The sequence below is a fragment of the Sycon ciliatum genome, chromosome 8 (genome assembly GCF_964019385.1).
Source record: "Sycon ciliatum chromosome 8, ocSycCili1.1, whole genome shotgun sequence".
NCBI classification, from domain to species: Eukaryota; Metazoa; Porifera; class Calcarea; order Leucosolenida; family Sycettidae; genus Sycon; species Sycon ciliatum.
In genome coordinates this window covers 24,649,490-24,782,639 of record NC_088650.1, presented here as the reverse complement: position 1 = coordinate 24,782,639, position 133,150 = coordinate 24,649,490, and the positions used below count along the sequence as shown (strand labels likewise).

Genomic DNA, 133,150 nt, shown 5'->3' with positions numbered 1-133,150 from the left:
TAAGCCTATGACGTAACATAGCCGCTATGTGTGTACAAAATACATGTACCGCATGGGTTCCCTGTCATGAATATTACCCGCGCCCTCCCCTAGGCCCTCAGCTGAACTCTGGATCCGCCGCTGTCTGCCCCCTACCATAACCTCCATCATAAATATTGCTTAGTTTAAAAGAGAACTGCATAATAGTATCGCTAAATTTCAAAGGTATTCAGTTCACTGATATTCCTTGTTTTCCTCATTGATCTGCTCACTCCCAGTTGTCCTATTCGTCGTGTTATTTCTCCTTTTCTGCTCACTTTGTATTCTCATTATTCTCATCCTAACTGCACAGAATGGAGACCGGGCCCCTCGATAGACCTAAACGGCCTCTGCACTGGGGAATCCTTGAAATAAATTATACAATGTTTTCCCTAGCGCGGACTTGCGAATGAGATGGTTTGGAGGCAACAGCGAACATGAACGTTGTGAATGGCCACCGGTCCTCAGCGTTTTTTACGGTTTTAATTTCGTCCAGTCGGTTACTATCATTTCGTCTTGGAGGTTAGACGAGGGGAAGTAGCCATGTAGAGGCGTGAGCCCGCCTTTCGGCACCGGGAGTGCAGCTCGATCTACTCTACTCTACTGAGTGAAGAGAAGGGCCCACACCTTGAACTGGTGAGCACTGAGCAGCTGCGTCGTGGGCATATTTGCAGTCAGATGTGACTGTGTTTGTTCAGCCAGCTGCCTCCATATCCATAGCCGCACTGACTCACGCTGCAATCGGTGTTCACAAGCTTGAAGGTGTTTGTCGCGCTGGAAACAGAGCGTCTCTGAAAGTTTGTATCCCTGGTGATGGTTTGGTCTGGAGAGCACCAGTGGTGCTCTTCAGACACAATTATCTCAGTCCTCGTCAGCCTACTCAAGCTCAACTGATCATGAGCGGTGAATTCCCCAAGACATTGTGTATTGAGCAGGGAGTGGTGCTTTCTTGCAGGTTTGCCGGGTGATAGCCGGTTGGACTTGTCGTGTGGTCTGAATGGCAGTCATGAGTCAGTAATGTTATGTGAGAATTCTAGTAGGCAGAAAAAGCGCGAGCCCCCACGTAGGGAGCAACATAATTATTCTAATTCCTAAAAGCAAAGATTGGCTCAAACAATACAGCAACAAGAGCCCGCTAGCTGCACGGAGGTTGCCGAATGAGCACACCATTCACACGACGTAGACTACATCTACATGTACATGTACGATTTGTAGTTCAAGTCCTTGGACTGTATTGACGAGTACTCAAAAGGAGAAACATTTCAACAGCGATACCGTTTAGGTTGTCATGATTCTGCACCTCAGCTGGTTGGACAAAGCAAGATCCACAGAAATCAAGTCTTTTGTGAAGCAATCGTGCGAGAAAGTTGCGTATACTTTTAAATGGAGCAGAATGTGTGGTGGTATTGATGCTGCATGCTATGCTTCTGAAAAATACAGTTCAAACAGAACTTATGCTTCAAGTAATTGGGATTTTCTCTCACAGTGCAGCTGATAAGAGTATGCTGTAAAGAAAAGCAGATGTCACATGACTTCACAATTGACGAAAAGCTGGCATGATGGTTCTGCCGGGGGCTGTTTTTAAAAATGATTCGGGTGAAAGACGTGGCAATCTATTCCACTAACATCCCGCTGGCAGCAAACCTTCACATGCAGGTGCTGAGTGATTATACACCACTTGCAAGAACGTAGTTCCCGTGTAGTCCTCATGTTTGCTATGATAGCGATAACTTGGTTTCAGTCCTATATACTCGAGCCAATATGGCTTGGTTGTATGACTATGAGACGGAATGGTGAATACCACTTGGCAGTACGAGATGGGGTCCTGCTCTTGACGTTAGATCATGAAAAGACTGAAGTAGTTGACATCACCACTGCGTCCACCTTGCTTGTACAGCACTGGCTTGCATTCGACTGACTGACCATTCTCATCTCTGCTGGGTCGGGAGCACCCCAGGTTCACCTCCACCCTGCTAGCTTTCTCCAAATGCAGCAGGGCCTGCACGGTCACCGTCTTGCGGAACTCCAGCTCTTGGTCCTTCTGAATAACGGGGTTGGGCTTCCGGTCTGCCCTTACTGGCGAGAAGCGGATCCCAGCTCGGTCGAGCGTGTGCCGCACTTTACTCGTCCCCTGCTCCTTGCTCCAGACCAAATTGTTCGGCACCTGCGATTGGACCTTGTCATGGCCGTCGACAGCCAGCTTCAAGGCGTCGTACAGCAAGCTGGGATCATCAAAGGTGACCTGAGCAAATACGTAGTACATGCCTGACTGGCGAATAACAATCGTCCGATTCGTGCTATCCAGACCCACGTCGCGTATATAGGACTTTCTTGACGTTCTGCTCCAGGTGAGTTTTGACCCTAAATGCAGTGGGGAAAAAATGACGATAACATGACCAATAGAACCCACGGTGTTAGTTCAACTTGCTACTACAGTGCTGCTCAATGAAATCCAGTCGTGTCACTCAAGTTTGCGCCTTGCACCATTTCGCAGCCCAGTGTTTGCAGGTCTAGGGCTGCACAACGCCCGGACGCCCAGAGCGTTTTTGAGGGACGCGACTGGATTTCATTGAGCAGCACTGTATTTTACACTGTACATACACCCCGGCGGCGGCAAGATGGAACCTCCCTTTGTAGACACCTCTCAACAAAGGGCACGTCCATATTCAGATTGCAACTGTGCAGTCCCTACGGCTCCCAATTTAACTTAAAAGTGCCAAAGCACTGCTGTAAAATGGTGCGTGAACATACTTCCAAGTAACAATATGTTATGGGCATGCCACACTAACACGACTGTTCCGTCTTCAGGATGGGTATTTCCAGAGTGCTAATAACACTGCTACCTGTATGCATTCATACTGAATAGATCAGCCTACTCACCAGGTTCTCCCCGGCTGTTGTTAAAGTACTTGACTACGCCGACCAAATGTGCAGCTGGTTTGACCATGCTCATACTGCCAACCTGTGTTGAACAATGACAAAAATAGACAGCTTCTTATAATTTTTTTCATAGCTGCAACTGACACATTTAGTATTCAAGGAAGGGGGAGGTGGAGAGAGAGAGAGAGAGAGAGAGAGAGAGAGAGAGACACAGAGAGAGAGAGAGAGAGAGAGAGAGAGAGAGAGAGAGAGAGAGAGAGAGAGAGAGAGAGAGAGAGAGAGAGAGAGAGAGAGAGAGAGAGAGAGAGACAGAGACAGAGACAGAGAGACAGAGAGAGAGACAGAGAAAGAGAGAGAGAGAGAGAGAGAGAGAGAGAGAGAGAGAGAGAGAGAGAGAGAGAGAGAGAGAGAGAGACAGAGACAGAGACAGAGACAGAGAGAGAGACAGAGAGAGACAGACAGACAGACAGACAGACAGACAGAAGGGGAGATCCAGAGCAAGGTATAAGGTTAGAGCAAGAGAGGAGCAGGCTTGCGAAAGAAAGAAAGAATGAATGGAAGAGAGAGAGAAAAGAAACAGCTTGTGAAAGAGTACATGCCATCGGAGGTAAAGCCAGCACAACAAATGCGGCCATCGAAGCAACAGGAAGGCTATGCATTGTGCATGTAGACTAAATCCCTGATTAGCAATAGTATTCTAGCGAGTCATTTCTTCCCTTTAAATACAGTAATTGTGTTCCATTATGGTTTGTCATGCATTTGTATCTATGCAGATAAATTCGGAGATATTACTTGAAGACATGATGTCATCAGTCACTTCACAACAGTGCATTCTACAACGGGATACTGGTACTCCTTGGGGGATAATACCGGCAGAAAATTGCTAGAATTTTGTACCATTTCATGTTTCATGCATGTTTGGTATATGGGTAAAGAAATGGACTGGCAGAATTCAAGGAAGTGCCTGCCATACGGTTTGTATGGTTCTGCCAATTTCACTGCTTTTCGAGCAATATCCGCCAAGTAAAGGGCTAGCTGCCGGCTGATCTACTTCACTAGCACACCCTCTATGATGTCATGAACACCCTTCATGATGTCATGACTGACTCACCTTCTTGCCTCTGTACCAGTGGTGATGCTCCTCTCTAATCTCTGTCGCCGGTGCAACCGTGGCGCATGGCTGTACCTCTGCAGCAGATTATCAACACACATCCATGACACACCATTGCACTCTTGGCAGAGATGCAGAGCAGGACTGCTTCGTACTTCAATCGTAGCACAGTCAGTACTACTAGTACAGAAAAACCTGTGACTGACGACCCCCCCCCCCCCTTGGGGCCAGAGAAAGCGGTCTTTAGTGGCAGGTGGTCCTTATTTAAAGGTTTGCACCGCGAAAACCATATAATGAATGTGAGACCATCCATGCCTGGCGAAGAGGCCTGTAGTATCAGGCAGGTCGCTAGTCACGGTGGTCTTTAGACAGTTTAGTTACAGGTTCAACTTACTGTACCTACTGTTCATATGCTTCTGCTGGCCTTGCATGTGTAGTAATTATTTGCAGTGGTACTGAGACTACCCCCTCCCCCCCCCCCCCCCAAGTTCTAGTAATTTAATTCATGATCATGTCCCATACTGACCAACCACCACAATCTCAATCCCTTGACAAGACATGCAGAATCCCTGGATTTCTCTCAAAATCCCTGGATGGCACAAAACAAGTGAAAAAGAGCTTTTCCCGCCAAAAAACGTTCGACTCTGCAGCTGTGCGTACAGCACAGATCGACCCTGTACTAAAGGCTGTAGTGCAGTTTGATCAGTCGGCGCCCGCCTGTCACTTTGTCAGTGCAGATCTTGCATGGTCAGGTCTTCAAAGTGCTGTGCACAGTTCGAAGTGCGAATGAGCACCGTACATACCTTTGAAAAAAGTTCAAAAAACCGGGACATTCGGGGAGAAACCATGGAGTTTTCAGGAAAATCCTGTATCAGACAAAACTTTGGTTTTTCCGGGAGTTTGCTTGAAATCCCCTGGACCCCGGGAGGAGTGTTGATTTTCCGGGATTTTCCCGGGGAAAAACGGGAGGGTTGGCCAGTATGATGTCCCGAAAAAGAGAAGGAGTTTAGGCCCATTATTAGGGAAGAGAATCCACTGTGGCTATCTCAGTGCCAGTCAGTGGCCTGTGTGATAGTGATGACCAGTACAGTTTGACTCTTGTGATAAGATTGGATTGTCAGCTGATTGAGCAGGCATGACAAGCGTTCCCAACACCCAGATGATTGGCAGGGAGTGCCAGCCTATGCCCATAGCCTAGCTATGGGGTGCGCTCACGCTCAGGGGTCGCTCAGATGGCTGCCTACAGTCATGTTCTCCATGCAGAACAACAGAATCAGCTGAGCCAGAAAGAAAAGGGACGCTTGTTTTCCTTGACAATGACAAGACGAGGATGGACCGTCATGCCAGGCGCACCCATCAGCGAACCAGTCGTCCTACATATTATGTACAGTAGGAGTGTTCCTCATGCTACAAACATACACTGTGTACTTCGATTCCGGACACGAATTATCTACTAGTACATGACTCAAATGAGCTTCACAGTGATTGTGATGGGCAGTCAACACTGCACTACACTGTACTACACTGCACTACACTGCACTACACTGTGCTAGTAGTAGTAGTAGTAGTAGTAGTAGATCTAAGACTACGCACAACAGCCGTTACCTGTCCTTCAGGGCCTCCTCATGTCCCCTATCCCCCGGCTGGGCATTCTCTTTCACCCGTATAGTCTTTTCTCTCGAGCACGACCCTAGGCCTAGCCTAGCCCTGCGCACGACTCGGTGAAAACTAATAGCATTTTGTCGTATTCTTACGTCGCTTGCTTCTTGAACTGCGATCAGAGCCTTGCACGTCGTTGCTGATGGGTATTTCCGGAGGAGAAACGTCAGTCTGCTGCCTCATTCCGATCAAATTTAGCGCGGTGACGAGAGGTTCTAGCTGAGCCTATGCCAAGAGAGATACAATAGTAACAAACTAACAATACAGAAGAAAAGGATAGAAAGATACTGCAAGTATCACCACTATCCAGCAGTCACAGTGAATAAATCTAGAAGACGGCAGAGACTGGGTGAATGTGTTATGTCCGTCTCAAGCTGAAGCGTCGCTTCTTCTCCGCAGCAACCGCGACTCTGCGGAGATTGTTCTGGGCAGGATCCAGACTTACGTAGCTTGCTCTCTACTACAGTACTTACATCGTGCATGTCACAGACTGGTGGCCGGAAGAGCAAGTAAGTTTAATTTTGGTGTCGGCAAGTAAGTAAAGTAAAGGTTAGTTGCTAGATGGCAGTGGCCGATAGTAAGGTTAGACCCTCTACCAAGCAACAATGGCCTTGCCATGCATGCAGCAGGGTTCCGAAAACATCACCAGCAGGTGATGCCGAAAACACCACCAGGCGTACACACATCAGTCACATCTCGCTGAAACGTGTTCTGGGCACGAACAATCACATTCAGCGCATGACTCATAGTCATCATGGTCCTACAGCACACTCTCTACCCTCTACCGTCTGGAACAGGGGAGTTACCATGTGTTTACCCGCCATGTAGATCTACTTGGCTAGAAGGTCTACCAACCCTGTAGATCTGCAGTGAGTGGGTCAACATCAAAAGGAGAAGATCGACAGTCACTTGGACAGGACCAGATTAGCCCACCACGACTTCAGAACAGCCATAACTATAACCATGATCATAAACACTTTACAGAAGAATACCAGTCCAGCGTTGCAACCTACTACTACGGAATGTTCACAACACCGCACAGAGAGGGCGGGCATATATTCTCCTGACATGATGCCACACTCTACGGCGGAAAGCTGTCGGAACTTACTGAAGCGGAAGGTGATAATTCGGACTGCGACCAAAGCAGCTGGCTGTTTGTGTTCTGCCCCAACACCACGTAACTGGCCAGCAGTGCGAAAGCCAGCGTTATGCACATGGCGTACAGGAACAGGCACGCGTTGAGCGCTCTCCGCGTTGGCTCTGCGTTTCGTTCCAGGAGTTGCAGGAAGCGCCGAACTGCTTGAACATCGTTAGTTTCGTCGTGGCGCAGCGACAATGGGCTAGCCTCCTCTATTTTTGCAAGAGGGCAGGACATCATTGAAAATGTTATGTGCCCCACTTGTACCAGATATACAAAAAAATGAAGCCTCTTTGTGCAACGATGGAACTGTGTGAAAAGAAAAACACTGGGTTGTGACAGGACTGCTGAGGCAATGACAATGTTCACGGTTTTTATAACTCCGCATACGAACCTGCAACGTGTACTGTCATTGCCTACACTCTACAGCCTGTTCGCTTGGAATGGCATCTCCCGGATCACAATCGCATGCAGTAAAAGCGGAATAGCATGGCTGTGCTCCACTGGGAGCGGTGTAAGAAGACATCAGAACCAGGGAGTAGTACAATACCCCACTGATGTGTGATGTGCTGCCACTCAATCCAGTGCAGTAGTTCCTGGAGATTCCTCGGAACCGAACGGATCCTCGGATTCACACATGTACAGTAAAGCAGCTTCCATGGCCTAGGCCTAGGCCAAGGTCCTACGATTACCAAGTCCAACGACGTGATAGCCACTCTACTGACTGCAGCTCCAATGAGGCCGGGGCTAGCGGTGCGTGGACGTGGCTGAGGGGCGATGTGATGTGAACCACGTACCTACCTCAGCCTACCTCAGGCTCAGTGACACATACACTGTACACTGTGCACTGTACCTGGAGGATATGAATATCAGCAAACAATACTACAATAATGAAGGCAATATCGCCGACAAAAGCTTGGGATTGAAAAGTTGGCCCCTTGCCATCTGCGCGTAGCTGTCAGATTACTGCCCTGTCCGTGAATCACAGAAAAGGAGAGACAAGAGCTGGAATCAGGTTAATAATGGTTATGCTGAGTACTGCTGTCATATCACAGAGGACAGGAGTCACAGGACACAAGCACTAGCAGAGAGAGAGTACGCCGAGTAGAGGTGCCTGACAATGACAATGACATACTCTATGCTACTCTGACTAGTACTCTACTAGAGAGTAGAGAGTACTACACTACACTACAGTACTAGTAATCATTAATTTTTAGAAAGCTGTTTAGTAACGCCCTAGCGTGCTATAAATGTAAGTGTCCTGCATCCGGATGGCTGTGAATGTGAATGTGGGGGTAAATCTGGCACGGGGATTACTTGCGTGACCTCTCAGCTATCGCATACAATTACAAGTCATTGTATGTACATAATGATGTGCAGTGTACTTATAAGCAGGAAGTGATAAAACTACTGCTGTACTCCACTCTGTAGTCGGCGACAGCTTAGAACCAAGAGTACACGATGACTATGTTTATAACGTTACATCATGTTTATGTCAGAAGAGTACACACATTGCTGCTGTAGACCTGCTCTTGCTAGCACACTGTGCAGTACAAGCAGTACAAACAGTACAAACAGTACGGGTAGGTGCACATGTTTACATGCATGTTCTGCTTGCACTAGTATTACCATGATGTCCAGGATCGTCAGAGACGTGTATCGTGTGCCAATCTGACTCTCTACAGCATTCAACTAACTACTTATCCCTTTGCCGTCGAGACTTCTAAACTCTACAGGTAAACTGTGCGTGTTAATGTGTTATATGGCTGTGCCGCTGTCTTCTCACTAGATACACGGTATGTCTGTTTGTCCAACTAGACACGCATGCGGTAGGTCGAGGAAGGACGCGAGACACCAGACAAACCCCACAATGTCAATGGCGTCATGATACAAGCACAGACGTAGACATGTACATGATGATTGTATAATTTATAGGCATCGTTAGCATCCGTGAACATTCTGCAGACGACTTACATAGCACATGCGTAACACCTGCCTGTTACTACATGATTGTAGTAGTACAGTACAGTACTTGGTCCCGGAAGGTGTTGCGATGCCGTCTCCAAAACAAGAGAAGCCCAAAGGCAAAGGTCAATGATCCGTAATTCTTATGAATCACCTGGCGGACCCAAGTAATTAGTTAGTGGGGGGGGGGGGGGTAGCGGAATCACATGCAACGCAGTCTAGTCTACGAGCATGGTACCTGTAGCTGTGTGACAGAGCTGCTGGAGTTGTCCGTCGCTTGAAACCTTTTTGAACGGAATGCGCGTGAAGCCACGGGGAGTTGTCATCGGACTTGTCCAGGAAGGTTTGATCTCAGTTTACGACGATAGCGGCTTACTCACTTCGATCTCGTGGTGCGTTGTTCCATCCGATAGGCAGTGGTCTGTGCACATGCCTGGGCAGGTTGGGGGGAAATCCACTTGTTTTACTTTTAGCTACTACAATTCACCTGATCATCACCGTATTACATGCATTATCCACCTGCTCCCTGGTGCCACTGAGCCTTATGGAAAATTGCATATTGCCCAGTCATGGTGCTCTACGCGTATACGAGTTGATCAGTCTACGAGCAGATCTACGAGGAAAGAGTGTTCATGTTAGGCGGGGAGGGGGGAGGGGTGAAATGGTCCACAGTGTGCAAAGCGGAGGCTTAGCTGCGTTCGTCACGTGTTTAGCATATACCGCCGGTAATAGGGCATTAGGGGTTAGCGGTCTAGCGAGAAATCCACGACCTGCTTGTGATTTGTATAATTTCAAGGATTCCCCAGAGGCCGTTTAGACCTATCGAAGGGGGCTCCATTTCTATACAGTTAGGATGAGAATATGAGGATGCAGGGTGAGCAGAGAAGGAGAAGTAACACGAAGAATAGGACGACTGTGAAGGAAGTCGTGTACCCCTACGCTTCAAGGGCATTTGAATCGATGTGCACTGAAGTGAGCAGAGAGGAAAACAAGGTATATCAGTGAACGCCTTTGCAGTTGAATTGAAACTTAGCCGTTCTATTATGCAGTTCTCTTGTAAAAGAAGAACTTTCAAGTTAAAGAAGGGAACTGTGAATTTCAACCTACATGTACAATGTCATGTACATGTAGGTTCGCATTCTTGTCATGAGAGGAATACAATGCATGCGTGTGCACAAACACAGATTACGGCTATTCACCAGTCCATGCCGCTCCACCTCTTTTCTTTCTCTCTCTCTCTCTCTCTCTCTCTCTCTCTCTCTCTCTTTCACTCAGTAGTTTACTCAAAACTAGTATTTTCTATTCAATGTCAATGAGGGACAATCATGTACCATTGACAAGCGATCATGCAGGTGTCACATCCCAGGCGCGGAGTTCTTGTCCCGGATACGTTGACAGAACACAGAATGCACGAACATAAACAACAGCATTGCCGAATAAGTCTGGCACTGATTGATGCACGCCGAGACAGTCTGTCGGCCGAGCTGGGTCTGCCCCCACAGGCATTGCAACTTTGTGTGAGCTCCTGCCAATACATGTATTGCCTTCGCCCTTCTGTGTACATGTACTTACATAGGCAAGTCTGGGTTAAAGGTTAATTTTAAAGCCGCTTTCGTTGCATTTGTGATGTTTGTCGGAAAGATTTAAGTGCAAGATCTGGAGGGATAATTCCCAACTAACTTCGAGTAGGCGAGGTCAACGGGAAGCGTTGGAGACAACCATGGGCATCGTTTCTACAAGTGCAGTGCGCGATTCACACCTACAGTATAATACATTAGTATGGTGTGCGCTGTTAGTGTTAGTCGAGACGCAGTCCTTACCAGTTGTTACTTATCTCCATTACTGCATTAGGTAAAGGGATGTAGAGGGAACAGTCCCGTCTCCGCGCTATAAACACACCTCTCTCCCGATTTAGCGCCAGCCATTCAGGCTGTGTTGTTTGCCGCCTCCGGTTGCCAGACTCAATTGGACATCCACAATCTCATAAATGTCACTTTCGACAAGCAAGCAGCCCGTGTTCCGTAGTCCCCCATACTCCCTAGCTAAAAGATCATGTTTCGAATTGCGTGCTTGGCCCAAAATGACCCAACTCTCACAAGATCAAAGGAGCGCACAAATATTCAACATAGACAAAAACTTCTTCTTGTTCCAACCAAAAACCAGCACAAGAGCTTTCCTGTCCTACAAAAAGTCACAGCAAAAAATGTAAATCAGCTGTTACGCATGCGCTGCCTACAACGGCGGGAAACTGAAAAGAGCAGGCACGTGCATGATATTACAATCACCAATAAAACCGCACAGCAAAGGGGTAGCTACACTTGAGATGAGAACAGGCCAAACATCATGAATGAGAAGCGGGAGTCACTCGGCCACACAGACCAATGAAACACAACAGATAGTCTATACACAACATTCCTCCCCCTTGAGCAAACATGCAAATAGCAGGGGAGCGAAAACTACATACACCCAGAAGAGCAAAAAAAACAAAAACAACGAAAAACAAAAGGCAAAAACAAGCATATGCCACACCAGCATCTTGCCAGGAAAAACAAAAGAGCATAATGTGTACTTCCTCCGATAGAACTAGCTCATCAGCACCGAAACTATCGAAGACCTTTGCAACCCACTCGTGCTGTAACACGCATAACATGATTCCTATCACCCATAGCTCTAACAGTACCACACAGCATGAAATATGGCTAGCAGATATTTTATTTCATTATCACTGATCAGCCAACGTCTTCGGTATTAGAATCAGTTACTCAGTACTTGGCTCGGGGCGATGAGTTTCACTTCACAGGTCACGCATCTTCACGACCGACTCCAAGCTGTTAACTCGGTCACTCGACGGCTCCACTTCCAGAGGCACAAGGTAGCGAACATGCCGACGGTAGACTTTTCCCCGGATGTTGACATCCACCACACGTGTCGCTCCGTCCTTGCCTGGGTAGACGGCTTCCACTCTTCCCAATGGCCACTTTGCTCGTGGAAGATGGTCGTCGAGGCATAGCAGAACATCTCCAACCTGAGCTGACCTCTGAGCACGTTGCCACTTGGTAGTCAGGTTCAACCGTGAGACAACCTCTCTCTTCCAGCGCCTCCAAACTACCTTCAGTAAATGCTGGATGATGTCGAAACGCCGATGAGGATGAGCTCGCTCAGCCAACTCTGCCTGTTCCTCCAGTGGACTCGTGACCCGAGCGTGTCCCACCAGAAAATGGTGAGGCGTCAATGGCTGAGGGTCCGCGGCATCAGTAGAAACCGCAGTTAGTGGCCTAGAGTTGAGTAACCCTTCCGCCTGAACAAGAGCAGTATGCAGTTCCTCATCGGTAAGATCCGCTTTATACAAGACTGTCTGCAGTACTTGTTTCAATGAGCGAACGACCCGCTCAAACACACCACCAGTGTGAGGCGCCCTCGGGGGGTTAAAAACCCACTGTGTCCCTTGGGCTGCCAACGCTGCTGAGACATCACCAGTACCAAGACTCTGTACAGCTTCACGCAACTCCCGCTCTGTCCCGACGAAATTCGTCCCATTATCTGAGAGGATCATGGTTGGGGTTCCACGGCGCTTGGTGAAGCGTACCAGGGCCATTTTAAAACCGTCCGTGTCTAAGGAGTACACTACCTCGAAATGGCAAGCCCTGGTTTGCAGGCATGTGAAGATCGCTGCATACCGCTTTTCCTGGACACGTCCGCGGCCACGTTTTACGTAAAACGGCCCAGCAAAGTCGACTGCTGTACGTGAGAAGGCGAGTAGCTGACCTTCGGTTCTGAAATTGGGTAGCGGACCCATCGCTGGTGAGTACGGCTTGTTCCACAAACGTTTACAGCCGACACAGGCCTGACGATACCGCTTTACCGTCTGTCTCCCCTTTACGATCCAGAACTTGTCAGCTAGCTTCGATAGCAGGTGGTTGGTACCAATCGAGTGTGAGCATTGCCGATCTTCTTCCGCAATGATCAATTCCGTCACCCGATGCTTCTGAGGTAATATCAAGGGACACCGAAACTCACTGGCCAGATGATGAGCCGTCCTCAGTCTCCCGCCAACTCGTAACACCGGGACTTCAGCGCTGCTGTCCAGGAATGGCCGCAGCTTGACAAGAGGTGATGAGGATGGTAGTTCCTTGCCGCTCATCAGAGTGTGGTACACATCTGGGTACTGGTCTCTCTGTGATCGCGCCACCCAATACTGCTCAGCACTGTCAACCTCTGCTGCTGAAAGCTCCGGCACATTAAGAGAAGAACATTGGCTGCCCAAGTTCACTTCAACCACGGGGGCCTCCCCCGTGCTGGTATAAGCTTGTTCTCCAGCGCGGGCTGACTTGAGGCAGTGGATAAACCGGCGACACCAGGCTGTTACACGTAGGAGATGAGGCCACGCAGAGTAGTTCCCGGGGTCCAGTCGAGTCTCAGCAGGATGACACTCAACTGCATGTAGGCTGACCATGGCAGTAGCTACCTTGGATACTTGCATGCATGGAAGGACGGAGGGCACGGCAATCATTTTCTTTGGCCACTGGTCAGCACCGAAGGAGAGGAATCGAGGCCCAGACCACCATGTTCCCCGTTCCACGAGTTGCTGGGCAGAGAGTCCACGAGTAGGAAGATCAGCGGGATTCTCCTTTCCGGGAACATGCTGCCACTGCGCAGGACGCGAAAGACGCTGGATTTCTGAAATGCGGTTGCCGACGTCAACCTTAAACTTTCTACTGAGCGAGCGAACCCAGTAGAGGACGTTCATCGAGTCTGTCCAATAGTTGACGTCATCTGTTCCAACACCAACCGCTCCACTGACGTACTGACCCAGGCGTGCACCGAGTACTGCACCCTGCAGCTCAAGCTGAGGGATCGTTCGCCGCTTGATGGGAGCCGGCCGCGCCTTTGCCATGATCAACGTGACACGTGCTCCGCCATCACTCTCCGCCACTCGCACATAAGCTGCAGCGGCATATGCCAATGCGGAAGCGTCCGTGAACACATGGACGGTGATGTCGTTGACCCAATCATCTCCCTTGAAACAGCGACGGATCTTGAGGTGAGAAAGAGTGTCGAACTCACTAAACCACCGGCTCCATGAAGCAAGATGAGCATCTGGCAGCGTGTCGTCCCAGCCGATTCCAGAGAGACATAACTCTTGGAACATTATCTTGGCCCTTATGGTGAATGGCGACAGCTGACCCCTTGGGTCGAACAATGTTGCCATGCGGCTCAAGACTGACCGCTTCGTGAACACTGTCGGAGATGATCCCTTGTAGTGGAACGTGAAGTAGTCCCCCTTGACCATCCACTTCACACCTAAGGCTTTCTGGGACACCTCAGGATGCGAGGGGCTCTCTGCAATTGACCTGGACTCTGCCGCGGCCCGCTCCTCAGCAGGAATAGACGCCATGACCTCTGGGCTGTTGCTTAGCCACTTACGTAGCGTGAACCCGCCACGCTTCAAGAGGGCCTGAGTCTCCACTCGAGCAAGAATCGCCTGCTGTACGTCACGTAGCGACTTGAGAAGATCATCGACATAGAAGGAGTCCCGCACAATGTCGCTGGCAATAGGATCATACTGGTCTCCAAAGCGCTCGGCAGTAGCTTGCAAGGCTCGTCCAGCTAAATAGGGTGACGCCTTGATCCCGAAGACCAGCCGCATGAATTCGTACGTCTCAACTGTTTCGCCAGGCTGCCATAGGAACCGGTGGTATCTTCGGTCTTCTGGGGAAAGGGACACCTGGAGAAACATCTCCGAAACATCGCCCATCAGTGCGATAGGCTCAAGGCAGAAGCGAATCAGGAGCTTCACGAGGTCGGCCTGCAGTTTCGGTCCAGCCAACATCAAGTCGTTCACAGCAACATTATTTGCTCTGGCGGCAGCATCAAAAACAACGCGGACTTTAGTCGTTGCCTTATCCTCCCGTATAACAGCGAAATGCGGCAGATAACACTGTGATGAGCCGCATTGTTCAACTTCCTCAGTTGTCAGTTTCCGGATGTAGGACTTCTGCAGGTAGTCTTCCAGGACCTTCGCATACCTTGGCAGCATACCTGGCCGTCGCTGCAGCGATCGCATGAGTGCGCGGAGTCGGTTCTCAGCCAGCACCTTGTTGCTCGTGACATCAGGCTGCTTGGCGCCGTCCTTCCAGGGGATTCCGACTTCAAACCGACCGTCCTTGTAGTTCAGGGTTCGCTGAGTTGAAGTCACCGCTTGCTGCTCGTCCGGAGTCAAGTACTGGTCTGACTTTGGTAACATTCCAACCGCTTCAAGATCCCAGAAACGACTCACCAGGTGGTCCAAATTGGTACCAGCAGTGGTCACCGCATGGAACGTCGAATGCGTCGGTGTGGATGGACATAGTACTGGCCCAAAACAGACCCATCCGAGAGGAGTCTTCCGAGCAATAGGGTCACCATCGCCTCCATGACGTTCCTCATCCGCACGGTGAAGCACTGGTGAGTTCAAGCCAATCAGCAAGTCGAGGTGATTGTCTCCTGCTGTCTTGAACGATACGTCACGAAGATGTGCCCAGTTGTCCTGAATCTCCTTCCAGTTCACCAATCGCAGATCCGTCGTTACTCTGGGCAGGACATATGCCTCAAGCTCCGTAGCCTTGTCACCACCATCATGCTGGACCGCTAGCGTCACCACTTGGAGAGTGTCGTTAATTGCGCCACCACCGATAACGCCGACCGACACTTTCTTCCTGCTCCCCCCTAGACGGAGACGCCTAGCCAGACGCTCTGAGACATAGCTGCACGAGGATCCTGAGTCCAGGAGGACGTTGGCTGTAGCCTTCGCTGTACCACCTCTGACTTCTGCCTGCGTGACCATAAAGGATGTTAGCCCAGCATTGGAGTCGTCTGTAGCTGCTGTTGCATGCGCCGTGTTTTCACTCGCAGCCGGACTGGTGGACGCAGCTGCCTTACTGGAGGGCAGTGATGGCTTTGACTCGTGCAGAAGCGAGTGGTGCTTGCCACGGCAGTGAGGGCAACCGGAAGCAGCATTGCAGTCACGCGCCCAGTGACCTTCTCTTAGGCAACAGAGACACAAATTCAGTAGACGAACCAGCTCGTTACGTCTCGACGTTGAGAGTGCCTTGAACTCATTGCAGTTAGCGAGCTGATGCGGACCATTACACTTGCGGCACTTCTGTCGTGCTTGCTGCTGTGTCTTTGAGTGGCCAGACGTCTTGATCGGAGCTTCTTGAGGCCTTTTTGGCGCCGTAGCTTCAGTGCCTATGAAAGACCGTTGCTGCACGGGGCGCTGAACAGCTTCATGATGCCTTTTTCCATGGGAGGGTTGACGGTCTGGCTGCTCGGTACGGTCATTGGCATACTTTGCCGTCTTCACCTTTTCTAGTAGCCAGGTGGCAAACACCTTGATGTCGGTGTTACCGTCTCCGTGCCTCTCAAAATACCTGATGAGCGTTGTCCTCGGCACCTTTTCGGTAGCAATGATGCACAGCTCAGGGCCCGGTTCAGAGCCGCACAGCTTCATGTTGGCGATTAGGCTGCGTAGCTTGACCGCATACTGCTGCAGACCCTCCACGTCCCTTTCGTTAGTGACTCGGGGATGGTTGAGCAGATCTCGGATTTGTTGCTCCAAGTGTCGATCTGTGCCACCAAACCAAGACTCCAGCTCCGCCCACGCGGCGTCATATGCTCCGGGGCCGTCCAGAAGGTCTTCAATGAGGATAGCGGCTTCTCCGCCAGCAACGGCCTCGCGAAGGCGAGCCATTTGGTACTCCTCAGGCAAAGATGAGTCGGCTACTTGCAAGAACCTCTGCCGCCATTGGATGTAATCGCGCCCTTTTCCACTGAACTTCGGCACTTCTATTGGCTTCAACCAAGAATGCCCATATGGACTGATGTGTGGAGCAGCAGGCTGTGCATACTGAGTCTGATATTGACTGTGAGCACTAGGCGCGGCTGCCTGTGCAGAAGGCCGGTAAGCTCTTGGTGCAGCACTGCGTCTTGGAGATGGAAATGCAGTCTTAGCTGCGTGAGCTGAGGGTAGTGGTGGAAGAACTGAAGATGAAAATGCAGTAACAGGCTTGGCGTGAGGGCGTTGCTGTACAGAAGGCATTGCTCTCGCTCTGAATGCTCCACCACCCTGCCCTTGAGTTTGACTGGGTGCTCCACTCACAACTCTGTTCACTGCGACTCCAGGTGTACCAGTACCACTACCTGCACTAGCAACGTAGGCAGCACTAGACACTTGAGTAGCAGAGTGTTGATGATGTTGAGGCTGTCCCACAAGCACACTACTCTGAGTAACACTAGCAGTTGTGAATGTAGCTGCATGCACAGCGTGACCTGGAGGTTGCAACGAGGATCGAGTTCCAGAGCTAGTATCAGCGCTGCTGCCCCTGCCTTGCATTCCTGGACTGCCTCTAAGTGCTAGTGCACCTCTGGCCCTAAGCCTGCTATCAGGGTAATCACCCACTGTCCCATCATCTTGAGCAGCTCCATGAATGGCATGATCCCTTTGATCAGCAGCAGCGGCAGCAGGCGTTTGCCAGGGAACAGCAGTGCTGCATCCGTCAGTGACGCCACTGTGATACATACCAGTACTATACATAGTCACTACTGATGCATCATCATCACTACAAGCTCTCAGGCTGGAACTGACACCAGGGTCTCCAGAAAACTCCGTTCCTCCGTCATCAGCACTACGTGGCGCGCTGTGGGCAAAATCTTCGCCCTCTAGCTCTTCCTCTAGAGGCTGCGCTGACAAGTCACCATCGCCACTGGGCTGACTGGCTGACTCCAAAACTCCTGACTCAAGGAGCGAACTAACTTCTGCCAGCGGAGAACAATCCTCGTTCAACTTCTCAAACCACTTTTCCAACTTCTCCAATCCTTCAAAATCTGCATCGTCTCGCAATTGATTCCTGTGGTCCTCGACCACTTCTTCGATTTGTTTTACTATTCCTTCGGCGTCAGCCAGGTACTTTTTGAGGTACCTCGCACTCGGCGACGACTTCCCATACTCCGTGTTCAATACCTTCAGCAGGTTGGTCAGTCTTCTCCGCAGGGAGGCACGAAACTTTACATAGTCGTAAGTCACACTTTGGGCTGGAGGTGCCTGCGAGCTGGTCTCCGGAGCGTCAGCTTCGGTGTCCTGCCCATGCTCGCCAGACGGCTCTCCACTCCCCGCGACAGTAGTGGTTTCTTCGTCGTCCATGTCTTCAAAATGCACGCATCCCGTCGGAGGTGCCAGTAATGTTTCGAATTGCGTGCTTGGCCCAAAATGACCCAACTCTCACAAGATCAAAGGAGCGCACAAATATTCAACATAGACAAAAACTTCTTCTTGTTCCAACCAAAAACCAGCACAAGAGCTTTCCTGTCCTACAAAAAGTCACAGCAAAAAATGTAAATCAGCTGTTACGCATGCGCTGCCTACAACGGCGGGAAACTGAAAAGAGCAGGCACGTGCATGATATTACAATCACCAATAAAACCGCACAGCAAAGGGGTAGCTACACTTGAGATGAGAACAGGCCAAACATCATGAATGAGAAGCGGGAGTCACTCGGCCACACAGACCAATGAAACACAACAGATAGTCTATACACAACAGATCATGATCCTAATGATTCGCTTGGTTGGTTGGTTGGTTGGTTGGCTGGTTTATTTTAATTCGCACAATAAATGGGACTAGGCCCAATGATATAAAAGCGAATGGACAAGCCACATGCATTTAGAAATGAAATGAAAGGAACCTGTTGAGGCTGCAGATTATTACGAAAGGAAGAGGATCTGACTGCTTGCAGGAGCGGTCTGTTTGCTGCATTAAATCCGGGTATCAAAATGAACTCGGACTAGCGCAACTGATCAAACGATAACGATGAGAATCATGAGATCATCCGACGATTAGCTTCCTGCAGAAGAGCACCTTGTGGGGAGTTGTGGCGCCCCGACAACAAAGCCTGCATGCATCTTACAACACTGAGCTCATGTTTTAGCCAAGGCTCACATACTACACGTGCACATGTACATGCACATGCACATGTACGTGTACATGTACATGACTGTACACGTACATGTGTACATGACATTCGAAAGGACAAAGATCCTTGACTGAGGTGTGGTGTGATGATGGGGCACACTGAGCAGACTTTCTGAAACGAAACACGGGCGACTTTAACATTTCAAGTGGATGGATTTAAGGCTAGCTTCCTGAAGAAAGTGCCTGGTGTCAAGGGTCACACACTAAAACAACATTAAAGTCGAGACTTACGCTTCTACCTGTACAGAGACATGTATAAGCTGGGCCTGTCGGGAGTATGAGCCCCGGCCTTTGTGCGAATATGACTTATGAGAGGTATCAACTAAACCTATGACATAGCCTAGGTTTAGTTGATACCTCTCATATTGGCACAGCGGCCAGGCTATGGTACATCATACCGTACATGTACATTGTACATTGTACATATACACGGTATGGGTTATGGATATGAGCTCAGCACTCCCCTGAATCCCCTGAATCCCCACCCTCTCCCCAGATGTCCTACAGGCTACACAACCATGTAAATCGAGGATACGGCGTAACGGCGTTCTTCATACATGAACATGTTCAAAGTCATTCTAAATGTACTTGGCATGACTGTAAGGCTGGCACCAGGACTCAGTAGTCGTACTCCCTGGCTGGCACTATGACTCTATCACGCAGATCTACATTGTATACCATGATAGCAAGAGTACATAACCCTAACCCTTATGTACTCTTGATGATAGCGATGATAAGGAGGCGTTCCCCTCCCGGCCCAGGCGGCTCACCGGGATAAACTAACCGTGACCTTGACAGTGTAAGAGACGGATGTGGAGCAAGAAGCGGCTACTTTTGAAGGTCTTTCCAAAAAGATGAACAGCTCAGACAGCCAAACGTGCACATTATGATAAGCCACGCTTGATTTATCGTGTGTAAGACATGGCGGGAATAAGAACCACAAGTCGTTTGTCAAACACCTATGCTATAACAGATACATGTACGTGGTGTACATAGCAGCGGTGTGGGTTTACCCCATGCACCCTACCGTATGTCCAGTAAAGCTCGCAGGAGCTTACTTACTTACTGTATACAGTAGATCTACGTACTCTTGCTAATATAATACATGTACTACACTGTATCATGTCCATGTATCTCAGGTTATTACCGGGAAGGCAGAGCCGTGACACACTAGTCAGAACAACAGATGGCTTGATCAGTCACAACTTATAGTTTCATGCCATCTCAGGCACTCATCAGGTGAGACTGATCAAGCCATCTGTTGTTCTGACTAGTGTGTATCTCAGGTTAAATAATTAATTATTAGTAGTCACTCGAAGTCAGCAGAGATGATCATGGCCAATGAACATCTCTGCCGACTTCGATGTACTGCACGTAATGTTGTACTCCCTGGTTAACACTGTATGCAGTAACACGTCGGTTCTCGTGCAGGGAGCAGTCACCACTGAGGTCACAGAAGTCAAAAGTCACATTCTGTCCCTAGCGGCACCACCAAGAGTTATATACTCTTGGTACTCTCGGTACCACTGTTCTTGGAATGACAAGACAAACTGGTACGATCAGATGCAACCATGACAACCAACCAGACCAATAGTTGGAGATGACCGCGTGACCGTGGTGACTCGACTGTCAGTGTGACAGGATTCAGGGTGATGACAATTTTCTTTTTAATATTCCTGCAAGCAAAGATAATAACGATAACTTTTTTTTAAATTTCGACCAGTCGGCTACTATCATTTCGTCTTGGGGGTTATTAGACCAGGGGAAGTAGCCATGTAGGGGCGTGAGCCCGCCTTTCGGCACCGGGAGTTGCAGCTCACTCGACTTGACTCCACTGAGTGCAGAGAACCCACACCTTGATCTAGTGAGCCGGGTCGCGTCGTGGGGATTTTGCAGTCAGATGTGCGACTGCGGGGCTCGAACCCGCGACCTCTCGGGTCGCAGGCAAGTGCAGTACCCAATGTACTACCGGGGACGCACCAACGATAACTTTTCTCAATGCCCTCCCGTCCTACTCCCTCTTCCTCTTTCTTTCCCAGGACACGTAAATAGAACTGCCTTCAATTGCATATAAGGCCCTTGAGATAAGCGCCAGCATCCAGTCATTGAAGACCGACTAATCAAGCACGAACACAAGCAGCAGTAATGAGTCACGAAAGAAGAGAGAGAGAGAGAGAGAGAGAGAGAGAGAGAGAGAGAGAGAGAGAGAGAGAGAGAGAGAGAGAGAGAGAGAGAGAGAGAGAGAGAGAGAGAGAGAGAGAGAGAGAGAGAGAGAGAGAGAGAGAGAGAGAGAGAGAGAGAGCTAGTGATATGGAAACATGGGGACAAGCAAAGAAAATCAACATGTGACCGCAAGAATCTCTGGGATGAAAACCACCCATCAAAAAGAGAGAAGAAACAGACAAAAAACAGGGTCACAAAACCAGGGCTCGTCCACAGATGAACAACTAGAAGCTAAATGAAACGATAACAAACAGCGGGGGAGGAGGATTGCTCAAAGAAAACCTCTAGACGTGAAAACACTCAAGTGAATGGACGAGAAAAAAACTCGTATGCACAGCGATACAGTGAAGCGGGGAAGAACAATGTTCGGAATAAATTATTAATAGGAAATGAAGAAGGACAAAGAAGAAGAAGTCAAGACTGCAAATGAAGAAGGAAAAAGAAAAGGTCAAGATAACAAGACGGGGCAGCGATGAGGAGCAGCACGATGTGCTTACGCTATCACCGCTTCTTGCGCTTGTAGCTACACGACGGCGTACCGCACTCACAAGAAAAGTGCCGACCTTTCACTTTCCAAAAGTTGGCCCCATAGTCAAAACTACACAACAGCACAAGAAAGAAAGGGAGAGAGTAGGTGACAACTATCGGTGGATACGTAGAGCATTGGGCAGGCAAGAACGCTAGAAAGCTAACCGGTGGCAATAGATGATGGATGGCGAAGAGGGGGGAGAAGACGGAGGAGAGACACGTGTGTCCACACAGGACGGTGGCCATGGTATGGTAAGGCTACTCAGGGGAGGAGTGGTACGACCGGGGTCCAGGGTGGCCGGGGTGCACCCTGGGGAAAAATTGGATTTTCGGCCAACCGGGCACGTTTTAGCGCTCCACCGGCGCTCTGGGCGGACCATCCTGGACGAAAAGTGGTATGGCCATGATCGTACTGGCCGTACCGTGGGTGACGACGCCCTTGCTACCAAGGCCTCCAATTGACTGATCATGATCAGCCAGTAATCAGAGCAGCAGCAGCAGCAGCAGCAGCAGCAACAACACACTGGCAAGACAACGCACATGGGTTTGCTGATCGCGCTTATCAGGCACTTTCAGAAACTAGACCAGCATAGATGAGAGGATACGCATTCGGTAAACCTGTCACAGGCCCACAGTGCACACATGAACATAATTACTGAAATTCCAGACCCCAGACAGTCGCTTACCATATTTGAGCACCGGACTCAACGTCGTCAGTCGAAAACAAAGCCATGTGCGGAAATCTATGATCCTAACAAACGAAATGGAAAAAAGTGGAAATGCAACGTTGGTACTGGTATAGTGGTACAGTGAGGTTCCCTTAGGGCCTGGTCAGACTGCGGCAAAAACGAAATAATCCTGTGATTATAATCCGAATCTCCATAGAAACCTGACGCCAGAGCGGCGAAATCGAGAGTTGACGCTCCAAAAAAAAGCACGAACGGACCACGCTTTTCCGCTCCAAACAGGAGTTTGACGCTGATATGCAATTGGCGCTAATATTCACCGATTTTTTCATCTCGATATCGAGGAGCTAATTGGCCACTGCCAACAACAAAACTCATAAGGATGGTTGCAAGGATTGCACTGAAGGTGTTCGCGATTACTGAGGTGAAGGAATTTGACGTTGTTCGTGGCGATAACACTTACGCTCGAAATGAATTTCGAATTTTCATTCTCCCCACATGTGCAATGTGATTGCGATTCCAATCTTGAACGATTTTCTTTTTCGTCAGGCACCGAAAATTTGCAGCAGTCTGACCAGGCCCTAAGGCTTTAGCCAGCGGACAGGGCCCATCACAACACTGTGGAGCACCATTACACACAAAGAGGCACAGAGGAGAATACGACACACTCTGTAAAACTCCTTTGTGCCTTTTGTGGGCATAATGGTATATGTACAATGTAGCTGCGCGCACCCCCCCCCCCCCCACACACACATACTTGCACATACACACACACACACACACACACACACACACACACACACACACACACACACACACACACACACACACACACACACACACACACACACACACACACACACACACACACACACACACACACACACACACACACACACACACACACACACACACACACACACACACACACACACACACACACACACACACACACACACACACACACACACACACACACACACACACACACACACACACACACACACACACACACACACACACACACACACACACACACACACACACACACACACACACACATACACACACATACACACACACACACACACACACACACACACACACACACACACACACACACACACACATGTACGCGCACATACAGCTACTAGTAGTAGATGGAAGTTGGCCTAGCTTACCTGATGTTGTGCAAAGACACGGATCGGTTTGATGTTGGGCTCGCAGCTATGATTGATGAAACGTGCAATGTTACCATATCGGCATGCATCCACACACCACATGTCGTCGCTGCTCTGTCAGGATAAAATTTCACAACAAAAAACCCCGCAGAGATGCAGGAACAAACACACGCCATTAGGTTGAAACTTGGGATAGACAGAGAGGATGGATGAGACTGCCCACATGCAGGAAGAGCAATGCCCTAACGAGTAGCACGGCAGAGCAGAGAAGGAATTCAAGCACATCAGTGCCAGTATCTGAAGCTGTGTCATACCCGCATACAACTACAGCAATCGTCTTCAAAGAATGCTACGCTTCATCTTCGTTAGCGCTGGGTGCCATTACTATTACAGAGCTGCCACTTGTTTCGATTTTTCTGAAACGCTCTGATCTTTACGGGTCGTTCCGACGAACCGGCCGAATCCTGCTTCACTATCTTACTTTGCATCTGGAACTTACATCTATGCAGGGTGGTGGCGTTACTACGGATGCTGAAAACTCAGCCTAACTGAGTCTCAAGTGAACCGTGAAATTATTTATTTACCTTACTTTCATTGTTCATGAAAGTGCCGTAATCTGATGTTTCGGATCTTTGACATCCTAAGAAATCCTTTGGCTTCTAAATGGGGCGCCGTCTCCCATTATACCCCTTGGTCGGGGGTGGACCGGTTCAGATTTCTACTCATAGAAAAGCGGCAGCCCTGATACTAGATTTTATTAATCGATGAAAAAACACATTACCTCTTGAAACGGGGCACACGTATATTCAATTGCAAGCATGCATTTAGACACACATGCAGACACATGCGCATGCACACACACAAACACCCCCCCCCCCCCACACACACACACATACAGGCAGGCCTGCACAGGCCATACGACTAACCTCCAAGCCAATATCAAATATATACGAATCATTACCACGCTCCTCAGCATCATCATCTGAGATCAATTCACCAACGTATCTACACAGCACAAAGTATAAAGACGAGTACGCACAGAGCTTCATCACAAACCTAGAGGTACTATAAAAGCAGAAATTTTCGAGGTGTTTTATTTCGGTAACTTCGGTGCAGACAATTTTCACCTAAAATAAAATGCACCGAAAATATACGTACATGCATGCCGACTGCAGTACGGAAAACTGGTTTATCAAAATTGTCGTGCTACCGAACCGTTGATTTTGGGAAATACCGAAAATATTAAACCACCGAAAATTCCCGATTGTACAGTATACGATCCGAGTATCGGTTCCACCTCTTCAAAGATTCTCTTTCTAACCTGAACCTTTCCAATCTCACAGATTGATTTCAGTTCAAATATTCTTCCACTGTATCACCATTGAAATATCCTTGCAATACCTCACATAAAATCCAACTGCAATATCTAAGCATAAAATGACGCTTTTCTCGTCCTCCTTTCCCCTTTCCCCTGTCCCCACTTCTCTTATTCTTCCTCTCCTTCCCCATTTCTTCTCATTTTAGCCAGATGCTGTACGTCTCACCTCTCCTTCTTCTTTCCATCATATAAACTATTTTCATCATCCGGTGAGGACCGGCCGTCACAGCCGGTGAGAAGGCATAACATGCCTGTTCATTTTGGTGAAGTAAAATAAAAAATATTACGATCATTTTGGTGAAGTAAAAAAAAATGTTTTTACGATCACCACGGCACACAACACGACCACGCAGATTTGAATGGCCATAATCCCTCCCCAGAGTGCCCAGAATACGTACTCTAATCTTATATTGATGTTCTCATTCTGCACACGCATGTCAATGCAAAAACAACTTTATAAAACGGGCAACAGAACACTATGACTTACTCGCATACAAAACTGCCTCTGGGTATCCGTTTCGCCGTGCGCACACCCCAGCCTGAGAGACAGAGAAAAAGAGAGTACGAGAGTGAGGGAACGTGACTGTGCGTGCGTGTATATGTGTGTGCGTGTGTGCGTGCGCGCGTGCATGCACGGGAGAGAGCACAGGAAATGCGGGTATCGAGCACCGTCTGAGCAGTGAAAGCCCTACTGTGAAGATCCTGATGTATTACAGTATTAGTAAATGGCACATTGACATGAGGAATCTAGATAGATCATAGCTAAGGCACTTACCCATCTTTTCCGTTTTGTAAAGTTGAAGCTGATATCTGAAGCAACACCACCAGAACATACAAAAAGTATGATACAACAAGTGTCAGCGTGATGCTTCACGCCAAGCAAGCTGTTCAAAATCCACGATCTCTGTACGGCTGCGCCGGCTGCAAACAATCTCCCAATGCCCTTGATATCAGGGTCAAAGGATCTTGATAGCATATACATGATGATGAATCTATGGAGCAGGAAAGAGTACTAAGTACAGCCAGACCTCGCTTAACCGCACACATCCGTTTTCCACAAAAATAGCCGGATAGGCGAGGGAACCGGATAATCGAACACACATACTGTATGTATGCATGCCATATGCTGTAAATTGGTAACGAGTGATTTTCTTCCGGATGGCGAGGGATCCGGATAAAAGAGAACCGGATAAACGAGGTCTGACTGTACATCTAAAAACGAATGCATAATCCAGGGTAACGCTATGCTGTACTGAACTGTTGCAATGTACTCATATACCTTGTGGTTAAAGATCCATGAACAAACAATTTTGCAAGAAAAGAAAAAATAAGATGTCAGAAGTGGGATTCGAACCCACGCCTACAGAAGTAGACTGCGACCTGAACGCAGCGCCTTAGACCACTCGGCCATCCTGACTTTCACATTGTAAGAAGGCAATGAAGCAGTCTTGTGATGGCACATCCCAGTGTTTCTTCTACCCCATCCCAGGGGCGGATACTGGGGGGTCCATGGAACCCCTAAATTTTGAAAATGTACTGCTGGAAACCACATGCATGGACATGTACATGTATCACCTATTCGTAGAGATCTCTGGATCCGCCCCTGCATCCTCCACGATCGACACAGACTGAACACCAGCAAGCCATGAGATCCGAGATACCGGTATCCAACAGGCGTGCCTCAGAGCAAGGACGAGTCGATGGGACACTCTTGGGAAAATGTGAACACTGTGTTTCCTATTATTATGCGTCTATGATGCTGTTGAGTGACAGCGTCGTGTGATGTACTTCAACAAACATCAGTACTATAATTTATAACAAAAGCAGCAACAGCAACAGCAACAGCAACAGGACCATTATCTGTGCAGAACAGATGAGTGAGAGCTTACTTTGTGCCATGCTGAACAAGTCGATTGGGACAATCCATACGACAATTACATAACATATCATACAGGACTGGTTCCTTGATTTTGAAGATATCAAGGTCGATCAAGCCATCCTAAAACAACAATGCGCATACAGATGCACACACACACAAATACAACCATACATACGCACATGCAGACACACAAGTCATATCACACATGAACGCGCACACAGAGAAATCACTTTCAAAGAAGTTGGCGAAACAGATCAGCAAAATCGTGAATGTCCCCGTCCCTCACTCTCCGGTATTAAGCCTAGTTCACATTCGATGGGGCGCGACGGGACGCGACGCAAGGATCGACGGGAAGCGACGCAAGGATCGACGGGAAGCGACGGTCTGGTCTGGCGGCGTCCAATGTGAACACCAGGAACGGGAACGCAACCGTACTACCGTACGGATCGGGAAGCTACAGGAAGAGTTGGATCAGTTCAACGTTTCACACCGTAAACGGGTTTAGACGGGGATGCAAGCGTACAAAACGGCTGCATTTAGAGTGTGAACAGGAAACGGCGGCGTGTGCCGACTACTGTAATTTGACAAATTTTCGGGGTACTTTTACTTTCGGCGCATCTGTTTCATACCTAAAATTTCAACACACCGAAAAAACACTAACACACATAATCTAATAGGGAATTGCTTCTCTGTACCTAAAATTTCTGTTCACCAAACCTGGCCTTTTGCCCTCATACCGAAAATATTGAGCACCGAAAATTTCTGAAATTACAGTACGCACTTGGGGAATTTTTAGCATTTCGAACACTACGCTTCCCATGATAACTCACAGAGTGGCGGCTAACATGACTTGAGTTGAATTTTAGCAAGATAAGATCTCATGTCACTTACTGCATTTACTCCGGCTACTATTTAGGGATAGTCCAGGAATGTGAGAAACGAACTGTTTGTATCATTTCCTGAGGCTATTATTCGAATGGCACAACTTTCAGGGCTACTTTTTTGGTCTTCATGAGAACCTGGTATTGTGAACTTGATTCCACTTCATTCAAGGAGAAATAATTGAAAAGAAGACCCGAAAAACAAGAAATTAGGTCCGAAAGTCGCCCTGTCACGGACCGTGCCTTGTGACTCGCGCCGTTCGACGGTGAACATCGCAACGACTGCTGCATGTCGTGTCGTATGAATCATACAAGATTTTACAGCTCACCCCAGCCGTCCCGACAGGCCCTTATGCCCCGTACCGTCAGGGTTGCGTCGAATGTGAACCAGGCTTTAGACATATCAGTAAATATTAGCCGGTATGAGACTTGCCATCATGATCCATGGTCCATGTTCCACTTCTACAAGCTTCACACAATGCACAAGCTTCACCTCAAAAGACTAACACCAGCAGTCTCATTAACGTTTTTGAGATATAGAAACAAAATAGTTCAAAGAACAACCTGATTTTATTTGTGTAGACACATGTACACGATCATGTACATCCACCTCATCTCAGTCATACATATTAAGCTTCCCCCCCCCCCCCCTCTCTCTCTCTCTCTCTCTCTCTCTCTCTCTCTCTCTCTCTCTCTCTCTCTCTCTCTCTCTCGCTCTTTCTCTCTTACCTTGGTGTACCAGGACATTTGCCTTGGGTTGCGCTCTACACAACAGCAGCTGCGTGCTGACGTACAGCAGGCACTCAAAGCAGAATCACACCGGCAACACTAGATGCAAAACAACGACAACAGCAACAGCAACAGCATCAACAACGACGACGACGATAACAACAACAACAACAACAGCAACAGCAACAGCAACAACAACAATATGAATATAATGACAGCATATGAAAACACAAGCGGTATGGGGTTCACACATGACAGACAGACAGACGAACGGACAAATACTCAATCTGTGGGGCACAGATCATCAGCTAGATAGACAGGCAGGCAGGCAGGCAGGAAGAGAGAGAGAGAGAGAGAGAGAGAGAGAGAGAGAGAGAGAGAGAGAGAGAGAGAGAGAGAGAGAGAGAGAGAGAGAGAGAGAGAGAGAGAGAGAGAGAGAGAGAAAGAGAGAGAGAGACACACACACACACACACAGACAGAGAGAGACAGAGAAAGAGAGAGACAGACAGAGAGACAGGGAGACAGAGACAGAGAGGAAGAGACAGAGAGGCAGAGACAGAGAGGCAGAGACAAAGAGAGAGACAGAGATATAGGATAGAGGCTGCTTACATCCATAGTCATGATCGCTCTTTTGATCGACGTGTCAATTCTCGTCTCTACATTTTGTGCCACATACACGAAGTCAGCGGGTGGCAGTTCACCATCAACCTACAGCAGCGCAGGGCACAGAAGTCACAGTTCAACTTCAAGTTCGTGACACACATTTCAAAGAAACCAAGCTTTGTTAAAAAAAATGAGTGATGCGAGTGACACAGACAATAGTACTATCAACATACAGTGCACGCGTGCATTTCATAATAGCAGCAGCAGCAGCAGTACCGCACACAAGCTTACTCCAGAAACACGCAAACAGTCCACAAAATCATAATGCTGCATGCCGCTAAAGCAGCGTTAAACATATCCAGCGGCTTTATTTCCAGTCTACATTGTATTGGCGATGAAAAATTATCAAGACAAATTAGACAATGATGTTTCCACTGTGGAGCACCAAGGCAGAAGTTAAAGTAGGCGAATGCGAAGGTGACTTACATCATTATAACAAGACACTGCGTGTACTTCTCTCCCTTTGCTGATATCACTGCAGAATGGCAGCACAGCATACATACGGCAGCACAGCAGTGTCATATTCAGTAAATGTTCTCCATGGCGAGATAGGAATGAACGTCAAGAGACAGATGCCAGGTCCAGACAGTCATATTCCCTCCGCATCACATCAAAATGTGCGCTGATTAAGTCAGCAAGAAGTATAATGCGTGAGCGTGTGAAGCGTAACGGGTCTGCTCTGAAACCTTTTTTTCTTTCTTTTTCCTATGAATGAAGTTGCAAGAAGCCTCACCACTGCCACTACACATTAGTTATGAGAAAGGTGGTACAAAAAAGCACTGGGTACTTACGGAATGTACAGGGGCTTAAACCGTTGAGGAGGGGGACAGGGTTTGCTGGATGCTTCCAGCACTTTGAGAGCCAAGTACGCCTCGCCATTCGGCTCCACAAGCTACACCAGAAACCAATGAACGAGAGAGAGAGAGAAATGAAGAGAAGGTTGTCAAGTGTGATCTTGATGTACATGTACATGTACCTGGACTGTATGCAAAGACAATTCCTCTCCTCTTAGACACATGTAAATCTGGTCAGGTAAGCACATGGTCTACGAGTATACCTGACCATAAGGCCACTTTTCTTCGGCACCAGGTGTGTCGACTGTTGCAACTTGCTCACCCTGACTTCAGAGACTACCAGTGTAAGACGGCAATGGGTCCGTCCCATGGGTGGTCACTGAAACCAGGTTTTACCTGCAATACTGCGAATACTGCTCAACCATCATAAAGAACTGTGTCTGGTCACCACCATGCACAGCACAAAAGACAGTCAACATACACGTACTGTAAAACCGGGAATGTTCGGTGGTGTAATATTTTCGGTATTTCCCAAAATCAATGGTTCGGTACAGCAAAAATTTTCGGTAAACCACTTTTCCGTACTGCAGTCGGCATGCATGTAATGTTACGTATATTTTCGGTACGTTTTATTTTAGGTAAAAATTACCTGTACCAAAGTTACCGAAAAATAAAATTCCACCGAAATTTTCTGGTTTTACAGTAGTCGGCATCGTACAACTAACGACACTGTTCAACATTCCTTGCAGTTCAATGCAACTTCCGTCCAAGCCGGCCGGATGCTGAAGTAATACATCTGCAAAACCTCACAGGATACACATTCTGATTCTTACATCAACTGGAAGTTCGCCGGAGTTATTGGCAATGAACTGATCTGCCTTGCGAAGGAGTCGTCTGAGCAATACAAGACGAAGACAAGAAATGCACAGTACATTGTATAGGGTATTGGGGAAACAACTGAAGGCGAATGCCAACAGTATTACATTTGTAGTACATGACACTTGCCAGTTTTGTGCTAGATTGTGCACGTCTGACTGTTCAAAATCTGGTTTAGTTGGTGGACTTGATCGCATAACCTGTGCCCATAACTGTATAGATTCCACCATGTACATGTACACAAGTGTATGAGTGCCCAAGTACAAACCACACACACCTACCCACATACAGGTGTGTGTGTGTGTGTCACATGCATACACGGACACACACACACACACACACACACACACACACACACACACAAGTAGTAAGCAGTGTGAGGGTCCTGTCTCAGGTACATGCCTAAAAATGGGGTACTATTGAAAATGGGGTACTAATAGTACCCAATTTTTGCATTGAAAATTATTTTTGGCCCGGTTTTTTTGCGCATGAAAAAATGTTGGTTTGGGTCTTAGGACCCCATTTTATGGGTCCCGACCTTTTTTTTTAGTGAAAATTATTTTTGGCCCCTTTTTTTTGCGTATAAAAATAATGTTGCGACTGTTATTTTGTACTCCTTTTTTTTTTTTGGTCATCAGTCTAAATTATCTGACATCATGACGATGCGGGCAAAATTTACCAATTTTTTTGGATTATCTATTCAAGTATAAAAGGTGTGTGCTTGAATGATGATCCAGTCAGTTTCAAGTTGTTGTGGTGCAGTGAAAATGGATTCTGAATTTCAGATCCTGTATGCTTATGTACGTTCAAAGAAGCAATGTGCGCTGGAGGAAAAGAAGAAGAAGAAGAAGGAGGAGGAAAGTGACGGTGAAGAAGTGTGTTATCATCGTGAAGAACAAGTTGAGCATGCTGGTCATAGAGTTTGTTCTCAGTGTGGATTGGTAATGGCTGATATTTACATGCCCGAGGTAAAGTGGAGAGAGCGTTGTACTACCATAAAGACCTACACGGATTCCGATCGCATTGCAGGTGTGAATCGTCACCTTGTACATTTTCTCAACAAGATAGACTTCACGTTACCACATACACAGTTTCACCCTGTTCAAGAGGCATTGCAAGCGATGAAGAAGGCCAGTAGCTATAAAAGTATGAACTACGCAATAGTCTTATCCTGTATACTTCATGAGGATCATGATGCAGTGCGTACACTGCGTTCTTCTTTACCGCGCAGTAATGTGTCATGGTTGAGAAGCAGTCGCATTACACAACCTCTTCCATCATGTTTTCCACTGTTCTTTCTTCTGCATCTCATGGAAAACATCAAGGGTCCTCTGTCCACTAGACAGCTAAACACTCTGAAAGTTAATTTGTCCTTGATGTCACCTGAAGACCTTACCATGATGCATCTTCTAATAGATGCTTATTGTTGGCATGACTACAGTCTAGAATATTTAGTAAATCACGTGACCTGTCTACCACCTGATCTTGCTAACATACTCTATCAATTTAGCAAGACTGCAGTGCGTCATCAATGTTAGCAACACGTCACTGTGATGGAGATTTACCCTTTTGGGGAACCTGTCCAGACATGTCCAAGACATGTTCGGACATGTACGAGACATGTTCAGACAGGTCCGGTGCAAGTCGTGCTGTGATTGGTTAAATCTTATCATCTGCTCATGGCGAGCTCTGATTGGATGAATCTTGAACAATTTCAGCGTGTTCTCCAAGGTCGTCACCTCCCATAGTATGTTATTTCAACCTCACGCCGCTCAAAAGGGTATAAATGGGCAAGCACAGTCCTCCATTCGATCACAACCACCTTTGTTGTTTCACTGCTCACTGAGCCTTCTCCCTCTCTCTCTTCTCGAGTGCTCGACTGATATCACGATGGCCACTAATGCTGTTGTTGCTGGTGAAGATGTTGTGGACTGTTTGGGTATTGACCCGTTCGCTATCAAGACGATAAAGAAGTCCGGTCTCCACAAGCGTCGTGCTAGCCGTAATCCGAATCTGGAGCCTCTGCCTAAGATCAAGATGCCATCTCCTCGTCCTACCATACTACCAGGTGTCGCCACCATTATTACGGATGGGGCAGCAGAGTGTGTTCAAGCAATGTACAGCAAGACCGCTCACGACTATCATGTTGCTCCTGACACCGATTTCTACTATACGCGCGGTGATTTACCGGGCATGCTTGTCAATGGCACGGTATGTGAAGGACGCTTTGGTCAACTTAAGCTGTACGTCCAGGCTTCACAAGACGATGTCATTCAATTCTTCCTGAAGACCTCAACACCTTTGAGACGTGCCGTGAGATCTCCGCATATCAACAGGATACGGAGTAACATCTTCCCTGCAATGTACCAAGGGAAGAGTGCGACTGCAGTGTATCTCAAGCCAACCAAGGGTATGCCCAACTTCCCGATGAACGAAGAGTGTCAGGTCTATCTGCATCCTTCAACTATATCATTCAACAGGGAGAAGTGTGAATTCAAGGCGTGGCTTTCAGCCATCCCCATGATGCTTGTGGACTCGCGTTTTTGTGAAAGGGAACACGACACCGTGCAAGACCTCCCCGAGACTGAATTGGCTCGACTGGTGATCGCATTCCTCAAGAAGTGGAGGACTGCCGACAACGTGACTACAGACATTGCGTTTGACACTGCGGTGGTGGCGGCAGCATCAGCGCCTCTCCCGGACACCCTACCGGACAATTCACTGGATTTGAACCTGTTCAGTGTTCAGAATATCATCTTTGACTTCGAAGAGTTATCGAGCGCGGACAGCGGTATGTTGATACACATCAAGAACGGCAAGACAGAGATGTTCACGTACTTCAACGCTCTACTACGAAATGAGCTTCAGACACTCATAACCACCAACGGTGAAAAGATGTCAGTTGGCAACTTCGTACGGCTCATCATGACGATTAATGACAACATATTTATTCGAAATGACTCAGGGAAGATATTCACAAGCCCAGCTGTGCGACTCCGTGTCCACGCCAGAAGACGATTCAACATTCGGATAAAGGTAGAGTTCGACGAGGAGTCTAATTCTTCTAACAGCGCCACGTCGGCCTATGCCCGGAAGAGGCCCAGAGAGGTGGATGATATCGACTCGGAATGAATGATAAAAATTCAAACGGTATGCTTCTTTCTCTCTCTCTCTCTCTCTCTCTCTCTCTCTCTCTCTCTCTCTCTCTCTCTCTCTCTCTCTCTCTCTCTCTCTCTCTCTCTCTCTCTCTCTCTCTCTCTCTCTCTCTCTCTCTCTCTCTCTCTCTCTCTCTCTCTCTACTACTACTACTACTATCAATATAGATCTGATGTCAATCGTAGGGTACATTGTTTCACATAGTATAGAATTCAATAATAATAATTTAGAAGTCAATCGTATGTTTCATTAGTGTTCACCTCGCTGGGTGGATAGGATTTTTCTTTTTTTCTCATTTATTATAATGTATCTAGCTCCGTCGCAATATTTAGTATCTATCGCTGACAAATTATTACAAGATGTCTTCACAATAATATAATCGTGCTTCACTAAACTGTAATTTCAAAACAACTCGAACGTCTTACCTTGTGTCTGAGAGTTGTGCGACGCGCGGGTCTGCTTCTCCATGTCTGCTCGTTTCTCTAACTACCTATCTATACCTCGCTTCCAGAACGCAATAGCGTATCAATAACATAGTGAAGCAAATCGACTCTTCCTTTGAACTGCACGATTATTATGATGCTCGATAATAATAGCACCAACACAGCATCGCACAAAACATTTTGCACGTGCATACACATTTATATAGTCTGAAAAAAGTTTGCCCGGCGCGAGGCATCGTCATCATGACGTTAGATAATCAGACTGAGGACCAAAAAGAGGTATAAAAATAACAAGGACAACATTACTTTTATACACAAAGAAATGGGGCCAAAAATAATTTTCACTAAAAAAAAAGGTCGGGACCCATAAAATGGGGTCCTAAGACCCAAACCAACATTTTTTTCATCCGCAAAAAACGGGCCAAAAATAATTTTCAACGCAAAAATGGGGTACTATTAGTACCCCATTTTCAATAGTACCCCATTTTTAGGCATGTACCTGAGACAGGACCCTCACACTGCTTACTACTCACACACACGCGCGCGGGCACACAGACACAGACACACATGCGTGCACGCGTACATACACACACACAAACACACACACACAGTAATTCGGACAATAGGCAGCTTCAAGCGCAGAAAGTTGCTCGCACCTCCTGAAACTCTACATCAGCTAGCAGTACTTCCACTGCTCTTAGAATGCTATTCTTGCGGAACATGCTTCTATTGAGCAATCTTTACCATGACCTGTGAACGCAAACTGAAGGGAAAAAACCAATATGAAAGCTTGATAATGGGGGTGGGATCTGATATCCAGTTCAGGGACAGGTGTGCTATGTAGCTGATCTGACTTACATCACACAGTCGTCGTGATCGTTCCGAGCAGCAATGTGCCTGTACAGAAACAGCACACAATAGGACAAGTAGTATACATATACACTGTACTCAGTGCTACAGTGGAACATCAGCACAGAGTACAACATGTGCTTTACATGACCTAACACAATGTGGGTACAAAGGCATTGTGCATAGAGATAGCCAGTATGAAGTATTTTTTTGTAATTCTGCTGAAAGTTACAAATCGCAGGTAAGTAAGTAGCACGTTAAAGTAGAGTTTGCACATCCGCTTACCACCGGCACCAACAAATCGCACGCCTGAGCATAACATGTGCCCACACACGCACGCAAACACACACACAGACACAGACACACACACACAGACACACACACACAGACACACACACACACAGTCACACACGGCCACACACTGAGCAACACTCACAGCGGCGTGTCGCCTTTCACCGTCAGCGCATTGATGGCCGCCCCGGCCTGGACCAGGAATGAAACGGTGTGCTTGGCACCACCAAACGCTGCCCAGTGGAGTGCCGTGTTTAGTTCCTAGCCGGACAACAAAACCAGGAGAACACGCAAGAATTCTTCAGCACATTTAATAGTAAGCCAGCCTAGAATCTGCACAGCACCAGAAAGTCAAACACAGGAATGTGGCGAAAATTGGCACAGCCAGGGTGGCGCAACCCACGAATGATACACATCAGACCAAGGGAGCTACTCCGGACAGAAAATGCCTGATGCCACCTACAATCCGAAGAGCTAACGACGTACAATACGCTAGTATCCCTGCAAGGGCAAGGCATCATGCCTGGGTCAACAACGGCACCTTTCTGAAAGGCAATTCCCTGCATGAAGGATAAGATGTGTGATGTTAGACACCAAGTAACATGCTCTTGACAGCCTTCGTCAATGAAGACGTTCAGAAGAGATATCTCTACCGTAATGCTTTACCTTGTCGCACCGGTCCACCTGAGCACCGTTCTTCACAAGCTGCTCCACTATGCTGACAGTGTCCGATTCCGCCGACCACATCAACGGGGTCCAGCCGCCGGCATCCTGATGGACACACACGCAGGGACACACACAGGCATGAACACAGACACACAAATATACACACACACACACAGGGACACACCTTGACCTTGCCCATTGCGTATTGTTATTTCTCCAGTCCATGACAAGAGTACGCAACTGTGGTTATGGGTCTGTGCGCGGCGCGCTGCCTTCATTACGTAACGTGCCTCTATCACGCTCTGAAAGCATGCACTCAAACCCACAATTTCTCGCACAAGCGCTTTTGCTCGATTCATTCCAGTACCTACGCGATCTCTAAATTGTGGTGCGTGAACTCCAGTTCCGTACGAAAGTTCATTTCAAACCGGAGGGAAAGTGCGGTGTTTGATTTTGCGCAGTGCGTGGACTGCAGCTGAATGATGTAATGAAGGCAGTATGCCGCGCATCTGGCCCATAGAAAAGAGATCACAGTTGCATACTCTTGTTTATGAACTCTTGGTGCTACCCTACACCAAACTTGATAAATGTGTTTACATGGGAATTTTCAACCCGGGTTGAAAGTCTGTACGGTGGAAAGCAGGTGAGTGTTTACATCAAAACGGCAAACCCGGGGAGATAACTGACATGCAGACAAAAGTCCATTTAAAGAGAGTCCTGAATGGTCGTGTGACTACTTTGCCAGGAACTTGCCTATGCAGTGCTGTGCAGTCCTGGCGTGAAATACGCACACACGTACAGAAGTATGTTTTCTCAATCTCCACCCGGGTGCATCGTGTATACTTGAGACAATCAGTGTTCATGGCTGGTTGAAAATTCTCGTGTAAACACAACCTAAAAAAGAAGAAGCTGATTCCAGTCAAGAAAATGAATGTCGTTCCATGAAGCAAGGAAACCGGGCCCTGGAACTGCGACGAGATCATCCACAGAACCAGAAAAAAAGAATTTGATGTTTCCACCCGGGATCGAACCGGGGACCTTTCGCGTGTTAGGCGAACGTGATAACCGCTACACTATGGAAACAGCACATGTGTTTGAGTCAGTAGAAGGCATCCTAGTACATACCGGCATATTGATGTCCAGTGTGCGAACTGTCATCAAGCACTCGATCATACCCAAATTCTTCTGCTCGCAAGCATGGTGCAAGCAGGACTTCCCCTCCTTATCCTAAAAACAAACACACAAACACACACACACACACACACACACATGTACGCATGAAAAACATGTACATATGCATGAAAAACACACACGGAAAATCAAATGTGTCTGCGAACTCAGCTCTGCAGGAAGAACAAAGCATTTGATGAGAAGCAGATCAGAGGAATACCTGCGTGAGTTGGTTCCGTTTCAAAGATTTCTCATCACAGTTCCCTACACATTGTGCAAACTAAAAACAATAGAGAGCAGAATAGCTGTACGCTAACAGAACACCCCTGCAACCGGTGACTTTTACAAAAGTTATTAGTTACAGAAACAAACCGATACTGCAGAGCTGTCACTCCATTCACAGAGCGCTCACAGGGGCGTAGCTGGTCCCCCTTTTAGGGGGGGGGGGGTGGTGGTGCATGGCCACATACATGCATATGTAGGATGGCTGGTGCATGTCATTCGTGGTCATTATGTGCATGCTGAGCCGAGGTCGAAACTTTAGGGGGGGGGGGGGTGCATGTGCTCCCGTGCCCCCATGTTGGCTACGCGCTTGGCGCAATACCAGGATAAGGCAAAAAGAAGGTTTGGTAGCAACTGGGAGTGTGACACAAAAGCCATCATCAGGCAACGCTACTAGCTTGTTCGCAATGTTGCCTGAAGATCGAGTTGCAAATATAACCTTGTTCTGCCCTCTGTGTGTGTGTGTGCGCACGCGTGCGTGTGTGTGTGTGCACAAGCTGCTATGGCTTCTGCTGTAGCATCGCTATCATCGCCTCCGGCGATGGGCGTCCAATGGTCCAATGGTCCAATGGTGTGTGTGACAACTAAAAACTTCTACATTGGAGGTCAAAATATCGGTACACATACTGGCACGGGTTAATTACCAACCTGGTGGTTAAAGTCCACGTTGCAGCCCTTGAGCAACTCCACAGCACTGATCCGATCATTGACCACTGCCAATATCTATACAAAGGCAGATGAATGGACAGGAAGGCGGATACATGGACATAGTTTGGTATGGAGAAAGACAGCCACAAGAGGGAGCCAGCTAGGAAGAACGCTATCCTTCGTGCAAGTAAGATGTTCCACTTTCTCTTGTCTTACGCACAATCTTCAAAGATAAAAGACTTTTAAGAAGTCCTCCTGGCACCATAAAAGGATATTGAAATCTGCAGTTTCGTGACCACAGCAGATCTGAAGCAGCAGGACCTCTCAGGTTCCTTCTGTTCCAACTTTATACACCGTTACCAACACAGGTTCTTGTACACGTGCGTACACACACACACACACACACACACACACACACACACACACACACACACACACACACACACACACACACACACACACACACACACACACACACATGCACGAACACACTTGCATGCATGCACGCACGCACGCACACACACAAACACGCACAAACACGCACACACATACACACACACACACACACACACACAAACAAACATGCACACACACACACACACACACACACACACAAACACATCGTATGTCATTGGATGGAACATCATACCAGAGGAGTGACTCCGTTGTCATCCTTCGCATCCATTTTTCCAAGGTGCTGCATAGTAACACAAAACACCCAAGACAAACCGTTGAAAAGACGCAAAGTGAGCTACACCGTACTCGACAGGATCAACAGGTCTGCAAGCAGCGGAGCACATTTTTATCTACTGGGTGAATTCCTACCGTAACACACTATGTACATGGACGGGCACATCCTTATAATCACACACAAGGACATAATCACACACACACAAGGACACATTCACACACAAGATCAAGAGCAGAGTTTTACAGTAAAGTTACTATCATAACCGGCTACAGTCAACCTTGTGAATAATGACCCTGGATCGCGGTGCTTGAGAGAAGTGTTGCTATTCGTGACTTGCCGTTGTTCGCGAAGTTGAAAGTATGCAGACAAACTAATGGGCACAGGTCTGAAATGTCATTATTCACGAGTTTTTTTTTTGTTATATCCAAGGTCCACACCGGTATTCACAAAGTTGACTGTGCACTGAAAGACTATCGCACTCAGCCGATACCTTCAAGCACACCCTTTCTTTCATTCACTAAAGAAAACCCATACTCGCACTACGCAGCTTTGCCATCACACTGCACAAACAAGGAACTCACTAACGTTGCAAGGAGCGTGCCAGTGTAGCCGCACATCTTCGCGATTTGTAAACGGTAAAAAGTGCATGTCTTCAGATATAGGATTGCTGGTATACGTGCGTGAATACACAGTATGTGGCAGCTACACTACCATACAGTGAGTGTGTTCGATTACGCCTGCGAATCTATACACGAATCCATTCATGGATCGATTCGCGCTATTCACATCACTCCATGTGAATAGGGCGAATCGATTCCGAATCGATTCCAGGGCTCATGACATGAAATCGAACGGCGAGATTCCATTCATGAATCGATTCAAGTGCGTAATCGAACGCACTCAGTGAGGGTAGAACATGAGAATGGACACCAGCTAATCTATTCCTGATAGAAACCGTGGTCATAGTCGGACTGCATCAAGTTGATGGTGTGCCGACAGTGATATCTTCAGAGACCATGATGTGTTGCGAACAGCTACACTGTCTAACCTTATGCAGCGCTAGCAGTATTGCTGAGTGACCACCCTCTGCTGCAGCGTGAACAGCTGTTCGATTGTGGCAGGTCGGGTTACACCAGTTTGCGTCCATGTCGTGTACTGCAACCAACACAAGGAAAGACAAAGCATCATGTGTGTACACAAACCACACAACACAGACGCGCACACACACACACACACACACACACACACACACACACACACACCTCACCTCACCTCAGACATGCCCATCGCGGAAGCGATGATAGCGAACAGCTATGTTAGACATAGCAACTTGTGCTGGGATTACACCATTCAACAGCTTGCAAGGCTGATGAATTGACCGCCACTATTTTTAGCCTGGTATCCACCACACAGCTGTTTGAAGTGACTTTTTCTGGCCAGTGAATCCCTATTTTTTCATTTTTCCATTTTTTTTTTCACACACACCACACCACATACTCTGGCATACACTGGCTGTTGGTAACCACCCAGGAGAACGAAAGAAAAGTCAGGAAGAGTCCGAGAAAGAGAAGAAAGACGTGTGCGACCACAATCGTCGGGAATTGAACCCGCAACCTCTCGATTGGAAATCGACTGCACATACCACTGCACCATATGGGACACACACACACACACACATACACACACACACACACGCACGCACGCACGCACACACGTACATTCACATATGTGTAAAACAACGCACACGCTAACAAACAAATAAGACAGCCCGAGATCCAAGTGCACATGATGGAAAATCGCATCAGACGTTAACCATGCACAGATCTTACCAAGGGCGGCCACACACTTCTCCATTTCGCCTCGTAACGCCGCCTGGTATAGCTGCCGAGGTGATTGGCGAACACCACGGCTCCAACTGTGCACAAGAAAGAGCAGTATAATTTGTTTACTCTCAAACAGGTCTGCAGATCTGGTGCAACGGAGGAAAAATCAAAATTCAGTACGACAGAACTCATCCATGCATTACAACATGTACAGCATCCGCTGGTAAAAAAACCCAAAACAGAGTAAATTTTCGTCTCCGGCACCGAGGGAATTCACGACGACCGCTAAGAGGCGATTTACACGACGGCAGTGCATCCCGCCGGGAAGTGAAACACGTGATCCCGAGAGCTAGCCGTGATACGGGAAAACGAAAACCGATTCACACGGCAGGATGCACGTACAGTACCTGTAGTATACCACAGTCCACGGAATGCCACGGGATGCATTTCCACCCCCCCCCCCCCTCCATCTTGAAACTAAGATGAAGCTGTCTTAGCAGAACTTGATCAGCTTTGGGAATTCAATTCATAAACTAGCCCCTTCTGGAAAATAAGCTTATATCGGCCATATGAGGAGGTCATGCACAAACGCTCACACATAACATACCTAGCAGTGTCCATCGAGGCCAGAACGGACGCCAACAACGTGTTCTCTTCGATAAACTCTGTGTGCAAAGACAGAAGCACGGAAACGCCACACTGCTCAGTACGACAGTAGTGCAGTGCAGGGTTGAGGGTTGTCACACGTAGACATAAACACACGACTTGTAAGGAAACAAGCATTCACGCGGCCTCGAGAAGTCCAGCCAGGAAACCAACAAGTCCCCGCTGTTCGCTCTGGCACTTGTCAGTTACCCTGTTTGCTACTAGTAGTTAATCACACTTACTGTCTGTTGGCGTGACCGCCGACTGAATGCTCATACGAGACGTACGCTTGGGCTTCAGTGATAGCCTGGGCGATAAGTCCGGCAACGATGTCAGTGAGCGGGAATGTGCAGGCGGCGCCGAGCTAGCGGAAGCTGCCAGCGACGACACACAGCTGGAGAAGGAGAGCTTGCCGGAGGAGGCCGAGTCGTCACCGCCGCCGCACTCCAGTAAGCTGAGCTTGGGCTTCTCCTCTTGCGGCGTGATCGTACCCATGTCAGCACAGCCTACTGTACTACTTCCACCAGAATACGACAGAGATCGCCCAGGCTTTCGCCGTTGCACTTTCATCAAATGTTTCCGTCTCTTGTGCTGCGGCGAGCAGTGGGATTGCAACGGCGGCGGCGGCGGCATGCCATGCCGGTCAGTCCCGTCAACGCTGTCACTGGATGATGAGCGGTCAAACTCCTGTGTGTCCAAGCACGCGCACACACACACACACACACACACACCATTGACCATTTTACGTCCATCGCCGGAGGCGATGATAGCGATGCTACAGCAGAAGCCATAGCAACCTGTGCTGGGATTGCACCATTCAACAGCTTGCAAGGCTGAAGAATTGACCGCCACTATTCAGCCTGGTCTACACCACACAGCTATGAAGTGGCTTTTCTGGCCAGTGAATCCCTACTTTTTGGTCTTTTTCATTTTTTTATTTCTTTCACGCACACACATCACACCACATACTCCGGCATGCACTGGCTGTTGGTAACCACCCAGGAGAATGAAAGAAAAGTCAAGAGGAGTCTGAGAAACGGAAGAAAGACGTGTGTGACCATAATCGTCGGGAATCGAACCCACAACCTATCGATTGGAAATCGCTGCACATACAAGTGCACCATATGGGGGACACACACACACACACACACACACACACACACACACACACACACACACACACACACACACACACACACACACACACACACACACACACACACACACACACACACACACACACACACACACACACACACACACACACACACACACACACACACACACACACACACACACACACACACACACACACACACACACACACACACACACACACACACACACACACACACACACACACACACACACACACACACACACACACACACACACACACACACACACACACACACACACACACACACACACACACACACACACACACACACACACACACACACACACACACACACACACACACACACACACACACACACACACACACACACACACACACACACACACACACACACACACACACACACACACACACACACACACACACACACACACACACACACACACACACACACACACACACACACACACACACACACACACACACATACATGTACACCATTGGACCATTGGACGCCCATCGCCGGAGGCGATGATAGCGATGCTACAGCAGAAGCCATAGCAGCTTGTGCTGGGATTGCACCATTCAACAGCTTGCAAGGCTGAAGAATTGACCGCCACTATTCAGCCTGGTCTACACCACACAGCTATGAAGTGGCTTTTTCTGGCCAGTGAATCCCTACTTTTTGGTCTTTTTCATTTTTTTATTTCTTTCACGCACACACATCACACCACATACTCCGGCATGCACTGGCTGTTGGTAACCACCCAGGAGAATGAAAGAAAAGTCAGGAGGAGTCTGAGAAAGAGAAGAAAGACGTGTGTGACCATAATCGTCGGGAATCGAACCCGCAACCTATCGATTGGAAATCGCTGCACATACCACTGCACCATATGGGACACACATGCACACACACACACACACACACACACACACACACACACACACACACACACACACACACACACACACACACACACACACACACACACACACACACACACACACACACACACACACACACACACACACACACACACACACACACACACACACACACACACACACACACACACACACACACACACACACACACACACACACACACACACACACACACACACACACACACACACACACACACACACACACACACACACACACACACACACACACACACACACACACACACACACACACACACACACACACACACACACACACACACACACACACACACACACACACACACACACACACACACACACACACACACACACACACACACACACACACACACACACACACACACACACACACACACACACACACACACACACACACACACACACACACACACACACACACACACACACACACACACACACACACACACACACACACACACACACACACACACACACACACACACACACACACACACACACACACACACACACACACACACACACACACACACACACACACACACACACACATGTACACATGTACACACACACACATGTACACACACACGTACACACACACACACACACACACGTACACACACACACACGTACACACACACACACACACACACACACACACACACACATGCATACATGCATACACATGTCAAATGGAGCACACTGACACCCAAGGCTACGAGTCGACCCCACTAGAGACAGGACCAATGGGTGTCATTTCCATTCACACGAGACCCTAAGCAAGGGTTTTGAATGAAGTACCCCAAAGCCGAAGCAAAGATAAATGCATAGCCAGGGTATTTTTTCACTAAAGTGTCACTGTAGAGAGCAGAGTTCAGTTGTTTGAGGATTGCCTACTGGCATGAAACTACTCGTTGCAGCAGACCAGACGGGTGATGCTCTGTGATTCATGAAGGCTTACTGTACATATACTATGATTTACACTGTACGAATTATACAGTTGCGCTCGGTGAAATCCGACCCAGAGTGAACTTTTGGCGCCCTCAATTCACAAAGCCCTTGACGCCCCAGGAAGTGGTACTAATGTGGCTGGACGTACACATGTACAAATACAGTGATGTAATCGGAACTGGTACAGGGCGTCAGTTTTGCACTTTGGATTGGATATCACCGAGCGCAATTATACTATGCACAGTGAAACATAGTATGGCATCTACCCGCTTCACCAACCAGCGAAAGTTACATTGGGAAAGCGGGCAGGAAAACTACGTACCGGCGATAGAGGCCTCTTCATAGCCACCGGAAAGTACTTTGGTAGAAGAGTTGCCGTTGCCGCTGCTGCTGCCGGTCTTGGAGGAGATACTGGCGGAGGGCACCAGTCGGCGGTACAGTGCGGACATGCACCAAGGCCATTCAGACATTTCTGCAAGATAAGTAAGAGAAAGAAAAAATTAATGCCATTAATTCGACGCCTGGCACATATTAGTATTGATTGGAATCCGCCAAGCCAAAAACCTACACGAGTTCAGTGTGTCCAACGTGTGATTTTGCCCTGGTATTCAGCAACGGACCAGACAGGAAGCCAGCGATGTCACCCGGGCAAAGCTCCGAAAAGGAAAAGTCACGGCCGGGAACAAAAGCGGCCTACGGCGAACGTGCATGGCACGAGAGAAGCATTGCTGTCTAAGTCGGAGACATGCAGGTAATCAGTACACGCATGCCCTGGAAAAAAGTATTGTTGAAGGTGGGTCTTGACAGGCGACCTACTTCTATAATGACCGCAAGGCGAGGACGAACTCGATCATCGCACACATGGACGGGTTGCCAGTAGGGTGCACACGAGCCACAAAATCCGCGGGAAATTCGACTGGGGGGGGGGGGGGGGCAAGAAGCACCCCAACCTGCAGAGAACGGACTGCATGCTCATGATGCAGAATCTCTTTACTTTCAACCAAGCGTCAAAGGTCCGGAACAGTTTCCTTCAGTGTAATCATTTTCTTTCAGCATGTGCGATACATGAGGTATGTCTTCAGTTCCTGTAGAAGATCTGAGGAGATTGAATAAACTTTCCATCGCTCTCATTCAGACAATTTTTGGTTCTGGAAGAACATATAAACGTGGACGCAAATTTGCAAAGGAAGGATATACAAGGGCTTTTCTTATGTCTCGTCATCATTCTTGATAAAGTCCAGCAGCGGCAGTCTACATGAACAAGTCAATTTGCCAGTACATGTCCCGCATTGCACCTTCATGCGTCCAATCGTTCACTGGCTCTCTCCTTTCTAGCTGTTTTCTCATATACATCGACGCAAAAATATACAGACACACACACACACACACACACACACTCTCTCTCTCTCTCTCTCTCTCTCTCTCTCTCTCTCTCTCTCTCTCTCTCTCTCTCACACTCTCTGTCTCTGTCTCTGTCTCTCTCTCTCTCTCTGTATCTCTCTCTGTATCTCTCTCTGTCTCTCTCTCTGTCTCTCTCTCACTCGCGCACACTTACCCTGTGAAAGCGATGAGATGAATCCGCGTTGCAAGCGTCAGAGAAGCCCTGTTGCACCCAAAACGGACATTGCACAGAACCATACTTTGCATGATGAAGCAACAACATGAACAACAAGAACAACTTAACCTGGAGAACTAAACAGCCTGGCAAGCAGATAATCATACCCCATTACCAGAAACACACAAAGAGAATTACTCTACGTCAGGGCAAGAACATGATGAGTTGCCACCACTGGGTACAAGCACTATGCGGCAAGAACATGATACGTTGCCACCACTGGGTACCCGCACTATGCGGCAAGAACATGATGAGTTGCCACCACTGGGTACCCGCACTACGCGGCAAGAACATGATTAGTTGCCACCACTGGGTACCCGCACTATGCGGCATATGAACAATGTGACATGTGTTTAATTCCCTTGCCAAGTTCAATTCACAGCATTTCGCTTTCCGGCTGGCTACCTACCTCAATACAGAAACGGCCGCAGAGACAACAGAGATGATGCTGTCTTAGCCTTTCACTGAGGGAAAGGAAACACAAAGAAAATAGACAGGAGAAAAAGCAAGAAATGAGATGGAGAACAAAGAGTTAGTTATGTCCATTTGTTTGTTGTCTGTTTTCGTCGCACCACACTTCACGCTTGCTAGGTTTCCTCACACTTACACCTTTTCCCCATTCCGTTCCTAGTTTATGTGTTGTTATTTTAGCTCCTGCTCCTTGCGCTGTTTCTATTACCTCTCTACGTACTAATCTATTGTCCTTGTTCATTTGATTTTGCCTGTATATTCACCTGACGATAAGGCTTGAAAGTATACTAGTGAAACCAACAACTTTCAAGATGTTCGTAACGAGCCTGAAGTGTGTTCTTTTCTGAGTATTAGAACAAAGAGATGAGCCATTTCCCAAGAGATAATATATCTGTGTCATGTACACTCAAAGATAAGAAAATTCACACTTTCTAGAAAAAGACGGCCACAATAAACATCTGACAACTTCTTCGTTGCGTACAACTTCTCCATTGAAAGTGGCGTGGATCCTCTAGAGCTGGCATAAATGTGTGCAGTCAGAAAAAAGGGGATATCATACACAGAGTTCAAAATCACTCACTGATGCTTCAAACAGATGAGACTCCAGATTCCGGTAAGAGGATTCAGGTAGTATCGAAAGCTCTTTGGTCCATCTCGAGCCGTGCACTGCACCTCCTGTTGACAGCATATGTGGGTGCATTGGGGAGAGAGAGAGAGAGAGAGAGAGAGGGGGGGGGGGGGGGGGTGCAAAAGAGATTTTTAACAATCGGCAAATGCAACTGCACCAACAAATAAACTCGTGCTCCCAAGCCTCCAGCTGGAAGTGACATTTCAGTAAATAAACGAGTTGTGGCTATTGCCGTACAACACACACACACAAGTGTATCCATTAAAGCTATTGCGAGGCACGTGGCAACGAGTGGCAGTTGCCCTGGAGGATTGGAACTCAACAACCTGAAATGTCACAACAACGTCATAGATCTCAGCAGACAAACAAAAATCAACTCTGCAGAGTTTGACCAACAACTGAAAGCCACACAACCACTTAAAGACACTCAACTACTGAAAAACACACAGCCACTCAAAGACGCACAACTACTGAAAGACGCACAACTACTGAAAGACGCACAACTACTGAAAGACGCACAACTACTGAAAGACATACAACCACGGAAAAACACTCAAATACTGAAAGACACAGAACCACTGAGAGACATACAACCACTGAGAGACACACAACCACTGAGAGACACACAACCACTGAGAGACACACAACCACTGAGAGACACACAACCACTGAGAGACACACAATCACTGAGAGACACACAACCACTGAGAGACACACAACCACTGAAAGACACACAACCACTGAGAGACACACAACCACTGAGAGACACACAACCACTGAGAGACACACAACCACTGAGAGACACACAACCACTAAATGACACACAACCACTGAGAGACACACAACCACTGAAAGACACACAACCCCTGAAAGACACACAACTACTGAGAGACACACAACCACTGAGAGACATACAACCACTGAGAGACACACAACCACTGAGAGACACACAACCACTGAGAGACACACAACCACTGAGAGACACACAACCACTGAGAGACACACAACCACTGAGAGACACACAACCACTGAGAGACACACAACCACTGAAAGACACACAACCACTGAAAGACACACAACCACTGAGAGACACACAATCACTGAGAGACACACAACCACTGAGAGACACACAACCACTGAAAGACACACAGCCACTGAAAGACACACAACTACTGAGAGACACACAACCACTGAGAGACATACAACCACTGAGAGACACACAACCACTGAGAGACACACAACCACTGAGATACACACAACCACTGAGAGACACACAACCACTGAGAGACACTCAACTACTGAAAAACACACAGCCACTCAAAGACGCACAACTACTGAAAGACGCACAACCACTGAGAGAGACACAACCACTGAGAGACACAGAACCGCTGAAAGACACACAACCACTGAGAGACACACAACCACTGAGAGACACACAACCACTGAAAGACACACAACCACTGAGAGACACATAACCACTGAGAGACACACAACCACTGAGAGACACACAACCACTGAGAGACACACAACCACTGAGAGACACACAACCACTGAGAGACACACAACCACTGAAAGACACACAACCACTGAGAGACACACAACCACTGAGAGACACACAACCACTGAGAGACACATAACCACTGAGAGACACACAACCACTGAAAGACACACAACCACTGAGAGACACACAACCACTGAGAGACACACAACCACTGAGAGACACACAACCACTGAGAGACACACAACAACTGAAAGACACACAGCCACTGAAAAACACACAACTACTGAGAGACACACAACCACTGAGAGACACACAACCACTGAGAGACACACAACCACTTAGAGACACACAACCACTGAGAGACACACAACCACTGAGAGACACACAACCACTGAAAGACACAGAACCACTGAGAGACACACAACCACTGAGAGACACACAACCACTGCAAGACACACAACCACTGGGAAACACACAACCACTAAAAGACACACAACCACTGATAGACACACAACCACTGAGAGACACACAACTACTGAAAGACAAACAACCACTGAAAGACACACAACTACTGAGACACACACAACCACTGAGACACACACAACCACTGAGAGACACACAACCACTGAGAGACACACAACCACTGAAAGACACACAACCCCTGAGAGACACACAACTACTGAAAGACAAGCCGCAAGACTTACATCCAAAAAAAACCTGAACACAGCACCAAAGAAATCGGCCGCAGCAGCATTAGACACACTCTCCCCACATGATCATCCCCGGCACTCCCCCGCACCAATCAGCACACTACGCACTCTCCCCATGTGGTCATCCCCGGCACTCACTCAAAAAACATGCTGATCATCCCCGGCACTCGCTCACACCAATCAGCACACGACGCACTCTCCCCACATGATCATCCGTGGCACTCACAATGCACTCTCCACACGAGATCATCTCCGGCACTCACAACACACTCTCCACACATGATCATCTCCGGCACTCACTACGCACTCTCCACACATGATCATCTCCGGCACTCACAACGCACTCTCCACAAATGATCATCCGCGGCACTCACAAAGCACTCTCCACACATGATCATCTCCGGCACTCACAACGCACTCTCCACACATGATCATCTCCGGCACTCACAACGCACTCTCCACACATGATCATCTCCGGCACTCACAACGCACTCTCCACACATGATCATCCGCGGCACTCACAACGCACTCTCCACACATGATCATCTCCGGCACTCACTACGCAATCTCCACACATGATCAGCCGCGGCACTCAAACACACTCTCCACACATGATCATCCGCGGCACTCACAACGCACTCTCTACACATGATCATCTCCGGCATTCACAACACACTCTCCACACATGATCATCTCCGGCACTCACAGCGCACTCTCCACACATGATCATCCGCGGCACTCACAACGCACTCTCCACACATGATCATCTCCGCCACTCACTACACACTCTCCACACATGATCATCTCCGGCGCTCACAACACACTCTCCACACATGATCATCTCCGGCACTCAAAACGCACTCTCCACACATGATCATCTCCGGACTCACTACGCACTCGCCACACATGATCATCTCCGGCACTCACAACACACTCTCCACACATGATCATCTCCGGCACTCACAACACACTCTCCACACATGATCATCTCCGGCACTCACAGCGCACTTTCCACACATGATCATTTCCGGCACTCAAAACGCACTCTCCACACATGATCATCGCCAGACTCACGACGCACTCTCCACACATGATCATCCACAGCACTCACTACACACTCTCCACACATGATCATCCGCGCCACTCACAACGCAATCTCCACACATGATCATCTCCGGCACTCACAGCGCACTCTCCACACATGATCATCTCCGGCACTCAATACACACTCTCCACACATGATCATCTCCGGCACTCAATACACACTCTCCACACATGATCATCTCCGTCGCTCACTGCGCACTCTCTACACATGATCATATCCAGCACTCACTACACACTCTCCACACATGATCATCTCCGGCGCTCACTACACACTCTCCACACATGATCATCCACGGCACTAAGAACGCACTCTCCACACATGATCATCTCCGGCACTCACAACACACTCTCCACACATGATCATCTCCGGCACTCACAACGCACTCTCCACACATGATCATCCGCGGCACTCACAACGCACTCTCCACACATGATCATCTCCGGCACTCACAACACACTCTCCACACATGATCATCTCCGGCACTCACAACGCAATCTCCACACATGATCATCTCCGGCACTCACAACGCACTCTCCACACATGATCATCTCCGGCACTCACAGCGCACTCTCCACACATGATCATCCGCGGCACTCACAACGCACTCTCCACACATGATCATCTCCGGCACTCACTACACACTCTCCACACATGATCATCTCCGCCACTCACTACACACTCTCCACACATGATCATCTCCGGCACTCACAACACACTCTCCACATATGATCATCTCCGGCACTCACAGTGCACTCTCCACACATGATCATCTCCGGCGCTCACAACACACTCTCCACACATGATCATCTCCGGCACTCAAAACGCACTCTCCACACATGATCATCGCCGGACTCACTACGCACTCTCCACACATGATCATCTCCGGCACTCACAACACACTCTCCACACATGATCATCTCCGGCACTCACAACACACTCTCCACACATGATCATCTCCGGCACTCACAGCGCACTTTCCACACATGATCATCTCCGGCACTCACAACACACTCTCCACACATGATCATTTGAGGCACTCAAAACGCACTCTCCACACATGATCATCGCCGGACTCACTACGCACTCTCCACACATGATCATCCACAGCACTCACTACACACTCTCCACACATGATCATCCGCGCCACTCACAACGCAATCTCCACACATGATCATCTCCGGCACTCACAGCGCACTCTCCACACATGATCATCTCCGGCACTCACTACACACTCTCCACACATGATCATCTCCGGCACTCAATACACACTCTCCACACATGATCATCTCCGTCGCTCACTGCGCACTCTCTACACATGATCATATCCAGCACTCACTACACACTCTCCACAGATGATCATCTCCGGCGCTCACTACACACTCTCCACACATGATCATCCACGGCACTCAGAACGCACTCTCCACACATGATCATCTCCGGCACTCACAACGCACTCTCCACACATGATCATCTCCGGCACTCACAACGCACTCTCCACACATGATCATCCGCGGCACTCACAGCGCACTCTCCACACATGATCATCTCCGGCACTCAATACACACTCTCCACACATGATCATCTCCGGCACTCACAACGCACTCTCCACACATGATCATCCGCGGCACTCACAACGCACTCTCCACACATGATCATCTCCGGCACTCAATACACACTCTCCACACATGATCATCTCCGGCACTCACAACGCACTCTCCACACATGATCATCTCCGGCACTCACTACACACTCTCCACACATGATCATCTCCGGCACTCACTACACACTCTCCACACATGATCATCTCCGGCACTCAATACACACTCTCCACACATGATCATCTCCGTCGCTCACTGCGCACTCTCCACACATGATCATATCCAGCACTCACTACACACTCTCCACACATGATCATCTCCGGCGCTCACTACACACTCTCCACACATGATCATCCACGGCACTCACAACGCACTCTCCACACATGATCATCTCCGGCACTCACAACGCACTCTCCACACATGATCATCTCCGGCACTCACAACGCACTCTCCACACATGATCATCCGCGGCACTCACAGCGCACTCTCCACACATGATCATCTCCGGCACTCACAACGCACTCTCCACACATGATCATCCGCGGCACTCACAACGCACTCTCCACACATGATCATCTCCGGCACTCACAACACACTCTCCACACATGATCATCTCCGGCACTCACAACGCAATCTCCACACATGATCATCTCCGGCACTCACTACACACTCTCCACACATGATCATGTCCGGCACACACAACGCACTCTCCACACATGATCATCTCCGGCACTCACTACACACTCTCCACACATGATCATCTCCGGCACTCACTACACACTCTCCACACATGATCATCTCCGGCACTCAATACACACTCTCCACACATGATCATCTCCGTCGCTCACTGCGCACTCTCTACACATGATCATATCCAGCACTCACTACACACTCTCCACAGATGATCATCTCCGGCGCTCACTACACACTCTCCACACATGATCATCCACGGCACTCAGAACGCACTCTCCACACATGATCATCTCCGGCACTCAATACACACTCTCCACACATGATCATCTCCGGCACTCACAACGCACTCTCCACACATGATCATCCGCGGCACTCACAACGCACTCTCCACACATGATCATCTCCGGCACTCAATACACACTCTCCACACATGATCATCTCTGGCACTCACAACGCACTCTCCACACATGATCATCTCCGGCACTCACTACACACTCTCCACACATGATCATCTCCGGCACTCACTACACACTCTCCACACATGATCATCTCCGGCACTCAATACACACTCTCCACACATGATCATCTCCGTCGCTCACTGCGCACTCTCCACACATGATCATATCCAGCACTCACTACACACTCTCCACACATGATCATCTCCGGCGCTCACTACACACTCTCCACACATGATCATCCACGGCACTCACAACGCACTCTCCACACATGATCATCTCCGGCACTCACAACGCACTCTCCACACATGATCATCCGCGGCACTCACAACGCACTCTCCACACATGATCATCTCCGGCACTCACAACACACTCTCCACACATGATCATCTCCGGCACTCACAACGCACTCTCCACACATGATCATCCGCGGCACTCACAACGCACTCTCCACACATGATCATCTCCGGCACTCACAACACACTCTCCACACATGATCATCTCCGGCACTCACAACGCAATCTCCACACATGATCATCTCCGGCACTCACTACACACTCTCCACACATGATCATGTCCGGCACACACAACGCACTCTCCACACATGATCATCTCCGGCACTCACTACACACTCTCCACACATGATCATCTCCGGCACTCACTACACACTCTCCACACATGATCATCTCCGGCACTCAATACACACTCTCCACACATGATCATCTCCGTCGCTCACTGCGCACTCTCCACACATGATCATATCCAGCACTCACTACACACTCTCCACACATGATCATCTCTGGCGCTCACTACACACTCTCCACACATGATCATCCACGGCACTCACAATGCACTCTCCACACATGATCATCTCCGGCACTCACAACGCACTCTCCACACATGATCATCCGCGGCACTCACAGCGCACTCTCCACACATGATCATCTCCGGCACTCACAACACACTCTCCACACATGATCATCTCCGGCACTCACAACGCACTCTCCACACATGATCATCCGCGGCACTCACAACGCAATCTCCACACATGATCATCTCCGGCACTCACTACGCACTCTCCACACATGATCATCCCCGGGACTCACTACACACTCTCCACACATGATCATCCCCGGGACTCACTACGCACTTACACATGATCATCCCCAGCACTCACTAACTTGCACACCAATCTTACCCGATCGTCCCCGTGCGCGTCAACAGCACAGCACTTGAAGCGGCCGCGCGGCGGCAATGGCTCCTTCTCCAGTCGACACGTACACGGCATGGGCCGTTCACTTGCTGGCAATGACGACTACAAAGACAAACAGCATAGACGCCAAAACATAGGAGCACGAGCCATCGACTTCTACATTCAGCAGCACAGCGTTCAACCGATTGTTGAAAGCGGCTTTCGTTTGAAACAGAGCTTGTACAGACCGGCTGCTACAACAGCATTACCAGTGTCACACCACATGAAGCCAAGCAGACTCAATCCAGTGATTTTTTTAATGGAAAAATTTAGGGGTGAAACAATTATACCGAATACTCGAGTACTCGCTCGGTTTTTTCAAAAATAATCGTACTCGGAATAAATTAGAGTACTCGTTCATACATGGTACATGCATTTACCACAGAAATCTGCAGTTTCAGAGCAGCAGTGGGCAGATATCGACGTGCAGACTGTGTGGTGAACATTTGTTCACGAGTAGAGAGAGCCCAAATGACCCACCAACCAATATACCTGAGAAAAATGACTTACACTCGGTTCAATCAGGGTTGTATCATGTAATTTAAAGCCCTTGGTGTGCAATTTTTAGGAGATGAAGAATACTCGAATATTCGATCGGAGAAAATCAGAGTACTCGAACTCGGGATCTCAGTGCCAACTTTCACCCCTAGAAAAATTACAACAAATCACTTCTTATCAGATGGCAACACCCATGTACTTATTCAGCGGGTGAGGAAAAACATGTCCACCAGTACATGGAACGTAACATCATGAGTAAGCGTTCCCAATCTGTAAACAAAGTGTTCATATTGGGAAATGAATTCAATCCGCCTGCGTACGGTTACACAATCGTCATTGTCATGGTTCTGACAGGGTGGCCGCTTAGCCTAGCTCACATGCAATGGATGAAAATTCATTAGCTAGATACCTTGAAAACCAATACAATACGGTGGCGGGGCACCTTCCTTACCGTAGCAACGGTGTCTTTGTCGCCAGCATCCGAGATGCCATGGGCGGGATATCGAGCACTGGACCCCGTGCCACAGGCCCTGTCCTGCCCCAACTGACCAACGTCGTCGCCAAAGCCAGGCTGAGACGTGCCGGCGGGGCTCTGAGAGCCGTGCTGTTCCGGCCGGTCCTGACCATTGGCGTGGCATGGCACGCTGTCCACACTCTTTGTGACAGCATCCTCCAATGCCGCTGCAGCAGCAGCAGCTCGGCTCAGTGGACACGCGGAGTGCGCAGACGGGGCGTCGGAATCGACTTCGCTCGACTCGTCACTTGATCCTTGGCACGGCTCGTTGCTATCAGGTGACATGGTGACAGAGCAGTTGACATTGCTCAGCTCCACCTGCATGGACTCCATGGGTAGTGGTGACGTGTCGTCTTCCTCTCCACCGATTGGCAGCAGAAACGTGGAGACCGACAAGGCGTCACACACATCCTCCATTGCCTCTACTGCTTCGCTAGTGTACGCAGCGTTCACCGGCGTTGGCTGTGCATTGCGTAAACGTAGGCCCGGCACAGGCGAGCACTGGCTCAAGTCGCTCAGCGAGTCCAGCGCCAGCATGATATCAGGTGATGAGGACACAGATGTAGCACAGGCACCACCGCGCTCTGGATCACTAGCACAAGCAGCAGGTGCAACAGCGGCGATGGCAGTGCAGGCATCGTCGTCGTCGCTCCAGCACACATCCAACGCCGGATCAAGCATCTCCACCGACTCCTCAGAGTCGGACTCGAGCGACAGAGTCAGCGGCGGTGACGACAGGGTAGATGCCAAGGAGCAGGGCGAGGCAGGAGATGTTGCTCCTGACATTGCTGCCGCTACTTCACGGTCCACCTTATCATCACCTGCACCCTCACCAGCATCATCTACATGCACAACACTCCTAGCCTCGCTGGAGTGCTCTTGATTGACAACATCGAAAGATGGCCTATGGGAGCCAGAAAATCGAACAACCAGCTCCACGGCTGACTCGGTGGACTCAGTAGCATCGCTACATTGTGCAGATGATGAAAGTGACGTATCATGCTTGTGACTAGGCGCATTGCACGGTCTCAGCTGCCCCGTGGCTAAGAGATCAAACACATTGCGAGAGCCAGCAGTGGTTAGAGCACTTTGACCAGAAGTAATCAGAGATGATATCCTGGAATGGCATGGGGTTGACTCAGCAAGCGTTGATTGGCTCTGTGTTGAGTTACCTGAGTTACATGTCAGTTCAGCCTTGCACTTGTGCTGAGCTGTGGAGCTGCTTGGCCCAGCAGGTGACCATTTCACGGCCTCCTTGGCATTTTGACCAGAGAGTTCGAAACCAAGGCCGTTCATTTGCTCTGCTACCGGAGTGGATTCTGCACGTTCATCGACAGTTGCTCCTGTCTCCATTGACAGATCCACGGACATCAGAGACAGCGTGGAGAACGCCGCGTCACTGCCACCACAGCTATGACCATCGCTAGTACTGCACTGCTGCTGCTGCTGCTGCTGCTGTTGTTGATGATGCTGCTGTTTCTCACCTTGAAGATGCATTGGCACACTACCAGCATCAATTTCACCACACAACCTAGCATTGAAGTCAGTAGAGGCAACACCATTGGCTGCATCAGCACGCACCACACCATCGTCAGTAGAGGAATCCTCCAGGCAATTCAACTTGACTCCCGATTGAGAAGAATGTACAGCGGCTGTCTTCCTCTCAGGTTGCGTTGATGCTGTGCTGCTAATCTCTATAGTTGTAAAGTCAAATTCAGCCGGCTGCACCCACGCTTTGTCATTGGCCCATGCTGGTATGGGCGCATCCAGCGTTTCGCTCTTGCTGTCCTCAGCAAACAAATCAGAGTACAAGCGACCAGAGCGGCGAGGATCAACGGGTCTTGTCCGCGTTCTCGCCGCGGAGCATTGTGACAGTGGTGGAGATTCTGTTACCGACTCGGCCAAGCCAGTTGAGGCTGTACGTGGCGGAGTATGTGGCCTTGCTGTAACAGCTGCCGGTGGCTCTTGTATATGTGGAGTGCCAACAGAGCTGTGTCTGTTGGATACCGTGTCAGTACTCTTGGCAGAAGCGAACATTTCAGGGCTCGAGTTATTCGACATAGTCGCCTTCGTTGTGACTTCTTCCTTGGTGTGTTTCTGATTAGGTGATTGTTGCCGGCATACTGTTCCGGACCTGCTGGCACGGTCAGCTTTTCCAGCTTTGGGCAGGTTACCAGAGTATGTCCTGGGTGGTGTCTTCAATGTGCTTGTATTCGTTGTTGATGATCCTCTCGCCTGCTTTGCCTTAGGAGAACGAAGTTTGTCCGTCACTTCGCCTCGGCTGCTGGAATTGGCAATTTTTCCAACTTCAGAACGCTTTACTGAGTTTGGCTTGGCTGGTCTTGCTGAAGAAGCTGCTATGTCCTTCTTACACTTTTTACGGGGAGAATCAAGCTGGCTGGGCATTTCATTGAGGTTGTTGACATTCGCAGTTCGTCCTTCTGAACATGTCTCTGCCTCGGGAGTTGCAACACTCGGAGTGCACCGAGGGTTAGGGCTAGTTGCTGGAGGAACTGGCCGGTGCCAATCATAGGTCGGAACCGTTCGAACGGCGCCGGCGTTAGTTGCCGGGATGCTCCGCAAGACTACCGGAGATTCAATAGACTGAGTAACTGATCCCTCCTTGTCCGTCTTACTTGCTGATACAGCCGTGGTTGTACAAACACCAGACGACACACAAACGCTCTTCGTCGAAAACGGCACAAATGGTTTGGCATCGAGCGGCTTGTCCTCAACTGGTGCAGTGTCAGGAGGCGGCGGCGGAGGTGACAGCGCTGCAGAAGGCAGAATGGAGTGCGGCACTTCGGGCTTAGCACAAGGTGCAGCGTCGGCTACAGTGCTCTCGGGCATGGACTGAGCGAAAGAAGGCTGTGCGGTGGGGACGGCTGCTCTACCACCAGAGGCTGACACCAGCGGCAAGGAAACCGGCACGAATGGTTCCGCACACAACACTGCAGTAGCAGAGGTACCTCTTTGCTTGCACGCAGCCATGGCTGGTTTGGCATATGCACAAGCATCAGATGACGAAGGGCATTGCTCAGGAACTGGCACGAAATGCTTGGCAGCCACAGCAGGGTCGACTGCACTTGGCTCGGAATGTTGCGCAATATGGTCAACAGATCTATCCGGTAGTACTGCACAATTAGCTTGAGCAGTAGGAGGCACATGCGCTGGATGCTTCTCGGAGTAACAGGGCAATTTTGTACTACTCAAGTCTGTTTGCTGGACATGTACTTGTTCAATGGGATTCTCAGAGTCAGACCCCAACATCCCCACCGACTGCTGTGACACTACTGGCGAACAATGGTCAAGAGCTTCTGACGAGGTCCGCATGCGAGCACGAGTCCGAGAATCCCTGGAAGAGTGGCTGGAGCTACATCGAGAAAAGTCGCTGCTGCCGTGATCGGACGTTTGGCATGGTGACTTCGGTCCAGAATGAAAGCGATTGCGACGAGCTCTGCAGGGCGGTGTAACTAAGGACGTATCACCAGGTGTGCTCGTGTCAGATGCGCATGGCCGAAAAGAAAACTGAGCGTCGTGCATCAGAGACGATGTTGAAGAATCGCTTCCATCTGGCGAGAATGGCTGAGTGCTACTGTCCAGGAGATAATCGTCGGCTGAAGAGATGCCAGAACTGCTGGTGCTTGACACTGAGCTTAGGCCAGGCAAGCGAGGACTGGTACTGTCTAAACCATCCAACCGCAGTTGTTGCCGATACGCTGCCTGCTGCTGCTGCAGCTTCTGCAGCACAGCCGGTGGTAATAGGCCAGTCTGCAGGTACTGGGAATTCTGCACCACAAGGTTGACAAGAGTTGCCGCGATCATCTGCTGCTTTGAGTGTATGACCTTAGCAGCCAGCTGCTGATTGACGATCTGTTGCCGTGCGGTGATATCACTCAGTGCCGTTAGGAGACTGGCCTGCAAAGCTGCCTGTGGCAAACTCCCTGATGAAGCCGCAGCAATCAGCTCGGCAGGCGACATTGCTGGAGGAGGAGAACCCATTATGCCATTACCCAGTACCGGTGGGCGCTGCTGCTGCTGCTGCTGCCGATGTGGCTGAGCCAGAAATGCTGGAGGTGACACCACGGGCTGCGCTGGAGTAGGTGGTGGTGGTGGTGGTGGTGGAGACGCCAGTGGAAGAGAGCCAGGATAGACTGGTGGCTGGGAGGGCGCAGGTGTGCCTGGAGCGGCGGCGCATACCGGGGGAGGTGGAGGAGGCGGAGGTGCTAAACCGTTTACATCCTCATTGAGCCGCTGAGCAAATGGCACATGGTCCGCTTGTACAGAGGGTGGGCATAAGCCCACTGATGCTACTGATGCTTGCTTGCTGCTGCTACTGCTGCTGGCCATGGCAGAGTAACAAGCCGAGTGTCAACTATGCATGCGACTGTGACCTGGGAGTACAAAACAAACAAACACACACACACACACACACACACACACACACACACACACACACACACACACGTGCGCACACACACACACACACATACACGCACACACACGCACACACACACACACACACACACACACACACACACACACACGCACACACATCATTTTCAAAACGTCAAATTCATACTTCCTAGCACTTTCCGGCATAATAGGCGCAAGAGAAGAGTAGCAATTTGCGGTGTTCCAGCAAAATCTGTACTTCCGATGGGCGGCGCCACCAAATAAGCCACTGACAACGGCACAATAGAAACTGTCAAGGGCAACACCCTGATACTAGTACAGTGGTCCCTTTATAATCTGGCACCATTTGTGCTAAAGAAATTCTGCTGGATTAGGGAGGGTGCTGGAGTAACAAATCTGATCTACTGCTGCAATGTGCATGAAGAGGACATTTTGGCTAATGAAAATTGTGCTGGCTTATAGAGGGTGCCGGTTTATAAAGTGCCGGATTAAAGAGGGATGACTGTATACAAGCACCTGTACACGGAAGACCGCTAGAGCCTAAGACAACAAGTTATTTCCAGCCAAAGGACCCAGAATAAGGAGACCAACTGCATGCGTGGACTCGTTTTCGGGTCCCCCGTCCATGATCACTTCGATGCCCCAATATGCCCATAAGACGCCCCAATATGCCCATAAGACGCCTCAAACAGCATCACCGCATTTCCCAGAGTATAAGCCACACTTTGAACACTCAAAACCCCCCCCCCCCCCCGCCAACAAACAAAAAAAGGGGGCACGGCTTATACTCCGATGATCAAATTAACGGTGATAAATAGGATAGATGTCTGTATTTCGTGGCACAAGAGGGGGGGGGGGGGGTGCGGTGTATGCTCCGGAAAATACAGTATAACACCCAAGAGCGTGCAACTCCTGATTGGTCTCAGTACAGGAGCCTGCACGTTGGAATTCTTTCATTGTGTGATGGCCAGTGCACTGGCATGACTCACGCCGCTGAATCCATCAAAAATCTGTTGTCAAACTGCGTAGCTTCGTCTGGGTCGCCTACCCCAAAACTGTGATCCTAATTAAAGTCCTCCGCTGTGGTCTAAGCGCAGCTAGATGATGCTTGACTTCAGAAGGATTACTTTCTCGCTGTCACATCAAGCTGCGCCACCTTCGACCATGTAAGAAGCACTCGTAGAGTCGGCTCTTCAGAAATACATTACAGCTACTGTAGACAGTTTCCTTTGAGACAAGAATGCGATAATACTCAGAAAACGGACACACTTCAGGCTCTTTACGAACATCTTGAAAGTTGTTGGTTTCACTAGTATACTTTCAAGCCAGTTGGGGTTATGAAGTACAATGTCCATTGGCATGCCGGGGGGGGGGGGGGGGGGGTACGAAGTACAATATCCTCATTTTGTCCACTGCTGAAGTCTATTCATGAATTCTTTTGCTGGAAAAATGCGAGAAGGCTCGTGTTTTGAGCCCGATTCTTCTTCAAAACGCATTGTCAAGCATGTACCAATGCAGATTTGCTGACATGATACGTACAATGTTGAGGCCGCTTGGTTGGAATTAGGAGCGGTTCCAGCTATTCATAAGTTTCAGGGAGTTGCAAATGGCAAACCTTTATACAGCTAGTTTGCAGAAATCGCAAGGAGTCAAAATCTACCTCGGATGGGTCCCATCTCCATGATGTTCTGTACGAATTGGGTGGGTCGACTTTTTCGAGATAAGGTCCAGACACGGCCTAAGCAGCTGGACTGGGTGCTACAGCACTGATGTATGATAAGATGCGTCCGTCCAAGGGTCAAATTGTGTGCGTGTAGCAATATTGCACGGAGAAAATGAGTTTCCCTAGCAGTATCGCGAAACAATGCGTGCTATGCAAGACCGTTGGTTGGCTTTGTCTATGGCAACAGTCATGTGGGTTACAATCTTTTTTCCTTACACGCTTTATGTCAACTCACAAATCAAAAGGGGGGGGGGGGGGGGGGAGCAGATAGATAAACATAAAATGCTTCTTGTCCTGACCCTAAAGCCACAGATTGGCAATACCAAAATGTCTTTATTTTAATGAGTTTTATCAAAAGAACATTGTGTAACCAAAGCGAAGTCAGAGGCAATAATGTCGACACAAAATGGCAGTAATGGACCCCTCAAGTAACACGTTACTGGCTCTAGCACGCCAATATTTCGGGCAGCATTCATGGTGGACTTGCATTCTCCTACGCTGCAGCCACTTTTATCATCAGGATCAGCAGACTTTTCGGAATGCATAATTAATTATAACCTATGCCAAATTCGAGCATTGCACCAAAGAATATTTTGGAAGTATTAGGAAATTAAAGGCCACATTCCTCGTACTGCTCTTTTCTCTCTGAAACTCAACACTTGCAAGCCAGATACGAAAGAAAGAAAAAATCATCAGTCACACCGCCCTCTTATTTCCTAATACAGTGTACTTTGAAATTCTCCGTGAAGTTCAAATTTGAAATAGAAAATATTGTGGAAATTTGAAAAAATCAGTTCCACAGGCTTTATTTTGTCGACACTTGAAGTGATACGTTAATTAAAGTAACCATCGGTTAATGTACATAATACAGTAAATAGTGGATATAACGTGCCCCTTTGATTTTCGATAATTTATCACTATATCCGGTGCATCACTATAGCCGATTTGCATGTATGACTGACACATGGCACATGACTGTGCATGAAATGATGCGTACATGCTGGAAAAAGCATGAAAAGCAGCCACGTGTACATGTGGCTGCTTACAGCATACAGGGAAGAATTTTCTCTCTGCTGCCTGATGCATCCAGGCAACACTGGATCAGTTTTGGCAGAAGTGAACTATATTAGAAGAACACTTGTTTTGTGATCATCACTCTTGATCAGTATATGCGATATTTTCCTGTGCATTTGGTATGGTTTGCTTCCTGAAGCCCATCACAAGCGATATATCGGTATAGCTGATAATAATGTGTAGTGATATTTTAGCTGTATTTTTTTGTGATTTGATTTTGATTTTGGCGAGTTCTATCATTATAGCCGGTATATCGTTACACCCGGTCACTTTATAAACGATACTCACTGTACAGCTGAATCATCATTCAAATAATATTTGAATCATGAAATACTCAATCTGCGGACAGCATGCTGTTTCGTTCTTTGTGAACTCAGCAGCGCAGCTTATTTAAAATATTTTAAAATAATATTTTGATATTAGCTGCGCTGCTGAGTTCACAAAGAACGAAACAGAATGCTGATTGAGTATTTCGCTCCTGCTCTTGTAGTAGTTGTTGAGCATTCTCATGTGGGGCAGTGCCTCCGCTGTTTGCAATACGCAGGGCTCACTGACTTGTCAGTCTGAGCACTCTGGCAAGGTACATTCGGGCCTGGATTAAAATCTGACTTTGGAAAAATTAAATTTCATTGTGCTGATGAGTTCACAAAGAACGAAACAGCATGCTGTCCGCAGATGGTGTAAATAAAATACTAGTATATAATTTTAGTAGAAAAGCAATTATCAACTTATAATCAAGAGTCAAAAGTACCCAATGGCAATGCATTAATGGAACAGCACCTGCACCTTACAATCGACCTTTAGCATGCCAGTGTGATTCCTGTCTATTTGTATTCGAAACCTGCATGTGCGACCTGCATGTGCTTGTAATTTACCGGTATAGCGTGGTAACATCACACCATGTGGCCATAAACTCTGACAATCAGCCTCTCGCTTTCTGTTCTTCATGATTGTGGTTTTACAAAAGAAATACATAGGATGAAAATGAGCATACGGGAAGAGAAAATTACTCACGGATCTACGATAGTCCGGTCTCCTCAAACGTGCACAATTGAATCCCACATGGTCATGGCACTGAATATCGTCAGTCTATTTCGAGGGGTGTTGCTTCAAACAGCCACCCTGCCACCGTCTTCAACTACTAGTAGGTTCTGTAATTTTACTTGAGTTCAACTCCTGCACACAACTACAAGTAACTAAAAATGTACCTCTAATCGCTCACTTTAGCAATCAGGAGGGTTCAAGCCGGGGAAATACGGTTTTTCATACAGGGCCTTACTTTCAAGTCTTCCAGTAGCAAAAAGTGTAGGTCTTTTGAGAACGAACTCGCTCCCCAGTCACACAGGGTCAGATGCAACTCCAACTGAGTTCTGCAAACCACACAAGAACACGGGTCTACGGCCGGCCTGCCTGCTTCACAGCTGCGGAAATCCAAACAAAAAAAGTCAAACTGACTCATGCATACTCTTGTCCCGAAACCGTCAACCCGTTCTCGTAGTCGTAGCAGTGGCAGCGCCTGCCAGGCGCTTCGCGTACACGTGAATCTTGTGCTTTTTCTAGTTGTTCGCGTGGCCACGTCTGATGATCGGTTTTATATTTCTAGACTGGACAAACGTGCACGCGTGATGTGATGTGTTTGACCGAGCACAAAGCCCGCTAAAGATTCAAAATTAAAATTTTAATGTTCTTCAAAGCGGGGATCGGGGAGTAGTAAAATACCCCGCAGGGAGTTGTTCAGCCTGCTGACTACTGTCGTACTGATCTTCAGGAACCAATTACTTGGGTCTCCACGCATCCTGTCTATGCTTTTGTAATGCTATTAAACATACTAGTATTAGTAGTATAGTAGTAATGCTCGGGATAGCACTCGCTACTGATCTTCAGAAACTTGGCCTGACTCTCACAGACTGTTGTAATGCTCATCGTTCTCAAGCGGTCGCTGGTTTCTCCCACAATTTCATCGTCTACTGTTGTACGACATGCTATACGACATCCTTATACCGTACAACACCGTATTGATATCATGATGTCTTTGATGCATAATTGCATCGATGGTACGGTAAGGGACAGGTACGGGATAGCGTATGCATGCCGATGGCACAAACAAACACGTGTGGACCCTGGGTCCCTGGCTAGCGCCAGACACTGAAGTAACGTCTTTTGCATTACTACAGGAATAGTAATGACTAGTAACCTGATAAGAGTATAACTATACCTATAGTATACTAGTAAGCTCCCTGGGAGCTAATTGATTTACTCTTGCTGACACTGTAGAAGCCCCATACCAGGGGTAATACCGTATAAAATAGATATACTGTAGTATGGATCCTGAAACCAACAAAGGCAAAGGTGGCAGGTACAGCAATACACCTTCAACTTGTTCAAGCAGCCGTGGAGCAGCAGGATAGACCGTGCCAGCCACTATACTACTACTAGCAAGAGTGCATAAACATGGACTCTTGCTACTAGCACTAGCATGTTTACATCGAAATATAAATAATTAATTGGAGGAGCCTTGGCGAACTCCAATTGGAGTTCTACGAGCCTCCTCGTAGCATCCAGGAGCACTGTGCATGCCTAAGTCATGCACAGTAAGTACGTACTTACTGTGCATGACTTAGGCATGCACAGTAAGTACGTTTTTTCTTTGCGGATCTGTGGCTATTGCGTACCGAATATCTCAAGTAAGAACGTACTTACTGTGCATGACTTAGGCATGCACAGTGTGACTGGATGCGGAGAGGAGGTGAAGTAGAACGCAGGACATCTTGCACCACCAGGTGAATCCTCAAAGAAACCAGTACAGTACTACAGTCTACTATACTGGTCATCTACACGGAAAGATATCTCACAAAAGTCAAGAGGGCCGTATTGCGCTTACGTTAGCAAAGGCTCAATCATTCAGCAACATATGCATAAAAAGAAAGACGGAAGCACGTGGACATGGCATGACAACGTAGCATAGAAACAGAGTGTAGATGCTACGATAATTATAGCACAGTATGACAGAGACCGAGCACTCCTATCACTGGAGGCAACATTCGTGTGTTACGTGAAGGCAGAAAAAAAGAAAAGAAAAAAAAGCTCAGTAAATACTGGCCAAGTGAGAAACCATGGTGGAGTTTGTGATGATCAACAACGAATACAAAGGCCTCTCTCGGAGGGTTGAAACAAGCAAGAAGTACGTTCACATGCCCAAAACAGAACTAGAAGAGGCAACGATAAATTAACAATAGGTCTGCAACTCCACCGAGGGGATAACAGAAATATAAGAAAAACAGGAGTTGATAACTAAAAAAGGAGAAGTAGTTAGCTTGGGCCATCTATGATGCTGAGACCGGGTAGAACAAACACCAGCAGTATGTACACGCAACACTATGCAATCGCCTACACAGATAGGACACGTAAAAACGTCGTCAAAACAGCACTGAACTAAACAACAGAAAAAAAACGACGGACAGTAAGGGGGATGTAGGAGAATCTCGTTGTTGGCTAGGGGCTGGGAGCGACAAACCGCCAACAGGCAACATTAGGGCACTGCAGCCAGCATGTTTCAAATCAGGAAAGTGCTATAACACGGAAAATCGGATAGGTTCTATGTACAAATGCTAGGAGACTTGACAAGCAGCCATCTGCAAAAACACAGGCAGCAGCACACTGGAGAGAGTTACCGAGATTTTCTTGAGTACCATTTTTTGCAACTCTTGACTCAGGAAAGGCACACTCGCGCCACTGGCTGCACAGGGTAAGATGGCGACATTAAGTTAGCCGTGTACTTGCCGCAGTTGCCAGGGTGACACGAACAAAATGTCTATATAGGAATAGCGCGTGTGCAGCAGTACATCGATAATCCATGGTCAGATTTAAGATGCTGCTGCTGTACCAGCAGGCTTCGACAGCATTCGCTGGATAGTGCTCTTGGCATAACCCAACCGAGTCCAGAGTGCCTCCGAGCAGCCGTGTGTCTCGACAAGCGAGAAGCGGAACGTGCGGAAGCTGCGATCCTCGTCGATGAAGGTCACCGCCTGCATGCGCGGGCACAGGATGAGCTTGGTGTGGTCGGCGAAGAAGTTTATCTGCAGGATGCCGTTGGTCAGCTGCAGGACAATGGCGCTGCGCGTTCTGAACCAGGTGTTGAGCATTGGCAAGCGAGAGTTCTCGTAGCTCTCCGGCACTTTGGCAGCGCCAGCCTGTTGTTGAGCAAGAACAGAAAAATCAAGCCAAGACGTGACTTCACTTAGACTGCAACCGGAAAGCAGTGTTCTAACAAACACGACTGACGAGGAATTTAGAGTGCAACTGCCAGCAAGAAGGTAATAATAAGTATTAACAACAGCGCATTGATTGACAACTCGGCTCACTCACAAATAGACTGCACAGGCCTGCTTACCCGTAATAAGTGCTGGTTCATGTAATTGCGGAAGTACTTGAGCAGCGTAATTTTCTTCTTCATGGCCTCCGGGTACTTTTCCGTCGTCACAAACGCTTCATTACCAGTGCGATCCACATACTGTACACTCCTGTAAGGGAAAAAAGAGAGAGAATAAGCAGCAGACAGATGTGTTCAGTACACATTAAATACCCAACAAGTTGCTGAACAAAAGCAGGACCAGTGTCAGCCGTGTCTTGAATTGCTATGACATGTGACGACACGTGATGTCATTTTCTTGAATAGAGTAAATCAAACAATCTTCCTGAACCCAAAGTGGATTCTTCCCGCACAATTGGCCCGACTGCATAGTGAAAGAATTTCAAAGAATAGCTGTAAAATTACAGTGCTTCACCAGAGTGCAAACACCGAATCAAGGGTGTCTACTCTTGTTGCTAATCAATCAAAGTCGCATAAAGTTGATTACTGACATGGCGGCATAGAGCCTTCTTTTTTAGATTTAAAAAATCTTGCCAACAACAATGAATCGAGTGAGATCAAGCAGTGCAAAGTACAGTGTGAGACAGCATGTGAAGGCAAAAGTGATTAGGATTAGTCTCTTACGTGTCGTTGGCGGCCAAGAGCATTCTTGTCGAGTCGTTGAAGAGCACGCCCGCACTGCTATCACAGAGCGTGTAGCCAAAGCCATACTTATCACTGTAGTCGACCCACTTGCCGACCCAGAAAACAGGACACACGGCTGGATCTTCGGCATCATCTAGACACACGAGTGAAATGAGAGAATTGAGACAATGTTCAATATCCCATGCACAACAAACGAACACGGCTGCACTCAAGGTGGTGAGTGGTGCGAGCCGATAAGTGGGAATTTTTCTAAGTCCACCGGTGACCCAGAGTTTGGAGATTTCAGGGGTGTCAGCCATTGGGCAGTTCACTAGCCAACTGAATCATCCTTTCAATATTCCTTTTGAATCTCTCTACCCTCTTCGGGGGGGGGGGGGGGACCCATGTGACCAGGTGATGACATGGAGCAAGTACAAGTATGTGTGTGTGTGTGTGTGTGTGTGTGTGTGAGTGTGTGAGTGAGTGAGTGAGTGAGAGAGAGAGAGAGAGAGAGAGAGAGAGAGAGAGAGAGAGAGAGAGAGAGAGAGAGAGAGAGAGAGAGAGAGAGAGAGAAAAGAGTTCATGGACAGAGCACATCCATGACCAGACTCAATACACCTCAGCAGCACACAGTTGAGTACTAAACGCATACCTTCAAGCAGGAGGCTGAGGGAGGGAGATCATAGCAGCCTCACACCAAACTAACAGGGAAATACGCAGTACACTGACTCACCGAAATGTGCCGGACTCTTTTTAGTAGGCTCTGATGAAAGGACGCTGTTGACTTGCGCGAGAAGCTCCTCCAAGAACACCTCGCATGACGGTTCTACACAGAGGAAGACCACATACCCACGTCACAGCAGCAAGCCACACATCATATTGTACTGAATAGGCACGCTTGCGGCGGACAAACAGTGGTGACAGAATCAGTTACTCTTGGTGGTAGACGGCTACCGTATGACGTGACACACGTGTTCAGTTCACTCTCACCTGTTGCGACATCCTTGGTTTCGGACTGCGGGAACGATACTGTTTGTGCGTAAGCGCCCTGCGTAGTTTCCTTCTTGACACCAGCCGGTGCTGCCGCAGGCGTGTTGTTCTCCTGCAGAGGACGCTTCAATGCTGTCGTGGATGGAAGAGCTGAACATTGACAACACAGGAAAATCATAATCATTTGATGGGAGGCAAAACTCAAGCGATTCCTAAGAGAGATACCACCAACAGTTTCACCAATACCCATCCACATACCGACACCACTTTTATAAGGCTTGAAAATACTACGTCATAGCCAGCCCGGAGTCATGACAACGCTGACTTTTGGATCCAGTTTTTCTATGGATCCATACACGTTTGGGTCGTTTTCCTTCACAGCAGCGCGACTCATCCACTGGTAGTAACCGGGCTGGGCTCTCCTGGTTGGGAGCCCACTCCTGGTACAGAAAAACGCATACCTGCATGCGGGACTAGGGGCCTAACCATTACATACTGTACTTTGCTAAGACCTGAGTGGATCCAACTAATTGACCCAGAAGTCATAATGAGAAGGAGAGCTCTGTGCTAGAACTTTGCAGCTTAGAGAGCGTGTGTTTACCGCCATATTACCAGGTGTGTCTTTACCACCATATTTATCAACCATAAGTACAGCTGCAGTGGTGTCTTCAACTTCATTCAGAAGTCAGAACTTGTCAATATTTGTTGACTTTTTGACATCATCCCTATCAAGCTCTATTGCGTGATTTGTGATGGACATACCTTCCTGCTCGTAGCGCGGAGGCATAGTCAGGGAGCTTATCGGAAGACGTTGCGGGCAGAAGCCCTCCGTGAAGAAGGGGTCCTTTAGGATCTCATCGGGCGATGGTCGTCCTGATGGGTCCGGGTGCAGCATGCGTACAATGAGACTTTGCGCTGCAGGGCTAACCTGCAAATGTACACATCAAAACAGAATGAAAACATTAGAAGGATGAAGAAGGAACCACTAGATACGATTTATCGTAAGATACTTTCCTCCAACTTCATCAAAAAGAGCAGTTACGCGTAGGTACGAGAGAAAATAATAAAAATATTGCGCGAGCACAGGGGCATTCCCGGATGATAACTGCATTGAAGGCACTAGCCACGAGTGCAGATATCAGAGCTGGTACTTCCCGAATGTAAGGGAAAAATATTCAAATATTTCATTTATTGTATGGTCGTATCCCATGGGATTGCTACATGGCATGCACAGCACTTGACCGCTTGTGTACTGTAAATATACAAAATTTCGGCGCTGCAAAATTTCGGCACTTCACGATTTTTGACATTTCGGCGGCGATTTATTTTCGGTGTGGGGTAGAGGGCATGGTATAGTGCAACAGATGCTGTGAAAAATTTCATCGGCGTTTTAATTTAGGCGTTTTGGGTCGGTGCCGAATAGCCGAAATTAAATAGCTGCCGAAAATTTGTATATTTACAGTATAGATAAATATGGCCATACAAGTAGAATATTACTTGGGTGCTTACATAAAGGTCAGTTCAAGAGTTCAAATTCTGTGTACGGCACGGTACAGAACAAAATCAATGGGTTTTCCGGCATCAAAACTACTGCATGCTCTGCAAGACCGCTAATTTGTTCGATCTAGAAACATGAAACTGTCACGCGGAATGCAATACATCATTCTTGTACTCGGGGCTCATGTACAATGGTGGCAAGTGACATCCGACCCACTGGAGCGGTGCACTGACACTACACCAACACAGCACACCACCACAGCAGCCTCAAAGCATTGACAAATGCATAGCTCACAACTGCTGCACCGCACGCATGCCATATCTTGCAGTCACACCGTGAGCAAACAGGGGTGTATACAGTAATCGTAAACAGTACAACAGCACACACATGTGTGCTCTGCAGAAGTACACCCACGTAAGCAAGACCAACAAGTAAAAAAATATCGTGCCCCCCCCCCCCCCCCCCAGCCAGCAAGTGAATGCCATGAAATTTGATCAAGCTTTGCTGTCATGCTGCCAAGGGGTATGCACACTACTCGCTACAATTTCCTTTAGTTCTGCAGCATTCGTACGTAAACATCCCGGGTCGCATTTCAGTTGCCACCGCTGTTACCGAAAATCCATCTGTAGTATAATTTACTATAAAGGTTGTCCAGGCGAGGTCAGACAGGTCATGGATGTGCTACCTCAGGTGCACATTTCATCCATATTTGGATAAATTTCCAACATCTTTTCGTTCTAAATACGGACTATCAGTACTAGAGCTGTGACCCTGGATGCCCTCTATACACATGTCATCCTGATGAATAACCTTGCTGAAACTACCTAGTCTGACTGCTGGGAAAAGAATGCCATCCTCTTTTCTCAATCCTGGTCACGCCACTACAAACACATACCTGGTTGGGGATGTTGTACTTGTTTGACCGAATGCGACAGAACGTCTCTTTCAGTGTGTCCATCTCAAACGGCGGGTGTCCGACAAGTAAAACATACCTAGCAGAAGACAGCAAAGCCAAGAAACAGATAATCATAGGCTGTCTGGAGCTTAGAAAAACGAAACTTGTAGGCAAACGGAACCGACGCGTGGCTTTGAGAAAGAGGTTGCACGTGATTCAACAACAGACAGACTGTCAGAAAGGTCCGGACATGTCTTCTACAGGTATCAGACTCACACGATGAACTATAGTACGAGGCAGGAAAGAAGAAGAAGAAGAAAGAAAACCAAAATCAACACTGAAAAGCTGGATGTCCCATTTCCTACATGTTGCCGGCATTCAAGTCTCTGACACAGCAATGTCTGCATCTGTGTAGAGTGGTTTCACATCTGTCACATGACCATACAGGGCAGCCATGCTGGGTCCAACTCCACTCAACCCTTGCATCTATGGGTCATGTGATGTCGGTGGCCATGTTGGTTCCAGTGTTCACATGGCATGATCACTTTCTGCACAAATTTAGTCACATGACAAACTGATGTGAACACCACTCTATAGCACCCAGATTGCACTGCAAAAAGCTGAACATTCAAAGGCGAGTACTGTAAAACATGTAATTGTCGGTGTAACTTTAATTTCGGTAGAGAAACCAGGCACCTAAATTTAAATTACACCTAAAAGGCACTAGAGAGTATGCACTGTATGTGAACTTGTGAAGGGAACGCTGGTCACCTAATTCTAAATTACACCTGAAACCTGGCAGGTCCCTGGCACCGAAATTTTAATGCACCTAAAATTACACGTTTTACTGTATGCAAACACTTACATAATGCATCCAATGGCCCATACATCCACCTCGTAGCTGTGTCCCTTGTGCTTGAGAACCTCCGGTGCTACATAGTTAGGGGTTCCGCACATCGTGCTGCGTGCGGAGAGACAGATCGCATACACCAGCACAACATAAACACAATCAGACACACAGCAAAGAGGGATTACAGCTGGAGCTTTGAGTGTTTCTTGTCACGTCAACAGCTGTTCGTTTGAGAGTTGGGGATCACGTTATGTTCGCTTCCCGAGCATGGAATTCATAGAAGCAGCTGATATGTATTAAAGTGGTTCGCTCTACCACTGGAAGCTCTGCCCTCCGAGGTATTGAGCACGAACCACGGATAAACCACTTCTGCTACAGCAGAGAGGAGAGCGTGCATGCACAGAAAAGGCTCTGGGGACGGAGACTCAGAATTAGAGGACATCTAACCTGGGCGACTGTCAGTTTCTTGGGTGCGGACTTTCTTACAGTATCGTATGCATGGGTTCCTGGAATAGGAGTTGCAACAGGTCTCCACATTGAATGTACCCTTCTGTATTATCATATCTGTGTGATAAGTGACTCAGCACATACATACATACATACATACATACACACACACACACACACACACACACACACACACACACACACACACACACACACAAACACTCACGTCTTCCTTTCGCCTTCGAAGCCGATCCGCGTGGCGAGACCAAAGTCGCCGATCTTGATATCCAGCTCGTTGCTGAGGAATAGGTTGCCCAGTTTCAAATCACGGTGGATGACGTTCTGTTTGTGCAAGTATGAAACTCCTTCAACGATTTGCTTGGTGAAGTAGCGCACTTCTGGCTCGGTGAGGAATTTCCGGCGCTTTTGCAGCTCTTTCAAGGACTGGGCATAATCAAAGAATGCATTGGATTGGTTTAGCATGCTGAAGTTCATACATGCTGCAGCTACTGGTGGATTTCAAATTTCAGCATATCTGTCAGTACAGGATTCAAAAATGTGTGCATACAATGTACGTACCCGACGTTTGCATAGCTCAAGAACAATGTAAATATTCTCGTCATCCTCGAAATAGCTCTCAAATCCCACCACGTATCGCTGACGGACGGACCGGTGAATCTGAATCTCCATGGACATCTGTATGAGAAAAATAGAGAGCCACGGCCCTGACGTAAGTTCAATTTATCGGGATTCCATCAGTGAAAATGATGACTATGGCTTCACCTTTTCCTTCATGTAGGGTTTGACAAGAACGCTCTTTGGGACTATCTTCCCTGCGTATAGCACTCCTGTATCAACATCTCTGAGCTCGAAGGCCTTGGCGAAGGACCCCTGTGTACAACAGAAATACAAACCTCGGATTTCCACTCGAACTTTTGGACTAACAGCTTCATCAAGTAGTGGCTACCTTTCCAAGGAACTTTCCCTTCGCATAACGTTTTCCGTGAGAATGATCAACAATAATTTCTTCCTTCTCTCCTGCAGAAGCAAGTGGCTGCGCCATGGCTAATGTCCCTAACTAACAACTGAAAATAAGTCATAAACCGTTTCCTCTCCTCACGAAAACGTCGGCCCCTGCTCTTTCTACAGTTTGTTCCAGCACATTTTGAAGTGAACCGCAAGCGACCAGGCCAACCTTCCACACAGTCGCCATGCACACAAACGTAAACACCTGCATGCACTGGCTGCACACGGCCGCAGCGCTGCCGCATGCACGCTTCGAAGTTTCAAAAGTTGCCGCTGCGAATCTCAACAGCCAATCAGAGCCAGTGAAATATACCGATAAAATGTGGGGAAAGTGACGTCACCCCAAAGAGCACAGTGCAGTCTAGTGGAACTGCACAGTCTGCAGTCTGACCTGCTGGAGCGCCAGTGGAGGCTCACAATATGCACTCATCAATTCAAACTTTTCAGTCACGTCAATAAACAAAGGATACAGATAGATCACAGCCGAACTGAGTTGACATTTCGACCCAGTCTTCTTCGGAAAGAACGGACTTCAACAGACACACACTCAGTCAGTCCAGGCTGAGCTGAGGAACAGTCGTCCCATAAACATGATAATCCATCTACCGGTACATTTACCGATTCCCAAGTCCCTGATGTACATGCACATCATGTACAGTCAACTTCGCTAATAACGACTGCGGATATAACGACAATTCGCGAATAACGACAGAATTTCCACGCCCAGAGCAAAGTCCCATCCCACGACACCTCGCGAATAAGGACACCTTTTTGATGCCCCGCCGAGTGTCGTTATAAGCGAAGTTGACTGTACATTGTACCCGTGGATATACACATGGTTATGGACACTTGCTACTGTATTACGAAGAGTACAGTCATGTATAGTATAAAGCTGGGAGCTTTACTCTATAAAATTTGGTATTTTTACTCCTCGCTGGTAGAGATCACAACAGGCACGATAAGGAGTTTAGCTTAGGACAGCCATAAACAGTTTCTCAACTAGAAGACGGACATGACTGATCCAAACGCAACATAATAATATGTACACCAGACATTAAAGTTGAAGAATAAAATGAAAATAAAACTGTCAGTAACTTATACTTATAGGCAACAACCTTTGCTAGGTGATAGCTGAAAATCGCCAGCGCAGAGCTACGAAATGCAAGGTCAGCCTACGGTATGCAGAGAGATGTAAAGAAAGGAGAGAAATTGTGTGAGTGTGTGTGAGTGTGTGTGTGTGTGTTTCTGTGTGTGTGTGTGTGTGTGTGTGTGTGTGTGTGTGTGTGTGTGTGTGCGTGTGTGCGTGTGTGTGTGTGTGTGTGAGAGAGAGAGAGAGAGAGAGAGAGAGAGAGAGAGAGAGAGAGAGAGAGAGAGAGACAAAGAGAGAGAGAGAGACAAAGAGAGAGAGAGACAGACAGAGAGAGATTAGTCGAAAAACACAACAGCTAGGGGTGCATTGTCAACTACTCGCCCTGACCTCCCTGCATAACCTGCATGCCCGAATAACAATCAGCAGAGATGGAAAAATAACGATAAAAGGCCAAAGACTATGGTTATATGTACTACACAATACTAGGAGAAGCGAATGTACAGTAGCTGGAACTGGGTGAGAACCTAGTAACTCAGTATAGCGGACGGCGCAAACAGCAGAGCACAAACAGCAGAGCACAATAGACGGCATAAACAGCAGAGCCCAACTAACGGGCTACAAAGACGACACGCATAGTCAGTGCAACTAGCAAAACATGAAAGAAAAATATAAATACAGCTCGGTCAAAAACTAGTGGAGCTAGATAAAAAATGATACTACAATTGGGCTTGTGGGGGGGGGGGGGGGAGGGGTGTTCTGTGTTGGCAAGCCATAATGCTGGACAATGTGCACCGGTGCATGGAGTTTCATGAGACTCTTCCTTCGGCTTTTTGCTCAGCAGAAACGTGGAAGAACAGTTTACCAACCAGCAGCAAACGATCAAGAGTAGAACAGTGTAGATGTGACAGTGTGGTGCAGCAGCTAAATTGGGGGTATCAAATCAACATAGTTCAGTCGCTGGTGAGCAAATAGGCGGAAATGAAGGGTACGGTAATACAAATAATTAACACCTGCGCGGGGTGTAACAATTGGCAGGTGATCTGGCCGCATGTACACAGAGTCTCATGGGTCCGTATAGAGCCAGTGGGTAATGGTGTGCTTGTGTACAGGAAACGTGCGCAGCAGCACAGGACTTACATGGCACATCTTATTCCAGGACAGCTGAGCACACATCATCTTGGGTCGCCGTCAATGAATGGGAGCGAGCTCGGGACTGCGGGGTTAAGTTTCAAGGCAAACGAGCGCGCACGAGCATCACATGATAGAGCAGGATTCGGAACACATTGTCGGCTGGCACGGAATCCAGCCAGCTGGCTGAGCGCGGGGCGGTATAAGGTCGAGATCATCATCATCTGATACCTCGTCTAGTCTACAACAAACAAAAAGAGCAACAACAGCAAACATATTATTATCAATAATCACCACTGCCCTGCTATTACATGTATAATATAGCACAGTATAAGTTTTTTCAAGCCACCATAGTGCCACGATATCATGTGAGTAAATCCGACTAGTGACGTCCGACTTCAAGAAGAAGAAATACATGACATTGTATTAAAGTTGAAAAAGTGTGATCCCATAACAAGATTTTCATCAAGAGAAAACATGACAAGATCTTCACCAAGAGTGGCGTCGACTGGAAAAATTCCCACAACTGTCACACGGGAACACTCCCCGTCGATCGTGCCTTTTTGGAACCTTGGTGTTAACTCCCAAGGGGTCTGAGCAATACATGTAGGTGAATCCACTGATGTTGACGTCTAATCTGGTCTCACGGTCCAGCGCTATTGCTAGACTAGAGTAAAGAACAAAGTGTTCGGCATGATACAGGCACCTAGGAACTCCTGGAACCAAGACCACAGAAATCTGTACAATCGTATTACATACCGGTAGCCATCTTTCAGTAACTGCTGCTGTACATCATTCTGTACCTGAATGCACAAAATTGAAAATGCACACACACACACACACACACACACACACACACACACATACACACATAAACGCATGCATGCCCGCACCACGCACGATTCAGATAAGTGAGGACAAAGGCTCTAAAACAAGGAAAACATGGGTTGCGAATGGGACTTTCGGTGTTTGACCACTTTGGTGGTGGGTCTGATCTACTCACCTCCAACCAATTTAGGACCTGTGTTTGGCGTTCATGCGGATGCGGAAAACTCGGTCTAACCGAGTCTCAAGCAAACCGTGACATTTTTTCCCCGGTGCATTATACTGAGTCAAGCTATAAAAAATTAAAAATCACACACTGCATTTTCCAAGAACCACTCCACTTGCACATGCCCATCGCTGAAGCAATGATAGCGAACAGCTATTTTAGACATAGCAACTTGTCCTAGGATTACACCGTTTAACAGCTTGCACGGCTGATGAATTGACCGGCACTAATTTAATACTGTTCACCCTAACTTCGATCGTCGGCCTGCACCGTTTTCTTGTGTGTTTTCAACTTTCAAGACATGGTTAGCGTTTCGATTTCCGACACAACGATCGGCTTGTAACCTCACCCTACAGTCCATTCAGAAAAAGATGAGCGCTGGCTCTGGAGAGCTCCCGTATTTGGCGATTTTGTGGTACACTGTGCAGTTGAAAAAGGGTCCAAAAACGGTACCTCTAATGGGGTTCGAACCGCAAATGTACTGTTATGCAAGTGGAGTGAACGGCCTGGATTTCATGTTTTTCCCCAATTCAGTGCTTTGGGGGCAAAACCTGGCCGAAATCCTATTCTTGTTATGGCTTGCCCTTTGAAGAAAAAGACTTCAAAATCACAATTGGAAGAGCATTCCATGGGGGATTGCCAAAAATATTGTGACGAAAACTCAAAATTTGACCCGTTTATGGCCAAAAGCTAGGATATCATCCTTTTCTGAATGGACTGTAGTTGGAATCGTACTGTTTCGTGATCCCGGTAAACATAGCCTTCCATCGTCGAAACGATACCAAACCGACGGTATTTTGGGTGCTGGGCACAAGTACCATTGGATTTAGCGTAAACGGCAAAATGCTAACCATGTCTGCATTCTCTTGTACGGGCAAAAACAAAGTGATACAGCTTGTGTTGAAGAATAGAAGAAAACGGAGCCGAAAAGTACTATGCTGTGAAACACGCATGAGGCATGGTCAGGGCATACAGCAGCTGAAAAGGTCGGAAAAAAGATCCCTCCCCCCGTTTAACTCTGCATAAGACTCTGTATACTCTTACCCTTTTGGACCGCGATGCGCTCAGGTCAAACTCATCCATGCTGTCTCCGCTGTCCCAGCCGACTAGCGCTTGTGTGTCCTGACGATAATCCCCATTTCGCTCGGAGGGAACGACCATTCTGAGCACCACAAGTAACACATGCAAAGCATACACGCACAAAAGGAGACGAGAGGTTCAGCAAAACAATATTATTCTAAGTACATGTACACGTACCTAAAGATAAACGACAGTCAGCAGGCACCTCAATGTCAATATACAATACCCATGCCAAGAACACACGTACATAAAAACCAGAGTCTGCAGCCAGGATGGGTGGCATGGCTGTCACAGGGAAACTCTCTTGGTTTGCATTCTTCTTGTTATGAGTGCTGCAGTATGTACACGTGAGATTCAAGCTGGTCTCCTGCTGCACAACTGCAGTTTAGCTCTGAGCACAACGCCACATTGTGCCGCCACTCATCTGCATCAGCTACTATGTAATCTAAAAAAATGTTGTGATGAAGGTGATTTTAAAAGAAATGTTGTGACAGCCATCCACATGGAAGCTGCATATTCTGGCTTGAAAGAGAGAGAGAGAGAGAGAGAGAGAGAGAGAGAGAGAGAGAGAGAGAGAGAGAGAGAGAGAGAGAGAGAGAGAGAGAGAGAGAGAGAGAAGAGTGAATATCACTATACAGCAGTCGGCGATAGTGTTCAATACCTGTTCATGGGCATCATCCTCACAGAACTACTGGGTGGCGATGTGATGGGCGCCATCTTCCGTGACATGTTACGTTGCCGTTCTGTGCAGAAACAGTGAGAGAGAGAGCACGCAGCACTGGCCATTTGAAAAGCAGAATGGTGAAAACACAGAAGCACCTCTCCATCAGTGATAATTGAGTGGCTAGCACAGTTCAAAGAGAGGCAAAGGAAGGGAGCTTCGGCAAGCGGCAAACACCGAGCCAGCATTGTTCCACTCCTCAAGTTCTACCGAGCTCTTGCCAGTGAACACTAGAGCACAGTCATTCGGGCTCTCACAAGACCACAACAAAGACCTGCGCAATTATACGTATGCTATAGTGCTCGAAATGTAGCGGTCATGTCCGCACACGTGGGGCAATGCGAATGGTCCTGGGAGTTTAAACAGGTGGCAGCGGAACTAGCTGAGATTGGCCCTGCTCTGCGAGTGTCAGTCGTTGTTTCCGACAGCAATGGTGAGATTTCACTCTCCTTGAATGCCATGTCGGGGCGTACAGATCAGCAGACAAGGACAACGACGCCAATAGAAGGGCCGGCATAGCACAAAGACACGGGCAGACAAGAAATGCTCGGCTTGCTGATGGAAACAACAGCTGACTCGCACCAAGCAGGGCCAGTCTCGGGTACCGTATTTTATATTTATTTTTTACTGGGAACACAGCCCTACAAGACATAATATTTTCCGGAGCATAACCCACACTGCAGTATAAGCCGCAATACCCCCCCCCCCCCCCGCCCATTTTGTGCCACGAAATACAGACATCTATCCTATTTATCACCGTTAATTTGATCATTGGAGTATAAGCCGTGCCCCCTTTTTTGGGTGAATGTTGAGTGCTCAAAGGGTGGCTTACACTCCGGAAAATACGGTGGTTTCACAGCCACCTGTTTACACTGTCAGCACCATTGACATTGATCATTGCTTGCGGATGTGAGCATACCATATCCCTTGTGTCGAGAGCCGCGAAGGTTTTTGAAAAGGCGAAAGTTGTAGATTTACAGTACAGCTGAACATTATTATCCGGACATCGATTATCCGACCATTTGATTATCCAGAATGGGTTTTCGAACCACACGCGGCTCTGGCTACGCATTTCGCGGTGATGCGGGCGAGTGCCACTTTACATGCAATAAGGCTTGCCGACACTTGCCGAGTCTGATAGTGCAGTGCCAGTAACCACACAGACACGCTAACAGTACTGTATAAAATAGATATATCTCGCCGAACTCTGCAGGTACATGTACTAAGCCAGTCACTTGGAAACCAGGAGAACACCAAAATGGCACAAACAATCCAGTACTCCTCGACTGTCAAGCATGGGATACAGCACTACCTTGAATTCCCGGTCATTACTGAAGAGTGAAAGTTGCTAGTGTTTTGCCATGACCGCTGCGCTGAGCTGCGAGTCTTATAAGTTAACTTAAGAGTGTGGAACATTCCATGGAAATGAATGTGCTTGCTATACTTTCGCTGGCACAACGCTGTATTCTCTCTCACCCACACAAGGGCACCAGGAAGGACAACTGTAGCACTTCCCCAGCTCTATCTACTCAAATGGCCTAAACTGAAAAAGTAGGGCTACATTCTCCCCCTCCTTTGTTTTAACGTCTGCTTTCTCAATTCTATTCAAAAGTAATTACTATACAACACTTGTCTTGGGTCCAATGCCGTAATATCGTACCTATTTGCCGCTGCAGTTGAGATGGCTGCCTCGGATTGCGTTTTCTATCACCATTGTCCTTCAGAAAGCGTACAAATTAACACATCACAGTGCAAACAGTTGACTCGCCAGGCTACAGATATGCATCACCTAAAAATCAGGGAACCGACCCTTCGCGAGCTGGATCCTTCTGGCTCTGGAGCAACAGGTCCACGAGTGTCCATGCTACTACTGGCAGTTACATCTGACTCCGCTGCACTACTTTCACTTGGTTGAGACTCTCCGCTGAGTGGAAGATCCATGGTAGAAGCCATGGCAGAATTTTGGCCATTCGACTTTGGTGGTTCTCTATTTTTCTCTTTGCTTGTTGACGTCGTCATCATGACTTCGTCCGCCATTTTTTCGACGAGTTTTACGTCAACGACGTCGTCATTCTTCTCAAAGTTTGTAACTATGACGTCAGTTGTAGTTCGGTGCTTGAATTATTTAAAATAATGTGTGTCGTAAACAATAATTGTGTACAGTCCATTTCAAAACTATAGACGCGTACCTAGGCAAAAACCGTTATGCCAGCATCTATACCACATAAAATCTGTGGTCACTTTGTGCATAATTTTTTCCAAATTGGGCGTCTGTTATCCAATCGTTTAGAAACTATAATTATGCATGTATGAGAGTTTAAAGGGGAAGTATACCCTAAAATCAAATTTTCACCAGTTGTAGTCTTCGGGGTGCTGAGTCGAATGGTCTTGGTCCGAGGAAGCTGCGACGCTCCCTTCCTACTTGAATCCCAATCGAACTCGCGCACTTCCACCGAAACTGGGTGACTGCGCCCTACGAGATGGGGATTTGTATGCAAAATGTCACTAAAAGCGCCATTTCGTTCTTATAAAAGCACGGATGACCGCGATTGGCCCATATGTTGTAGTCTTTTGGACGCTGAGTCGACTGGTTTTGGTCCGAAAAGGCTGCGATGCAGCGTTCCTCCTTTATTCCCAATCGAACATGGTTGAACAAGCGGTCACGTGCTCCTGGGTGCCCAAATCACCTGGTCACCGCGCCAGCAGGCGACAACTTTCACACCAAGGTTCAACTCGGGTTCAACTCGAGTGACAGGACTGCACCCAAAAAAGGTCAAACAGGCTAGTAAGTTGTACCCTGCAGGCATGGTGACCAGGTGACTGGCGTACGCAGGAGCACGTGACCGCTTGTTCAACCATGTTCGATTGGGAATAAAGGAGGAACGCTGCATCGCAGCCTTTTCGGACCAAAACCAGTCGACTCAGCGTCCAAAGGACTACAACATATGGGCCAATCGCGGTCATCCGTGCTTTTATAAGAACGAAATGGCGCTTTTAGTGACATTTTGCATACAAATCCCCATCTAGTAGGGCGCAGTCACCCAGTTTCGGTGGAAGTGCGCGAGTTCGATTGGGATTCAAGTAGGAAGGGAGCGTCGCAGCTTCCTCGGACCAAGACCATTCGACTCAGCACCCCGAAGACTACAACTGGTGAAAATTTGATTTTAGGGTATACTTCCCCTTTAAGGGGGGACGGGAGGTTCGCTGGCCATATTGCGGTGCCCGTTATAAATTCGCTTGAATCTCAGCACTCAAACATCAGAATTCCTTCAAATTTTCAGTATATGTTCCTTGACATCCACTGACGACATTGCAACCAAGAACTGTGGAAAGTATACTGGTATCATGGAGAAATGCAGGAAAGCAATTTTGGAAAAAATGCGATAGCCGGGCATGATTTCTGCGCAGTTTTTCTCAAACATGGTCACTTGAAGATAAACACATAACACTGCAAAATGATCAGGTACCAAGGGGCTAGGGCTGTTGCCTAAGCACAATGCGATTACAGTTCCCATGGTGTGCCACTGCAGCCTTGAAATAACAATGCACGTGCGCAAGATAACTTGACTGAAGTTCAAGGTCCATTATTTTGTTTCTAACAGAAGATCTTGTGTCCTAAGAAGGCAACGGATCTAGAATGGACCGTACAGAACCAGAAAATATATACTTTTACATACAAGATATGTACAGCATTTCTACAAAACTGCGCGGAGTGCCCATAATACCCCTAAAATCAGTGAAAAATGCACCTAAAAATTACATAAAAAGGACTGATAGTGGAGTGCTACTGAAATATTTTCACATATCTGACCTGAAGTTGCCATTCAGAAACCACCTTTGTCATATGTAGTGCCCTCTTTCTCAATAGTGGTCTCCTCCCAGCCTTTCCTCTGCCTCCTTCTCCTTTTCCTGCTCTCCTTTTCCACTGCTGATGACTTGCGGAGGGACTTCTTCACACGCCATTGGTCTTCTAGCTCAAGCGCTGCCTTCGTGTGATTGCCATCAATGCATCCACACTCTTTCAGCACACTGAGCAAGGTGATAGCGCCGTTGTTGAAGTTGAGCACTGCCAAACTACTTGCCAGCTGAACGGTGTCGACGGAGCAGAAGCCTTCCTTCGGACACATTCTCCAAATGACGTTGTTGAACGACTCGTTCGCATTCTGCGTTGCACCCATCTGGCAGCGCTCCAGCAGACTTCGTTCGGACAGCTGCATGTAGATGGGCTTCACGACTTCGAACACAGCCTTTGGGAGAGGGTTCTTATGAGGCCTCCGCGTGTGCCCACAGACCGCTGCCAAATATCGCACGCAGCTTCACTCTCCATACCGGGTGCAGATGCCGCTGTGTTTATGCTGCACTTGTGATTATCCAGCCAGGTTGAAAAGGCTTCCTCCGTGATTGCACCACTTCGCTTCTTCTCAGTCCAGATCTTACATTCGTGACAGTATCGACCCTTCACTGTGATGTCCAGTACACGGCCGCTCTGGAAGGAGATGTACGCGAACACACCATACAGCGACGAATTATCCCCTGCGCATCCAAGTGCCGTCGAACGTCACTGCGACGTGGGTGGAATCTGTCATGGCACGCAACTCAGCTGCGGATTGAACCATGTCAGTTTCAGCTAGCTTTACGGCTGCAGCAAGGACAACTTCCTGGTGGCTGCGGTACGCTTTCTCCGTTACAGGAGCAGGAAAATTCATTACGCCGCAAAACTTTCGGAGTCCACCATGGCCACGTCCAATGCATCGCATCGCCAGTACAGATCGTCAATTCAGATCATAGCTCCTGCAAATTTTCTTGCTCAGAGACGTACTTCCACTGTGTCCACACAAAGCGCATTGAAGTCGCAGGGTCGATCCAAGTCCAGTGTCATGACAGTTACTGACGATCATGTCTCCCTTCGTGCACTTCCTACAGACAGTAAATTTAATTGATCCATCAGTTCCTGGAGACACTGTAAATCCACGATCTTGTAGCCAGAGACAGACTCCTCAACATCAGGATAGAACGCATCATCATCATACTCCTGGCAGCTATCACTGGACGACTCGTCTGAATCACTGTCACTCGAGCACACAAGCTCAGATTCAAATTCCATGATCATAATAATATCACTAAGCCATTTTGGCCTCGACGAAATCTTCCGAGAGGAAGCGCTCTGCGCCGCTTCAACGGTGCCTTCTTCCACAACTGGTACAGAGCTTGACTGCTTTGGGGCGTAGTATCTCCTTTTCTTCCTCCTATGGCCACTTCCAGAGCTGCTGGAGCTTCTCTTTCGGTTCCCCATGTAAAATTGTTCACTTTCACGATCACAAACAAAAAAACAAAGATTTTTTCCTTCGCGTGGGCGTCGTGGCGCTGTAGAACGTCATACGCGCGTACGCGATCAAGGAAGCACGTGGCAGCTCTCCATGACTACAAAAACAGAAGCCAGGGTCGCTTACCTGGCGAAGTTGAATCAAAAACGCTTGATTTTGGACTAAACCAAAATCACAAATTTAGGCAATTGTAAACATTTGAGTATTTACATTTGAAATTTATCTCGACATACTTTAGCTCATAACTCCACTTCTACTAAACCGATTACGCTCAAATTTGAAATTCTGGCGCTTCAAATATCCTAAGACAAGATTCCATAGCAAAAAGTTCAAAACTCAGAAATTCATTTTTTGACCCTCTGAACCTCCCGTCCCCCCTTAAGCGGGATTCACAGAAGCTTTTTTGTGATGCGATACGCGATGCGACAGGCGCGAAACAGGGAAAACCCCAAATCGCAGCCATGTCGCGGCCCACGCAACTGCCGCAACTGGGCCATCGCAGAAGTGAGCTTGGCTCAACTTTTGCGATGCGATGCGATGCGACAAGCGATTTGGTGTACGATTTTGACCTTTTCTACAGCAAAGTTGTACAAAGGTGCAAGAGTTGCCTATAAATTTTTACAAGTTGTGTCAAACCGCGCGAATATCATGGTGACGTACCCAAATCAGCAAAACTTTGTCGCATCGCTGACTTCTTCTGTGAATGGTATTTCGCGAGTTCGCATCGCACGCATCCATCGCAGATCGCGTCGCATCGCGTGTCGCATCGCAAAAAAGCTTCTGTGAATCCCGCTTATTAATTGTGGAGCGATCCTGAGCAATATTCCGAAAACTATTCTCAAAACGTTCCAGCCAAATTTGAAATATTTCAAAAACCCTACGCGTCTATAGTTTTGAAATGCACTGTAGATATATCTACAATACATTTCTCTCCGGAGCCGGAGTCAGTTGTCAAAAAAAAGTTGAGCTGCATGACTGAGTGACATCAAACAGTCCGTGCGCCAACAAAAAGAGTGCGTAAACGTTTATGGTCATGACATGATCCATCCCTTTCCAGTTCCATGACATGATGGACCAGTCAAGTTAGTAATCATTATTTTTCAGGTCCTCTTGACGATGGTCCAAATGGTCAGCCACCTGCAAACTGTAGATTTTCTGTCTCTTTCTCTGACAAGGGAAGACTGGGGAAAAGGATCTAGGACCTAACTGCCTAAGCATACTTTCTGGCCACTGATGTCTGGGTAAAGAACTACATGTAGTAGTACTGGACTTCCAATGATGAGAGAGCAAAGATCATCGATGTGGTAGGCATTGTAGTGTTATGATGACCACCTAGGCGGTTATCATGGTTATTATGACATTAATTACTAGTACTTACAGTCCATTCAGAAAAAAATGAACTTCTAGCTTTTGGCCATAAATGGGTCAAACGTTGAGTTTTTTTAGAATTTTTTTCTGCAATCCCATATGGAATCCTCTTCCAATTATGTTTCTGAAGTTTTTTTGTCCAAAAAGCAAGCCATAGCAAGAATAGGATTTCGGCCAGGTTTTGCCCCAAAAGCACTGAATTGGGAAAAACCATCAAAATCCAGGCCGTTTGACCCCGCCTGCAACAGTGCATTCTGCGGTTCGAACCCCAGTTCAGGCACCCTTTTTGGACCCTTTTTCAAATTTCAAAGTTCGCAGCACTGCACTGTGTACGATGAAATCACGAAAAATCGCCAAATACGGGAGCTCGCCAGAGCCAGGACCCATTTTTTTATGAATGGACTGTAGTAGTAACCAAATCAAACCCCCGAGGTTGTCTACGAGGGTAGACCTGGAGTTTATGACTTTATGCACACTTTTAGTTTTACACTCTCTCTCTTCTCCGGGGCTCGGTCGCGTTCTGAACGCATAGCCTCCTATTCGCGTGGGGGATGTGCGAGCAAATCACTTCGTAACATGAAGAGTACATGGGGGGGGGGGTGTGATGTACTCTTGTCTTGATAACATGGACAATAGTCGTGTGTGATTTGCGCACAACCAAGCCCCAGCCATCAACACTCCGAGACGAGGTCACTGCGACCGGGGATATATCGATAAGCGAACACTATGCAACAAGTAACACTTAGTTGTAAACTACTTCAGTATAACTATAACTATAAGGCAGAGAACTACAGTCTGAGTACAGATCACCCTAGGGTAGGGACGCAAGTCCGTGTACTCACATTACTTATACTCGCGCATAAAGTCACAGACACACCCGATTCACACGTACCAGTAGCTATCTTCTTATCTTTTTTTCTTTGTTTCGCATTGGAAAATCACCAGTATTACTATTAGAAGGGGAAAACTCATTGCACTATATCACTTATCAGTACCAAAAAGATTAGCAATCAGGTTTTGGTCCTAAAAAGTACGAAGATAAGGGAAATTTGGACAACAAAGTACATAGAATGGCTTGTTAGGACACGGCAAATTGTTCTGTGAAGGTTTCGGAACAATTGGACCAGCCGTTAAGGATTCAGAATTTCGGCCAGGTTTCCGGCCTTTTCCCATGGTTTACAATTTGCCCTGGATGTCAGTATCGATTTTTTATCAAAACCCACGATTTATCCTTTCCTTTTTGGCCTTGTGGTTATGAATGCTGTCTGCTGGCCATGAAGTTGTGAGTTCAAATCCCAAACTATCTTCAAGTCAAACTTTTTTTTCATAGTTTTGGTGGTCACGCTGGTACAAAAAGTACAAGCCAAAGAAGGTGGCTGCGCCAAACGACTTGTTGTTGTTGGAGCTCGCGTTTCCTGCCGAACTTACTGACACTTGACTGCTTCACGCCATGTGAACACACCCACAACACTGAAACGGTGTGAGTGAACACGGAAGTCATTGCGCTGCAGCTAGTGTTGTTGAATTCAACGGCACATCGATCAATCGTTTTCTCTTTGAGAATTACATGTATTTCAGTATTTCAAGATCGCCAATTTATTTGAATTTAGGAGTCAACGCCGTCTTCTATCAGCTTTCACAGGTGTCTGCTTTTCTCAAAATGTCGTCGAAGTCCCACGGATAGCTTTGCCAAGTCATGTCCTTGGGAATGAGTCTGTGTCGATGTCGTTTTCGTCACATCGTGAGAGTAAATTGCATCGCAGCTCAAAGAAATTGGGCACGAAACGAATTGGGACCCATCCCGCTCGTCAACATTTACCACACTTTCGACATGTCCTCTCTGACTCCATGTCGATACGAGGAAGAACTCGTTTGTTGTAAACCAGACGTACATGTACCAACGTGAGTGAGTTATCATTTTTCATGCTTTCGCGCGGATTATTTCTTCGAGTTCACAGTGAGTTTTTCCAGCCAGCTCTCGAGCGCGCATACGGTAAAACGGCAAACTCCCCGGGCGATCGCCAGGATTGCTAATCTTTTTGAAACTGACTGTAGGCTTTAGTCTCCTGTTTAGCAGAGTTACATGCAGTTGGCAAAATAAATCATAATTGGTCCCTAGAATATGTCCGCTGGTCATAACTGCTCATAAGTCAGGTATATTGTCTAAAAAATGTGCAAAGGCTAGTCAGGCAGGGGTAGAACAGGCTAGTCCAGGCAGGGGTGGTAGAACAGGTAGAAAGGGAGAAATCAGCGCTTGGCAGTCGGTGGTGATTCTAAATCTCTGCCAGATGCCAGCGGTCCGTATGAGAGCGCTGAGGGAGAAAACGAGGCACGCGCAAAAGCAAACAAACTAAAAAAAAGTGCGTGCGTGTGTGTGTGCAGGCACGCGGTGGTATGTTGCTGGAAGAGCAGATCGTCTCCAGATGTACTCATAGGATGACACAAGTTCAGCTGTGTGCTGTGTACGAGCGCTCCTGGAATGCACTCAACGGCTGCGCTTGCCTCAGCCCTCGGAACATGCATCATTAGTACATAACGCACCGCACACATAATTCCCTACAGGGCTACAGGCGAGCAGCCAAGCGCACAGGACACCTGCCAGTGCAACTCTAGTACTCTGCGTCAGCATCATCGTCGCCGTCCGCAGCAGCAGTATCGCTGCCCACCTCTTCGTAGTCCTTCTCCAGCGCAGCCAAGTCCTCGCGTGCCTCGCTGAACTCTCCTTCTTCCATGCCTTCGCCGACGTACCAGTGGACAAAGGCACGCTTGGCGTACATCAGGTCGAACTTGTGATCAACGCGCTGCCACGCTTCGGCAATGGCGGTCGTGTTGGACAGCATGCACACCGACCTCTTTGTTCGAGCCAGCTCACTGCCCTCCACAGCGGTTGCTGCCTGGTAGTTGATTCCAACCTACACATGTACACAAAGGCATATTCGCCAACTTAAAAGCAAGCACCGCGCTTTCCAGCATTGCGGTGAAGTACCGTCAGATCACCCTATTTCTCGATAGGCTGTGCTGGCACAAACTCTGGAAACATCAGGGTGTTGCATGTTTCGGGCATAATCGGGAATTTCCCTGGAATAATCTGTGCATATTTTTCTAATTGCTGGTGGTCACCTGGCTGGTTCCATGGAGAACAGCAGAAAGTATGATTTCAAAGCAATTTAGTCAGAATTCGGGGATATTACCATGGACTCCTGCACTTGTATGCATTCACTGCATCCCTAGCATATTATGGTGAGCATACTTGAGGGAAATCAGTGCTACTATTAAAGGTCAATACTGTGTAAGAGCTGGAGTGTACTAGGGTAACACAGGGTCTACTGTTCTTGTGTGGAACTTCTGATGCTACACAGAGGACCAACCCGTCCGTTCCTCTCCGAAACACGGCCACAAAGGGAGTCCAAGTGGTGAGGTGCTCTCCCAGTACTTCAACGGAAACGGTGAACACAGTTCCAAGTCGGCAGCATACTAGTAATCTTCACCCTATTGAGGAAGCCATACAGGTACTCGTGCTAATGACATGTGGCTCTGGAGTGCCAGCGCCGCTCACCTTGAAGCCTGTGGGGCACCAGTCAACAAACTGAATGTTCCGCTGGCCCTTGATCCTGGTGATCGCATCGTTGACGTCCTTGGGCACAACATCGCCGCGGTACAGCAAGCAACAGGACATGTACTTGCCGTGACGTGGGTCGCACTTCACCATGTGGTTGTTGCCCTCAAAGCAGCTCTTGGACAAGTCGTAGATTGACATATTCTCGTGCATTGCTTTCTCGGGGCTGATGATCGGCGCATACGAAACGAGCGGGAAGTGGATGCGCGGGTATGGAACGAGGTTAGTCTGGAACTCGGTCAGATCAACGTTCAGGGCACCATCGAATCGCAATGATGCTGAGCATTACAACAACAGCGTGCACAGATACGCACATCAATTAATATGCACACACACAAATGTGAGAGCGCGCACGCACACACACACACACACACACACACACACACACACACACACACACATGCGAGCGCAAACTTGCGTGTTTTACTATCCCTCGTATTCTAATACGCACATGTTCTACTGCGCAAATAGACTGGACAATACAAAGTTACGTGAACAGCCCAGAAACCACGTGTTGAATCACGCAGCAAAAACAGTGCAAATACATGTACAATGACAGAGCTTGCAAAGCGCTGATTAACCCTTTACTGTCCGTACATACAAGCATCGATCCAATGGGATCGATGGGGTAGGCATTTTGAAATTATCGTAACTTGCTCAAATCTAGGTCTTTTGGAGAGATCGAAATATGTAGGTCGAAGAGAAAAGTCTCAGCTGTCGCCTCGAACAATTCCCGAAGCGATACGAAGTGCGGCTGCTGAGTTATCGCACTCGTAATTCTGGTCCCGGGAAATGTGCGTTCAGAGCGCGACGCGCATGTCGACGGCTGGGATTTTCCCTGTTTACGTCACCTGTTGGCAAGGCTACACCGATTCAAATTCAAAAGTAGGTTCCCGGGAGTCTCTACGAAAATATTTGAGCTCGATACGAGCAACAGGGGTGACATGGTGGATTGAGTTCGATCTCGAGCGTGAGCTCAGCGCTTTTGCGCGTTCCCTGGCTTGCAGCGCTGGACCAGTGCATCCTGTGGCGCCGAGTGTGGGCTCAATGCGTTCGTCTCGTCAAGACCTTTCCAGGATGCCCAAGATCGTGGAAATCGTCAAATTCAAACCAAAGTTACGTCTAATTTTAGTTTCAGATTTTGTGGTTGCGTGGGCTTGTATACATTTTAATCGGACAGTAAAGGGTTAAATGACCTTGTACAATTTACTCACGGGGTTGGGGTGGCTCCTCTGAAATATTTCGGAAGTTAGAGCCCATATCGATGCATTTCATTTGATTCACAGGGTACAGGTCTACTCTCGTTAGTACGACATCGGGTACAAGACAAACCTTATTAGTAGACACCGGTCCAAAAATCCCTGGCGCCCGAGAAGTGTACATACAAGTCCGGATACCGTATTATCTCTAATATAAGCACAGTCTCCAATAATAGAACACCTTGGGGCGGCATTCAAAAAATAAAGTGCTCAGTCTCCATTATAAGCACACTGTGTAAATTCATTATTATGTGGCGGCGAAAAAACCCTAAAATGTGTGTGTCTGACATGAATTTGGCATGGCAACAAGCCTCTGAAATCAGGTTGAAATAATAATGGAACAGTATCCAATAAAGGAACGTCTCCATTAATAGCACGGGGCGGAGGTACATTGAAAAAATAAAGGACCGTGCTTATATTAGAGATAATACGGTAGTAGAGAATACTCGTTATAAGACAAACAATTGAACCTCGGATTGTCTACTAACGAGTGTAGACCTGTACCCGGGACAAAGAGTGGTACGGTCAATATCGTAGTGACCATGGCGTGTCCGACACCCGGCCTGAGTATAAGTGTTTTCCATGCAACACTGCTGAGTCTCACAACTGCAGAGTACTACCACGTGCACCGCATCATGCCTTACCCGTGATGGAGGACACCACCTGGGCGATCAGGCGGTTCAGATGCGAGTAGCTGGGACGATCAACGCCTAGCTCCCTCTTGCAGATGTCGTAGATAGCCTCGTTGTCCACCATGAATGCACAGTCGGAATGCTCGAGCGTGGTGTGCGTTGTCAACACGGTGTTGTACGGCTCAACGACGGCTGATGAAATCTAGCACCAGAAACAACGAGGACAGCACTCCGCTCAATCAGAACAGAACATCCAATGACCGCCAGACCAAATGTGATGGATGATGCTTCAAGCAGTGTGGGCCACCACACGCTAGCAAGCATTGGATTTGACCTTTCAGTTTTCTTTCCCCTGAGGCGTAACGTACTAGTTGGACACAATATGAAAGCACGTGCACCAATTTCTAGATCATTGCAGACTGAGTATCCTCCTCTGTTACCTGGGCACAACTTTGTCACAAGCAAGCTCGGGGACAGTGCTCTCAGTGGCAGCTCATGCAAGTTGTTGGTGGACGCACCTCAAAGGTTTGATGAAAACCGACGCAGTTCTAATCTAGAAATAACCAATAAATTTGAAACCGCAAGTCTATCTGACTTTAGCAGCTGCATGTACATCTCACTTGTCAGTTAGAGTCAACTGACCTGTGGTGCAGGATAGACGGCAAACTCCAGCTTTGACTTCTTGCCGTAATCAACGGAGAGGCGTTCCATCAGCAGAGAAGCAAACCCTGAGCCGGTGCCACCGCCAAACGAGTGGAAGATGAGGAAACCCTGCAAGCCACTGCAGTTGTCGGCCTGAGCACAGCAATATTCATTAAGTACAATAGTATGTTAGCAGGGTGAAACGAAATCACTCGCGCGAGCGCACACACACACACACACACACACATCATCATCAGCAGCAGCAGCAGCAGCAGCAGCAGCAAGCCACACCAGTGCAAACATAAGAACAAGTAGTCAAATGAGCTGTTGCAAGCACACACCGGGGTGAGAAAGATCTCAATGAATTGACAGTGCAGCCACGGGAATAGAACAGATGACCAAGCGTGAGCAACAATATATTCTCTACCATGCATTCTGTGAGTTCCTGGACACAAGCCCTAAATACCACTGCCCCATCAGGTGTAATCCTTCTTGCGGTGAACAATTCCTGGCAGTAAGTCACATGTAACAAAGTCGGAAACTGCCCAGGAAACACCCTGCCACACCAAACAAAGAGCACAGCCTGCGCTGCACAGAACAGCGACGGTATGCATGGAACGGCACACAAACCACTGGGCGTACAATTCTCCTGATGTTGTCCAGGGTCTCGTCAATCTTGATGCGGCCCACGGTGTAATGGCCACGCGCATAGTTGTTTGCCGCATCCTCTTGGCCAGTGATCAGTTGATTCGGGTGGAACAAGGAGCGGTATGCGCCACGCCGAATCTCATCTGACGTAGGAAAAAAAGAGCACAAGAAATTACCAGAACAAAAAATGGGATCAGAATCAATCGGTATACAACCACTGAATGACTTTGGCAAAGGGAGAGATCCTGGTGAAACGGGCATGACAGAGAGGGCAATGCAATCTGGAGATCATACACCAGCACCTTGCCATATTTACCATTCTCCCGCTCCATCCCTCCATCCCTAGCCTGGAAATTCTGCTGCAGCCCGATGTTCATGCACGCGTGGATAAGTACAAGAACAACCAACGCACCATGATGCGAGGTTTTGCTGCTGGCACACGCCATAACATGCCGGCAAAGTCAGACGGAGTTGCACACTCTTTCAGTATTATGTGCGCTTGATACTACTGTACGTTTTCATTGCGCCAATCTATCCCATAACGTCTGCTTCCAACCCTCGTAGTAGGGTCTTGACTGGCGCACAGCTTCAATATGCACGATGAGGAAGTGCGTACACACATGTACATGTATGTATTATTGACTGCACACCCCCCCCCCCACACACTCTTTTGTCGATTTTTGTGTTGTTTCAGGCAACGAAAAATGCAGTCGATAGTCACTAACAGAGGGCTCATAAAGGCACACTTGCACATTTTGTGTCGCAAGACAGTTTGGGAAAATGGAGAAAATGTGGATTACAGGGTAAATGTTTCCCTTGCCCCCCCCCCCCCCCCACACACACACTATTTTTACCTGGCTAGAACCCTGCTTCGAGTATACGCTTTACATCCACAAATCTACTGAATGACCCCGAGGTGAAAGTACATTATACAATTATGTACATCTACTCTTCAGCAATAGAAAAAAAACATAGTTTGACATGAAAGTCATGATGTACACTAGTGACCCGCGACCAGAACCAAAGCCACAAGCTGTCCATACCTATCACGGTCTCTTCCAGATCCACGAAGACCGCTCTCGGGACATGCCGACCGCCACCAGTTTCGCTGAAGAAGGTGTTGTAGGAGTCGTCTTCTTTGCCCACGGACTCATCACCAGGCATGATGCCATCAGGCTGTATGCCGTGCTCCAAGCAGTACAGCTCCCAGCAGGCATTGCCCATTTGGCAACCTGCCTGCCCAACATGGATCGAAATTACCTCACGCTGGACATTGAAGTGACAGCATGCCCCAAATGCACACATGCACACCACAAGAGAAGGCGAGAAGGTTCAAAGTCGGAATCAGACGGCTCAAAACAAACGCGTTTGTTTGCAGCAAGGAATGCAAGATGGCACATATGCCGCCCACATTATCGCTCCAAATGAAAGTTTCCTCACCATTTTTTGAGATCTTGAGATATATGAAGGTTAGATCTGGGATCAATCGCGTATGGCTCACAAGAAGCAAGTGAAGAACTTCTGCAAGCAGCCACCCGAAATCCACACCAAGAAGTGAGAGCAAGACCTGTTTCTGTTTGCAGTGTGAAAAAGAAGTGCTAGTGCACGGTTGTAGTGGTGCTCGGCGTGACTCGATTAGATAGCCGTTGCCGTTGCATTCAGCTGGGGCGGCATCTTACTTAGGCGCTAGTGCAGACTCAGTGTTGCGCCAGTCAGTGCAGTGCGTGCAGTCTGCAAAATCTGTGTGCTTTGTGCTGGTCGTTTGCTCAGTTGCGACCGCGGGAACCGGATGTGATACCTTCATGTTTGAACTGGCCAATCAGCTCAGGACCTAGGCTGTCATGTGGCTTTTTTTGGCGGCGCGCGCAGTCGATATTTATAATTATTACCATGATTACCAGGTACTAGGTATGCACTCCGCAGTCCGCGCCGCAGTCCGCAGTCTCCGCATGCGCACAGAGTAGAGTCAGGTGACAGTCCACACGCCGTACGGCCCATAGTGACATAGATGTGGTACAGTCAGTGACAGTGGTATTGGTCCCTTTATACAACATGTATGGCATAACACTGCGTAACAATGCCGATGTACTGGGTGTCTAAAGCTCAGTACAGTGTATTTACATGTACTAAAAAATATATTAAAAAAAAAAAAATCCGCCCGCCCGCCCGTAAAAAAAATGTCCATGTTAGTCGAACCACACACCTTCTTTAGTTTGGCCTAATAATAATAATGTAAGCCTCAAGCTGAGATTCTTGCTTCAGCAACAACAAGCGCTGCCGAGTCTGAGGCCATTGCTGGTAAGAATGCCTTGCGTGCACCACGCAAGCACATCAGCGCTGAACGGACCAGCCAATCTGGCAGCGGATGGCAGCTAGGGTGATGCTGTATGGCTCCCCAGTCTTGGCAGCGAGGAGAGAGGCGATGCGTTTGTAGAGCGAAGCACCATGCTTTCCCATGCCTCCGGTGGTCGAGAAGATGGCGGGGACAAAGCTGGAATGCTCCACCTCCCTCAGGCGCTGCTCATACGCACGACGCTTAGCCTTTTCATGACGGACATAGGTAGCAGCAAGTGAGTTGGAACGGTTCGAAGACGCATGGGGGTTGAATACCCGTACATCAATGTAGGTGCGTTCGAACCGTCCTCCCCAAATGCCACTAGCCACGACGTCTAGGCGTGCCTGGTCGTCAGCAATAGCAGTGCGATAACGGAGTTGCTCTCCGGAGAGTGGCTGGAGGTGTGGCTCAACTGCCACCTGATGGGCCACCCGCCTGAGCAGACGAGCAGTGAGGTCCCTCACCTCGTTGTGACGAATGGACGGAAATCCACCCGTCGGACACGAGAGGGAGTGAGACACAGTGAACTGCTGCCCACACGCACACAGTGATGGTAGCCGGACCGGCAGCCAGTTGAAGCGAAGGCAAACAGCATCCCGAAACTCCGACTTCGTCAGGGTGAAGCCATGGCGTTGAAGGGGTCGGCACGTGAGCCAGCTTGAGGCACCCGGTTCCGAAGCCAGAGCGATCACTCGCTGCAGCTCTGAACTGGCGGAGGAAGAGAAGGCCTGGGCTGCTGCGCGAATTGACTCCCCGGCTGTCGCCATCACGCGCTTCTTGGCAGCGCGAACATCATGGATGGCCGTGCCAAGAACTGGATCTTGGGCGAGAACACGGCAGGTGAGGGAGGCAGTGATGTCAAGGGAGGACTGGTGCTGTTCGGCCCGGGACGACGGATGAGGTATGCCAAGACCTCCAAAGCGACATGGCAATGCTATCAGGGTGCGCTCCTCAGCATTGACCTAGGAGAGCTGGAATGAAGGTGTTGGTGATAGCAGCATCAAGCGGAGCTAGGTGCTCAGCCATACCAGGTTGTGCCCTACAGAGAAAAGTCCATTTGCTCTGCAGGCCGTACACATACGCTGAGTAGGCTGCTTGCGGCTCAGTGATAGCATACTGGCTAAGGCGGTGAACTTGTGTGCTCCACTCCTCAACCTTCTGCTGCAGGTAGCTGGTGACAAAGGCTGGCGTGCCGATTGCAGCGCCGAGGTATCTTGCACCATCGGGTTGGATGGTGACACCTGTGCCGTCGAAAATACGGACAGTGGTATTGGTAGTAGATCTACCAAGAGTACATAACCCCCCAGATATAAGAGTCTGGAGTGTGCAACGCCGATCCAGCTCTGTGTAGGGTCTTGCTCTACTCTGCATAGGGTCTTGGTCGAGCGGAATCGGATCTTCTGATGTCATGCGTACACTTCACACCAGCGCAAGGCCGGTCTCTAGGCACCGGCGGATTATGCCCGCGAAATCAGGGAATTATGCTTTCATGGATTCTCGCATTATGCTCGCAAAATTCTCATATTATGGTTTGGCACGCGGGGATACATATTCACTTTGTTGTGTTTATGGAGCCTCAAAGTTCGGAAAATTGTGCATTTTTCGTACTTGCAAGTGGCCATAAGTACAACGAAATACATGTCATGAGTTTCCCCATACCAAGGTGTCCATGCATACTAGAGATCAACCTGGAAAAGAGAAAACATTACTTCTTCTATTCATTAGTTGACTTCAACGAGTCTTTTGCTTTGAAAGATTTTTCCTTACCTTTCAAAACTGTCATGTTCAACTGTCTTCGTAATCGTCATACTCGTCCAACCGATGTCAGCCTAACCCTGCGAATTCTCATAATCAGCTCATCTCTCCCGTAGCTCCAGTTCTCCTTCCATCATTACCAAACATCAACTATACCTAAATTTGTTTAATTATTAGAGCAATACCCATAGCCTGCACAGTCATAGCTGCTAAGATCCAGACGTCATGACTTCGTAACAAGCATAGTGTACAAGTACGCGGAGTTTTGCGGACTACCCACCACTTTCTCGTCCGCCCCGGGATACCTGATAAAGGCTGATTCACTCGCATCTTCCGCTACATGTACATGTATCAGGGTGAGAAAGAACTTTGAGAAGACGAGTTCGAGCACACAAAATGTATTTCCATGATTTCTACCCTGCTTTTCATTGAAAACACTATCTAGGCTGCATGACCTCCGAACCCTTTACCATGCAGACCACCAGCACTGATGAGGTGCACTGTTCACAATTGTGTAGCCTACATACTAGAACTGTGATACAATCATGCAGTTATGCTCCTACCTCCGAAAGGATGCCAAATTATGCTCCAAATTTTCAACCACCAAATAATTATGCCGGCATAATCCGCCGGTGCCTACCGGTCTCGAGGCAGGGCACCATTGTTTTTGATCCAAGAGTACCCGCGACTCCCCGGGTTCCCCTCAGATGTGTACGGTATTATGACGCAAAGATCCGATTCCGCTCGACCAAGACCCTATGCAGACTTTTTTGCAGAGTAGAGCTGGATCAGGCGTTGCACACTCTGGGGGGTTTTGTACTCTTGGTACGAGTCGTACTGTAGATCTGGTACATGTAGATCCATCTACGTGGCGTCGCTACGCCTACGGCTACGGGCCGGGCTGTGCCATTTGTCACCAATATTTTGTGGGCATGAATCATGCATTCATGGCCTAGCCTTTCTCTAGATCTTCTTGAGTCGGATCTTGACAAACAAAACAGAGGTTTTCAATCTTCAAATCGCCATGGCATCCTTATCATGACTCCAAATCAGCTGAGACTTTGCGGCACGGTTCAAGTAAGTTTAGTTGCCATGCTGAATCGATTGATACTTTTCGGAAGGGTTTCCTTGAAAAATAAAATTTAGCCGCTGCACTGGCTACAATCATAATACATGTAGTACGTACTAGTCTGTACAGTATAGTAGAGTCGAGTGACACTATAATTATATACTACTAGTACTACTAGTACTAGTGTAGTACTAGTATTGCATGACTGATTGTACAATGTCATGTAGATAAACCTTGTTTTTGTTCAAACAAAAAAATATTAAAATGATGTACAGTACATGTACTAGCAAGAGTACATAACCATGGGTTATGTACTCTTGGTACTAGTACCGTAAAGTACCGCCAGAGCGCCCCACCATCTCATCCTTTCGTGGTCGTATTGTGGAGGTGGTCTGCTGTCTGTAGGTCATACGACATGTACATGTTCCTGCACGAGTACGAGGCCAGTACCGCGGAATCCAGCCCGCGCCGCGATAGCGGCAAGGGCTGGATGAACAGCGGTACTGGCCGAGTATGAGTGACTGGAACGTGTTTCCCGTGTGCACCCAAGCCAAATAAAGAGATACATGACAGACACACCTGCATTGTGTTTTGTGATTGTTTTCTGGTACAGTTTTTTGTAGTAGTCCATAGTGCTTTTTTTTCTCGCGCGGCCATTGACATTGTCGACTGGGCATCGGGCATTCTGACTGTTCTGTTCCTACGGATTTTTCCCACTACACGTCTTGATCGGAAACCTCGGCAAATTGCGCGGATCCTGCAGGTTGCTGAGCATTGCGCGCTTTGGTTGAGGCTCATCCGGCTCGTCCAAGATCTCCTTCGCGAGCGACTCCGCAATAAAAGTTTCAGTCTCTTCCTCAACTTTTCGGAGGAGCTCATTCGCATCGACAATATCGTTCAACAAAGGGGATTCTTTTCTCCCAGTTCCAGATCAAATGTTGGAGCGCCATGATGACAGTTGTGGTTGCAAACAGTCGCTCTTCTGCTTTAGTTATTTTATTAGTAACCAATGAAAGACCTTGAAGTAGAGTCAGTCCAGTGGCTACTGCCCGGCGACGGCCATGCCGGCCAGTTGAATCCGTTCCTGCCCGTCGTCAAGTGACGACGGGCAGTGGAATCCGTTCCTGCCCGTCGTCACTTGACGACGGGCAGTGGAATCCGTTCCTGCCCGTCGTCACTTGACGACGGGCAGTGGAATCCGTTCCTGCCCGTCGTCACTTGACGACGGGCAGTGGATCCAGTTCCATCACCTTTGATCTTTGAAATTGAAATTTGAGCAGGCAGGACCGCGCTTTCCAGCCTGCGCTGTTTGATCTGTCATTGGTCAACTCCAAGGCGACAATCACGTGACATACGGGAAGAACCTTGTACACATACAGCACGTTTTGCAGTCAATCCGTACCTTCGAGCGGACACAAGCTCCACACAAAAACCTGCCAAGTGTGACCTTAGTACACTATACGTACTAAGCTTCTTACATCGTACAAACTTCGTAGCACTCTGCCATACGATTTTCCTTTCTCTGGCTGTAAAATCAAGGTGGGGCGCTCTCGCGAGACGGGGCGCTCTGGCGGTACTTTACGGTAGTAGTAGTTGGTTGACAGCATGTACTGACAGTAACAAGGACTTGTAGGTAGTTGGAGGTGGAGGACACCGTGTTCGGAAACAGTGACCTTACTACAACCATCCACGGTTGGTAGACTAGCCCCGGTCTGTTTGTTGAGACCATCTGAACCCATGCCTAATGCCATAGCCGCGTCAGGACATCACCAACCTTGTCTACAGAGAGCACCTTCTCACGACAGTGTCATGGTGGTGACAGTGACTGCTGTCAGCTGACGGGCTGAGAGAGGGACGCCATGGTATCAGTGATGGCCCATGGGAAGAAGTTGGAAGAAAAAACAATTCAGGTTAAAAAAATAGCTACTATTTTTTATGACTATCAAGAAGACATCCAGGCCGGAGCGATCACAGATACACGACTGACGTTAGGAGAAGTCTATAAAAAAACTCCCCTGGAATAAAGAGGGTCAGAACCGGGTCTAAGACCCATACGGTTCAGATGGTCTCAACAGACCGGGGCTCTACCAACCGTGGATGGCTGTAGAAAGGTCACTGTTTCCAAACACGGTGTGACTGTCCTCCACCTTGTTAGTGTCAACCAACTACATGTTTAGCACATGTACTAGTAGAGGAAGACACTCGCTGCTCTGCCACTGTCAGAGTCAAAGTCAAAGTCAGAAGTCAGAGCTGTTCCCTCTCTGACATAAATCCGATCTTGGTCCGAGACGCTCCCTTCCTCAGACAATCGAACTTCCACCGAAACTAAGGACTTAGGTGACTGGCACTGACTGCGCGCTACTACAGACTCAGTAGATGGGGATTTGTATGCATTATCATGTTATACAATCATGTACATGTACAATCATGTTGGGACTGTTCCATGTGGTGTTAGAATAGCTACATGTACTGTGCATGTACATGTATGTAGCGTCTCTCTGACATCACTACCTATTGTACACTGTGCGTAACGATGTGTAGCACCAAGGTGCAGTATACATGTAAATACAAAAGTTAAAATGAAGCTCATTATCATGGTATAAATGCTTCGCAGCTATAAATAAGTATAATAAATTATATTTAACCATAGAAACTGTACATGCATAGTGCACAGTTGGCCCTTTCAGAAGCCGCTAGCACAGCCGAACCAGACAGATATCGAGGCGGGTACCGACGGTGACCACGCAAACAACTGGCAACCATTGCCCAAAGGCCCCGAACAAGGCAAAAAGGAGATCTTCGCCCGTACGAAAGCCATCACGAGAGGGAAAGGCACCCTTCTCTGCCGCGAGATCAAGCGTCCGCCTGTGGTCATCACTGGATTACACCATGCAACAGCTTGGCTGATGAATTGACAGCCACTAATAATTTTAGCCTGGTCTACGCCATGGTGCCACACGCGCACGGCTGATTCAGCCTGATTGAGGCAGCTTTTTCTGGCCAGTGAATCCCTTTCACTATTCATTTTTTCATTTTTTTACATTCTTTCTTCATTTTTTATGCACACACCACATCACATGCTCCGGCATGCACTGGCGGTTGGTAACCAGTGACCACCCAGGAGATCGAGAATGAAAGAAGAGCTAGGAGAATGAGAAAGAGAAGAAAGACGTGTGTGACCATAATCGTCGGGAATTGAACCCGCAACCTCTCGATTGGAAATCGACTGCACATACCACTGCACCATATGGGACACATCTTCCGTCCTTCCTTGTACATGTACATTGTAGATCTACATGTGCCACTGCCGTGTCCGGCTATGTGGCTCGAGCTTCCGTACTTCCCTCTGTCTCTCTAAGCCATGGAGCAGGGTGACCGGTGGCAAGGACCGTGACGCCATATACCACTCCTTTTGCACCGATGTGGAAATCATCATTGCAGAAAATGGTCTCTTTCAGGCTGAAAAACGTACCTAAGGCAGTAGCGACTCGCCGGGATACATCGAATGTGCTCCGAGCATCGGTCATAACCTGACATCCCAGGTAGCGGAAGGCATCTGTAGTGCGTGGAGATCCAGGCTGTTGGTGATGTGGGACGCTCGTGCACCGGCCGATGTACTGTCAAGGACGCTTTGGAGTCAGTCACGACTTCTACTGCCATGGCAAGGCTCCCAGTCCGAGGTAAGCGGACGCTCAGAATGACGAGACAGAGTAGCAATGCGTGGCATAGTGACTTGCCACCATGCACTGTACTTCAAGCCCAGGATAATCTCTCCTGTGGCTGGGCACTGGAAATGCCCATCCATCATCACAAGCATGGGATGATTTTGTCATCCTATCGGCTGACAGAACCTACCCATGTGAGAGCTAACAGTAGAGCTGTTCACGGGTTGGAGCGTCCCGATGCTTCGGGCTGCCTCTGCTCGCCTAGGATAATTCCATATCGAAAATAAACTGAGACGGTGAGAGATAGCTATGTAGTGCATTGCACAACCGTCACTCGTCGAAGTGCATGACAGAACACTGAGGTTGGAGAGACATCACGGATCTGTTCTTCAAGACAGTTAGTGCCTCTGCCGTGGAGACATCCGCGAAAGCCTGAATCACACTGGGAGACGAGAATTAGCGCTATACATGTACGTGCAAGGTCAACTGATTTTTATCGTTGTATCGTTGTATCGTTGTATCCATAATGGGAAGCCATTTCTTGCCGTAAACATTCTATTCCTAAATCCCGATGTTGCCTGCTTACCGGTACGGTACATGTAGCTGCTGTAGCGATTGTGAAAACGTGGGTGGCATACGGCAAAATGGCTTGATGGACGCGCCTAGGTATAGCTTTGCCGTTGGCTAGCCACTCTGGGCAAGCCGTTGTTTAGAAACAGGGAGTCGTAGGGTCTATACGACTCCCTGGTTAGAAACACTCGTTCTGTCCCTCCACTACCACGGCAAGGGCGTCGGAACCGCACCTGCCGGGGCGGCCATGGCCGCCCCACTTTTTCGGCCGTTTTTTTTTTTTTTTTTTTTTTTTAGCACACTGCAACAAAGCGCGATGATCTCAGCGCAAACGTGGCAAATCCTTGTCCCCGATCGTGGTTTGTTGCAGAATCAAAAGGCCATGTACACTGAAATGGCACCAAATGCCTGGGAATGCTTGCAATTGGCTTCAATTTTTGAATTTTTTTCCCGGGGGAGGGTAATGTTTGTCCCCGATCGTAGCATCTTCTTGGTTTTTTGCAGAATCAAAAGTCTTTCATTGTAGTTACCGTACACTGAAATGGCACCAAATGCCCGGAAATGCTTGCAATTGGCTTTAATTTTCGAAATTTTTTCCCGGGGGAGGACCCCCGGACCCCCCTTCCATGGCCGCCCCACCTCCAAAGTCGTTCCGACGCGCCTGCACGGCGTGCGGTTTTCCTCCCTGTTTTTCCACAAGGCCAGCAGCCCAGCATCCTATGGCGATACACTCACTACACTGATGGGGCATAACAGCCCCTGGACTTTCGCTGTGTCTGCTTCTTTTCTTTGTTTCCTTCGATATACCCTTGTTTTACTCTTTCCTGAACACGTGACATTTCTTTGACAGTTTGAGTAGGAGACCTGGGCCTCGACACTACAGGCCTAGACTAGAGCCTCTGACCTGCTGGCCCGGGCCGTAGGCATTGGCGGATAATGCTCGAAAAGGTGGCAGATTCTGCTCGAAAAGCAGTGAAATTGGCAGAACCATACAAACCTTATGACGGGCAATTTCTCGAATTCTGCTCCATTTCTTTATCCACATACCAAACATGCATAAAACTTACCAGAAAAGTACCGAATTCTGCCAGTTTTACTGCCGGCATTATCCGCAAAGGCCTACTGCTGGGTAGAATACACAACGCCCCACTGGCAGACTCACCGTCTCTGGACACTGGTCCGGGAATGCTGAACACGTACATTATGATGGCTGCCAGGTGTGGGGTAGGCACCGGCGGATTATGCCGGCATAATTATTGGCATAATTTGGTGGTTGAAAATTTAGAGCATAATTTGGCATCCTCTCGGAGGTAGGAGCATAACTACACGATTATACCACAGTTCTAGTATGTAGGCTATACCATTGTGTACAATGCACCTGATCAGTGCTGGTGGTCTGCATGGTAAAGGTTAAAAGGGTTCGGAGGTTATGCGGATAGTGTTTTCAATGAAAAGCAGGGTAGAAATCATGGCAATACAGTATTGTATGCTCGAACTCGTCTTCTTCAAAGTTCTTTCTCACACTGACACAGTACATGTAGCAGAAGATGCGAGTGAATCAGCCTTCATCAGGTATCCCGGGGCGGACGAGATAGTGGCGGGTAGTCCGCAAAACTCCGTGTACATTACATTTGTACATTATGCATGTTTAAACAAAGTCATGACCTCTGGATTCTAGCAGACATGATATGACTGGCAGGCTATCGATATTGCTCTAAATTGATGTATAGTTGATGTTCGGTCATGATGGAAGGAGAAGTGGAGCTACGGGAGAGATGAGCTGATTATTCGAAGGGTGAGGGTTAGGGACCGGCGGATTCTGCTCGAAAAGCAGAAAAATTGGCAGAACCATACAAACCTTATGGCGGGCAATTCCTAGAATTCTGCTCCATTTCTTTATCCACATACCAAACATGCATGAAACTTACCAGAAAAAGTACCGAATTCTGCCAATTTTTCTGCCGGCAGAATCCGCTGGACCCTACTGCCAGCTGGCACCAGTCTAGTGGACCTTGCATGGCAGACTACACTTTTTGACAATGCAACACAATATTGTGGAAAGGTCACACCAATAAGAGACAAGATCAAAAGGAAAGCTTTACAATAATAATAATAATAATAAAACGTGGCCTGTAAAATGTAAAAAGTCACTGAGTACAGTTTAATTCAATATCCATGTCCAGTATTTATACAAGAAAGGGTTTGCTCCCCACACCGGAGCTCGCGCTATTCCGCCGACTTTACTTGACACTTGACTGACTCACGACTGCCATCCAGAGCACACGAGAAGTCCATCGAACCTTCGACTCGGCAAACCTGCAAGAAAGCACCACTCCCTGCTCAATACACAGTGTTTCGGGGAATTCACCCCTCATCAGTTGAGCTTGAGTAGGCTGAGGAAGATTGTGCCTGAAGAGCACCACTTATATAGTGCTCTCCAGGCACAAACATCACCAGGGATACAAACTTACAGAGACGCTCCGCTTCCAGCGCGACAAACACCTCGTGAACACCAGATAGCAGCGTGAGTCAGTGTCGCTCCTGTGATGCTCTGGATGGCAGTCGTGAGTCAGTCAAGTGTCAAGTAAAGTCGGCGGAATAGCGCGAGCTCCGGTGTGGGGAGCAAACCCTTTCTTACAAATTATCGCCGAAGTCGCAACCACTACTTCGTACAGTATTTATACAAGTAATAAAAATAATCTGCTGCAATTATTTATAGATTCTCACATGCGAGCAACCTGGGCCTCAGCAACAACCAGCTCAGCTAGCAGACTCCGGATGCCGAACCGATCGCTCACGGAAAAGACCCCGTGAACCCCGCAAACACCTGATGCATGATCGCAACAGGGCAAATGAGAGACGGCATCTGATGTAAGATATTACGTGGGAGTACTGGTCCTTCCTCCTTTCCGCTCTCAATAACGCGATTCGGCGATAGAGTGATGTCGCCGCCCTTCCCATGCCGCCACTTGCCGACCGCACAACAGGCATGAACGTCGCGTGCTCCACCTCTCTCACTCTCTCTCTTCATAGCATCGTCGCTTTTCTTTTCCATGGCGCCGATAGACAGCGGTGTGTGTTGCAGATCTATTTGAGCGTGCATGAGGATTAAAAACCCGTATATCAAGTATACCGGTATCAAGTAAAGTACGCTCAAAACTACTGCCCCACAAACCACTGACCGCGCTACATCAAGCCGCGCATGCTCCTCCACAATAATTACTTGTACTAGTTGTAGCAGACCTAGCCTGTATCATTGTATGTATCTCATTCTCTCTCCAGTGAGCATGGTGAGTGGCTGCAGCAGTGGCAGACTACACTCGACTCCACAGCCGTGGCATCACAAAACTCATGAGTCAGGTCTGTAGATCTGCATAACGATTTGGAAGGATTGCCACTGCGGCAGCAGGTCACACCCATGCTGGCACGTCACTACAACAGACGCTGCGGACTCCACTACAAAGTACAATAATTATTACTAGTACATGTAGTGTAGATCTACCAGTAGTGGCAGGCCACGCGCGACAGGAGGTAGGTCCTAATCCCGAGATCTTCTCAGCCCATTTTCATGCTTCTGGCCGTTACTGGCGTTAGGTTATTATCTCTGCCTAAATGCAAAGTATGTGTGTACCGAAGTGGACAGAAATACTTGGCAATCAGTAGCTACGTCTACTACATCTACCACTACTGGTAGAAGTACAGTCTCTCCAATCGTAGTCAGACTCGTTACAGAGTCATTGACGCTGAAGTCCTGGTGAACTTCTCACCCTCCGGAGTTTTGTCATTCGCACTCGATTTGCAGAGGAAGAGAGTAGTTATTGCAATTGTTTCGGCGTATTTGCCGGCACCGATCGCAGAGTATGGGAGGCCGCACGGCACATCCGGATGAAAAGTCAGGTCGCCAGGTGAAGCGCAACTTCAGCTTCAAGAAGCGCAGCTATAAGATCGAGGGTCATGATGTGTCCAAGTGCGTCAAGTATTCGCTGTTCCTCTTCAATCTCGTGTTCTGGGTATGTGGCAATGGATGTTGTGTGCTCGTCAGCTGCAGAATGGCTCTGCGAATAGTATTGCTATAGGTCTTAGGTCCGCTTTCAGCGAATAGCTAGTCAGTTGTGTACCGGCCGTTTACAAGTACAAAGTGCGCTTCTTCCGTAGGAAAGCACACTGCAGACAACGCAAAATTTCGCTAGATAACCGAGCCGCAGAATGGGAGCAAGACTTGATACATACGGACGAATGTTTGACATATTCGTGTCCTCGTATATTGAGTAGAGAGTCGTCGATCGTTCCTTGTGTTTTGTTTTGTGGTTGTGCAAAGCTGCTATAAATCGATTCTAGTGGGCGCAGGACACGCAGGTCCAGAGGGCAGGTGTTCCCCGTAGCAAAACGCCAAGGCAAGAGACGGACACCCAAACACTAACAGTTACTGCATGCAACAGATAACCGGCGTTACCATGGTTACGTGATGAGCACGATGTAGGTCTGCATGTCTTTGAAATGCAGCTGCATGCACGCGTGTGTTGGTCACATTTTAGTGCGCTGTGCAGCAATCGGAGGCTCTCTTTGCTTTTGTTCAGAACCATTATGCTGTTGGTGGCGATTCAAGGGAGTTGTGAGTTGTAGTCATGCATGCACCCGCGGATCAGCAGCTTTCTGAGACTTACAAAGGTTTATGACATACATGTACAGATATCACTGTTAGAGCAAGGCCGGAGGCAGCTTCCGCGGAGCGGTACGCGGTGCGGCCGAAGGGCCATCTTTAAGGGGGGTCTGCAGGCGCGTGCACCGTATGAGTTTTTTGGTGTCTGGAAACCACCTTTTTTCGGGCAATCTTGCCAAAGGAAAAGCGTGCCTACTGGATTGGTTATCCTGCATACGCGTCGATCGACGGGCAGTTTACAGTACAGTGACTATGTCCTTATTTCTAAGTGAGAGAGAGTTGCTTTGCAAGCAGTTCAAAATACATTATTCTCTCTTTCTTCAGTGGAGAGTAGCGACAGAGAGATCGATCTCTAGCTCTGGTTCGCTCCTGGATTAGCGATGACGTTCAAGAAATCCGTTCTGTCTCGAAATTTGAGTCAAGCACGCGCGATGCAAGTCAGTTCAAGGATATGATTGACGATAATCTCCTTCCAAACTGTTGACTCAAATCAAGATCTCCACAGCCTTTCGTTTCTCGCTCATGTGCGCAGCAGAGATGTTCGTCAAAAACGTTGTCGACTGGAAGACGTAAATATGACTGTGCGTCCATGATCCACTTGCGCTGCTTCAGAACGAAGCGCTGCTCCGGCCGCGACTCAAGGGCGCGGGGCTTCGCTTTTCTTCCGCGAACTTCCATCGAAGCAAGGCCCATAACTCTTTATTGAAATCATGTGGAACATTGCCAATACATGCTGAAAACTTCGTCATAAGAACAGAAAGAAAGATCCGTCGAATGTAAGCAGTGTTTTGATGAAACAAACATGCCTGGTGTGGAATAGTGAAGTACCATAGACACAGTGTTATACTTAGTCTTATAGACTGTAGTGTAGCCTGGGCGGCTAGGCCTATCAAACTAATTTTACGTGTTCAATATGACAAACATGTATCGAGTACATTGACTTTTGCACCCTCTTTGCAAATGCTTTTTGAAGTGCTGGTATGTAAAAGGTAACCCGTTTTATCCTATTTACCGGTTATACATGTACCAATATTTCCATGCAACATCGTCCCCTCCCTCCATTCCTCATTAGGCCACCCTTTGTTAATTCATTGTTTAACGTCCTTTTTTTCGCGAAAAGGTACGCGGGAGGGCGGAAAAAAAACAAAAGCCCATTCCAAAAACTGGAAATCCCAATCAAACATTTTGACCAGTAAAGCATGTGATATATACAATAGTTCTGGGTCTAACGGCACTTGCAGGCATAGAACAACACTCTTTGATGGTACATTGGAGCACATGCCTGATGAATCCAACAAAACAGGTACATGTACATAGCATGGAGTTAGCATGTCATGAATTCATTACATCTGGATTTTTACTAGGGCACACACCGTACGATATTTAAAAGCCAACAAAAAAAAGAAAAAGAACACAAGACAAAGGCATGCTCGGGAGGCAAGATTATAAGTTTAAGGTCATGATCGGCACACTGTGAAACTACACAATCATGTATTTACAACTTCGCATATTATTGGTACTACTACTTTCTTGTTTTTTTTCCGGTCGGAGGCAAAAAGGTACGCGGGCGCGGACGTTAAACAACGAAAAAAGAAAGGGTGGCCTTACTCTTATTTCTGTCCTTTCTACCCCTGTACCTGGTTCCCTCTCATGCTCAGACGCATTTGTGCCGGCATGATCCTGGTGAAAGCAGTTGGACGAGCCCCGCATCTCATCAGCACCAGTGTTCATTGGTGCCCTGCACCCCTAATCTTGAGCCCCCCCCCCCCCCCTCCCTCCTCCCTAGCCCTCGCCGTTATCTTCGACGGGATGTCCAGGGGATGCGCATGTGCACAAATACATAATATTATACAGTGGGTCTCCATAAAAAATTTACCAACTCTAGAAACCCCCCTTTCAAGACTCGGTGCACGCCACTGGTCTGGGGGTCCTCCGCCAGAAAAAAATTGGAATTTAGACGGCAAATCCTGCAATCTGGGCGACTCCCTGTACAAATTCATACATCGAGACTTTTTCTCCCCGGTTTTGGACGTTCCACGTGGACCGACTTTTTTTTTTTTTTTGGTACGGCCATGGCCGTACCAGTGGCGCCGGCCCTGTAAAGAGCAGGGAGTAGTACAATACAATGGTATTGTACTACTCCCTGGTAAAAGAGGAAGGAAGCCACCAGAGCTAGCAGCAGTGTGCATGGTATTGCTCCTACGTACATGATTGCACTGCTCCTACGTACATGATTGCACTGCCGCCTTATCACTACACTAATACACACCTGAGTGGATTCGCAAAGCCAGTACACTCACACCTCGTTTAAAACGAGGGAACTGGATAATCGAACACACGTGCTGTGTGTAACGCTATGCATGACATATGCTGTAAATCGATAGCCAACGGTTTTCTTCCGGATGGCGAGGGATTTGGATAAAAGAGGACCGGATAAGCGAGGTCTGACCGCATTGCAATGATGGGCTGCACTGTAGTGCACAATCCCGTCCTGCACAGTCTTGACTCATGAAATAGAGACAACTGGATCAGGGTTCTAGCCAAAGGGGGTGAAGGGAGGCGCAGCGCCTGTGAAAAAATGCCCCCCCCCCCCCCCTACTCATTTTCCGATTTTCGTGTATTTCATGCAATTCAATGAAAGTGCAGTCGAAAGTCACTACTACTTGTAGTATTAGATGGTTCATAAAGGCACATTTGTTTGGGGCGAAGTCGGGGATTCGCCCCATACCTTGCATTTGGCGTGGCAAGACAATAATTATTGGAAATTCTTTGTTGCCATCTTCCATAGGTCCGTCAAATAGTAGTAATAGGTTTTTCATTTGACCCGACGAGACTACACGACGCTTGCAGACCACAGCACGAACAGTTCACCAGTCACACTCCATGCGGCAAGTAGTATTACTCCTGACAAGTCTTGTTTCGTTCCATAAAGATGACGGGGAACTCATCAGAGGAGAAGCAGTTGTTGAATGAAGGGGTTAAGCTGAATAATGCTATTGTATAGAGAAGGTACTGGTGAACTGTGCGTGCTGTGTCTCGTCAGGTCAAATGAAAAACCTATTACTAATTATTGGAAAGTGGAAAATGGGATACGGGGTAAATGTTTTCCGTGCCTGCCCCCCCCCCCCCCCCCTACTATTTTGACCTGGCCAGAACCCTGTGGATGATTGTTGCTGTAACTACAAATCAACCTGCCCAATGCAAAAATGAGTATGTACGTACATGTAAAGGCATGCATGCATGCATGTGTGTGTGTGGGGGGGGGGGGGGCTGCGCAGTCCTACATGTAGCTGTGTAAACCATGGAATAGGTCGTGTAGCTGTGTAAACCATGGAATAGGTCATGTAGCTGTGTAAACGATGGAATGGGTCGTGTAGCGAGTGCAGCTTTCCTTTATCCATGAGATGGGATCTTTTGATGGTGCAAGGTAGCTTCTACACTGTCTACAAGTTTTGATGGTGCAAGATAGCTTCTACACTGTCTACAAGTTTTGAAGGTAGTGGTATAGTTTGCAACTCTTGACTTGTTGCCTTGGATCACCGCCGATTGGCCCAGGTTCCACTGACACTTGACAGCCTTTTGTGTTCGTTTTCCATTGTACTCATGCCTGTACAGCTGTGTGGAGGTGCCATATTGGGCGTAGGCATATACGCTAGACTGCTTCAGAATGACTGGCAGACCTTGTCCGGCTGGTCCACGGACCCTGCCATTCTCCTCATCGCCGTCGGCACCATCATGTTCTTCGTTGGATTCTGCGGATGCATCGGCGCCCTGCGGGAGAATGTGTGCCTGCTGAAAGTCGTAAGTCAATCAGCTCGCTTTGTGAATTTTGTTTATGCTTTATTCCGGGGTGGGGGTGATGATGAGGGAGGGGGTGCAAAATGGGCCCAGTTATTCAGAACAAAATTAATGCTCATGTAAAGTCAACTTCGCTAATAACGACTACGGATAAAACGACAATTCGCGAATAATGACAGAAGTTCCATGCCCAGAGCGGAAAAGTCCCATCTAACTGTAATACATAATGAGACTTCGGGGAAAGGGACACTTTTCTCATGCGCCGTCGTGTGTCGTTATGCGCAAAGTTGACTGTAGTGCACTTCCTAGTACAAGCACATGGCACGTACGTACGAGAACAGTTGAGATGTCTATACCAGCGAACGCGTGCCTCTATGTAGCCCTGAGATGTCTATACCAGCGAACGCGTGCCTCTATGTAGCCCTCGCACACGCACTCCACACGCAAACATGATATTACGGTTATTGCTACATGTACGTACAGGCTGTAGCAAGGTCAGCATTTAATAGAAGTAATGCAACCAGTAAGTCGGCCGGCCTGTCTTCTTTCTATGCGCCCACTGCAGTTTGGCTTCACTCTCGGCATCATATTATTGCTCGAGATTGCTGGTGGCGTGGCGGCATTCCTCTTACAGGATAAGGTATGGTAGAACTCTGATAATACTTACCCATATGGGCAGCAGGAATGCGTACTTAGTGGCCAAAGTTCTTCTTATCACAGCATGCTTCAGATAGAAGAAGGTTATGAGCAGCAGCACACAGCACAACGGTGCTGGTGCTGGTGCTGGTGGTGTAGTGAATGTACGCAGAACATAATTTTTTTTTTCGGTATGGATCAATACACCCGTGCTCCAGACAATGTCCGTGCTAAGAGAGGGTATGTCTTATCAGAGTACACTCTAGAGTTCCACTGTTATTGTGTGGACTGCTGTTGGGACGTTGTATTTCTCGCGCAATATTTTCAGTTGCAAATATGGTATCTGGTGTGTTCTTTATTGTCGCTTCTTTTCCTGACTTCTTCAGTCAGTTTAGGAGTCTCACCAGTGTCCCTGCCCTCCCACCCTTCATTTCTGGGCATATTATCATTGCTTTTTTATCACTTTTTGCCGTGATGTGCTTGCCGTGCCTACATGATGCCTAATCGCCATTGGGAATATGCACATGCACTCGGCTATACGGAACCTGTGGGGTATTGTGACACGGTCCCTCAATTCTGCAGTGCACCGGTGTTGGCCGCTGTCTTAAAGGTGCAGGTGGTCCCTGAATTTTAGGGCATGGGTTTCCGTTCTGTTCGAAAGTTTAAAGCTATTTTGAGAACCATGCATAGAGTGTGGCTTCCGATCATCCACGCTACGTGAATAGAGTTGATGGCGGCATGAAGACAGAGTGGTGCACGGTCTCCCTACAAGATGAGATCGTAGTGACAATCTTGTGTTGCCAGGTCTTGGTTCTAGTGCTAATACACTCTCTGACTGTTGCTATGGCCTCTTGTGTGTGTGTCCCAGGTGACCGAGCTGACCCAAGAAAAGATGACAGAGGCCCTGCAGCAGTACCACACCACCAATATGCAGACTGACCTGGATGATGCTACTGAGGCAGTGCAAATCAATGTGAGTAAACTGAACATTAGATGTCACTCCAGATCAGCACTTACTTAAATCACCCGGTGCCTTTCCATCTCTTCAACCAACACTATCTAATAACATGCAACGGTGCACAGTGTCCATTATTAAGCATTCCACAAGTAGCATCCAGGCATGAATGCTACCCTGAGAGAAGAGTAGCATGTCGGTAGGAAAGATGGCTCCTGTGATATGAGCTGGGCGGCACACACTACCTGTGGCCATTGACTGGATTGTGAGGGGCTTGCTAAGCCAGCCAGAGTATCCATATCGGCTCTGGGGAAAAAATGTAGGCGTCCCTGAAGGCACTGGGAGACCGTAACCGCACGTGGCATGCAATGCGAGGCAGAAAACCGGGCACTGGCTATGTACTATTTTAACGTTTTGCCTGGTGATAATTGGGCCATACCGCTACTCCAGCAAAGGCGCGGAAAGGGCTAAGAATCCACATCCTTTAACCAGTTACACATCACTCAGCAGTCTCAACATTCACATCACATGATCTCTGTGCTGCCAATGTCTTTCCGTCTTCGCCCAATCCGCGGGCATGGCCCATCTTCAGGGTTAAACAATTTTAACTTCTTGGCATTCGCGTTTCTTTTCTCCCTCATCGCGTAGTTTGCTTGCTGTGGAGCAACGAGTTTCCGAGATTGGTTCTCGAACAATCGCTACTACAACTGCACAGAGGAGACGTTTGACAAGCTGCTGACTGGCTGCGGTGTGCCACCAGCATGCTGCAAGAATGGGGTAAGGCTCCAACTTCCAGGACACTGCAGGGTATTGTAGTAAAACTCCACTAATACACGTACATGTACGTGAATTCACTGCCCTTAGGGATTGACATCATGCAATTGGACAAACAATCTGTGTGTTTTAAAAGAGAATATAACGGTAGAAAATTTGGACTTGGGCTAGCTGCCATGGAGTTGATCAGAAAAGTTATGACCTTCACTGATGATTATCTCTGCATTCCTGAAACAGCGGTATGAAGGAATGATTTACTTGTATGCCAATGATTACAACAACTTTGATGAGTCATGCAGCGGCCGTGTTGAATCAGGTTGGCCAGAGAGCGCATGTGGTGGAGTCGGAAATAGATCAGTTCCGCCAAGTTAGCTCAAGATTTTTAAACTGCAGTATGATAATCATGACGAACCTGTCTGGAAAGACTGGCTCTCTGCTCGCCCCACAGGGGTGATTGCTAAGCACAGGCGTCAATTACTTTTATCAATTCAAGCTTGATGTCCATTGGCATGACAACATACTAGTCGTGTTCTATTGGCCTCTTCTCTTCCCTATGTGCGTGTGCGCTACGTCAGAGCATGACTAACACTCAGTGCGGCTACAAGATCTATCCATACACCGGCATGCCGGAAAGTGAGCAGGCGCTTTGGCCAATGGTAAGTACGTCGACTGACACAGGAGCAATTCCGCGTACACTCAAAACCGCTTAGTGTGTACAGGGTGTAAGGCGTACTATTGTGTAGTACGTACTTTTTGCAGTTGATGAAACAAATTGTCACACTTGATTGCTGTGCGGGTGTAGTGGGTGTACTTTGGCTATGAAGTACTCTTACCGTGTTCCCTTGTGGGTGCGTCTTATTAGGTTTTGACTGGACTTGTTACATGATAATGTAGTGGCACTTGACCAGTATGTATAAACCATGATGTGAATGTGAGTTAATTATAGGTTTAATCACTTCACAGCTCTGTTCACACTCTAAACTAACAGTGTACTTGTGCTGGGGGGGGGGGGGGGGGGTGGTGGGGTGTGTGTGTGTGTGTGGGGGGGGGGGTGTGGGGGGGGGGGGGTGTGGGGGGGGGGGGGGTGTGGGGTGTGTGTGTGTGGGGGGGGGGGGTGGCAACACAAATCATTACCGAGGGCAGCGTGTCATTGGGTTGATTTGACACTAGGCTTGCACCCTCGCGGCAACATCACGCTCCTGATCACACTAATGCATAGATAATAGCTCTACCGTGGGCACTGTTCTAAGATTTCTAGCACTCCAACATGGCCACCTACACACCACCCTGACATGTGCTTCAAAGTAGAAGACGTGTTTTTTGGGTTTTTTTATCAGTACAGAGAAGAACTGGCCAATGAAATTCAACCTCCAGAATGCAGATAGTGGCACTTTCAAGTGCACAGAGCAGTGCTTGGGATGCTAGGGCTGGGCAACTCCCGACACTAGTCATCAGGGGTGAAACAACCACAGCATTTTTTGTCTATCGGCTAACCATCCATGTAACGATTGGTTTAACGATGGTGATTTCCATTGGTTATATATTTTACAAGGCCATGAAACAAGCATCGTGGCTGGATGTGTGTCACTCGTGAGCACCAGGCAGCAACATGAGTCAGTGTCGCACATAGGGCTGTGGGAACCGACACTGAGGGCCATTGGACATTTGCTATGCTGTCACCTCCAACCACCTAGTCGGATTCCTGAGTGAGAGACAAAAGTCGAACTAAGATGTCGCCGCGGACATCGGCAATATTTTGCGAAGAAGATGGCCGCTCTGAACACTGGAGCACGCGCGTCCACTTCCTTGTGTAGCATGCATTGATGCCCAGAATGGATGTGCTGATGGTTTTAAAGTAGGGGTGAAATGGTTCGGGTAAGGAACCGGTTTTGGAACCACCAGCTGAAAAGAATCGGGTACCCGTTCCGTCAAATTTCGAACCGAAACTCGAAAAATCTCGTTCTCGTACAAATACATGTACACGCCAAGTCTACTCAAGATTTCTTACCTTATGATCACCGCCCTTCCAAAGGGTTCTCCTATCGATCCTGGTCACTACGAGTACCTTCTTCGCACATGGACTCTCCGATGTCTCGCTCTTGCTCGTAAAAATGTTTTCTAAGGGGCCGTCCGCAAATATCGAACGTTTTTCACCAAACGAATTATTTTAGTTTAGACCCAACCCCTCCCTCCCTCCCCCTCAGAACGTAAAAAAGTTTGACATATGCATGCATAATACAACAAAAGTTGCAAGTGTGTAACTGCTCCTATGTACATGTACATGTATCAATGTTTTCTGAAACGAAATTGGTCAACCCCCTCCCACCCCATAACGAAATTATTTCGTTTCGTGAAAAAAGTTCGATAATTGTGGACGACCCCTAACTTGATAATAATTGTCACGGACGCATTTGGTCGGTCTGGAGCTGAAAAGAGTGCATGGAACCGATACCCGAACCGTGGGAAACTATGCTGGCATTCGGGTACCCGAACATGAAAAACATGGAGCCGTTTCACCCCTATTTCAAAGTCAGTGTACATGAAGTGTGGTTTGTATCCGAATTGAAGCGGCTACTGAGTATTATGATTGCCCTCAATGTTCACTTGACCACAGAGTCTGTGTAGCAGAGCATGAATCGTAGCGCAATGGCTTGATCTGTGCGTGGTGGGGATCTGTGTGACGGCACGCACGCAATTTAGTGGCCGCAATAACTTTTAAAGAGGGTCACTGCGATTAGGTCATGTGTACACTGCATGCAATAACTTAATATGATGATATCTGTACTGCATGCTTGTGTTGCTAGGCGCACCGCGAAGACATCATCAATGTAGGCGGCTGCGCCGATGCAGTCATCAAGTGGGTGAAGGACAACTACATTCTCCTTGGCGGAGTGGCCGTCGGTATTCTTGTTATTCAGGTGAGTCGACAGGATCACAAACTTTAAAAGTATGATATTACAACTAATTCCACTATGCTGCATGATGTGTACGGGATGATGTTGGAGAGCCTGAAATGTACTGAGTCCTTTTCTCAGTGTTATTGAATTCTTGTCACAGAGGAACTTGATCACAAGCTTACACGTAATATTATTTCAACTGATTCCACTGTGCTGCATGATGAGTCAAAACAGTGGTTGAAGATATGGAGTTGCACTCTCAGCCTGTGGAATCCTGACCAACTTACAATGTACTTGTATTGTTACACATAGCGGGGAGTGTCAGCTTCAAGACAACAGGTATGCCAGTAATAGACTGGGTGGCCTTGGCAGACTCCAAAATGAACACAGAACGAGTTGCTGACTGTTTTTGTTTGGCCTCAATGACCGGTATTCCGAGTTAATCATGGCTCGGTTTCGTATGACCTCATTTTTTCACTCATGATTCGCTCGTTGTGTGAGTCAGTTTATTTCTATTGATACAACTTGTAATCTAATTCCAGCGTTGCCATAACTGTAAGTTTCAACTACATGTACTCCCAGTGCTGCCAAATCCACTGTGCAAGCAAAAGCGGTTGTTTAATCCAGGTGGTCTTTAAAACCAGGTCCCATAAATGTACGTTCGTGGCATATCGGATCTTGCAATAATGCTTCCATGTGCCCTTTCCTTTTTTCTCTAAAAAATATTATATTATCATCCAAAATTCATCCTCTGTCCAAAACCTATCGAGAAAAAAAGAACCCTACCAATTTCTACAAAAACAATTACAAAGATTGCACTGCATGCGTGTGTAAGAAAAGTGTTAGCGACAAGGCTGACTACACTGTGAAGTGGTAACGGTGAACACATGTATGTCATCTCACTACACGAGACAACTTTGAACATTTATTAGGCGTCCGAAAAGGTGTCCGATTTTGGTTGAAAACTCGTTTGCCCGTATTACGCTCATCATGGTAAGATTCCGTATTAAGAGAGTTTCACTTGTAACGTCGTGTGCCAGTGATTTCATGGTACTGCTGTGTGGTCCGGTCAATATTGTTAAAGAATATGTGATGTTAACGTGGACCTTGTGCCAGAATATGGGTGAGAGGCAATCGTGGAAAAATTGCACAGTGGCTTAATTGATCTGCAGCAGACACTAAAAATGGAGAGATTCGCCAATTCATCTTGCTCTTTCTCTCTCTTTCTCTCTCTCTCTCTCTCTCTCTCTCTCTCTCTCTCTCTCTCTCTATATATATATATATATATATACTCAATCTATATATATATATATATATATCTCGCTATGTCTGTCTGTCTGTCTCTCTCTCTCTCTCTCTCTCTCTCTCTCTCTCTCTCTCTCTCTCTCTCTCTCTCTCTCTCTCTCTCCTCTCTCTTTCTCTTGGCGATGTCTGCTTATGTTCTTTGCTATTAGATTTTTGGTATATGCCTTGCTATCTACATGGTGGACCAGATCAAGTACATAATGGAGTTCAATATCAGCTGAATCAGGACTGGATTTGGTGATGCATACTGTTACAATCACCAATGCTGCAGTGTAATTAGAGAGCAAACTAGGCTACATCTGTATATAATGTTCCAATGCATTCAACCTACTTCAAGTAGTTTGTTATCTCTCACCCCTCCTCCACAAAAGTAAAGATAACCGCTATGTGTTATGTGCAGAATACTGCATATACCTTCTTCCTCTCTTGCCCGATTGAGCGCCGTGTGACAGACTCACAGACTAACGTTACACATGTTTGAGCATCCCTTAGAGAAAAGGGGGCAAAGGATGCATGTTTGTACAGCTCAAGATATTGCATATTTTCTATTTGACAACTGATCTCAGACTGGCTACCCTATTTCTATACAAGTGCGACTGGATGAAGTGAAAATAAGTTAAATAACACGAATGCGATGCTTATTGTGCACATGGCCCAGCTTTTGTAGCGCAAGTTTTTGAAATTTTCATTACGAGAGAAAATATTACGCATTTCAACACATGTATGGAGCTTACTGCTCGTATCTCAGTGGTGACGGCCGGTATTAAACATTTACGACTTGTTTACTTTGGAGCTCAATGTTTGCTACTTTGTGATCTTCGCTCTAGGCCAGGTCGAAGCAAGTACACAATCTGCCTGCTCTGTTCCAATTTCATTATTTTAATTTCATTGAGAATGACTATCACTGGATGGATCACTGTATATACACTATGCAATGTACATACATGTACATGTACATGTATGTACATATTGTTAGATTGACAGCATGACACAAGGTGAATATACTAGTTTTGAACTAGTATTGGGTTATACATGTATAATAATACCATGTACATGTATGTACATGTACATGTACAGGACAGTCTTGTCCATTTCATTTGCGTTCATGCGCGTGTTCGTGGGTAAGGGGCTAACGTTAGTCAGTGAAACAAAAGGGCTGAAAATTGGTCGATGTTCTGGAATTGCTTCAATATTTCCGACCTGGTACAGTGGTAGTGCTGACCGTAGTATTACAAACACATATATCACAAGAGAGAGAGAGAGAGAGAGAGAGAGAGAGAGAGAGAGAGAGAGAGTGGAAGCTGTGTCACAACTCTGAATTTCACGTATTACTAAGATCATCAGGCAACTGATGGCTCCAAAACGGGCAGCCTGAACATAAGGGGGAGCAAGGTGGGAAATTCTGAGGGTATATTCATAGCGCAAGAGTCAGGAGCAGGCGTGAAGTAAAAGTTGCCAAATCTTCAGACACATGTACAAAGTCATGTACATAATTGTATCAACTATCATACTTCATAGATTCACTGGGCTAGAACTAGTGACTGTAGCTTCCGCTGTCTAAACAAGCGATGCCCTATAGCGACATCAGTTGCCAAGTACCAGTATCACCCAGTATCACCCTCATGTGTTTGTACTAAATTATTCCTTGAAGTACGTGTAGCTACAATTCCACAATTCCGAGGCTACATGACATTGTACATGTGCAATATAGGTTGTCCGGACCTCACACACCACAGGCACAGGCCAGACCTGTGAGCAGTGCAGTGCCAGTGGTGACGGTAGAGTCTACAAAGGTCTGGGCGGTGTTGCTGCTAGCACTGGCAGTGGCACTCCTCTTTTGGTTATCTCTCAGCATCTCGCCTGACGTGTGACGGGTCCACTTGACACTCTGACAGGACCTGTACCTAAAATTGACATGTATGTAGGGGAACAGCAGAAGGTCGAACGACAGTCACAACCAAAGTACTACTGTATACAGTAATCATGGTACATGTAATACAGTCATGTCACATGACTCCTCTGGAGGAGGATGGACCAAACACACCTCTCTCACTTCCGTCCGACGTCACGGTGAAAAGTAAGTCGTTGCATTGTTGACATAATGCGACAGCTTTGTGGCGACGGACTACAAAAGATGGATACCGACTGTCACTTGTCAGCGCTGCAGCGTAGCTAAAGATATAAGTGCATGTACATCATACACGACTGTCATCATGCAGCTGTAGCCCATGGGAGTCGTAATAATACGGAACCGTATTTTACGACTCCCTGGCCTGAGACCAGGCCGAGTCGTAAAATACCACGACTCCCTCGTAGATACCTGGATACCAGGCGCACAACTGTGACAAGTCCAGGTACTAGGTCGGAGCCTCTACTCGACTCGGAGGTGCTACTGGCACTGCCTACTGCCAGTGCCAGTACATGTACTGGTCTGAGACTGAGTGTGTAGCATCTGTGTAGCCTACAAAGTACAATGATTATGTAGGCTGTAGTGTAGGACTCGGAGCTGCAGCCAGCTAGCACTGGCCCAGCACTGCCAGCACTGGCAGCGACGAGTCTGTGCTCTAGCTCTTTCACTGTTTCAGTGTCACCGATACGAGTCTGTCTGTACCGCACTGGAGACTGGAGAGTGGAGTGTAGACTGTAGTACTACTGAGTGAGTAGTCGAGGCCCATTCAAACGTTACTTTTCCTTTTTCATGATTCTCCCGTCGTTCTGTCACGATCTGGGTGTCAGCTCAAAATTGTTCAGCAGGAAGACTTCGCGAGAAGCGGTCTATCACTCTCCAGTGCGTGCGTTTTTCGCTTCAGTCCAGAACGGCAGAATCTGCCCGGTCGGTCTCTGCAGCAGCCGGTGACTCTAGGTACTTCAGACGCTCTCCTTGCCCGGTATTTGACCGTAGCTGCGTTGCTTGAAAAAAATCCAGTTCCGACTGCGCCATCATAGCCTAGGCGTGTAGCCGGTCCGAAGCTATTCCTAAGCTCTTCCGTCAGTTCGGCTAGCTAGTCGCGGAGGCAAGATGCCGTCAGGGCAGCAGCAGAAAGGGATGCAGCGAAGGAGGAGTTTCGCCAATCACAACTACCTGAAAGGCAAAGAGGTCTCGCCATGCGCTAAGTATGTCCTCTTCCTGCTCAATCTTTTACTCTGGGTAAGTGACGGTCCGGGTCGTGGTGCTGCATTGATCTACACCTCGCTACATTCGTGTACACTGGCGTATCTCGAGAGTCTGTTTGTTCTAGTGTAAGTGGCGAGCGTCTGCGAGTCTTGTTTGAGGCAGTTTTGGCTTCAGTAGTAGTACTAGTGCTGCAGTGGTTGTGCACTGCTCTGAGTGACGCCTGCCGACTATCGTGTCAGTCTGGATTGCACGACATGATTGTTATGTATCTCTCCATACTGCCAGGGCGCAAAGGGCAGAGGCAGTAGCACATCTGCTGGTGCTGGTAGCGAGTTAATCTGCGTACAGTCTTGTATTTTTTACTAGAGTGCTGGACTCTGCCGTGTGCTGGTATTGGCAATGTAATGTTGATGTTGAGTTTCATTGATGTGACGCCTGTCAATATTTTGTCCATTAGACGGATTGTTAAGCAAATGGATGGGAAACTTAGAGAGAGGCTCGAAACAGAAAAGTGACCAAGGTCCAGCTTTTGTGCTATCTGAAGAAATCGGCAGTAACTGACAGTCTGTATCCCATTGGACCAGGAGCAAAAATGAATACTGTCTGCGCATTGGACCAGGAGCAAACTATGTTACTTACGATCTGTCCGTTGCATTTTTGTTTCCGATTCGGTCACCATGGTCACTGTATCGGTCACCATGGTCACTGTATAACCTGTATGATGTGTATTAAAATTTCGGTGTCAGGGACCTGCCAGGTTTCAGGTGTAATGATTTTTTTGGTTTTTGTTTAATAATGTAGACTGTAGGTGACCAGCCTACCATCAACATACAGTGTGTACTCTAGTGCATTTCAGGTGTAGCCTAAGTTCTGGTTTCTCTACCGAAATTAAGATTGCACCGAAAATAACGTGCTGCAGTAGTGTCGGGCGCCGGAGAACGGAGCGCCGGAGAACGATCAGGCTAGAATTATACCAAGCACTGTGAAGCACAGCATACCGCTTTATTATCGTTATTACCGTAAAGTCTTGTATAAAAGCCGCACTTGAATAGAAGCCGCAGTTTTGGGCCCATCAAATCACACATAAGCCTGGTTTTAGTGTTGACATACATAGAAATACCTGTCTTGTATAGAAGCCTGTCTCATATAGAAGCCTGCAAAATTTCACCAAGAAAGTCATAGAAGCCGCGGCTTTTATACAAGACCTTACTGTATTTACAGCATAATGAAAACTCGGATGTTGAGCCAATAGTAATATGGAAAGAGAAAAGGACCTATAAGTTACTAGTTATGACTAACAGTCCACCAACGTAACCAAGGTAACGAGATAATATACAGTCAGATAGTGCGACAACAAGGCACGAAACTGACAAGGATATTGAGACATTCGACGACCTGACACCTAGCTCCAACACATCTATGAAGCGCACACCAACAACCTTCCAACTTTGAAGGCTCAGGTGCGGAAAGTTCCTATGAGGGGAAGGGATGTGCCACGAAGCCTCCCAAGTATTTTAGTTGGGCGGTCTGTTGCCTTGCGTTTTCGAGTTGTAGTTAGACCGGTTTGTCCAATGGTCTTACTAGTCTCGGCATTATCATCCCGTAATGTTCGACATTCTTTGTTGCCGAGGGACATAGCTCGTGCACATCTTCTTGGCCGTCCCTTCCCCTCATTGGAACTTTCCGCACCTGAGCCCGTTATTAATTGGCTCCAAGTTATGTTCGGATTGTGAGGTGAAATCCTTCCGTTTTCTTTTTCTTTCTTTTTCCTATCTCACCTTTTCCGCAATATCCTTTGGTTTGGTTTGTATTACTTCACTTCGTTGCCTCAACAGTACAAAGTACAAATATCAAGAGGGACGAACGAAAAGAGAAAGTAAAACAGAGCAGAAAGGAAGATGCAACTGAAAGGAAAGAAAACAGGAGAGAAACGGAGAAGGAATGTGGACTGGGCGGATTCATGAACCATTACTAGAGCGGGGCAAGTCATGAACAGAAGGGGCAAGTCGGTCGTATTTATTTATTTATTATTTATTTATTACAGCATCTCATAGCACAGTGAGAACACCGGCCAATACAAAGAGAGAGAGGGTGTTAGCCAGCCACGGCAAGGAAGGGAGAAGGGGAGGAGAAGAAAAAAGGAACCGGCATGGATAAGTAGTGATTGCAACAAAATGAGAAACACAAAATCAAAGTCAAGGCGCGACAAGGCTCTATTTCATGTTTAAAAAATTCCAAGCCTTATTTTATTGGTGAAATACATTTTCAAAAAGGAGGGGTTATAGGGATATAGTCAATTTGTCGTCATTTTAATATAAATAGAGCGTGCAAAAGTTCTGTAGAAAATGATCTAGTGTCTTCACTTCGTTAAGGCTGTAAAAGGCAACTCCTCCTCTTTTCTGACACGGTTGGCCACTTGTACAAGAACATTGGACCTTACATGGTCGATCACATCGAAATAATGTAAAACCTATAATTGCTAATTCCTCATCCGATACACTGGAATCCATCCAGGTCTCAGTGACTGCGAGTATGTATAGGGCATTATGAGCAATGAGTTTCTTAATGATGAAAACTTTGTTGCGCAGGCTGCATATTTATGTTGATGTGGCCAAGTAAGAGACGGGGAAGAGGGTTGGGAAGTGGTGAACAAGGATGTGATCTGGGGGTGAACGGTGGTGCGAGTGGATTTAGAGAAGACATGTTTACTGATTTGAACCGTGGTCAGAGGTGATCCTGTCCTGCTTAAAGTGCCATTCTCTTGCCGTGACCTCTGGAGGCCAGAAATCTGGGCCGAGGGCTGCTTCCTTGTGTTCCACCGGAATGACGACGTGGGCGAATGCCACTCCAAAGTACTTGGTTTCGGAGACTGAGCATTTTATCACTTGTATTTCTCGTCTTGTACACCACTTGGCAATAGAGTCAGAGGAGCATCCACTCTTTACGTTGCCCAAATATAGTGCACAACACTTTGTGCGGGACCCTCCTGACAGCTGTTCGGAGGGCTTTGGGCGGCTCTCGTAGTACGATGTGACTCGTGTCGAGGGAACGATGGTGGTCTCATAACGTGTGTCGTGTGCCTTATTTGGTCCCTGGTGCCCAGCCTGTACTTTTTTCTTTCTTTTCTTTAAAATTCTATTCACAGTGGGTCCATTGTTATTACTTATTAGGCATTATGGCTGTTTTGATATCCACTATAAAAAAAGTAGCTGAACTCTTGTTGTTTCTGCATGAGGAAGGAGAAACAAGCCGGATAATTCTACCGGAGAAGAAAATCTAAAATCCTAACAGAGTCACCCTAAACCACATGTAGGTTGTGTTGGTTATGCTTTCTGTTGTGCCATAAAACCATGTGGAGGGCATATAGCTCAGTGGTAGAGCATTCGACTGCAGATCGAGAGGTCCTTGGTTCAACTCCGAGTGTGCCCTGCTAATTCTTTTTTTTTGCCTGCAGTGGAGAGCAGTGAAAGGATGAAAAATAGTAGAATTTAGAAGTGTTCTCAGTTGAGCCGATACGAGGTCAGTCTGCATATACGGTAAAGTCATGTATAAAAGCCGCGGCGCTATATGACTTTTCTTGGGAAATTTTGCAGGCTTCTATTTGAGACAGGCTTCTATACAAGACAGGTGTTTCCATGTACAAGCATGCCAACATTAAAACCAGGCTTATGTGCCGACAGTGCATCTCGAAACTGAACCAGGCTTGTATTCAAAACAGGCTTTTATACAAGATACTACGGTACACACATGTAGATAATTCTCACCTTGACCTTGGCAGTTCATGCCAGGTCTGTAGGTGCTGTACATACTGAGACTATACTCTGACACAATGTCATACCGTGTGTATATGTGTGTGTGTGCGCGCGTATGTGTGTGTGTGTGCGTGTGTGTTTGTCTGTGTGTGTGTGTGTGTGTGTGTGTGTATATGTGTGTGTGTGCGCGCGTATGTGTGTGTGTGTGTGTGTGTGTGTGTGTGTGTGTGTGTGTGCGTACGTGCGTGTGTGTGTGTTTGCGTGTGTGTATATGTGTGTATGTGTGTGTGTGTGTGTTCTGCCTCTGTATGCGGCTTTTCATGATTTCCTGCAGCTAAGCGGAGGGTTGGCAATCGGAATCGGTGCCTATGCCCTGGTTCTACAGAAGGTCACCTTCGACGTGACCAGCTTGATTCTCAACCCGGGCGTGTGGTTCATCGCTATCGGCGCTACCATGTTTTTCATCGGATTCTTTGGATCAGTCGGGGCTCTCAGGGAGAACAAGTGCATGCTGAAAACGGTAAGTTCCCCTGACCGAGTCCATCCACTACTGTTAAATCCTAGATGTTGTCAAGAGTTGATAACCAAGATATAAGATTATGCAACTGTGATCTTTGTGTCTAACGTATGGTCCGGCTGCATGTTGCCCTGCCTTCATTAAAAGTTAATGATGCAACATGAACTTCATTTGCAGAAAATGTATGCTGAAAATAGTAAGTTCCCACCGAGTCCAACCTTAAAACTGTCGAAAGCCACTCTTTCTTTGGGGTTTGAAGCCTACTTTTGGATGTAAGTAAGTTAATCCTCATAGAATTTAGGCATCTCGGTGGAACAGTTCAGCGTATCCGGAGAGAATGGGGTTGCTGATTTGAGAGATTTGGGCTTCGAGTGCATGAGTGCAGGGGTATGCAATCAAATTACCGTAGTTAATGAAAGCAACAACGTGGCATGAACTGGCCCGCCACGTCATTGCTTGGTCTTGGTTACGGACTCTTTACAATGTTGCAAAACTTTGCTGAATGTGCACCACCTTCAGTTTCAAGGCTCAGTGTCTGGCTTGGTGCGGGTCTAGCTTACTTAGCCGGTCATCCAAGGCTTTAAAATATTGCTTGTGGTGTGTTGTGTGCTTGCCCTGTGCTCCCAGTATGGCTATTTGGTGCTGGTCATTGTCATTCTGGAGGTTGGTGTCGGCCTTGCAGCCTTCCTGCTACAGGATGAAGTGAGTCACATTAGACTAGTAGTGCATGGACATGCATCATAGTATTCGGCACAATGTAATTGTTTACCCCCCCCCCCCTCTCCCTCTCTCTCCAGGGGTGTAGCTGGTCCCCCTTTAGGAGGGGGGGGGGGGGGTGGGTGCACAGCCGCATATGTGTAGGATGGCTGGTGCATGTCATTCATGGGCATTATGTGCATGCTGAACCTAGAGTAGGTCGACATTTTAAGGGGGTGCACGTGCCCCCGTGCCCCATGCGAGCTACACACGCACACACACACCATTGGACCATTGGACGCCCATCGCCGGAGGCGATGATAGCGATGCTACAGCAGAAGCCATAGCAACTTATGCTGGGATTGCACCATTCAACAGCTTGCAAGGCTGAAGAATTGACCGCCACTATTCAGCCTGGTCTACACCACACAGCTATGAAGTGGCTTTTTCTGGCCAGTGAATCCCTACTTTTTGGTCTTTTTTATTTATTTTTTCCCGCACACACGTCACACCACATACTCCGGCATGCACTGGCTGTTGGTAACCACCCAGGAGAATGAAAGAAAAGTCAGGAAGAGTCTGAGAAAGAGAAGAAAGACGTGTGTGACCATAATCGTCGGGAATCGAACCCGCAACCTATCGACTGGAAATCGCTGCACATACCACTGCACCATATGGGACACGCACACACATACACACAGTGACGGTGACACACACACACACACACACACACACACACACACACACACACACACACACACACACACACACACACACACACACATCCAGTGCAGCAAATGCTTGTGGGTTCCTCAATAGACCACTTACGTTCAGTACATTGCAGATAACTGGTTCGTCGTGAAGTGCAGATAGGCAAGGGCATACTACACTGCCACACTCACAGGGGGGGGGGGGGGGTGTTGGCATGACGATGCAAAGAAAGTACTGTACAATAAGTTCTCATGATCTCCTCACTTCTCATTCACTAGAATTCTCTTACCCTCTCGCCCCGGACTGGGACTGGATCATTCACCAGTGCCAGATCAGCAAGTATGTAGTATTAGATGGGTGTGGGTGGGTGTGGGGGAGTCTCTTGCTGCTCTCCTTTATGAATAACATTAAATTTTGTTTTCCATTTCCAAGTACTTTCAAGACATCAAGAAGTAGACCCTCACACCATTTGAGTGTTTGCTTGTCCGTGTTAATCTCTTGTAAAAGCGATCCATGACAGCTAACTGTACGCATTACCAAGAGTACATGAAATCCAGAGTGTGCAGCTCTGGTGGGTTGCTGTCACGACGAAATTCCGTAATAACATCATTTTAGTTATGAAGTGTGTCCAAGCCGGTCACTTTCTGCACAACTGCAGCTCAGCTATACGCATTACGCCCCTTCCCGCCTCAGATCTGCACCAAATACAAGTATGATGTAATCGTGGAAGTTTGCCGTGACACACACCCATGCAGAAAAAGTCTGAAGCTGCACGCTATTGGTTTCATGTACCCTTGGCGTTACGTACATATATGTGCACCTAAAATAGGAGTGCTCTAGTCTTTCCTACTTGCAGCTGGAGACCTGTTCTCCGTACAGCGTTATCCACGTGTTTCCCATGATATGATAGCGTTGTCCGTTCTGTGTGTTCCCTGTACAGTTTATCAAGCGTACAAAGAGTGTCATGCTTGATGCTATCAAACAGTACCACACCACCAATATGCAGACCGACCTGGATGATACTGTGGAAGGCGTGCAGATGAATGTAAGTGTGAAAACGCCATGGGTAAAGTAGCATCGTAGTTTGTTGGTTAGGGGCCAGTCACATTGAGGGAAAAATGGAAAAAAAATCCGTGGCTACCATGGATATTTGCCGCTAAGCGGGAGATTTGACATTAGTAATCCACCCGATGAAAATCAGCTCGAGGCCACGCTTTCCGAAGAAGCTTATAATCATCCGTGGCTTCCACTGGATTTCTTTGAGTTTTGTCGCGAATGCGATCGGATTTATTCGTAGTCACGAGCACAATGCATGTATATAACCAAGAATTCACAGCTACGTATACATGTATCCTTGTTCAGTGCATGATTTGTACGTTCAATCACTCGCATCCCTTTGTGACACCCCTTTTTCACTTTGCATTTCGTTGCATTTCTAAGGTTCAATTCTGGGCACCCTTTGATTCAGTTTGAACCCATGCACCTTGGCTTGCACACGCACCGACATCCAACACGGACTGTGTGTACGACTATCGGCATCTTTGATGGCCTTCACTATCCATTTTCATGCTCACAGTTGGACTCGTTGCACCGTGCGTATCTTTATGTGTCACCTTTTCAGCTACATGCACGTGGAGCTGTTTTAGTTCCACAACTTGGTGCTCTTCTTGCTTCTCTTTGATTCTTCGCTACTCCTTGGGAGCTTATTTCGATGCGTTTGTATATTTATCGCTTGTATATTTCTGCTGACGCTGTACGCAAGACACTTTCACGGCACACTACTGCTACAGGCATACACTCCGACTCACCTATATTATCGCTCCCCCCTTGTAAATATTCTTCAGTCTTGATTCACAAGAAAATTGGGCACTAAGGAAAATATGGTCTGCTTCGAGTGGTTTATGTAAAGGGTATGTACATGGTTCGCGACAAGTTTCCTTTTTTTTTTTTTTTTCCGGTTTGAAGTGGAGCGATACTCTAGAGGCTGTGCTGATGCAGCTCTGGCCCAGGAGCGGGGTGCCAGAAGCGAATGGTGACAAAAAAATAAAAAAATAACTTGTGTGGGTGAGATCATTTTCATTTTACACATCCATTGAGATCGTGATAAAAAGTAACAAAATTATCCCCGGTTTATAATCTGAAGATTGTTCCCTCAGTGTGACCGGGCCCCTTATAAGTCGGCAGCACAAATCATTACCGAGAGCAGCGTGCCATTGGGTTGATTTCACACTTGCACCCTCACAACACCACCCTCCTGATCTCACCCATGCTTGTACATGAGTTCTTGATGTGCAATCGGCTGCTTTCATTCTTCTCATGTTGCTCTTCCTACTCCTTGTGCTCATCTGTCTGGTGTATCCTTCTCTGTAACCGTTGTTTAGTTGTACCGGCCTCTCTTCGCCTTCAGTAGCTATTGCTGCAATGACAATGACCACCATGATTGTACTACACTGCCCGATGGCTGATGCTCTGAACGGGACAATAATGTAGATACCGTGAAGTCGCGGATAAAAGCCGTAGGGCTTATAAGCACATAAGCCGCTTTCTGCATCAGGCTTCAATGCAAACCATGCTTATATGCACCACCAAGAGTACATAAAAACCAGAGTGTGCAGCTTGGGGCCTTTTCTGCTATGGGTGTCTGTCACGGCGAAATTCCGTGATTACATCATATTTGGCCCAGATCTGAGGCGGGAAATGGCGTAGTGCGTACAACTGAGCTGCAGTTGTGCAGAAAGAGACCTGCTTGAATCCTGCTTGTACGCACTACATCACTAAAATGATGTAATCACGGAATTTCGCCGTGACAGCCACCCATCCGAGCTGCACACTCTGGTTTTCATGTACTCTTGGCACCACTGATATTTTTGCCAGGCTTGTATGCACATCGGCCGATCCGCGCTTGCATAGAAGCCAGGCTTCTACGCGCGACAGGCTTATATGCATTGACCCGTTTGATTTTCAGGCTTCTATCCGCGATGTGCTTGTCTGCAAACCCGGCTTTTATCCACGACTTTACGGTATTGCATGTCATGTTGTGCTTTATTTATACTTCGAAGTAGTCGTTCAACCAAACAGGCAATGGTGCCTTCTCACAAGGAGACGACGTATGTGCTATCTTGTCATTAGCCGTGCGTGTCCTGCTTGTCGAAATTCTCTGTGTTCCTCTGTGTGTTGTGTTGTTGTCTTCAGTTGAAGTGCTGTGGCGCGGACACGCCGCGCGACTGGCTCAAGAACAACCGCTACTTCAACTGCACCGAGGAGCTGTTCAGCGACCTGATAAGCAGTTGCGGAGTACCGCCATCCTGCTGCAGGACAAACGTGAGCAGTGCCGCATACCGTGACTGCTGGTGTACTACCAGCTACTTTTCATTGAATGGCTACAATACTACACAGACCACAATAGATATTGATCATACCTCGTTTTCAGATGTCGGTTTGAATGTGGGATTTTGTTTAGTGCTTTTCAAAACAGTGTTATATCAGGGATATAAAAAGGGTACATTTACTACATTACCATGATCAATGTACTGTGATTGGAAGGTATCAGCAGCTACAGAGAAACCTGTCTAAGGCGACCGCTCAAGGGACCTTCAAAATGTGGTCACTGTGTACCGATGGTCTCCTTGTCCAGGGTCATGGTTGACTGGAAATAGTATTTAGTATCCCTTGGTCCTATTTGTAGTGGTCCTCTAAGGCAGGTGATCGCCGCATATATTCTACTGCATATGCGCTCAATAAATCAGAGAGGTTCAAGGCTGTCCAAGAGAGTGCTCAATACCGAGAGGCAGAGCTGGTTCAAACAATAAGAGGACAGAGAAAGTGTTTTAACTCCGAGTTTCACGCACTAAGCGATCATCAGAAAACAGCAATGAGAAATCTGCCTCTTACTGTTTGCGCTCAATAAATCATTCAGTTTAATACCATCATGCTTGGTTTCTTCCGGCTGTGTTTGATGTTTGACAGTCTCAGACAGATTCTCAGTGTGGTTATAAGGTGTTTGCATATCCTGAGATGCCAGTAGCTGAGCAAGCCAAGTGGCCCTCAATTGTAAGTTTCTTGAAGTTCTTGTCTTCTTTCATTGGGGAGGAGAGGGCATGGAGGATGAGTTGTGTGTTATGCATTTAGCGCTGTCTGGTTGCAATAGTGAGCAATTTCCAGTTCATAACTTGATCCAGTTAGTGATGATGGCTACCAAGCATGATAGCCCTGGTATATCCATTGAGCCCCTGCCGTCTTCCCTACGTCCGTTTCAGTTTAACAGATCAGAAATTATCTACGAAGAAGGTTGTGGCGATGCGGCTCTCAAGTGGGTGAAGGATAACTATGTTCTAGTCGGAGGAATTGCGTTCGGCCTTCTCTTCCTCGAGGTAAGCCGGTAGCTAGATGTCCACATGTATAATGCATGCTCGTGCCGGGCAGGGGTGACCAAGGCGGTGACGAAGGCTGCGGGACGTGGTTGCCCGACTGATTTGTGAACACCGGTGTAAGCATTCTGATTGAGAACTTTGCTATGCAACCACTTGCGCAGGATATTGTCATAATTATGATAGGCATGTATTGAAGAGTATTGTGAAAATTTAATGTGTTTGTTCACTCTACAATTGAACAGAACTCAACCCACTGCACTCAACTCTGCTTAGGTGACAGTTTGCACAGAATCAAGCAAGACTGGTCAGATTGGCTGAGTTCAGCAAATTCTTTTTTCTATGTGCTCGAAAATCGTTCTTGTTCAGGTCGTTGTGATTCTAATGGCCTGCCACTTGGTGGATCAGATCAACTTTCTGCTGGATCTGGCCTAGGCTGCACGTGATCTTCCTGGCTGCTGATTGTAAATGTGACGTGGCAGCAAAGGAGCCGCAGCACACACCTGCCTGGCCTGGCTGTGTAACCAGAGTTCATCTGGTCGTTTAGATGTGAAGGGCGCTATAAGAAGGAACAACCAAGTCGTGGTTCCCGTTTCACTCAAAGTTGCCTCTCCACTGACTTTTCTAGTGGCTGAATAGAACCGTACCTGACACTGGAAACTTGCAACATGATGAGATGTGGTGTTGTAAATAGTACCGTAGTACTGTTGCTTGCGTTGGTACTCAGCTTTCCTGAACCGATTAGATTTCGCAGCTACCCTGTATTGTTTCGCCTTTGCAGCTGTATTCCCAGGGACTCGCAGTGTATTGTCTGCTGTCTCCGCCGGCTCTCTAGGCACAGAAGTCAAGTACCAATTCATTCGCTGTATGTATGCCTTTTAGCCCGGTCGTAACTGCTCTTTTTCTACAAGAGGTATTGACACAAATATAGACCGTTTTTCATTGGATCAATATTTCGCATTCGATCTTGGCAGGTAAATTATACTTGAAGTAGTAGTGGAAACTACCGGTAAGGTACATGAATTCTTTGTCCGAGTTCCTTTTTTGTCATCCATTTTATTTACCTTTCCTATTTAGTGGGCTCCGCCCCTGGTTAGCTTAACTCCTCTCGAATCACAGCTGAGCTTAAATTAACTGATTGGGGTCATCATTGCAGGAAGCTACCAAGCCCATTACCACCTACCTGCATGGACGATTTGACTTGTCCGTGGCTTGAGTGATGGATGCTAAGAATGGGATGGATACATCATTATCCTGGCATTCAGCTTCGCAGGCAAGTTCACTTCAATCTTACACTCCTCTTTCTGTCTATTGTACCTTCATTTGTTTAGTAGTGCATGACTGTACTGTCGGGTTACCGAAGTGAAACAAAACAAAAGCAAACATCCCGTGGCGATACACACCGTGAGTGATTACCAGCCCTGCATAAAAGATGATTCACAAACTGAGTGCAGTCATAGGGCTGGTGGAACCTGGCATAACTATTAGTATTACTTACACCACTAAAACTTGGACGGCCACCGTTGATGGATATGCATGTATACATCCCACTTTAAATGCAAAATAATCGTCCACCCCGCCCTCTCCGGGTACTAGCACCAGAACACAGTCACTAAACCAAAACACTCTACTGTAAGTGTGCTGACTAGTGAAGGGCATGCACTGCACACTGCAGGCGCACTTGATCCTTATTATACTTGTAGTGCACTATACTAATACAATGTATGTAAAACGTATGTTACATACAGTCACTCAATCTGCGGACAGCATGCTGTTTCATTCTTTGTGAACTCCTGATTGCAATGAAAATAAAATTTCCAAAGCCAGATTTAAATCAGGCCCGAACGTACCTTGCCCGAGTGCTCAAACTGACAAAGTCAGTGTTACATACAGTCATGAACTCGGATGGAGAGCCAAGGATTATAAAAAGTAAAAAGGACCAAGGAACTACAATTTACACTGTAATGTCCACTAACACCACCAGTTTACAATCCACTCATGCGATAACATTACTCTCCTTATGTTATTTCTATAACTTAGAACCTTCCAAGTTGGAAGGCTGCTGGAGTGCGCATCCAAGATGTGCTTGAGCTGTTAGCCAGTTAGTTGTAGAACGTCAGTACCGTCGGTCAGTGTCGTGCAATGTTATCGCACGAGCTGATTGTTTAGTAACTGGTGGTGTTAGTGGACATTATGGTGTAACTTGTAGTTCCTTTGGTCCTTTTTACATACAGTCTGTCTGGGCAGGACACAGCACGAAGATACTTTCAACACCTCCTCAAAAGTGATCCGGGGGGGGGGGGGGGTTGTAACTTCAGACCGATGATCATACGAAGCAGAGAGTCGTAAAATACGAAGAGTATATGACCCGGAATGGAGAGAACATAACCCGGGGGTCACGTACTCTCCGGGTTATGTACTCTTGGTCATACTAGAAGGCGGGCCGGGACTACTTTACACACACGGGCCAAGGACTTATGACTGTAGAGGCAGCTAAGATCTCCCTCACACATCAATGCATACTGCAACAATTGATACGACACAAAAATAGAAGAAGAAGAAAATCACTGAGGCAATATGCTTTGGTTCTGCAAGAGTGCTCAATGCCTGATTCAGGCAGAGCGGCGTACACAAAGGCACACAATTTGTTTTCATTGTGTGCCTTTGTGAAGAAGAAAATCATATTTTTACCAGTGTTCAATCGCTGAGCATGAGCTCAGGGATCTCACACCAGCATGCTGCCATGCACAATCAACACCGTACTGGGGGGAAAGTGTTGCAATACATCACATTCACTGCTACACAGCTCACGGTCTCAGTTGAATAGTATTATCAGTCTATACTCCATAGCCTATCCCCTTGTAGGCGCTCTTCCAGCCTGGTTTCTCTTTGCATTGTGCCACATCTCCTGTATTGCCATTGCTGGCTATCAGTCATCACCCATCCCACTATTTTAATAACATGTGTATTACTTGCTGGGACTTGCTCCGGCTGGACCAACTCTGAAGACGAAGTAGCAATCTAGAACAAGGGCAGACATAATTATACCGCGACAGCTGGTGGTGAGGAGCTCAAGCGCTGCATCCAGGACCAGGGCCAAGAGCAGGACTGGCTCACATCGAGCGCAGGGAAAGGTGCAATGAACAGTTGACCGACGCTCATGCCAACCAGGAAAGGGGGGGGGGGGGGGGCACCGCCTGTACCGTGACTGGGGTACTTTGCGGTCATACGAGTATGCGCGTCTCTTTCTTCACTGCCTCAGTTAGCCCAGCAAAGCGAGGATCAGAAAGCTTGCCGACTCTTGTCAGAACATTACCTTCAGTGCAGCGCACAGTAGTCTGAGCAGTGTGAATGGACAATAGTCACGATATGCAATGCAGGGATTCCCGGAACTGCTGAAAAGATACTGAGCGGAGGAAACACCAGGCCTACTAACAAGCCATTATGATACTTTCTCTATCTTAGTCTTTTGATATACATGTAACTAACTTATGGGGCTCTTACTGGCAGTGAGTGTGTAGCTTCACCGCGGAAATAAGGCGAGCTTGTGTTCGCCATTATCTTGCTCACTGCGCTGCCGAGTCAAAGGTGGTGTCTCCGTTGGGCTGCTCTCTACGTGGCCTGTGGCTGTCGGTCGTCGATGATAGCTCTGGTTCGTCTTTGCACATCAGCCGATCACAGTGTGATCCTCTTACCAACTAAGAGGATCACATCCAATTATTCCCCGAAACCGTGACTGTGTATTGAGCAGGGAGTGGTGCGT

General features: G+C 47.7%; 8 protein-coding genes and 3 non-coding genes across 12 annotated transcripts; 3 read left to right on the top strand and 8 right to left on the bottom strand.

Moving 5' to 3' along the window:
* Window positions 1-1,233: 1,233 nt before the first annotated feature.
* Window positions 1,234-7,819, bottom strand: LOC135822452 (uncharacterized). Of its 2 annotated transcripts, none has more exons than XM_065335220.1 (5): window positions 6,777-7,819; window positions 5,764-5,893; window positions 4,010-4,086; window positions 2,899-2,980; window positions 1,234-2,379 (listed from the first exon to the last, which is right to left on the bottom strand). In XM_065335220.1, the coding sequence occupies exons 1-5, from the start codon at window positions 7,044-7,046 to the stop codon at window positions 1,856-1,858; spliced, it is 1,083 nt and encodes a 360-aa protein (XP_065191292.1). In that variant the 5' UTR covers window positions 7,047-7,819; the 3' UTR covers window positions 1,234-1,855. The 2 variants fall into 2 exon arrangements, with proteins under 2 accessions (XP_065191292.1, XP_065191293.1); XM_065335221.1 differs by lacking the exon at window positions 6,777-7,819 and adding an exon at window positions 6,142-6,755.
* A 3,746-nt stretch (window positions 7,820-11,565) lies between these two features.
* On the bottom strand, window positions 11,566-17,949 carry LOC135823654 (uncharacterized). Its single transcript, XM_065336503.1, has one exon. It carries the CDS (start codon window positions 17,947-17,949, stop codon window positions 11,566-11,568), a length of 6,384 nt encoding a protein of 2,127 aa, XP_065192575.1.
* Window positions 17,950-20,816: 2,867 nt separating this feature from the next.
* On the bottom strand, window positions 20,817-63,980 carry LOC135822450 (mucin-2-like). Its single transcript, XM_065335218.1, has 29 exons — window positions 63,567-63,980; window positions 55,277-59,733; window positions 54,274-54,390; window positions 46,966-47,060; window positions 46,324-46,378; window positions 45,855-45,902; window positions 44,622-44,771; window positions 41,503-41,947; window positions 41,223-41,280; window positions 40,622-40,707; window positions 39,841-39,947; window positions 38,751-38,798; window positions 38,102-38,176; window positions 37,127-37,228; window positions 36,002-36,106; window positions 35,481-35,596; window positions 35,054-35,092; window positions 30,554-30,614; window positions 29,718-29,818; window positions 29,353-29,401; window positions 28,873-28,971; window positions 28,263-28,361; window positions 26,663-26,772; window positions 25,549-25,583; window positions 25,261-25,312; window positions 24,322-24,400; window positions 23,396-23,509; window positions 22,215-22,279; window positions 20,817-21,598 (listed from the first exon to the last, which is right to left on the bottom strand). Exons 2-29 carry the CDS (start codon window positions 59,687-59,689, stop codon window positions 21,502-21,504), a joined length of 7,020 nt encoding a protein of 2,339 aa, XP_065191290.1. The 5' UTR covers window positions 59,690-59,733; window positions 63,567-63,980; the 3' UTR covers window positions 20,817-21,501.
* On the bottom strand, window positions 26,107-26,190 carry Trnal-cag (transfer RNA leucine (anticodon CAG)). The gene has a single exon. It is a non-coding gene; the product is annotated as a tRNA-Leu (tRNA).
* On the bottom strand, window positions 37,012-37,084 carry Trnav-aac (transfer RNA valine (anticodon AAC)). Its single transcript has one exon. It is a non-coding gene; the product is annotated as a tRNA-Val (tRNA).
* Window positions 63,981-65,409: 1,429 nt separating the features above from the next.
* Window positions 65,410-73,442, bottom strand: LOC135822451 (serine/threonine-protein kinase PLK1-like). The gene is made up of 12 exons (XM_065335219.1): window positions 73,193-73,442; window positions 73,009-73,116; window positions 72,805-72,921; window positions 72,452-72,669; window positions 71,794-71,889; window positions 70,929-71,025; window positions 69,298-69,463; window positions 68,536-68,685; window positions 68,279-68,371; window positions 67,546-67,699; window positions 66,943-67,072; window positions 65,410-66,742 (listed from the first exon to the last, which is right to left on the bottom strand). Exons 1-12 carry the CDS (start codon window positions 73,286-73,288, stop codon window positions 66,416-66,418), a joined length of 1,752 nt encoding a protein of 583 aa, XP_065191291.1. The 5' UTR covers window positions 73,289-73,442; the 3' UTR covers window positions 65,410-66,415.
* Window positions 73,443-74,210: 768 nt separating this feature from the next.
* LOC135822449 (protein FAM219A-like) lies at window positions 74,211-80,333 on the bottom strand. Its single transcript, XM_065335216.1, has 6 exons — window positions 80,131-80,333; window positions 79,982-80,039; window positions 78,262-78,343; window positions 77,565-77,682; window positions 76,229-76,272; window positions 74,211-75,710 (listed from the first exon to the last, which is right to left on the bottom strand). The coding sequence occupies exons 1-6, from the start codon at window positions 80,272-80,274 to the stop codon at window positions 75,596-75,598; spliced, it is 561 nt and encodes a 186-aa protein (XP_065191288.1). The 5' UTR covers window positions 80,275-80,333; the 3' UTR covers window positions 74,211-75,595.
* Window positions 80,334-87,065: 6,732 nt separating this feature from the next.
* LOC135822448 (tubulin alpha-1 chain-like) lies at window positions 87,066-93,417 on the bottom strand. The gene is made up of 7 exons (XM_065335215.1): window positions 93,251-93,417; window positions 92,854-93,076; window positions 91,805-91,953; window positions 91,163-91,315; window positions 90,533-90,722; window positions 88,570-88,907; window positions 87,066-87,925 (listed from the first exon to the last, which is right to left on the bottom strand). The coding sequence occupies exons 1-7, from the start codon at window positions 93,251-93,253 to the stop codon at window positions 87,623-87,625; spliced, it is 1,359 nt and encodes a 452-aa protein (XP_065191287.1). The 5' UTR covers window positions 93,254-93,417; the 3' UTR covers window positions 87,066-87,622.
* Window positions 93,418-104,762: 11,345 nt separating this feature from the next.
* LOC135822447 (tetraspanin-33-like) lies at window positions 104,763-117,150 on the top strand. Its single transcript, XM_065335214.1, has 8 exons — window positions 104,763-105,214; window positions 109,480-109,665; window positions 110,228-110,302; window positions 111,167-111,271; window positions 111,902-112,030; window positions 112,603-112,683; window positions 114,832-114,945; window positions 116,379-117,150. Exons 1-8 carry the CDS (start codon window positions 105,065-105,067, stop codon window positions 116,448-116,450), a joined length of 912 nt encoding a protein of 303 aa, XP_065191286.1. The 5' UTR covers window positions 104,763-105,064; the 3' UTR covers window positions 116,451-117,150.
* Window positions 117,151-118,888: 1,738 nt separating this feature from the next.
* Window positions 118,889-130,489, top strand: LOC135822445 (tetraspanin-33-like). Its single transcript, XM_065335213.1, has 8 exons — window positions 118,889-119,377; window positions 123,431-123,616; window positions 124,241-124,315; window positions 125,961-126,065; window positions 128,213-128,341; window positions 128,987-129,070; window positions 129,277-129,390; window positions 129,757-130,489. The coding sequence occupies exons 1-8, from the start codon at window positions 119,249-119,251 to the stop codon at window positions 129,820-129,822; spliced, it is 888 nt and encodes a 295-aa protein (XP_065191285.1). The 5' UTR covers window positions 118,889-119,248; the 3' UTR covers window positions 129,823-130,489.
* Window positions 122,702-122,773, top strand: Trnac-gca (transfer RNA cysteine (anticodon GCA)). The gene has a single exon. It is a non-coding gene; the product is annotated as a tRNA-Cys (tRNA).
* Window positions 130,490-133,150: the final 2,661 nt, after the last annotated feature.

Bases quoted from the DNA above. Each gene is read 5' to 3' on its own strand.
- LOC135823654 (XM_065336503.1), bottom strand. From the start codon at position 17,949: ATGGACGACGAAGAAACCACTACTGTCGCGGGGAGTGGAGAGCCGTCT.
- LOC135822451 (XM_065335219.1), bottom strand. From the start codon at position 73,288: ATGGCGCAGCCACTTGCTTCTGCAGGAGAGAAGGAAGAAATTATTGTT. The intron at 72,670-72,804 runs GTACGTACATTG...GATTATGCCCAG, and splicing joins TTGAGCTATGCAAACGTCGG to TCCTTGAAAGAGCTGCAAAA. The intron at 66,743-66,942 runs GTAAGCAGGCCT...GCTCAACAACAG, and splicing joins TGAACCAGCACTTATTACGG to GCTGGCGCTGCCAAAGTGCC.
- LOC135822448 (XM_065335215.1), bottom strand. The intron at 90,723-91,162 runs GTCAGTTGACTC...TTCTGGTGCTAG, and splicing joins CCGTCTATCCTGCACCACAG to ATTTCATCAGCCGTCGTTGA. The intron at 87,926-88,569 runs GTGAGCGGCGCT...GTACATGTGTAG, and splicing joins GGTGCCCCACAGGCTTCAAG to GTTGGAATCAACTACCAGGC.
- LOC135822445 (XM_065335213.1), top strand. From the start codon at position 119,249: ATGCCGTCAGGGCAGCAGCAGAAAGGGATGCAGCGAAGGAGGAGTTTC. The intron at 123,617-124,240 runs GTAAGTTCCCCT...CTGTGCTCCCAG, and splicing joins ACAAGTGCATGCTGAAAACG to TATGGCTATTTGGTGCTGGT. The intron at 129,391-129,756 runs GTAAGCCGGTAG...GTTCTTGTTCAG, and splicing joins TCGGCCTTCTCTTCCTCGAG to GTCGTTGTGATTCTAATGGC.
- LOC135822450 (XM_065335218.1), bottom strand. From the start codon at position 59,689: ATGGCCAGCAGCAGTAGCAGCAGCAAGCAAGCATCAGTAGCATCAGTG. The intron at 30,615-35,053 runs GTAAGTCAGATC...TGTATTGCTCAG, and splicing joins GATCACGACGACTGTGTGAT to ACGACTCCTTCGCAAGGCAG. The intron at 29,819-30,553 runs GTAAGAATCAGA...TTTCTGGTGTAG, and splicing joins CCGGCGAACTTCCAGTTGAT to CTTGTGGAGCCGAATGGCGA.
- LOC135822452 (XM_065335220.1), bottom strand. From the start codon at position 7,046: ATGATGTCCTGCCCTCTTGCAAAAATAGAGGAGGCTAGCCCATTGTCG. The intron at 2,981-4,009 runs GTGAGTCAGTCA...TGTTCAACACAG, and splicing joins ACTGGTACAGAGGCAAGAAG to GTTGGCAGTATGAGCATGGT. The intron at 2,380-2,898 runs GTGAGTAGGCTG...CACTGCATTTAG, and splicing joins CAACAGCCGGGGAGAACCTG to GGTCAAAACTCACCTGGAGC.
- LOC135822447 (XM_065335214.1), top strand. From the start codon at position 105,065: ATGGGAGGCCGCACGGCACATCCGGATGAAAAGTCAGGTCGCCAGGTG. The intron at 109,666-110,227 runs GTAAGTCAATCA...CGCCCACTGCAG, and splicing joins ATGTGTGCCTGCTGAAAGTC to TTTGGCTTCACTCTCGGCAT. The intron at 112,031-112,602 runs GTAAGGCTCCAA...GCGCTACGTCAG, and splicing joins CAGCATGCTGCAAGAATGGG to AGCATGACTAACACTCAGTG.
- LOC135822449 (XM_065335216.1), bottom strand. From the start codon at position 80,274: ATGGCTTCTACCATGGATCTTCCACTCAGCGGAGAGTCTCAACCAAGT. The intron at 76,273-77,564 runs GTAAGAGTATAC...TTGTGCATTCAG, and splicing joins GCGCATCGCGGTCCAAAAGG to GTACAGAATGATGTACAGCA. The intron at 75,711-76,228 runs GTATGTAATACG...TGTTTGTTGTAG, and splicing joins TTACTGAAAGATGGCTACCG to ACTAGACGAGGTATCAGATG.